General features: G+C 40.6%; 9 protein-coding genes across 23 annotated transcripts in view; 5 read left to right on the top strand and 4 right to left on the bottom strand.

Moving 5' to 3' along the window:
* Positions 1-2,007, top strand: part of LOC307020604 (nuclear autoantigenic sperm protein-like) — an 8,068-nt gene extending 6,061 nt beyond the window's left edge. For both annotated transcript variants that reach the window (XM_079652073.1, XM_079652074.1), the window contains one exon: positions 1,665-2,007. In XM_079652073.1, the coding sequence (XP_079508199.1) occupies positions 1,665-1,748 (84 nt within the window). In that variant the 3' untranslated portion in view covers positions 1,749-2,007. The remainder of the gene's footprint in view (positions 1-1,664) is intronic.
* A 1,467-nt stretch (positions 2,008-3,474) lies between these two features.
* On the bottom strand, positions 3,475-29,307 carry gpbp1l1 (GC-rich promoter binding protein 1-like 1). Of its 5 annotated transcripts, XM_079652072.1 has the most exons (13): positions 29,036-29,175; positions 26,643-27,204; positions 25,899-26,557; positions 25,137-25,251; positions 22,508-22,637; positions 12,193-12,521; positions 8,905-8,980; positions 8,470-8,666; positions 8,040-8,183; positions 6,989-7,144; positions 5,986-6,110; positions 5,135-5,237; positions 3,475-4,084 (listed from the first exon to the last, which is right to left on the bottom strand). In XM_079652072.1, the coding sequence occupies exons 4-13, from the start codon at positions 25,194-25,196 to the stop codon at positions 3,914-3,916; spliced, it is 1,491 nt and encodes a 496-aa protein (XP_079508198.1). In that variant the 5' UTR covers positions 25,197-25,251; positions 25,899-26,557; positions 26,643-27,204; positions 29,036-29,175; the 3' UTR covers positions 3,475-3,913. The 5 variants fall into 5 exon arrangements, with proteins under 5 accessions (XP_079508198.1, XP_079508196.1, XP_079508194.1 ...); XM_079652070.1 differs by having other exon boundaries at positions 25,899-27,204; positions 29,175-29,307; XM_079652068.1 differs by having other exon boundaries at positions 25,899-27,204.
* A 146-nt stretch (positions 29,308-29,453) lies between these two features.
* On the top strand, positions 29,454-30,706 carry LOC307020606 (transmembrane protein 69-like). 2 transcript variants are annotated; one of them, XM_079652076.1, is made up of 3 exons: positions 29,454-29,564; positions 29,831-29,873; positions 29,955-30,706. In XM_079652076.1, the coding sequence occupies exons 1-3, from the start codon at positions 29,539-29,541 to the stop codon at positions 30,639-30,641; spliced, it is 756 nt and encodes a 251-aa protein (XP_079508202.1). In that variant the 5' UTR covers positions 29,454-29,538; the 3' UTR covers positions 30,642-30,706. The 2 variants fall into 2 exon arrangements, with proteins under 2 accessions (XP_079508202.1, XP_079508203.1); XM_079652077.1 differs by having other exon boundaries at positions 29,502-29,649.
* A 9,256-nt stretch (positions 30,707-39,962) lies between these two features.
* Positions 39,963-47,676, bottom strand: ipp (intracisternal A particle-promoted polypeptide). The gene is given in 13 exon segments (XM_079652067.1): positions 39,963-41,488; positions 42,625-42,845; positions 42,924-43,046; positions 43,934-44,071; positions 44,155-44,322; positions 45,036-45,191; positions 45,320-45,539; positions 46,382-46,593; positions 46,672-47,016; positions 47,019-47,037; positions 47,040-47,084; positions 47,478-47,501; positions 47,503-47,676. Coding segments are annotated over 13 exon segments (2,067 nt in total). The 5' UTR covers positions 47,674-47,676; the 3' UTR covers positions 39,963-41,263.
* Positions 47,626-117,620, top strand: LOC307020601 (SH3-containing GRB2-like protein 3-interacting protein 1). Of its 6 annotated transcripts, XM_079652061.1 has the most exons (25): positions 54,364-54,447; positions 87,143-87,512; positions 93,392-93,455; positions 93,875-93,920; positions 94,349-94,405; positions 94,674-94,731; positions 95,654-95,829; positions 95,952-95,963; positions 97,526-97,537; positions 98,381-98,405; positions 99,009-99,072; positions 99,206-99,276; positions 99,388-99,462; positions 100,255-100,323; positions 100,410-101,177; positions 103,288-103,409; positions 104,093-104,243; positions 104,866-104,977; positions 105,181-105,336; positions 106,139-106,271; positions 106,376-106,578; positions 107,833-107,880; positions 107,975-108,039; positions 109,755-109,919; positions 114,032-117,620. In XM_079652061.1, exons 2-25 carry the CDS (start codon positions 87,503-87,505, stop codon positions 114,052-114,054), a joined length of 2,685 nt encoding a protein of 894 aa, XP_079508187.1. In that variant the 5' UTR covers positions 54,364-54,447; positions 87,143-87,502; the 3' UTR covers positions 114,055-117,620. The 6 variants fall into 6 exon arrangements, with proteins under 6 accessions (XP_079508188.1, XP_079508189.1, XP_079508187.1 ...); XM_079652062.1 differs by lacking the exons at positions 87,143-87,512; positions 97,526-97,537 and adding an exon at positions 47,626-47,677 and having other exon boundaries at positions 54,360-54,447; XM_079652063.1 differs by lacking the exons at positions 87,143-87,512; positions 107,833-107,880 and adding an exon at positions 47,626-47,677 and having other exon boundaries at positions 54,360-54,447.
* LOC307018916 (phosphatidylinositol 3-kinase regulatory subunit gamma-like) lies at positions 54,599-61,378 on the bottom strand. Its single transcript, XM_079649415.1, has 10 exons — positions 61,039-61,378; positions 59,069-59,180; positions 58,864-58,962; positions 58,600-58,780; positions 58,367-58,483; positions 58,121-58,263; positions 57,644-57,820; positions 57,454-57,528; positions 57,176-57,346; positions 54,599-57,083 (listed from the first exon to the last, which is right to left on the bottom strand). The coding sequence occupies exons 1-10, from the start codon at positions 61,091-61,093 to the stop codon at positions 56,810-56,812; spliced, it is 1,404 nt and encodes a 467-aa protein (XP_079505541.1). The 5' UTR covers positions 61,094-61,378; the 3' UTR covers positions 54,599-56,809.
* Positions 117,621-120,430: 2,810 nt separating the features above from the next.
* On the top strand, positions 120,431-123,814 carry dynlt5 (dynein light chain Tctex-type family member 5). Its single transcript, XM_079649637.1, has 5 exons — positions 120,431-120,901; positions 121,243-121,332; positions 121,961-122,052; positions 123,229-123,353; positions 123,442-123,814. The coding sequence occupies exons 2-5, from the start codon at positions 121,253-121,255 to the stop codon at positions 123,643-123,645; spliced, it is 501 nt and encodes a 166-aa protein (XP_079505763.1). The 5' UTR covers positions 120,431-120,901; positions 121,243-121,252; the 3' UTR covers positions 123,646-123,814.
* LOC307019031 (relaxin-like) lies at positions 123,741-125,055 on the bottom strand. The gene is made up of 2 exons (XM_079649638.1): positions 124,058-125,055; positions 123,741-123,969 (listed from the first exon to the last, which is right to left on the bottom strand). Exons 1-2 carry the CDS (start codon positions 124,240-124,242, stop codon positions 123,852-123,854), a joined length of 303 nt encoding a protein of 100 aa, XP_079505764.1. The 5' UTR covers positions 124,243-125,055; the 3' UTR covers positions 123,741-123,851.
* A 1,088-nt stretch (positions 125,056-126,143) lies between these two features.
* mier1b (mesoderm induction early response 1b, transcriptional regulator) lies at positions 126,144-143,283 on the top strand. 4 transcript variants are annotated; one of them, XM_079650108.1, is made up of 14 exons: positions 126,303-126,497; positions 126,583-126,606; positions 127,006-127,030; positions 127,756-127,904; positions 128,589-128,777; positions 128,902-129,031; positions 129,125-129,192; positions 131,345-131,417; positions 131,511-131,662; positions 139,072-139,153; positions 139,531-139,625; positions 139,899-140,026; positions 141,061-141,188; positions 141,664-143,283. In XM_079650108.1, exons 2-14 carry the CDS (start codon positions 126,598-126,600, stop codon positions 141,996-141,998), a joined length of 1,563 nt encoding a protein of 520 aa, XP_079506234.1. In that variant the 5' UTR covers positions 126,303-126,497; positions 126,583-126,597; the 3' UTR covers positions 141,999-143,283. The 4 variants fall into 4 exon arrangements, with proteins under 4 accessions (XP_079506233.1, XP_079506234.1, XP_079506232.1 ...); XM_079650107.1 differs by lacking the exons at positions 126,303-126,497; positions 126,583-126,606 and adding an exon at positions 126,144-126,240; XM_079650106.1 differs by having other exon boundaries at positions 126,303-126,606.
* The last annotated feature ends 219 nt before the right edge of the window (positions 143,284-143,502 follow it).

The following is a 143,502-nucleotide window of genomic DNA, read 5'->3' as shown; positions in this document are numbered from 1 at the left end:
GCTACTAAAGAGACGTGTTACCATGGAAACCAAACAATGGTGTAGCTGTATTAAAGTCAGAGTGGAAACAGTCGTGTGTAAATCTTATTTTGTCAGAAATCGGGAGAAATATGACCCCGGGAGGAAACTGATAAGTATGTTGTCAACTAACCGTTCAGAAACTTCCTGCTGCAACCGAGATGTTTGCACCTCAACCAAAACCTCCGCTGCTTCAGGGTCAGTTTCTGGATCAAATTGATAATATGCTTGAACACATGCATTGCTATGAGATGATATGTTTATTCCACACTCGTAATCACAGCAAACATGGTAACGTGACTCTCGCCGGCTCATGCCCCCCCTCTTCTGCAGGGGGGCGTGGTCAGCTGCTGCTCAGAATTTTCAAAGACAGGCTTGGAATAGAGCGAATAGAGCAAAAATGAGCAAAATGAGGCATGGCTAAAAAATGATCTGTTTGGTATTTTGAAAAATAAAATGTATAAATATACCTTGTATAGGTATGGTCATACACTATATCATTTAATTATAGCATGATAGGTCTCCTTTAACAGACGGTCGCCGTTTGGGTCGTCAAGTTACAAAATACTACGCAGACAGCGCTAGCTGGGAGATCGATCACTTTATTTGCTAAACTATGCGTAGGCCTACTATTAAATCCACGTAAATTACACATCACAGCAATGAGGCCAGATAAATGAAACCAGGATACTTCCTTTACCGCTTGATAAATACTTTCTGATTTTACATTTATTATAGGCTATGCTACTTATTAGCTACATGGCCCTAACGTGTAAAGTTAGACCAGCATTTGTAACAGTGCTTTTCACAAGTAGACTCTTGCAGGTCAGAGTAGCTGGAGTGATTCAACAACAACAACACAAAGACATATCTGAGAAGTGATGAGGACGAAGAGGAAAAGGAAAAGACTGTAGGCTACACTGAAGAGACCAGGAGGGTCAGAGCCATGGATGTATAATAAGAACTGGATACAGCGTGGGAGGCGGGGCCTCATTCATTCCTATGAGAGTTGCTCATTGGCGCATGATGATAAAATGGCCCAACTTTTGAGAGAGCAAAACGTCACAGATTACCTGGCATGCCTGAGAAGTACCCGTATGTGCGCTCACAGCGCATGTGCAACTTTAACCAAAATGCTCGTTCACGTCAATTTATTTATATATATATATATATATATATATTTTTTTTACTATATATACTGCAAGACTCTGCGCCTAACCTGAGGAAAGAGCAACTTGCGTATCATGTGAATGCAGCTTAAGTCCACGTGGCAGTTCACTCCACTTGTGTGTTATGACAACAAAGCACGCTGCGTCCTTTGCCATTTGATTGAAGCCCTCTAGGCCTGCACTAGACTGATCACAAGCACACTGTGCAGTGTTCTGTATGGAAGCCTTTTTAAAGATCATCTCAGCAAAGTTCTGAGCTCCAGAGGAAGTAGTTTGAGCAGAAAAGTTTAAATTACTGGGGTTTTTCCAAGGAGTTTGGTGGCCAAGACTTCTGTTTCCTGCCATAAATGGCAGTCTGAAATAAAGTCAAAGCAGATAAGATGTCAAATTTAAACTGATTTCATATTTGTTTTATTGGCCTTTCCTTTGGGTGGCTAAAATGTATTTTCTCCATCTGAACAAAGCTGTCTGTTTCAGAGGAAACCAGAGGAGAGTCCAGTGAAGGAGGAGGGCGTAACGAAGAAGCTGAAGCAGAACGACGGTCAGGCCAACGGACACTAACGGACATGTTGACCTCAAGACGTAAGAGTTATGGTCACGGCAACAACCTGGTCACAAAACCGTGTTGTCAGAACAAGTGATTCAGTGCACAGGATTGTTTTTGAGTCTAACCTACACTCTATTTATCTGGACTTTAGAAGAATTCCCCCAACAGGCCGAGCTCTTCCGTCCCGATACTGTAAATATTGTTTGTCTGTGAACTTTGTGTTTGTTCACTTATGTAACCTATAAAGAGAAATTAAAAATATCATTTCATAAATCTTGGATCTCTTTTTTTCCTTGAAAGAGTTGCTCAGTGGGTTTATTTTTTTACGCCAATAAAAGAGTAGCACAATGTCATTAGCAGAAGGAACCCAAACAATTTACCTGTTAAATTTTTAAAAGGAAAAAAATAAATGTGCAAACTATTGGTTGCGATCAGTCATGGAAGAAGAACTAAGATCCTTAAGTAAAAGTACAAATATATTTGTCTTGTACTACAAGTGAGATCCCGATTTCAAAATTGACTTTAAAAGTATTAGTTCTGCACCAATAAGTATTATGAGCTAAATGTACTTCAAGTATCAAGGGTACAAGTACTATTGCAGGCTCTTTACAGTATTATAGTTTGTCAATGTAGAGTTAAAATACTTGTCGCTGAAATGTAGCAGAATAATGTAAAAGTACAGTTACTGTGGAGCTTCACATTATCAGCATAAATATGAATGCAAGTGCTGCTGATTTAAACCCAGAGACAAAGTATATTTATGCCAACCACAATGCTGAGACCAGATGAAGGGGGAGGGAACATAGGGGTTTTATCCCTTGCAGGCCATTTACATGCACTAAAACCTATAGAACGACAGAGGGAAAACCAATAGTATGCAGCTTTAGGATCCATGTTGTGAAATAGACAGAATATGGTTAAAGTATTATCTGATCAATGTATTCAAATTAAGTTATATAGGGGCAATAGCCTGGAAACATTTTACCCCCGGTGGTGAAAATAATTAAAGGTGGGGTATGTAATTTCAGTAACACTTGTTATATTCCATGGAATACTCCCAACATCCCGATAAGATATTCATTGCTAAGTGCTTTGACATTAAATACATAAAAAAATTCATCTGTGGAAGCCGTAGCATGACCAATCATCTGAGCCGGCCCGGCTAAAATAACTGGATGGCCTACCTGCCTTCCACCTGTGCACAAACTTATCTTGTGCCCTCATTGGTCATGTGTGTGTTGGAGGAGGGGCTCTGTAAGGAAGTGGCAGATTTTCTCCAGTTGTGTATTTTTTAAATTCTAGCACACTCGAGCCAGTTTCTCAAATGACCTACCCCACCTTTTAGTCATATTCCATAATGTGTTTGAACTCTGCTTTTGTGAAATTAACCTATTCCTTACTGAAATCCTGTTTGAATCCAATTAATGGCTGGAAATCTTGATTAGTTTGTCATTTTTTTTACAAACCCAATTTCTTGCTTGTACAGAATTATGTTTGATCACCCATTTCAACTCCGAACCGAGGAGCCAAATGATGCCTAAAGCTACTGTCCTTTTTGTAGCAACAAAAAGAATAGGCATCAGTCAACACAAATAAAAAAATACTTTAGTGAGAAACTACCTCATTATTGGTTGTTGAAAATCCATGATCTGCCTCTCAGACTGACTGAAGGGAATAATGTGCCTGCAGGCAGTGTGTAACAGATCTAAACGAAGTGACTCAAACAGCACAGTAGGCAGATTCATATTGAAACATATCAGCTTGTCAGGAACCAATTTTTATTAATATCATTAATAATGTGTCATCAGCATCATCAATGAAATGAGTTAGTCTGTTTAAAGCAGAATCAAGTGTGCATTCATTGCCCTTCTTTTCTTGATGAACACGTCAGTTCCACAAAGCGAGGAAGAAAAAAGGAAGAAGGGGTAAAGGTGGGGGACAGAGTGGGGGGGGGACTGCAGTGAAGGAGGAAACGCAGGGAAAACAACGTCTGGCGGAGCAGGAATCTCCCCCTTCACTGGGATATGATTGGTTTTTCCCTTGTGCAAGAATGACAACAAAAAGAAAATCAAAAAAACGGAAGAAAGTCAAAATGGTGCTCTAAAAACAAAGATGAGAGGAAGAGGGGGGATTGCTTGCTGGGATGTTGTGTTGTTGTTTTTGTTCCGTAAAAGCCACGTTAGGATTTGATGCAGTCGTCGTCGTCAGAGGTCTGGCTGCTGCTACTGGTTTCGGACTCGGAGTCCTCCTCGACGTTCTCCTCCGCCACACTCCTCCAGGGGGTGAAGTGGAGGGTGACCCCCCGCGCCCTGGGGAGAGCCCCGTTCCTCTGCAGGCCGTTCCTCTTCAGCTGCTCAGAGGACACACACAGTCAGACTCAATTCCAATCCAAAACCTTACGCCCTCCCTTACCCACTCTTACTCAGCTTGCGGTCGGCCACATTAAGTGCCGCTCCAAATAATGGAGGACATAATATTTTCATTTTCAGGTTTCACTCTACAGTGACATGTCTCCATGCTTTAATGTTCAAAAAGCTCGTTATTTTGCACATACTGCCTGTGCTGCAGCACCTCTTTCAAAAACCTATATAACACACTACAGGAGAGGGAAAACCACTAAAAGAATAATAGGGCCTCTTTAAAACCTTCCAACAGGGAGTCTGCATCAGTCCTGACTTAACCAGCTACCCTACCCAAGCCCCTAGGAAGTGTCGGGGCATTGAAGCACATTTTCGTAAGCCAATTGGTCATACTACAACTTCTGTGGCAGTCACGTGACGGCATTTGTCCCAAAAAGAGTTCTTCCCATTGTCTTAAATTGGAGTATTAAGAGTATTATTTTATTTAAGGTAAATGAACTACCCAGTACGAACACTTGAATATCCCTTATTTAAATAACTAGGTCCTAAAAGTTGGGAAATTAGCTGAAAGCCAAATCTAGAGCTGAGAGAGGCTGTGATGCTGCCGTGTTGGAGCGGATTGGAGGCGGGGCTTGAGTAAAAGTCATGTGCGCATGCTCTATGCTGAAGATCGCAGGAAGAATGAGGGAAGAGCGGGTATTTCTGTCCTCGAAAGTCAGTGCCCTATGCAACACACGGTGTACGAATGTCAGTGCAAATATTTACTATTAAACAGCACAAATTGACATTTTTACACAGATGTAAACAAATTCACAGGTTACGATGAATTATACAAAATGTTTACATCACATATAAGTGTCTAATGTGTCCAATCTAGAAAATGGTTAACTGCATATGATTGTAAAGTTTTGTATGTTTACAGCGAGTGTCTCAAAAGGCAAGCGGTCCGTCATGGAGGGAGAGTGTGACGTGGCTGGCTGGAATTGGGCCTCTGGGTTTTAAGTAGTGCAGTAGATCTTAAAGAGCCTTGGGGTGCTCACCTGCTCAGTTTTAGTCTGGAACTCTCGCAGCTCATCCTCCGTCAGAGGCTGGAAGTTGTCATCATTTTCTGGGTACTCCTGCCAGCCCATGGCCTTTAGCAACCTACAAATACAAAAACAGCTTTTGCTCAATTGATGGTCGCTTGGTAAAGTGATGACGTTTTTTATGTGCATTTTGACTTTTCAAATTATTTAATTTTGAGTTCCTCAGAAAGTTGTATTTGTATATATGAAGTGTTAGTTTGTTAGGTGTATAATCTTAGAAATATGTAGCTTCATATACATGTTGAACAGACGGTTGAAGAACGGTGGCCATAATGTTTAAATATTTAGATTTTGGAATCAACTTGAGTTTTCCTTCAGGAGTTGGTGAAGATACATTAGATACAGCCGAATGGTCAAATGAGATCAGATCGGCTACAATCACTAAATCATGTTCTTGTTATTAATTCTAGAGATGAGATTGCATGTGAAACAGGCGAAACACTTGTGGCATAGCGCCCTCTCCTGGAATATAATTAAGGATATCTATTATAGGCGTGTGGCACAGCTGATCTTCGAATCAGAGGATTGCAAGTTTGAGTCCCACTGCAGTCAGCATGTCGTTGTGTCCCTGAGACACTTCACCCCAAAGTGCTCCTGTGGGGATTGTCCACAGTATTGAGTATGTAAGTCGCTTTGGATAAAAGCGTCTAACAAGTGACATGTAATGTATTACATTTTTTTCAGTTGAGTTTTTCTTAAAGAATATCGTTTTTGTTTTGTTTACAAGAATACTTTTCACTGCTATTCCATGTTTTATTTCACCATAATAGCCCATCTTTATGCGAGTGAGTGCCAGACGGTCGTACCTGTGCTCTGCCTCCAGGGAGCTGGACAGGTGTTCGGTGTCCGAGTCGCTGAGCGAGTAGGACAGACCGTTCTCGTGGCACACCTCCTCGTGGTAGACTTTGGGCTCTGGGGTGCTGCTCTCACCCTGAGAACATTCACACATCACCACAACACTATTCAATCAATAAAAACCCATTGGAGAGGAGCAAACAACAATAGGACTTTGTAATTCTTGTGGATTATTATTTCGGCATTATTTAGCACTTTTCCAGAAAAAACCCAACTAAATATCACGCAACAACGGTCTTTGTGCAGACAGAAAGAATGTCTCTCTTTGGGACATTACATTCAAAAATATAATTAAATGGGGTTTCAGCTTTACAGGATATAATGCAACAGCACTGTGAAAACCTGCCCATTTGTCATTTCCATAGCTACTGTGCTGTGTCATGGTTAAAGGAGAGGCACTTCAGGTCAATAGGCTCAAATCCCACAGTACTAGATATTACTATGAAACTACACAGTTGATGATGTACAGTAAGGTCATTATTTATTATATACAAAAGGTTGCAAAAAAATGCAAATGATCTCATTAAAATGTGCTGATGTACAGACATTGGGTAAGAGCCAGGTTCAAAATGCTTGTTTTACTTTGACATATTGGAGTGAGAAGTTTATATAAGGAGGGAATGTGGAATACTCCAAACACCTAAGTAAATATTTGTTACATTTGATACAAATGAACAAAGCACTTAGGGATGGACCTTTAACGTTTGTTGAAATTAAATGCTACTGAAGTGGATTGTTTGTGCTCAGCGATTGAGAAAAAAAACTATTTTGAGACAATGGGCTTTAAAAAGATGTATTGCTAAAATCCATACATTTTGCAGGACACTACTTCTGAATAGATGAAGATAAATCAAATAATAACTATCACCATGAAACTTTTGGGGGGAGGAACTCTGCATATGTAAATAGACAAAGTAAGCACAAAGAAAGACATAAGAGCGTTGTGCAGCTTACCTCTCCTGAGGTTCCCGGGCTGCTGCTGGTCGTCCGCTCTCCGGTGCCCTCGTCCTTCAGAGCTCGCAGGAACTCGCTCTTACGGTCCGGACCGCGGCGCATCAGCTTCAGCCTTGACGGGGCGATGTCTATGGGAGGAGTCGTGCTGGAAGGGTGCTGCAGGGGCCGGGAGCAAAAGAAAAGAGAGTTCATAAAATCCTATTTTGGGACACTAAATTATCATTCAACGAAATCCACCTGGCCAGAACAGAAATGTTGGATGTGTTTTACAGTCAATAACCATAGAGAGCGACATGTTCCTGCACTGTGCAGCACAGTGACTGCTGTACAGGCAAACTCATTGCACAAATGTGAGTAAACATCTCTGTCAGAAAACCCCATAACAACTATGTTTAGATTGAACCTGTGATTTAGTCACACCGGCACTCACGCAGCCATGAGAGCCAGACACAGACAGACACAAGGACTTTCAAACCATCGCAAAGGCTCCCTCAACAAAAAGCAAGGGGATTTTACTCTTGGATTTTGGAACATTCCACATGTTGTCATTTACACGTTTTGTTCGGCAGGATAATTTTCACATATTAACATCACTTTTGTAATTGTTAAAGTGCAAATGCTATTGCCGGAAGTAATAAAGCTGACGTTAGGCTGTAAACAAACAACATCACGGTCGCATGGCTGCGCATCACATAGATTATTTAGTCACTTGCTAGCAACCACTATTTTTTTGAAACACAGTAGGGACACAATTCTGACTTTTACGAGTGGGGGTACTGACATATTTAAAATCGTAGAACCCAACGTGAAAATGTCTTTAGTTTGTGTTGACAACAGATCTTCGTCCAGGCGTCTGACCAATAACGCTACAGGAAGATGTTGACTTCAACCAGAGAGAAGTGACTAAATGCTAACTAATTTCCGCACTCATACGTCACCACTATATAAACACAGTTTGAAAAGAAAATAAAAATGCATCCTCATGGGGCTTGAAAATCCCCCCTCGCACTCTCTGACCTAAAAGATATTTGTTTGTCTTTTCCCTCCTTACCTCTTTCGTGGGGTTGTGCTGTGGTGCGCTGAGGGGGGGGCTGGGTTTGGCTGCAGAGACGGGGCTGGTGAACACTGAGTCTCGGCCCGGCATGTGGAGGCCAGACTTAGTGATCTCTCTACCACCGGATTTCCACTGGTTGCTCTGGAAAAGAGGACATACGAGATAAAAGCACACACTTTGCACACTATCATTTTTATATTTCTTAGTAGAAGGCTAATATAAAATGTATTATCACTTATGTCATGTATATTGTAAAGACACTATTCAGATAGATACAGTATCTCTCTACTGTTGATATTAATATACAGAATTTAACTATATTTTGACCTTGTTTGTAATGCTAAGTTAACATGCTGTTGTAAAAAAGAAAAGCATATTCCAATTTGGGATCAATTAAGAATCTTATGTCATCTAAAAATATTCATACTTTGGTGGGGGCCACAGCAGGCTTGGGGACCAGGTTCTTGTAAATGCTGGAGCTGGCCATGGGGGTTTTGCTGCCGTTGATGGGCAGGATGCCGGCGGAGGCGAACCCCGCAGAGAAGGCGGTGCCGGGGTCCTCCTTGGAAAGCTTCTTGATAACCAGCATTTTGGACACCATTTGTTTGCCACTAGGGGGGTTTTCTGGAACACAAATCAGTGATCAAATGTTACCCAGCTGCAGTGGAACACTAAGGTTAGCCTTTTCAACCATCTTTTTTTTAATTTAAAAGTGCTCTATTATGCTTTTTGGAGTTTCCACTTTACTGTAGTGTGTTATAAAGGTTTGTGTGCATGTAAATGGTCTGCAAAGGCTAAAACACACACAAATCTGAAAATGAGCATAATAGGGGCCCCTTTAAGAGAATCAACGCAGTCTTACCCCACACTCCAGCATGGGGAGCCACCGCTCGCATCGGAGTCCCAGGTTTTCCAGTTGTTTCAGGGTTGAGGGAAGGCTTAAAAGACAAAACACCCGCATTAAATAAGGAAGCTATTCAACACAAAACTGATTCTCAGTGTGCCTGTACTAAGTCTAGATATGGATATTGTTTATTCTTTTGGAATATTGGATATCGAAAGTGTTGCCTTTTCTGTTGTTGCTCACTCTTTAAAGACTGCATCACAGTACAGTAAAATCATTTTCTTAACGTAACAGACTTTTCAATCTATTATTTGCTTTTACCCATTTATTTCTGTAAATCCACTTTACTGACGATTTTGTGAAAGCATCACAAGTCAACCCTACAACTGTTTTGTTGTATAGATAGCTTGCACCTGCTTTCTTTCAATAAAGTAAAGCATTTGACAGAAAGTGGAAAATAAATGCTATTCCTTTACACTAGGAGTTTATTTGTGCAGTAACCTTTTTGAGATTAGTTGACGTGAGAGAAAGCCCTGCAAATGTAAGTCATTTAAAAATTCTATAAAACATTTTAAATGTGTTGGTATGTGTTTATTGACTTTCTGTACCAACACTATGAGCAGGTTAGAACATTACATTTGATGTGGGACTAGGCCTTTTTTTTTTTTTATCGTGGTATTGAAAGAGTTACAGAGCCTTGTTTTCTTAAGTCTAGTGTGTCGAAGTTTAAAATTCTGGTATAGCGACAACTAGGGATGCTCCGATCGATCGGCCGCCGATCGGTATCGGCCGATACTCACTCTCTGCCGATCCATCGGTGCTCTCTAAAAATGCCGATCGCGAGAGCCAATCGCATGACGTAAAATACATCACCCTTTTCTCTGTGTGCAGCAAACCAAGCTCGCCAAATAGGCTTCACCGGTCTGGCAGTTTTTTAAGGTGTCCGAAAAAGACAGTAAAATAGTGGTATGCAACTTGTGTGAAGCAGAAATCCTGCAGCTCCGCCCGCTGTGACGGACCGGTGAGCGGAGCAGAACACACACTAAGAGTTAGACCTAACACACTTAGCTCAGGGTTCCTGCGGGTTTCGCCAACTCAAATTTAAGACTTTTTAAGACCACTTTGAATAGAATTTAAGACCTATTTCACGGCAAGAAAATATGAAGGAAAATTGCTATGAAAGAAGAAATGCGTCCCATAATTACTTACAAAGTAAATGTATTCATGTTCAACATAAGAACAATAACTGAACATAACAGCATAACAGTACAGAATTGTGTTAGCGTGTTGGATTAAAAAGTGTGTGTGTGTGTGTCTGTTCGGCCTGCGCAATTGATCGTATTTTAAATCGCAATCACGATTTTGGCCTGCACAATTACGAAAACAACATAATCGAAAAAAACGATTATTTTGCTTTGCTAGGTTGTGACAGTGCACTATAACATATTTGTTCTAATTAATTTTAGTCTAATTTATATTTATTTATCATATTTATATACGTTTAGTAGCTTGTGGAAGTGCGCTCCAACATATTTGTTGATATTATTTATTGGTATTTATTATTTTGATATTATTTATTTAATACATTTTTGTATTGGTTTTTCAGATGAATTATACGTTCAGGGTAATCAACAGTTAAAAAGATACTGTTCAAATTATTATTTGTTTTAAAGTTCAATAAATGGATGTTTTAAAAGTCAATGAATAATCGTATTTAATAATCGTGATATTAATTATTGACCAACATAATCGTGATTATTGCCATAATCGAGCAGCCCTGGTGTGTGTGTGTGTGTGTGTGTGTGTGTGTGTGTGTGTGTGTGTGTGTGTGAGAGAGAGAGACAAGAGCTAAATTCAGAGCTCTGTTGCCTTGGCTACAATCTTCCATCGTTGCTGTTGTATGATTGGTGTTTAGCTACGGTATTTATCGTCGACAGCACCTCCGCTTTTAGGGTTGACGTAGACCCAAACGTCGCCCGGAGGTCCCCCGGTGTTGTTGCGGGAGCTGCTGAACTAGCTAACGCTGCACTAGCTAACGCTACATTAGCAAAACAAACACTAATTTATTTTGCAAAAGGTGCGGCTGGCTTCAAACACGTTCCCTCCACCGGTTTCAACCAAGCGCTAAATTCGATGTTTTCCAACCAAATACGGTTGAAATTACACTTCCCCATATGAATGTGTAAGTAGATTCGAAGATACATCAGTTTCTGACTGCCCATAGTGCCGCTAGCTGAAGCTTGGTTGCTAGCTTACTAGCTGGGTGTTCTCCAATAAGGGGCCGGGGGAAACAAAGTTAGTGATTACTGGTTCCATGTTGATTTAATTCAATACAAATTGTTGGGGGGAACTGAAAGGCTATTACCGTGCTGGTTACTTTGCAGCCCAGACATTTCCCCCAAAACACATTTAGACGCGATCACAACACAGAAGTACTTTCCAAATCCGATCATTTTTAAGACCTTCTAAATCATATTTAAGACCTTTCCTATTTTTTTGGTCATATTTAAGACCTTTTTAAGGCCTTAAATTCAGATTATCAAATTTAAGACTTTTTAAGACCCCGCGGGAACTCTGTAGCTATTGTATCTACCTCTGGAACAAGCTAAACTAGTTATAAATATATTTATTCTTCACTGTCGGGTCACTCATTACTGGATCAGCATGAGACGATACTGACAGGCTGTCAGGAGAGAGAGAGAGGGGGAAAGAGGAAAATATAGAATTTCCGCTCATTTCTCCCGTGTTATTCTCCAAAGTGAATGCAAACTTGAATAATGTACTTAATTTGAATGTAATAATTATGTTGGTTGTTGTTTGTGGAAGCGCCAGTGAATGAGCCCTATTAACATCATTTAAACATCACTTTAAATGGAAGATCCCCATAGGCCCCGCCCACTCGATCGGATCGGCCGATACTGATTCCGGCATTCGGCCCCAAAATTGGCGATCGGAGCATCCCTAGCGACAACCTTAGCAATGTTGGTTTTCAAAAATCAAAGCATGTTGTTGCTAACCGGATTAAGCCTCATGGGTCGAGAACAGGAAACTGTTGTGATACAAAATAGTGTTGAAATGTACGTTTTCACAAGGTAAATATGGGGAGAAAATGGAAAGTGAAAATGTTTCTGAAATAAGTTTTTACTACTCAGTGTCAACAACAAACACCCTGAGAGTACAACTATATTAATGGAACCCTCTTTTTATTAAATGTCAAGTAGCTTTACCACTGAGTATTTTATCTTTCAACAGAGCTTGGTCATGGAAGAGCTACGTTTAGGTCAGTGAACGCAGTGATCCACTCACAAAGTCCTCTTCCACGAACTTCAGCTTGTCGTCGTTGCCGTCTTTGCGTTCCTCGTTGGGGAACTTGTCCTGGTACGAGGGGCCCTTGCGGGGATGAAAGTTGCCGTTGCGCTGCCGGTGCGCCCCCTGCCTGTCCCTGTCCACTCCTACCCGTTTGGGGTGGCGCCCCTGGTGGTGGTGGCCGTCCTGGGCTCCCCGCGGCGCCCCGTGCCAGCTGGGTGTTTCTTTCCAACAGGAGCCCCCCGCCAGCCCGCCATGCCCCCCTTTGGCCACCCCCGAGTCCACCGAGTCATGCCTCAGAAGCAGAGAGGGCTGCTGCCACCCGTCACCTTCAGAGAGAACAAATATACGTAAGAATGATGCCAATACGGGGCAAACAAACAATCACAATAAACTTCTTACAAAATACACCAGCAGTTAGAGCAGTGGTTCTCAAACTTTTTCTGTCAGGCCCCCCCTTTGGAGAAAAAAAAAAGTCGGGCCCCCCCAACACAAATAGTCAGGCTCAGTGGCGGCGCCAGAAATTTATTTTGGGGGTGCTGTGGGGTAGCTTGACGTTTCATAGAGGGTGCTCAAACATTTAGGGTTTCCCATTAATGTACCGGGCGCTACAGTGGAATTTTCTACTGCAACATTCCCCACGCATATACACAGTGAGACAGTTACAATGAAGGCTCGATAATCAGCTCACGGCATAGGGTAAACTGCTATTTTTATAGGTGGTGTGTGGACCTCACATAGGGGGGTCCGGGGGCAAGCTCCCCCGGGAAGATTTATTTTTAAATATTGAAGTTAAATGCATCAATCTGGAGCACTTTGAGAGCAAAATGAAGAGATCTATGGATACATCTCTCAACACCCATATGAAACAGAACTGTAAACAGATTTACTTTTTCTTTATGGATATTTTACAAATCACCCTTTTAAACGTTATTCTTGTTTTACTGCCATATAGTATTTCATACCTGTTTTTCATTTATTCTCTTATTTTTTTATGACTATAATGATCATATAAACGTGTGCCTCAGAAATAATTGTTTACATTAATCGTGAACAAACCGTTTGAGACCCACTGAGATAACTTAGACTAAAGTGAACTATCTAAACACTGAGAGTCCTTTAGCTCAGGGGTTCCCAACCCCCGGTCCGCGGACTGGTACCGGGCCGTGGAGGTGTTACTGCCGGGCCGCGAAATGGCTGTGAGTTTATCGTAATATTTGCAGAATTAGAGATATTTAAAAATATTTTTATCATTGTTCATTTATGCACAGAGAAAGTTACCGGTGCGCCAATAGGAAGTGGAGCACACAGGGGACAACCGTTTAATCGCAGACTGTTATGTTTATGTGGGGAAGTGGCAGTGCATACATTATTTGAGATATATTTCGAACTCGGACTTCATTTTAAGGACATTGCGGCCAGGGGTGTAGAGCTATTTTTTTTATTTGTAAAACCTCCTTCACTTCATGAAATGGCTGCAGCATCAGGAGGCAGCCTCTGAGAAGTGCAGCACCAGCGTGTACACACAGCCTTCACTGTGTTCCCCACTGCAGGCTGCTACGTTTCACACACACACACACACACACCGAACGGCCTGATTATTACCCCTATTACTCGTTGTATGAAGGAAATGTCCGGTCACAAAGGCACATGATGTGTGTGTGTGTATGTGCTCTGCTCAGCTCCGCTGTGTGTGTGTGTATGTTTGGTGTGTTTGTGTGTGTCCAACAACGGCATTTGTTTTCAAATTACCATGAACAGTAATTTACACACATCTGGCCAACTCCATAGGTATGTGGGTGTTCCCAAAAGAAGTTAGTTTAATCTTAATCTCGATGTAGTTCTAAATGCTGTCGGAGTGCACCGGAACGAACGCCCCGGTATGACGTTATTATGGCTGGCAAACAAGCCTAGGGGTCTCCCTGACATTTCAGTTATATCAATATGTGTACAGTGGTCCTAATTTGTTTTGATTGTATCCTGGTTTTAAACGTTGTTAATATGTTTTGGATGCATATTGTTCTATTATTTGTTACATACAATGTAACAGCCTGATATTGCCATATTAGGCTATATTATATTATATATTATATTAATATTTGTAAAGCGGTCCTAATTTTTTGTTTTAATTGTATCCTGGTTTTAAACGTTATTAATATGTTTTGGATGCATATTAGTATTTCTTCAGGCTGTTAAAAACAATTAGCCTCTGTTGCCACCTGCTGGTGAGTAAATATTAAAATCAGCTAAAATTGACAACCGGTCCGCGAATTTTTTTTAATGTATCTGCCGGTCCTTGGCACAATAAAGGTTGGGAACCCCTGCTTTAGCTCACTGAGTCTCTCAGTCTGACAGGAGAGGACTCTCCTCCACTTTGTTGTTGAAAAAGCTCCTTATATCCGTTAGCGTAGCTCGCTAGCACCAGAAGCTAACAACAACGATCCCCGGTACCAGTGCGCTCTCTCTCTCTCACTCGCGCACACAAAAGGGCTCGTTCCACACACACACAGAGCCGAGCTTTAATGAAACACAGAGACCCAGACGGAATAGTACTGCATCATATTATTTTCGAATAAATAATTTTTAAATGTATGATTTTTTATTTTTTTATCTTTTACATTTTTTTTTTTTACCATTTTTCCTCCTGGTCTCTCGCGCCCCCCCTGGTATGCCTCTGCGCCCCCCAGGGGGGGCGCGCCCCCCACTTTGAGAACCACTGAGTTAGAGTCTTAAGTTCATTCATAGTGAGCCAACCATTCATTTAGCCTGTACAGAGGATGCTGGGTAACCTGAAGTGACGAAGTAGGGCTGTGCGATTATGGCAAAAATTCTAATCACGATTATTTCTGGTCAATATTGATATCACGATTATTAAATACGATTATTCATTGACTTTAAAAACATCCATTTATTGAACTTTAAAAAAAATTAAAACAATAATTTGAACAGTATGTTTTTAACAGTTGATTACCCTGAACTTTAAGTATAATTCAACTGGAAAACCAATAAAAAAAGTAAACTATACATTTATATCACATTTACATAAATAATATCAAAATAATAAATACCAATAAAGAAGATAAACAAATATTTTGGAGCACACTTCCACAACGTACTAAACATGTATAAATTAGACCCTCCAGAAAAACGCGATTCTGCGATCGCAGAATTTAACGCATAATCAGCAAAATGGCGCAGATTTTTAAAAGGCCGCATATTTATCAAAAGGCCGCATAATCCCCGCATTTTTCCACACAAAGTTGAGAGAAAAAAAAAAGTTAACTCGTCTTGACGTGACGTCATCAGCTCGCGCATCACAGAATGTAGACAACACTGTATAGAGTGAACGTGTGGAGCTCACACGATAGAGAAAACACCAAGATGAAAAAATCTAATCCATCTCATTTACCGATGAACATTTCTACTAAAGACCGGGCAAAAAGTGGGGGGAAACTATTCTGCACCCCGTGCAACTGTGTGTTGGAGCATAAGAGAAAATCGACGGTGACGACCCACTTTGATTCATTCAAACATTCGAAAATGCTTTCTGTTGCTGCGGACAAGAAAGCCAAACAACGCACGTTCACCGAGGCATCAACCTCCAAAACCCTTTCGAGGGCTACAAGAAACGAAGTGAGTAGCCTACAAGATTGAAGCTGGTTAGATAACGAACGAGTAAATGAAAACAGAATGAGGCGGAGAAGTGTGTGTGTGGGGGGGGGGGGTGTGTGTGTGTGTGTGTGTGTGTGAGATTAACATAGCCCAATTGCTTTTACAATAAATAAACATTGAATTTGTTTAATTGAATAGTAAAGGGGTTTAACATTAGTGGCAGGTTGTGTGTGAGAGAGAATAAATAAGACAGCCCAATATTTACAAAAATTGTTGTTTTAAAAAAAAATATTTCGCAATTTCACCGCATAAAATCACATAAAAACCCAGAATGTTTAATCGCATAATCAAGGAATTTAGCCCGCATAATCAAGGATTTTTGCCCGCGTTTTTCTGGAGGGTCTAATAAATATGATAACTAATGTCACTCACAACCTGTAATGTTTAATTATACTGCTACACGCAGTACTCTTATTTTGGTAACCCCTAATCCGGAAACCGGAAGTAGCGAGCTAAGAGGCTCCGACTTGACGAGGTTAGTGAAAGTTGACTGTGCGCTAGAGAGCATGGAGGACCGGAGAATAGAGAAACGGCAACTAAAGCTTTCCTTGTAACGTGTTTCTATGGATTTATTAAACAGAGCTGCAAGTCACAACACAACCTGGCCGAGAGGGCTTTTAGGGAGGGGTGAAAGCGCCCGCAGGATGTATAACGCAAGAAAAATTGAGAGTATCATTGCGAAAGGGAATGCAGCAAAATAATAGTTTTATTTATCGAGATTAAAATACGATTAATTGCACAGCCCTACGAAGGAAGAGAGCTGGGACCAGATTTATGGAGAAAATGAGATATAAGCATCTATTAAGATCATTGGCTAATAATAATGGACAAGCTAAAGTAGTCAGCCAGGAGTGAGACAGATTAACTGGAGTGTAGTTTAATGTGCTTTACGGAAACATGGCTGCACCAGGATATATCTGACCGCATCCTTTCCATTGATGGCTTCAGGACTGTTTCAAGGATCGCACCAAGAACTTCACCATGTCTTCATCATGTATTTTTGTTTCAATATATGTTTATATAAATATGAACATTTTTTATTGCAATATGGTGGAACGAAACCTTATTTTCCCCATGAGATTATTGAAGTATTTGGATTTAATTGAATAAACCACCATAACCCAACCTAACCCTAACACCTGAGTGGAATTGTACACCAAAATCAAGGTGAGACACATTATCTGCCCTTCTGTTTCAAAAGCTGAGGGGAAGCCAAATGTGAAAGCAAAGATAAAAGGCGAGTGGGGGACAATGGTGAAACAGACACCAAAGGGGACAACTGGAGAACCTGTCAAACAGGAAACATAAGCTTGTGTTTATTTTTTGCATTTCCGTGGGACAACTGACCATCACCGCTAAGCTAAATCTCTCATTTAGCCACTTGTTAGCAATTGCAGTTTTTATGACACTTGGGCCCGTTTACACGGAGACGGAACGGGTGTTATCCGCTACTGTTCTCTATCGTATTGACGGTTTGTTCACATGAGGCCGTAACGGAACCGCGGAAACAGAGCCCTCAAACGATAACGGGTCCCAAGGTGGGTAGATCTGCGGACGGAATGCTCTGGGGGGCCAAACGGCTCCGTGTGTACGCCCGATACGCCATAGCCCCGCCTCTCCCCACCTCTTCTGCTCACCCCCGTCATTGCTGATGTGTTTCGGTCAAAATGTCGCTTTTTGTTTAGGTTTCCTTTGACAGGCAGGCAGTCATATCATTAGCTAGAACTAGCTAGATTTGATCGATATGGATAGTGAAGTCTAATCGTACAGGAGAGAGATCAGAGATCAGCTGCTGCTGACGGAGACACTAGCTCTGCATGACCACCTGCAGCTCCGCCCGCTGTGATGGAGCGATGAGCGGAGCAAAACACACACTTCAAGTTAGATCATCACCCTTAGCTATTTTAATTACCCTTCAAACTACCTAAACTAGTTATAAATATGTTTATTTTTACTATCTGGTCACTCATTACTGGATCAGCCAGATGCATGAGACGGATACTGACGGGCTGTCAGGAGAGGGGGAGGAAAATAGAGACTCCGTGTATTATTCTTATATTATTATTATTATTATTATTATACAGAGTCGTTATTCATTTTTTTTAAAGCTCAATAAATAAAGAAGACCTCTGAAGGGCACTTTTCTAATTTTGTCCGGAAGATTTCAACTTTAACGGACATGTTGACCGGCGAAAATAAATTCTAATGGAAACTCTGCTGCGCGGTTCCCTTGGAAGAGGCGGAGAGGTGGGTGTTTTCCATCTGCTGGTGGACTACCGGTGAGATTGAACGTTAGTGGCAGTGGGTGCGGTTAGGTCTGTCGCGATAATCGATAAATTGACTTATCGTACGATAAATAAAAATGGACTCGATAACTTTTCTGAGCTCGATAAATTGCCGTTTACATAAAGATGTGACCAGCATTTTAGCCTGGAGCGCTGTGGCTGCCAAGCGCGCTGTGAGGGGCGGGGCTGACACACAGCCAGGTCAGGACACTCCGCGTGCACGTGCAGCAGCCAAATTAATAATATAGCGACAAGCGGGAGACAACGTGTGACTTACTCGCGGGGAATTTAAAGTGAAATGGAATTGGTTACAAAACCTAACGACACATCTCGATTCTCCGGTTTGGCAGTATTTTGGATTCAAACCAAATCAACGAGGCGAACCTACGGACTTGAATGAGCCGGGCGGTGTGTCGCATTGGTTTAAAAAAGGGAGCGACAAAATTAGGCAATACCACGCATTTTAAACCACCTAAAACACAACCACCCCATTCCGTTTTCCCAGCTGGGAGCAAACACGGCAGCTGGAGATGGAGAGCCCCCGCCCGACAATGCAAACATGTTGGTGTTCCTTGCTCGAAAACTTAGAAAAACAGATTTGGATAATGGCCTGTTGAGGCATCTGGGTCTTTGACAGTGGACTGTACACTTGACTGTTGTTTTAAGGAGGTTTTTTTTGTATATATATAGATATATCTATATCTATATCTATATCTATCTATATATATATATATATACATACATACATACATATATATATATATATATATATATATATATATATATATATATATATATATATATATACATACACACACCTATATATATATATAATGTCTATATATATATATATATTATGTCTATATATATATATATATATATATATATATATATATATATATTTATTATGTCTATATATATATGAGAGAGAGCTCTGTTTTCCAGCCTGACTCTATTTAATTTATTGTTTTGGTTGTGTGTGATTTAATTAATTTGTTTTATTTATTAATTGATATATTTTAATATTATTTCACATTTCATTTGCAATATTGAATGTTCAATAAAAAGTTATGTTTGAAAGGATGTACTTGAATTATTATTATATATTATCATTATGTCTAAAATGGTCTTAAAACGGTGCCGACAATATTATCGTTTATCGCAATAATTTCCAGAAAAATGTATCGTCCAACAAAATTAATTATCGTGACAGGCCTAGGTGCGGTGCACCTGCCTTTTACAGCAGGAGCACACGCTCGCCTCGGGGAGGGAGAAAAAGAGAAACAGAGGCCACGGAAACAGCCAGAGCCCTCCCTCAAACCCACCTCTGCTGCTCACCCCCGCGTCAAATCTACAGCTCCTCTACCACAACCATCAGCAACAAGTGGACATGGAGAACTACATGAACTACATGTTGCTAAGTCCACCGCGGAGAATAAACAGAAGGGCAACCAGGCAACTATGCTCGGGAGGTCTTCTTCGCTGCTTTTGGTGTATTTTGTGGCAGAAGTACACCGCCACTTACGGGCCCGGCATATGTACTACAGCATCTCCAGCGCTTTCGAGTGGTCTCGTGTGAACGGACACGTTTATTGAGCCGATTGCGTGTGGACGGAAGAGTTTTTGATATCGAATTCTGTTAGTTTTTGTTTCTGTGTAAACGGAGAATTGTTTAAGCCAGTGTTAACCATAGCCCTTAATTCAGGCCACTAAACAAAAACACATTGACTTTGAGACAAGGGGAATCAGAACTGGTACATTTCTAACTCATTAAAACACCACTGTCTTCTGAGCAGCTGGCCTCATGTCCTACAGGGAGATCAATATGTCCTCTTTAAGTGGAGTTAGCAGCTCTCCCTCGTCTTCAACTCCACACAGTTTAAAGTTCAGCAGAATTATTTTTACTAGAACTAGAACTAACCAGGGCTCGACATTAAGGACTGCCCGATGGCCCGGGGCCATCTAGTATTTAGCTCGGGCCATGAAGCCTCACCTGCTGGTTGCCCGATCGGGCAATCTATTATGCCCGTATCATGCAGCTCGCGGATCCAGTAATGAATGACCCGACAGTAAAACTAAACATATCTATAACTAGTTTAGGTAGTTTGAGAGCTAATTAAAATAGCTACGTGTGATATTCTAACCTGAAGCGTGTGTTTTGTCCGCTCACCGCTGCATGTGATCATGCAGAGCTGCGTGTCAACTTGTCAGCAGCAGCTGATCTCTCTCTCTCTCCCGGGAGATTAGACTTCACTCCCATTTATGTCCATATCGATCAGATCCAGCTAGTTCTAGCTAATGATAGGACTACCTGCTTATTAAAAGACACCTAAACAATAACTGTCGCAATGCAACTGGGTGAGGCCACAAAGTATAGCGCAGCATTATGCATTTGTTTACATGCCCACCGGAACCTCAAGGCATTACCAACAGATCAACGCACAATCAACCCATACAGGACATCTCTTTCTCCACATTAAGTGTTAGACATTAGAATTTACTATTCTTGTCTGTCACATACTCTTCTTGTCTGTCACATAAGTGGCGCTAAAGGGAAATTATTTTGACCGAAGAGATTTAGATTTGCCGGCTAATGGGAACTCTGACGTCGCCATTTTGTGTGCTTCGCGGATGCGCTCTGCTCCTCTCGACTGCTGCTCGGGTCTGCTCGGTCAGCTTCCGGGTGAGGGGGCATTCGTTCGACCAACTTACAGTAGATAACATTACAAACATTTTTAACAGGGGCCATAATAGTGTAAATAATATTTGTTTTCGCAGTTATAACTGAATGTAATGTTTTCTACTTTTTTACATCTGGGAAGGCATTTGCCTTCATCAGATGGAAAGTGTCTTCACCAACAACTGAAGTATTTCTTATAGCTATGCAGGGCATGCAAGCAAGCAAACACAAACAAGAACAAACAAACAAGTGAAATGAAGAATAAAATTGAAATTCTACAATATAATATTGTGGTGGTTCATCTTATAATTCAGTCTAGAGAATGCACCAGACAGCATCTAAGACCTGCAAAAATCTAAATGTTCTAGACGGAGGCCCCCCAAACCCTTCGTGCCATTTCATCAGCGCGCATTTCTCAGGGCAATCTCTATTGGGCTCAGGGCCATCTGTAAATTATCTTAGATGGCCCACAGGGCCATCTCCCAAAATCCTTAATGTCCTGCACTGACTAACTAATGACATTTTGGTAACATACCTAGCATTATGTCTGTCCTGAAAGCTCCAAAAAAAGTTTGTCTGTCTTTATAATCAGCAACCGAAGAACCTGGTTCTGGTGGTTCTGTTTTAAGTCATATGTAACATCTTTGATTCGCAGTATGTTTTTATTTTACAATAATAACACCTGGTTGGAAATTTCTTGCAATGTTATCAGAGTTTTGACAGATCCCACTCGACGTTAGTGATGCAATTCATCTTAGCCTCATGTATTATGATACTTAATTATTCATTTAGTAAACATTGTTTATTGATTAAGTATTTCGTATGCGGTCTGTTAGCTTGCTCACAAGTTTAAAACGTTAATTAATTACAGGACATGGTCAGCAGCAGACTTTAAATAACAAAATGAAATTAAAGCCACTAGACACTAAGAGAGTGGTGCAGGTTTGAGCCCTAAAAACTGAAATTGACTTATAGTACCTTTTTGACCCTCTTCTTGAAGTTAAGTTAAGTTCATATTATTGGTTAGACCCCTGAACGAAGGTCTGTGGTTCACACAAGTTTAAGAGATTATAACCTGTCGTTCCACGGCATAGAATATGTCAGTAAATAGCCCACTGGTGATTGTCTGAAGCTTCAACGTGTCATAATAACTGCAGCTCCTAACAAGTGGCTAAATGAGACTACTTAATCACTCCGACATGAGTCCCCTTTTAGCTAAGCTGTGGTGATGAACAGACATGCAACTTTGATTTAGCTTGTTAAAGCCTAACATTAACTTTTTATTTCTGGTAATAGAATTTACACTTCAAAAATCACAAAGTGGTGTCAATATGTGAAGATTATCCTGCTGAACAAAACGTGTTAAGTGTCAGGAGCGTGAGTGCCACAGAGCTTTCTTTCTGTAATATACCAGAATCCAATGGAAAAGTCTCCTTGCTTTTTGTCAAAGGAGCCCCGACGATGCTACTTCCTGGCCTAAAAAAAAACATCACTGCACCAGTCTATAGGTTACACATAACAAGACTTCCAATAAGGCCTATGATTGCTTTAATCCAGCACCTCACTGTAAGAAGATTCACTACACTCACAGTTTCATTCATATTTTCACCGTCTCTGCCATGTGCCGACAGTAACATCGTTAACAACAAGAGCGGAGGCAAACTGTTGTGAAGGTTACCTGCTGGAGCGCGCAGGGAGCCGTTGTTGAAGAAGCCATCAGAAGAGTTGTGGCGGCGGCGGCTCACAGAGGTTCTGCCGTCTCTGTGGTGGTGGGGCTCGCCTTGTTTCTCAAGGTTGGCAGCAGGGGACTGGAGGAGGACAGACAAAGGGAGATGCTGGGCAATGAATGATATGTCAATGTAAACTGAGGACAAAAAATAACCAAAATAGATAAAGCAGCTACCCCTAGCCCATTTTCCATTTTTTTAAATCTTTGATCTTGTGAAGAAACTTATAAATCATCCCCATAGTTTGTGTCTTACTCCCTCAGACAACTTCAATAACTCAAAGTGAAACCAATGCAGGGATCTATTCTTAGAGATCCCAAAAGCAGACATCATAGGAACTGAGAAGAATCTGGGAATGCTTTCTCTTGAGAATTGTGGCAGAGATCAGAAAGCCTCTGCGCTGACAGCTCTGCGTTTTATAAAATCGACTCCATCTGAATCATATCCTCGCCATGAGCTGAGGTTCAAAGATCAAATACGACTTCTCTTCAGCCTATGCCTGCAAGAGTCACTTCAGGGAAATAACCCCCCGCAGATTTACAGCGTTATGATGTGCAATCAAACAATGAGAATAAACTGCGGCTCCGACCCTGACAGGTGAGTGCAGACTAATCCCTGAAGACAGATGACATTGAGGTGAAGTCATGTGTCAGCAGGACAGTGACTGTGCACTTGTTTCACTGTCTTGTCTCTTGATTTCACAGACAGGCCACTAAGCTGGGCTTCTTCCTGACTCATTGATTACACTGAGCTTTGCACAGGAGAAACACATTTAAGGTCTTAAAAAAAGGACAATCAGAGCATTCAACACTTTCATTTAAAAATACCCTATTTTTTTTTGGGGGGGGGGGGGGGGGTTTACCCTTTCCTTTAGAGTTTTATATAGGTTTTGTATGTAAATGGTCTACAAAGGCTAAAATCCCTGTATTCCCTGTAATTTTGCCTTTTGTCTGCACAGTTCCTTTGCTTTTGTAATGCTTATAATTTCCCTGCTGGGTGAAAACAAAATTTTCTGGCTCTGATGTTATTAAAATAGTTTATTTCCTTCCTTTGCGAGACTTTAAAATGAAAGCACACAATATCTCAGTGACCCTCAGCTCAACCGTGTGCTGGCTGACATGTTGCCAACTGCACACACTCTCACTCAGGTACACATTTAGAGCAGTGACAATCAGTGGCGGCCGGCCCATAGGGGCGCCGCCCCTCCTCTTCCCACATGTTTGATTGTCATTAAAAATAAATAAATATATTTCAAAAATAACAAGGTAAATATTATATAGTTGGTATCAGTAAAATGTATAATCTACAATAAAATCTCGTTTGAAATTGTTTTACAATGTCTAAAGTTACTGATAAGTCACATGTTTCCTGCCTGGCCGCAGCGTGTATCATTACCCTCTCTCGTCCGGGCGGTAGAAAGGAGCCCTCAGCCAGAGCAGCAGCAGCCAACAAGCTGACTGTTGCTATCTGTAAACTATGCCGCCGAAACATAATTTCAGCCAATCAGCATTGTCAGATCTGATGCTCAAAGGGTGCCCTGTCAGCGCCCTGGCCTGTGTGTCTGTGAGTTGTTTGGACTCGTATCCAAGGTGACGCTACACTAGTTGTCTGCAGGTGCAGACTCCGGTGTTAGTGGATCGCCGGAGCTGTAGATTAACATTTACATGCTTATTGTAGTTGGAAGGGCAATGCCTGTAGCACCATGGAGCATATGTGTGGGCTGGACCTGTATTTTACAGGAAAGGAGTGATCAGAGGGTTGAGTTGTCGATTCTTGTTCAGTTTTCATCTTCCTCACCCTCTCAGACTTTGAGTTGCGCGCGCTGCTAAAGAGACGCGCTACCATGGAAACCAAACAATGGTGTAGCTGTATTAAAGTCAGAGTGGAAACAGTCGTGAGTAAATCTGATGTCGTCAGAAATGCGGGAGGGTTGGCCACACACACACACACACACACACACACACACACACACACACACACACACACACACACACACACACACACACACACACACACACACACACACACACACACACACACACACACACACACACACACACACACACACACACACACACACACACACACACACACACACACACACACACACACACACACACACACACACACACACACACACACACACACACACACACACACACACACACACACACAGAGAGAGAGAGAGAGAGAGTCTTCCCAAAGCACCAGCATTCTGCAGTTTGTGTTGGCCTACTGTACTGTTGCACAGGAAGATTCATAGCTAACCACACTGAAGATTATGGATTATCTCATATTTTTAAGCCTCAATTTGTCCTCCTCCCCCCCTCCCCTCCCCTCCCCTCTAACATCACCAGAAGTCATAATTTAAGGGGTCATTTCTCCAAAAATTATTCCGGGGGACGATCCCCTGGACCGCCCTAGTATGGTTGTCACCATTTCCAAAGCCCCACCAAAAATATTTTCCACCAGCCGCCACTGGTGACAATTATATTGTCAAGCTCTGTCTATCTCAATTACCATGTGCTTCTGTATCCAATCGGCAAATACAAACAGTACAAACAGTATAAACACACACACCTTGGCAGGCTGGGGCGTGGAGAAGTTAAGCCAGGCAGGGACAAAGTCATGCTGCGCCATTTAGGTCCAGTGTTTCCGGTCAGTGGATCGAGGCATCAAACCTCATGGCCAGGATCTGATACAAAAAGGGAATAGACAGTAGGAATGACATCTTTAGGAATTCAGTTCCATGACATTTCTTTCAAGGAGTTTTGTCTACCGATAGATATTTAGACATTCACTGCATAAAGGGTCTCTCCCAAGTGCCAGAGAGTTCTATTCTTAGCAGAAAACAACAAAGCTCGACTTGATGCAGCTGTGAAAGAGGTTGACAGCTTGGATGGTAGATATCTTGTGCACCATAATACAAGTGTGTATGTCATAAATGTATTTAGCTCATTTAGAATAGCTGTGGTGATAAGCAGCTATGTGACCACTTTAGTTTATAGCCTAGCATTTGCTTTTTACTTCTGCCCAATGCATTTCAACTTCAAAAATTGAAAAATCGTTGGAGATTATTCTGTTGTATAAAATGTGTAAGTAGCATGTTTGCCACAGATCATTTTTTCTAAATCCAAAATAAAAATTCCATTGCCAGTCTGGGATTTTGATACAATTGTGATTAATTGTGCAGCCCTCCTTTAAAACATTATGCATACTTTGTAGAAAATGAACACCTGCTAGTGACACAATGTTGACAAATGGCCATGTCACAGCAATTCATTTATCTCTATAGAGTACCCGGTGCATGTTTTGCCGCGGGAAATCAGACTGCATCATTACCCCAGAGTCTGGCTCTGAAGTCCTCTGCCTCCTCTCTCGGTCCGGCTTGGCTCTGTTCCTCAGGCCCGTTGGCGCTGATCACAGACTGTGTGCACTGACGGACGGGGAGCGGCACACCGACGACCCCCTCTCCACCTCCCACAGGAAAGCACAGCCCCTTTCCCCAGAGGCAGATCCCTTCTTCCAGGGTGAAACACTTGGAGATGGGTCAAAAAGTTGCAGGAATGATCTGGAATGGCGATCCAGAGAACTGGCCAAGCAGGAAGTCAGATTGGTTCAAGAAGGAGAATCGCTTCTGCTTAACAGATTCCCCTAACAGCTCCTATGCGGGTCAAGTCTCCGATGAATTTCCGAGTGCTACCGTTTCCAGTTCAGGTATTTCTTTCCCAGGCAGATTGAATTCTTCACAAACTCATTTGAGCCACTGTTTCTTATTGTCAGGAGTAAGAGAGTAACCCTGATAGCACTTTATGCTGAATGGCAAAAATGAAACAAATTCTTATGGGAAGCAGTCTGTGAAAGTTGTCTGCCCTGGAACATGGACAGCAGTTTGTGTAGCAGTTCCACTTTGACACCAGACGAGGGGAGACAGACAGCTGCCACACTGCGTGCCAGTATGTTTTGTCCTCGACTCGCCTTTTATCGAATCATTTTAAGATCTACCGAAACGCACGGAGAAAAGAAAAAAGGAGTTCAGAGACAGTCTTTTACTGGCGATGGAGGTCACTGAAAACCACTGCTCACCTCATTAAACGGCTGAAAAAGAGTGTCTGAGTTTGAAGGAAATAATGCTCAAAAGGGTTCAAAGTCACATGACAATGAAGGAAGTAAAACCCTATGTTACATCTCCGTCATTTTCAGTGTTGGTTAGTGAAATATAGATGCTGCAGGATGATTCATTATAATGCCGTTTTTATCTGTATACGTTTTAATTTCACATTTGTAAGATCCCCATCTAATTATCTGCCGTTTTCTGATTGAAGCAGATATAGGGTTTAGCTCTGATTTCATAGGTATGCAAGCTCAAAAGCGAAACAGCAAATCTTCCAAAGAAAAGGGTTCTGCGTGTCATACGATGCTCAAAAGTCCTTCATTGACAAATAGAAATTGTCTGAACAGAAATCCACGAGAGCCTATTCAACGTCCTCTTCTGAGTTGAAAAATAGAATAAGTCCAAAATGTGTCATGAGGGTATTTCCCTTCCCTTCTTCAATGATGTTTTCTCCCACACGTGACGTTTCTGCGATGCAGTTTTCTGTTGTTCTTGCTCAGGGTTTACGGGTATCAGCACAGGAACACACTGGACCTGAATACAAGAAAAACAGACTTCATTCAGAAAAGCAGGTTCAACAAATATAAACTTATTAACACTAAGGTGTTAGTTTCTTTAGTACACATAGCTTGTCAAATTCACCAGTCCTGCAACAAAAAGAACCCTTCCTTTACGAAAATGAAATCTCCAGTTTTGTTCAAACTTTTTTTTATTATTAATAATAAAAATAGGCTACTGCACATATTTTATTTTATTTCTCCGAGTATTAATTTAATGTAAATATTTCTCTATATTTTAATGTTATAACAATTTATATATATATATATACAGTTTTCTATAATGGTTTAGTTTGTTGGTTTTAACAATTTATCTTCATTAAATATGTTTATGTAAGCGTCATGTACACAAAGACAAATTCCTCATATGTGTAAACCTACTTGGCACTAAAGCTGATTTAGAAGAGTCTTGATTCGGGCTATAAGCTTTCTTTGAAGGCTTGCATTGCTGAGTTTATCGTGTTTAGGTCACCCTTTTTGACATAAATGAGATAGACCACTCATTGATCAACACCTAAGAAAACACCTTTAACTGAATGCAACAGCTAGCAAAATAGCCATCTAATGAAACCTCTCTGTAACATGTTTAAGGCAGGGCTGTTATAATAAACTTGCCTCGCATAATACGGTATTTCGCTTAAAGCAATATCTTCTTTAATACTTATTTTACTGAAAACAGCTATGTGGGATGTAGGTAAGATGCTCCTTTTTTTAAACCCAAAATAGCTTCCAGTTCAAGAGATGCCTTCAAAGCTCACTTGAAATATATTTTTGAGTGTTATAAGCAAAAAAATCATGACTCAGTGATCTCATGCTGAAAGCTGGCTCTTTTTTTTTCTTCAATTGTGTCAGCTTTGGTAAATGAAATATTTATAACAGTGTAAAAATAACTCAAAATACTTTCTTCCTCTGTACTTCTCCCAGACTACTGCGCATCTAACCAGGCCGTGCAGACAGTGCAATGCTGGATGAAAGATATAAAACCTCAACAGCGATTGTTCACCCCTACACCTTGACAAACCATGCAATAAAATACAGTTCACACAAAATCCATCCCTGTATGCCAGCACACACTCAGAGACAGCGTTAACGTATTCCCACTGAACTATTACGTAACAGCTCAACATCAACGAGTTTGCCACGGACACGGGCTTCAAAGAGCAACACAAACATCTAACGTTACTTCACTGTGAACAACACTCACGTAAATGACGGCAACACAATGCACGCATTTTAACATTATTATTCACTGTGAAACCCCCACATGTCCACAAACACAGCAGCATGCAACACACAGTAATGTTACATGCACGCTTCACCCAGCTAACTAACGCTAGCCGAGCAATGTTATGTATTAAAGTGCATTGAAATACGTTCAGAAGCAATGCAGCCGTGGTGTGAGCTTAATAACCAAAGTCAATCGCCAACTAACAACGTTATCAGATCTGTGTCAGCTCTGCTGTTAGCTAACTCTGCTTAGTTAACTAAGGTTAACGTTAGCGTAGCACTTGTTAGCTCATAGCTGGCGTTAGTCAGCCTATTAAGTGACGTTAGCCACTGATAACTGCGAGGTAGTTGACTTTACTTAACACAGTTAGAGGGCTAAGCAAAGCACAAACGTATCCAATATGCTAACTGCAACTAAAACTGTCTATTTAGGCAGCTGTCACGTACATATAATAGAGGTAAACAGACCTGGCTTCGTTGGAACAACACAGTTTCAAAATGGCTACCTTAGCAGCGGCAGCACACATTCATCAGCCTGCTAAGTGCTAGCGAGCTAACTTGCAGTATTTCGTGACGTTTACCTTCTCCGAAACAACATAGTCTCCAAATAGAGAATGTTCAAGGATATCAATAGTCTGAATATATTAACGAGATTGCACTTTTTTACAACTATGCACTTCTTTACTGATACGCTATTGACGTTTGTTTGGGTTTTCTTACCACTCGCTGCCACTGAGGGATTCGAACAGCCTCAATGATGCTACGTTCAAGATCTGCTGCGATTATGCAACCTAAAGAGGTCCCTTAGTGTTTTTAAAGTCGAACAGGCTCAATAGTCTCTATAAATACGTTTCTTTTGAAATAACATACATGGCTGAACCTGGAATTCTGCAATGATACAATACATATATATATTTAAAGTACTCCAAGGACACTATGTATGTAGCACGTAAAGTGGGATATTGCTATCCTGAATATAACTTAATACCTCCCCCGCCACTGACAGCCAAACCAGTCGATAACAGAACAGTCTCATTCAGTTTGAGAATATAAGAAGACAGGCATTTAATCGAGCAAGGATACAATGGCAGCATGCAAACGACCTTTAACGTAAGCTCGTCAACGTTAACTTTGTGACCACTAGCTTTGTGTAATTGTGCGTGTAGTGGCCATTGAATGACAAAACAATTAAAGGGTAACGTATACGTCACTTCTGTGTTTTATTGATTGTTACAGTATGAAAGCTCTTTATTGCATCAGGGTGTAAGCTAACTGTAAATAGCACAACGTTAGGGTGGTTATATCATGTATACAATTCCATTGTGCATGTCTTATGGGGATTATGTTATTAATAATTAATAACCTTTCTTTTACAGATTCAAAATGATTACTACATCTGGAAGACGTTTAATTTCTGGGGTAAGAAATCCACTGTTGACAATGCGCATGCACTAATAAAAACATGTTTTTTATGCACTTTGATGCTTATCATGTTCTCAGGTTTCAGTATGGAGGTGTCTTCAGCAGATAACCAGTGCCCCACACTACACAACAACATCTCAGCTGTTTCCTTCTCAAGCCTTGATGTCATCCAGACTCACTCCCACCAACAGTTTGTTGAGCATCAGCTGGCATGCCTCACGTCTGTGCCACGGGGACTCAAGAGCCATCTCAGGGGGAGTCGACAGGAAAGACGGCTTCAGTTTGAGGGCCCTCAGCCAGGCTCCTAAACCAGCCCTCTACATCGGTGTCTCTGGGCTTATCCCTTTCCTGTCTGCCCCTCTCCTGATGGCTGCCACACAGACCTTCTACCCGGAAGTGGCGTATGCTCAGATGGTCTACGGAGCCTCCATAGTGTCCTTCCTCGGAGGCGCCCGCTGGGGGTTTGCTATCCCAGCCGGTAGTCCTGCCAAGCCTGACTGGATGAACTTGGGTAACAGTGTGGTTCCTGCACTCCTGGCCTGGATGGCGGTGCTCTGCAGGGACAATATAGCAGAGGGAGCTCTGGTGGTTATTATGGGATTGGGCCTGTCTCTGCACTATGACCTGACCCTGCTGCCGGGCTACCCCTCCTGGTTTAAAGCCATGCGGACTATACTCACTCTGATCGCCACTTTCTCACTGGTGGCTACCCTGACAATTAAGAAATTCTGCCCTGAGAAGAAACTTAAAGAGAGTAAGAAATGACTCAAAAGGGACAGTGTGTACTTTTTAAATCACATGGACTCAATAAAACATTGAAATTATGCACAGCTGTGAAGACACTCAGTAATTATTTAACGAAGTAATCGTTTTTTCACTTTTAGGACAAATGTGAGTGAAATATCATTTAGAAAACAAATAAGTTGCCATATCCAAGCGTAAAACAAGAAAGACTTTGAAAGAAAACATTTGTAGAATCACATTGTTTGTGAAAAGTTATTATTAGCCGAATAGCCGTGCGTATTCTGATCACTCGGGCCGCTTCTTTCTCACTGGTGGCTAGCGTGAAAATGAGGAAATGCTGCACTGAGAAAAAGCGTTCAGAACTGAATTTACGAGGACAGTTTGTACTCTGAGTCACATGGACTCAATAATAAGTCTGGTCTGATTTGTTCATACTGTACATCATCCCTGAACAGTAACTCTGTAACATATTAAATAGTTCTAATATCTTTTGGGACAAACGTGACATGTATAAAAGTATTATATCTTACAAAGAAATGAATAAAAACAGTTGCAAAAGGGGCTCTAAAATATCCAAATGTTGAACAACAAATGTAACATTAATCAGAATCATATTCCTTGCTGTGAAAAGTACAAGGAGAATAACATCGCGGATACAAGCAGCCAAAATAGGTTTCCTCCGGAGGGGGGCTGGCATCTCCCTTAGGGATAAGGTGAGAGGATTCGGAGTCGAGCAGTTGCTCCTTTATGTAGAAAGAAGACAGTTGAGGTGGTTCGGGCACCTGGTAAGGATGCCACCTGACTGCTTTCCTAGGGAGGTGTTTCAGGCACATCCAGCTTGGAGGAAAGAATCAGAATACCTTTATTAGTCCCACAGAGGGGAAATGTGCATCGTTACAGCAGGAAAGAGCCACAGACAGCTTAATGTTACATATGTTACAAAAAAAGTACTAAGTTATGATATAATTAAAAATATAATTAAAAAAAACTTTTCAAAATACAAATCCTGTAACAGTTCTTATGATTTAGCAGCCAGGTATATATTACACAGTTATTAATGGCATATGTATATAATGTATATATTGCACATATAGCACATATTGCACATAGTTTGATGGTATTTAACTGCAGAAAATTACACAATTTACAAAATACAAAATGCAAAAAACAAACCTTGTAACGGTTCTAAGGATTTAGCAGCCAGGTATAAATTACAGTTATTAACGGCATATATATATTGCCCATATAGCACATAGTTGATTGGTATTTAGCAGTCTGTGTTGTGGTGTGTGTAGGGGAGGGGGGTCTACTAGGGGCTGTGCTGGTTGTATAGTCTGACCGCTGCAGGAAGGAAGGACCTGCGATATCTCTCCGTGAGACAGCAGGGGTGCAGCAGCCTGTCGCTGAAGGAGCTGCACAGTGAGGACAGGGTGTCCTGGAGGGGGTGGGACATATTGTCCAGCAGGGAGGACAGCTTGGCTGCCATTCTTCTGTCTCCCACCACCTCCACAGTGTCCACAGGACTCCCCAGGACAGAGCTGGCCTTCCTTACCAGTCTGCTCTGTCCCTTCTTGTACAGAGCAGCAGAATTATCAGTCCAGTCCAGTTTATTGTTCAGATGAACACCCAGGTATTTGTAAGATTTCACAATCTCAATGTCTGCTCCCTAGATGTTCACTGGTGTCTGGGGGGAGTGTTGGCGCCGTCTGAAATCCACTGTCGTCCTCGTTGGAGATGAGGCCAACGATGGCGGAGTCGTCAGAGAACTTCTGCAGGTGACAGGTTGCAGTGTTGTGGGTGAAGTCTGCAGTGTAGAGGGTGAAGAGAAACGGTGCCAGCACTGTCCCCTGGAGGGCCCCCGTATTGCTGATGATGTCTGATTGACACTCCCTGGTCCTCACGTACTGTGGGCGGTTGGTGAGGTAGTCCAGGATCCAGGAGGTGAGGTGGTGATCCACCCCCGAGGGCTGCAGCTTGTCCCCCAGGAGCGGGGGCTGGATGGTGTTGAAGGCACTGGAGAAATCAAAGAACATGATCCTCTCTACCTCATTCACACCAACGGTGTTTCGGGGCCGGTTTGGAGCTGGAGCTTGAAAAGCACTGGGTTTTCCTGTTCACACCGCAGCGGCGCAGCCTCTTAGCTCCGGAATCCGGTTCGTTTCAAGCACCAAAAAATTACCGGCTAGAGCAAAAGTACCGCACACGTCACGCTTACGTCGAGGCGGCGGCAGGGGCGGGATCAACTCCTGAACAACAACAAAAAGCCCGCGTTTTATCCAGTTTGTACACAACGATGGAGAAACTTAACAAGCAGCAGTGGTCCACTGAAGAGACCAGCTACCTACTGGGAAGCTGGTCTTCCGAAGAGGTACAGAGGAAGCTGGAGCACAATCGGCCATTGTTGTTGACGGTGTGAGCTGTGAGGGGTTTCCGCGCGGTTTGGCTTTATGAAGGAGAAGGGTCTAGCTGCGGCCGCGGACAGTGGAGGTTGAACCTGTAGGAAGTTGTAGGAAGTTGTACTTCCAATATGGTCAGAAGAGAGCACATCCAACACGTGAGACGCTGACGCAAGGACATTTAAGGCAACAGACAACAAACAATATGGCACAACGAGTAGGCCTACAGGTAATTAACGTATTGTGGTTTTAGATATAATTACATACTATTTAAGTTCTCGTTTGTTTGTCGATTTGGCTGTTTAGTGCAGTGTAATTGTGTTTATTTTGCTGATTTGTATTTTAAATATTAAATGTAAAGGAATGGAATATATATATATATATGTATATATATCTATATCTATATCTTAGCTTGACAGATGGAACAATGCATGTACTCTAATTTTTTACAAGAATCTGATTTTGTGTAAGTTTTAAATATTAATTGAAGGTGTCTTTCACATTTTAATGTTTTTTTATTTTAAAAGATGTATTAGCTGCTATACTGTAGACATGTACATATGTATAATTATATTATTAATTTGTGGTGGTTTAAAGTTAAATGATAGTTATTGGGTAGAGCCAAGTAACCCAGGTGGATGCAATCAGGTAATTAGGACAGAGCCTCTGTTTTTAGATGGGGTTTGTGACCATGCTGTAGGCCTGACATTTAAACTAGCTGAAGGGCTTTCTGTTCGAACCACAGTGACATCTAGAGGTTGTTTTGTCATATCAACCAAAGAGTGGAGCTGGCTGAATCAGATGGAGTTAAACTTTTTAATTTTTTTTTCAACAAGATATCAAGACACAAAATGTGCTCTACCAAATGGTGGCGCTGGCAGTTAAAGGGTAAGTGAGGAAGTATGACCAGCTTTGTCCCATAGGATTATACAGGCCAGTCCATTGCTGCTTGTTTAAGGAGTTAACTATTTCCAATATTAAAGTCACTTAAATTGTATTCTATTGTATTCACCTATAGACAAATAACACAACACTCCGTGATGGAGCACGCCCAGAGCTCAACAAATTGGACTCTGACACCTTCCAGTGTCCATTTTGTGAAAGGACCGGGTCAAACCCTGGTCTGATGGCTCATTTGCAGAGCCACCAGAGGTCACTTGTGAAATATGGAGGTAAGTAAATCTATAATCCTATATGATCTTTGTATACTTCATCACATTACATGTTACTTGTTAGATGAGTTTAATGCCTCACTCATTATGGATACATGTGTTATTTCTGTGCCCCAGGACATCCTTGGTGTCAATTAATTTTGAATTAGAAATTGAACATTAAAAATAGGCAAAAATATTATTGTTGTTGAGATGATTATTTATTGCTCTCGCACAAACACCTTGTTTCAAATAGCATATTTACAAGAAATTCATTTTGGTTTGTTTCTAGAATCCTCTAAACCACTTTCTGTCTCTTTTTTAGGTTATAACGTTTTATAAATGCCATCTCAAATGTGTGGCCAGCAGCCATTATCACTGTGGCTTTTGCCCAACAATCATTGGGAGAAAGGAGATGTTCTTTAGTCACTTTAAAAACTGCTGCACCGAACATCCAACTATGTTGGCGGCGGCCCCAGCAACCACAACGACTCCTCCAGTGATGGCCCAGACGGCCGCTCCAGCAGTGGCGAGCCGTAAGGGGCCCTCTGTGAGGGCCTAAGATATTCTAAAAAATAATATTTGAAAACATAAAAAACAATTATTTTATATATTGTTACATTTTTCATTGGTTTTACCAAAATAACTTGATTTAATTGTATTTAAAAATAACATTTCCAAAGAAATAAATCCTTCAAATCTGCCTGTTCAGTTTCTGTTGGAATGTGAAGGGTTAAATGCCGTCTCTGCGAGTTACTGTGAAGACGGTAGGGCTTGTTGGTCCCTCTCTACATTCACAGAGGGCCCGCTATAGTAACTCAATGAGAGAGTAATGTCAAATGACAGTACAATTGACCAATCATATCTTCCCTCTAAATGGGCAGGCTTTATTTTTGCGGACTTTATGACAAGTTCCGTGCGCCCACATGCCCTACCCCGGAACCTTCGGTCTTCAGACTCTGGCCCCCCGCACCAACCTGCGATTCTTCGGGGACAGAGCCTTCAGTATGGCAGCCCCCACTCTCTGGAACGCTCTCCCTGCGGAGATCTGCAACATCCCCACGCTTGACGCCTTCAAAAGGGCCCTCAAGTCCCATCTGTCTGCCAAGGCCTTTGGCCCCAAATCTATTTGTTGTTTTGTCTGACTGCCTTTTGTTATGTTTGTTTCTACTCCTGTTCTTCTTTTTAAAGCGACCTTGGGTCTCATGAAAGGCGCTATATAAATCCAAGTATCCAATTATTATTAATACATCCCATACGTCATTGGAACGGTAAGAATCTCAGCTACAACACTGACTAAAGCCTTTCCATCTCCAGTATGCCTACATGTCAAGCATTTTTATAATATACAGTAAACATATCTTTGACTTATTGCAAAATTATAAAAGGAAATTCACCCCTGCTGTCATTCTGTCATGTCAGGTGGGCGTGTCCGCGGCCGCAGCTAGACCATATTGTTATGAATCAGGCACGTAAACGGTTACGTCATGACGCAAACGATGACGCAATGACGCAGCACCAGTCGGATTCTGGGCTGTGTGAAAAGAGCCGGAGCTAAACCGAAGAACCGGTTCTGAACCTGAAAAGCTCTAGCACGGAGCTTGAACCGGAGTTGCGTGGTGTGAATGAGGTATACAGTGCACCCCCCAGGCTTCTCCAGGTGGGAGAGGGACCTCTGCAGCAGGTAGATGACGGCGTCATCCATCCCGATGGCAGGCTGGTAGGCGAACTGCAGCGGGTCCACGTCATGGGCGAGCCCCATGGGGCCGGGCCCGCCCATCCAGGATTTGGGCCCGCAGTTTTAATCAGGGCTGAATACAACATTTTAATTGTTTTATTGTGTTATTTGTAGGGCTCTGTCCTAATATTTATTTTTGTTTTAAACTATGTTGAAAGATTAGTTTAATATCATTTTTTTATTTTGCTAAGAAATTCTGAATGAAATGCTGCGCGTGAGACTGGTTTTTCGCTGGGTTGAGTCATGTGGGTGTTTGAGCGATGACACAGCAGCCTGTCAGTTTACTCTTGCTAGGTTAGTTTGGCTATTATCATGTATATTTATCTGGAACAATGGATATCAGGAAGTGGTTCATGAAAGGAATATGGCAACTCAGCGCCAGATGCAGGCACATTACAAGAAATCAGTTACGTTACCAACGCAAGCCAGCCAGGGACAAGGGAGGCTGGCAATCAATTATATTTTGAAGAGAAATTGACTCAAGCCGGCTCGCTCACAAACTCCGGCTCTGTGCGCAAGCAAACCGCTGCACACGCTATCTGCCTCGCTCAATCGCTCTCTCTCTCTCTCCCTTTCTCTCCATCGCTCAACCTCACTCCAACTTGTGAGCGCTCCTCAAATTTGCCTGCGTGCTTGCCCAAGTTCCCCCCCCCGTTGACAATTCAGATTTCCCGGGAAATGTAAGTTTCGGGGTGGGCCCGCCCAGAGACGTATGTCTGCCGCGGGGTCTGCATTGATGGTCCCACAAGGGTCCGGAGGTGTCCAAGGACCAGCCTCTCCAGGGTCTTCATCAGCTGTGATGTCAGCGCCACCGGCCGGTAGCCGTTGAATTCCTTGGGGTGAGGGGTCTTTGGCACAGGTACCACACAGGACGTCTTCCACAGTTGTGGTACCCTCCCTTGCTTCAGGCTCAGGTTGAATAGAAGCTCCACAATCCCACACAGCTGATCCGCACAGGATTTGAGGAGCCTCAAGGTGATGCCATCTGGACCCGCCGCTTTCCTCGCCTTACACTTCTGCAGCTCTCTCGGCCACGGTGACACCGATCTTTAAATCTGGGGATAAGGCAATGATGTCCAATTATTGACCAATCAGCATCCTCCCCTGTGTCTCTAAAATAGCTGAGAAATGGGTGTCAAAACTAATTACCAAACATTTAGACACAGGTTTTGCTCCACTCCACCCAATGCAGTTTGGTTTTCATGCTCACCACTCCACTGAGATAGCTAACTGTGTCTTTGTGGAAAAGGTTAAATCTATGTTGGACAGGAGCCCATAATAGGTGCTGTCTTCCTTGATCTCAGGAAGGCTTTTGAAACTGTTGACCACCAAGTTCTCCTTACAAAGCTGACTCATTTCAATTTTTCGGCAGTTTCGATACATTGGTTTAAAGACCAACTTCCAGGTTAAAGACAACCGTGAATAAATGTGTAGGAAAATGATGAATACACTAGATTTTCAAAAAAATATACAGAAATATATACTACAGTGACATCTGGCGTCGTTTTTGTAAGAAATGTTCACTTCCACATAAAAAAGCCTCGGCACTCGACCTCCCGCGTGTGACGTAACATGGGGGAAACAAGGGGGAGAGCGGCCGGTATAAAGTATTAATAAACATGGATCCCAATGCTAGTTTCGACACAGAAGACACAGAAGAAGTTGAACATTAATATTCGAATGCATATGACGGACCGCAACCTTATAATTATGAGCCTGCTAGGCGTCCAAGAGACCAGGAGCAGCCAAGGATTAGAAGAAATAACGGCCATCGGAGAGAAATTGAGCTGTGGTGTGAGGAGAACCAGTGGAGAATTGAGCAGCTATCTTGGTGAGTGACCGGCGTTAGCTACAGAATGTTAGCCAATGTCACATCACAACATTGTAAAGTTAGCTATCATATATCAGGCTATAACTAAAGTAGCATTGCCATTGATAATATAGTAACGTTACTTGCAGGACTGTTGATACTGATCCATAACAGAAACTAATGCGCAAGTATCAGCTGTATCTCGCGTTACCTAATGCAACTCCACACTACGGTGCTGTGTACCGGAGGGGAGACGCGAGATACGGCTGATACTTGACGATCTGGCGGAGAAAAGTTGTGGAGCCTCCGTTGATATGCCGTTGTAAATGGCTTGATGGAAATCAGGTGTGTAGTCGGGGAGGGTGCACAGCTGATTGCAGCAGGTGAGTGGAGGTTGAGCCGGGAGCCAGGAGTGACAGCCACCACGTACACAAACAACACAGACAGGGGGAAACAAACAAACACAAAGGAGACAGCTGGAGCAGTACAGCCACCACAGCGTTACCTAATGCAACTCCACACTATGTCTTACGGTGCCGTGTACCGGAGGGGAGAGAGAGAGAGAGAGAGAGCAGCGAAGGGGGGGGGGGAGAGATGTAATACGGTTTCCTGATAAAGCTGTGGAGAGTATGTGCTGCAGGGAGCTGGATGCACAACGCACCCAGGAACGAACGCTAGCTCCGGTCCTTTTCCCGTGAGGGAAACTGTGGACTCGATGTCCTGACAGGCTGGTATTTGTGCAACCTGCACTAACACAATACTGCACCATGATTACAAATGGTGAAATACAATGTAAAACTACCGAAAAATACCAGCTCACTAAAACACAACCGCTATACTCAACGCAACTACTAACTATACCCGCGGTCAGAGAGCGGAGATGTTTACCTTTTGTGATGTAATATGACGCGTTTGACTATGACCTTAAAAAAAAGCCGTTTTTAAGAGCAGAGCTAAAAATTGCTCCTTTCCCTCTGAATTCCTGCCCTTATGTCTCGTAAAACATATCAAATCCTACATTCACTTTTTTAATTGTAATTTTCAAGCAAGTTTAAGCATAAATGTAGAAAAAAAAACAACCTGCAAGATGCTCTTTAAGTCTTACTTATTGAACAGAAAACAGTGTGTTTTGGTCAACGGAGCCAAATCAATTCTGCAAAGTCATACCTCCACTGCATGATTCTATCCCACATTGAATACTGTTTGACAAACTGGTCGTTTGCTTGTGCCACAAACCTGAAACCGATAGAACAGCTGTACAAGAGAGCTATCAAGGTGTTTGACAGAAAGCCACATTCATTCCACCACTGTACCATCCTTGATAAACACAATTTCTTGAGTTTTGACAATTTTAAGTCTTTTAAAAGTATGTGTCTTTTTTTATAAATGTTTACATGGACTGCTCCCCCTTAGGGGAATTCATCCACAAAAAACACACTGGACACTGCACTAGGTCAGAAACCAGAGGAGACTGTGAGGTCCACTGTAGACGGACCACTTTTGGACAAAATGTCCTTTCTTTTAAAGGCAGCTCATTGTGGAATAGCCTCCCAACTGAGATACGGGATTGTCTCACTCTCAATAGCTTTAAAGGTCAACTCAAAGAACGGTTGAGAAAAAAACAGATGTGCAATCACCGCTAAATGCACTTTAACGCAGGGGTATCTCCTCTTGCACTTTATGTAGCTCTTGTATCTTCTCTTGCACTTTATATGTCGTAGCTGCTACATTCTACTGCCTTGTGATTAATGCTTGTATGCTGCTCATGCTCTTTCTGCATATCATGTATTTATTTTTGCCTTGTATATGACTGTCATGTTCATACATGTTGTATGGACTACGGATGGAAATTAGCTCAAAGCAATTGTAAGCATTAAAAAAAAGTTGAACTTTAGCTCAAAGCATTTGTAAGCATTATTTTGTTTAAAATGTTAATTAACGTGCATTGTCCCGGTTCAAATAAACGATTAAATGAAAATGGAGAGATGATATCTCCACGCTGGCCTGGGAGCACCTTGGAACTCCCCAGTGTATTTGGTTGTTGTGGAAGTTTAGGCCTTCTGCTGGATCTGCTTCCCCTCGACTCGACTCCGGATAAGGGGTTGATGATGGATGGATGGATGATAGAGGGAAGAGAACCCATCATTTTGTGTTTGCTATCTATCTTGCAAACAATGGTCAACTGAGTATCCTCTTTTTAACCCTCCTTTGTTATTATCCTAAATTAAAAGAGGTCCACCCACTCTATAACTCTTTGTGAAGTTTATTCAGCCTGAAAAGCAACCACTAAAAGATGTTATGTAACATTGTTATTGTGCTGTTTGCAAAGGGAGAACCGTACATGAAAGGAAATGTTAATGTGCAGTCAGCTTGCAAATGATGGCGTCAATTACCATGAAAAGGTAAAAACATTTCTACGTCTAATAATTATATTGCAATATCGTAGTAATGTCAGATGCCACTGATGAGTGAAATGATCTAACACTCTTTTCGAGTGTACATAGTGACTAAGAGGCACTATTATTAACAGAATCACATGACAAAAATAATCCAGTGAATATTAACGGTGGTGTGCTGTTCAGGAATCACTTACCATGGAACTTCGGTTCCATTAATACAATAGGCTCAAGTGGTTTGATCAGTCTTCCGAGTAGCAATGCACTTAAACATTTCTTTAAGAAAAAAGGAGAAAACACAAACATAAAAACAGGGCTTTCACATATTGTCTAAGGAATGTTCCACGTAGAAAGAAAAAACTCAGGTCCTTCCATCCAAAATAGGACTCCATCGCTGTGAAAAAAGGTCCTTATCACAGGGATCGCTTTGTCTTTACATACACAACATGGGAAACTGATTTTCTTGAAAAAGTGTCAAGTGGATAAAATTGTCACTATAATTAGTAAATAAATTGTGACAAAGGCAAGTAGCCGTTTTGGCCGTTTTTCCAGTTTTGAAATCCGCTGTCATGCCTGATGAATGTGAAAAGAAACGTATGACCTACGGTGGCTCATAGGTGCAAACACGCTACAACGGCCAAAACACATGCAAATTAAGAAACATCTCCACCAACTTGACAACACATGCGCAGCATTTACTAAAAGCGCTATGTAGACGAAACGCTGCAAGAAGCTCCAAACACAACGGAAAAGGAATATGAAGTTGGCCAACTTTAACTCTTGCAGAGATAGTCCGTTTCATGTGCAACCTGTCACAATTTGAGATTCTTGCAGCGATCTTTTATGTTCAGTACTTTGTATTTGCAGCGATCTGTTTACGCAGCGCTTTTAGTAAACGCTGGGCATGTCAAGTTGGTGAAGATGTTTTTTTTTTTATTTGCATGTGTTTTGGCACATTTGTGTTTTATTTGCACTGTTTTTGAAACTACAGCACGTTTCTCCCAATGGAAACGTTTTAGGACGTTGTAACGTGTAACGTAAAGTCTATTTGAGGCAAAAACACACTTTTGTGTTCCTTAAGGTGCCGCTTTTCTTCAGTTTATGCTGTTTGTAGGAGACATGGCTGTCCACAGTGTGAACATTTTTAGCTTCTCAAAGCACAGCCAGCCCTCCGTCACAGCGGCTGGTGATCATGTTGCCCACTTCCGTCCAGGTATCCAGATGAGGGTCGTAGATTTCCACCGAGTCCACCGTCACCGGGGCGGAGAAGTCTCTGCTGGCCGCCCTGCCCCCGACGGCGTACAGCATCCCGTTGACCGCTGACACTGAAACGCCGGCACGAGCAGTGGACATTGACGCCACCTCCATCCATTTCTCCTGTAAGAACAAATGTTGGCACACAGATATAAACAGGATTGGGGAGTAACGGATTACATATAATGGGATTACGTAATCAGGATACAAAAAAGGTTAACTGTATTGCCTTACAGTTACATTCAAAAGAATAATCAGATTACTGCTAATTTTTTTTAAAGAACCAGAGAAACTTCAACCACATACAAACATTGTATTTTAAATTCATGCCTGGCTGAGTCGGCAAAATGAAGCAAAATGGACTCCAAGCTAGCAAAATATTATACATAAATCTTAAAGGTCCCATGTCATGCTTTTCCGGTTATTACCCGTCCCCTTGTGTGTTATGAAGGTTTGTATGCATGTAAACGGGTCAAACACCCTCAAAGTACACCCTGTAGCGAGTAAAACTCTAACACAGAAAAGACATGTCTATGCTGCCCCGGAACGCCTCGTTGGAGATTTCTCTTTTTCCTTCCGGGAACCAATTGACGTAACGACGACCCCATGGACCAATCCGCGGAGCCGTTCTGTTACGTCCGCGGAGCCGTTAAGTCCGCAGAGCCGTTACGTTACACACACACACTCAATCTTTTCTCAGCTGCAGCTCCGCCGATTTCTCCTCCCTGAAATGGCGGGACGCAGCGAGGCTGCGGGTGTGTGTGTGTGTGTGTGTGTGTTCGGGCTGGGCTTCGCTGTGTCTCGCAGACGGCCACTGGGCTCACAGGGAGGGGGGGGGGGCAGGAGCTCCAACAAGCCGTTTAGGACAGAGAGTGAATACACATACTATACAGAGATGCTGTATGAGAAACCAATGTGAGTTTGGAATATTGCACAATATAAATCTATTTTAGTATACCTCAACAATGGAATTATGATCGGTAGAAATGGCCATGACATGGGACCTTAAACAAGCTGGTAGTGTAGTATAATAGTCATCAAGGCGCTTAATGGTTATGCTCGGGGTAACCCTGAGAAAACTTTTATTTCGATTGTGGTTTTGTTTTCACACTGAGCAAATAATAAATATATATTCTCTCTTGAACATTAACACAACAGTAGAGCATTCATTTGAAAACGTCTAAAATAACGTTTAAGAAAGATTTGTTATTTTGAATTGTTTTTAAGGTATTACTGAACATTAATTGATCCCACTTCACCTCTTCTGGACAGTACTTCTCCACCGTGTCCAGTGCCCCCAGCGCCTCATTCCAGCCACCCACGGCGTAAATGCAGTTATTGAGGCAGGCGACGCCCACGTAGGCCCGACGCGTGACCATTACGGGGAGAGCACTCCATCGGCGAGAGATGGGATCATACACCTCGGCCGAACGCAGCTCCATTCCCTCGTCACTGATGCCTCCAATCACGTAAATAAAGCCTGGAAGGAAAAGTAAAAAATTCACTGCAGTGTCATTGTTCGCACTTTAAATAACAAAGAAAAAGGCTATGAACACACCTTGTAGCTCACAGCAGCCGAAGTAGTACCGTGGGACGGCCATGCTTCCGATCACCTCCCACCGGTTCTCCTCTGGGTCGTATCGCTCCATCGTTTTCCCGATCTCCGAGCCAATCCAACCACCTGCAGGAGAACAGGAAAATATTCAGCTTTTGCTTTTTTATGATGTTTCCCAAATTGCACTTGTTATGTACGTATTTATTATCATTGGACTAAATTATTTGGTTGAAATTTTACAGCTTTTCATTGTCCCATGTTTTGCACTCATGTTATGCTATTCTATTGCCAGGGGTGCACATAAGTGGTACGCAGGTACGCATGCGTGGCAACAATCTGAAATGCGTACCGTCACTTGTGTCACAAAGCGCATTTGCGTACCGGCGTACTTGTGAAGCTTTTCCAGAAGGCGGTTAGATCACCGGACGACAGAGTCGGTTTCCGTGTGCACAGACAGGGCTGCTGTTAACGTCGGTCTGTACAGCAGCACTGCGCTAAAACAGCTGATCACAACTGTTTTGATCAAAGGTTTTTGTATTTTTACCTCCAAATTATTAACTTTTTTCTTAATTATTTCAGTGTAAGGCTTAAAGTTGACATGCTTATTAATATACAAAAAGGTCTTTATTTTCCTCATACTGTCTATGCTGTAGCACCTCTATTCACCCTCTGTCTGATGTCCTGCCCTTTAACCTATCACATACATATGTTGGTGCGCTAGCCAATATAAGCGCGAGTGTAAAATAGTGATGTCATTATGTTACGGAAGTAAATAAAGGAGTCTAACGGAGGCGTTTCAGGCAGGGGGGGAAACTTTTTGATTTTAGCCTTTGCAGACCATTTACATGCACACAAACTATATAACACACTACAGGAAGGGGAAAACTCTCAAAAGCATAACAAAAAACCTTTAAGAGTCCTCCTTTTTTCTTAACAGCACTTCAGGCCCTACCTAGAGTTTTGTCAATACATTTTATTTTACCAAACAAACATGGTGCTACTGTGGCATTTACCAAGTGCATACAGAGCTCCGTGGCAGGGGCAGACGCCAACCCCACAGCGCGGGAAGTTCAAAGACGCCACGGCGGCCCACTGCTTGGTCACCGGGTCGTACCTCTCAGTGCAGTCGAAGATCATCGAGTCTTTCTCCCCTGGGGAAACAGATTCTTTCTTACAGACTGAAGACTGTTGAGGTTGTTTAATTCCTGGGTTTGAAACACAACAGCTCTCTCACCTCCCACCACGTAGATCATGCCCTCCAACACGGCAACCCCCAGCCCGCTGCGGGCCTGGTGCAGGGACGACACCGTCGTCCAGTACTGGTTGAAGGTGTCGAAGCGCTCCACACAACTCAACGCGCGGCTGTCACTCCAGCGGCCGCCCTGCAGCCGAGTGTAGCCCCCTGGGAAGAAATATAGAGATAATATGGCATTTCAGAATCAAAAGTCCTTTATCCCTCCATAAGTGGGGACATTTACATTGTTACAGCAAGGGGTGAGTGCATAAAAAAGGTGTAGACTAACGTTGTTATATTTAGTTGTACTTATTAGTTTGATGGAGACAACAGAGATACTCTTTTCCACCGTCTTGCCGGTGGGCGTGTCTGGCGTGCGACCAACAACCAATCACATTAATCTCCCGCCCCGGACACACAGGCACGCGGTTTGATTGGCTAGAGCTTGTACTGGCATATGATTTGATTGGCTGAGGCTTCCGTTGAAGCTTGAAAAGTTGAACTTTTCTCAACTTTTGAAGCGAGCAACGGAGGCCAAGCGACGCGACGGAACCACAATGCAGTTCGGCAAAGCCTGCCGTCACCCTATTCAAAGTGAATGGGAAGCGTCTCCGCTGTCGTGTGGACGTACCGTTAGGGTTTGTAGATTGTTACGTGTCTATCTGAGAGAAAACTCCCTCTGGAGGGAACACAGAGATTTTAGCCTTTGCAGAACAATTACATGCACAAAAAACAATATAACACACTACAGGAAAGGGAAGCCTTGAAAAGCATCAGGGCCACTTTAACAAATGTAACAGAAACTGTTTCTGGTGTTTCTTATTTAGAGGAAATCAATCGGGTGAATTTTGAATGTTGAAAAAGGTCATGTGAAACAGCACCTATAGCATAGAGGTATTTTCTGGCTTTTCTTCTGGGTCTCATCTTGGCTGGTTGGAGCTGGCTGTACATCTTATTCTCTTTGGGAGACTTTGTGACTTCAGTGTATTCCTTAAGAAGAGTCTGCAGTGCCACCCGCAGGCTGAAGTCGGTAATACCTTTAAAAGCATTTCAAGATGTTGTTAACAATGTAGCTCTTAATCAACGTTACAGCAATATTGTGAATGGTACATCAATACATGTGTAAGATATAAACGTTGGGATGCCAAATGTTATGTTCCCTCACCCTCGATGTACTTGAACAGTCTCTGTGGGGACAGCAGAGGGAAGCGCACCGGCTCCAACACCTCCACTACGTGTTTTTTCCTCTTTGCCATGTCTTGGAGGACCCAGTCCATGGCTGCCGTGAACACCTGGTACTCATCCTCGATCCTCAGCTCTTCACTTTTTAGGAGCCTCACCAGCTGATCCTTCGACAGGCCCCTGAACTCATCGGTCACACACACCTAAAAGGAAGCAGATGATAGGCAGAGTTGAAATGCTTCCATTCAGATTAAATGCTGATGGTCAGAAAAAAACAGATTTCATGTATATCAATCTTCGATTTACAAGAAAAAGAAGGAACAGATTTTGACAGAAACACTAGGGATGGGAACTGGTTCCAAATTGTCCGATCCATTGTAATTGTAGCGCTCTGAGGTTTTACATTATCTTAAATCATATGCCAGCATGTTTTTCTGACAGTTTTGTGCTGATAAATATCTGCGGTATGACATCAGAATCTGTTTCTACGTAACTTGAACTACAAACAAATGGGAGTCATTGCGTAGAGGAAGACAAAAGGGGAAAAAACTCATACTTTTTTCACACAAAAAAATAAAAAAAAAAATACTTGTGATGTCTGTAAAATTGGTGTACTGTATTTTAACTAATGTTATAAGGCAGAAATGTAACACTGTGTCCAGACTCAGAGATGTTAAAACAGCTGTGGTGACGCTAAAAAAACCCGTGTAGGACGACTGTCTTTCATGTGAGAAAATGTAACCTACATTAACAGGGAAATAGATATCGAAACAAACTGATAAGTAGAATAAATAATGGATTTTGCATCAACCAGAGGTGTTAACTTGAGTCAGATTCGAGTCACAGATTTGATGACTTAAGACTTGGCGGCGCATTAAGATTTGATAAGGGCTTCAACATTAGTTAAGGGCTTTCAGGCATGGCCTGGGACTTGCAAAGACTTAATTTGGACTTTCAAAATAAATGACTTGCACCCCAGGTATCAATAAAGACAAATATTATCCCTGTCAGAAACAGTGCCTCTTATTATTATATTGTCTCCTACCTCCAGAAAGTGAACCTGAATGTAGTTCTCTGTGAATTCCAGCATCTCCATGCAGGCGATCTGCTCCAGGAACTGAAAGATGCCCACACAGTTGGACGGGTCCATGTGGCCCTTGAGGAACCCTCCGCAGATGGACACAACCTCATTCAGCTGCAGCATGTCCGCCGCCACCATCAGCTCCTGGACGTTCTCCACCGTCACACTGATCACGCCTGATAGGGAAGCAAACATGATATAAAACAGATCTGATGGAACATGATGATGTGGGGAGTATCAGAGGAGATGCAGACCTGTGTATATGAAGTCCAGGAGAATCTCAAACACTTGAGTCTCCACTCCGAGGATCTGCACCTCCTCTTTATCCGCCTCCCTCATCCCCCCGGAGAACAGAGCGGAGAAGTAAGGGCTGCTAGCGGCGAGCACCAGGCGGTGGACCATGAAGACCCGGCTGCCCACCTTCAGACCCACATCACAGAAATCTGTGCGGAGCCGCATCTTGTTCATCTGGGCCAGGATGAGTCTGGCGTAGCGATCTGAGGCCAGCAGAGCCTGTTCCGACGCCTGGTTTGCCATGACAGCACCACCACAACAAGTGAATGCTGACATGGAGGTGGAGGACATAGCAGCTGGGGCAGGTCTGTGCTAACATGGAGGCCAGTATTCCCAAACCCTCCTCTCTAATGGGTGTCAGCATGAAACACACCTGCAAGACACACAAGCTCATGCATTAACAACAAAACCCACACTTTGCTGTTGTGTAACAACACAACAATGAGGCTTAGTCAGACATATTATAAAGAATATGCGTTTACAACGGACTTCCTTGCTTGTCTCTTGCTAAAGTCTTAGTGCATTTATAGAGAAGTTACTGTATGTTCCTGATGCTATTATTTGCTATTTAACATTTAACAAAAAACGACGTTAGCCAGACGTGCTAGCCAACACAGACAGCCATTCAACCATCATATTCATCAGTTTAATAGTCCACTGAAATGAGACAACTTTACCACGAAACAACCCCTTCTATAGGAGTGCAAATTCACGTGTATTGGGGGGAAAATATATGAAATCCAGCTTTTTTTTAGCCGTGACTTACCCATAAGTTTACTGATGAGAATGCAGGCAACTTCCGTCGCCCTGCAGATTGTCAACACATCCTCCACGATTGACTGCTCTGGTCTGGTGGTTGGATGTGTCCAGTCATGACTAGCCGATCCCCGATAGAGGTACTTTTTTTTTCTCCACTGACCCTTGTTGTCGGCATGTCCGTCCTGAGAGACAGAGCTTAACATGAAGGTATGAGTTATTTTGCCTAAGTTTGAATTATTTTGTGCTTCCTTCCTTAATTTTGGCCTGTTTGACCTTAACTTTCGCCAGGTTGGTTGTAACACACAACACCAGATGGCAGTGTCGCCTTTGAACAAGCAGCTAAACAAATGGAAGTCCTTGACAACAGCCACAGAAACCTGTACATTTACATTATCATAGTATTCATAGCATACCAGCCCCCAGCACAATAGTACTTTTTCAGATACAGCCAGCCTAGACTGTGTTAAAGGTCCCATGTCATGCTTTTCCGGTTATTACCCGTACCTTGTGTGTTATGAAGGTTTTTATGCATGTAAACGGTCTGCAAAGTCACAAACCCTCAAAGTACACCCTGTAGCGAGTAAAACTCTTAACACAGAAAACACCTGTCTATGCTGCCCCAGAACGCCTCGTTGGAGATTTCTCTTTTTCCATTGTTTTCTTCCTGGGTACAGTGACGTGCCCATACCCAAATTGAGCCATTGGTCCGAATGGACCAATCCGTGGAGCCGTTACGTTACGTCCGCGGAGCCTCACACACACACACACTCAATCTTTTCTCAGCTGCAGCTCCGCCGATTTCTCCTCCCTGAGACGGCGGGACGCGGCGAGGCTCTGAGGCTGTGAGTTTGTGTGTGAGCACACAAACAAACTATCAGCCAGGCTGCGGGTGTGTGTGTGTGTTCGGGCTATAAATCTATTTTTAGTATGCCTGAACAATGGAATTATGATCAGTAGAAATGGCCATGACATGGGACCTTTAAACTGTAACCTCATTGACTGGACACTTGGCCTCTATGAGCTAGCTAACATACTCTTAGCAATGGGTAGTCCAGTTTGTTTTAATCAGTGGCTTGACATCAAACTGGATTTAAATATAATGTTGGAAACCTGTTATTAAACAAAATCCAGCACTGCTTGGGCCTGTCAGACCTTTCTGAGTTGAGGTGAAAAACACCAGTGACAGTTACAGAAAAAAGTTGTGTAACTGTCACTTGACTTGTATTTCCTGATATGTCAAAGTGTCACCCAGGATCTAACAGCCATTGTACTGTACTAGAAAATATGTGGTGGCACCAACTTTGGCAAATTAAAACTCAAAGACAGATATGTGCCAACCTGGCAACTCCCGTCGCCGTGTTTAGTTACATTTCCAGCTTTTCATTTTATGCTAGAGGTGATCCTCCATTGCCATTATCTTAACTAAACAATAAGCTCATTGGACACAGCTTAAATAGACTCTAAGCCAATATAAGGCAGAGCTCACCCTTTCAATTGACGCAGGGCTCAACAATTGCCCGCTTGCCCAGGGGCAAATGAAAAGCCAAGTCAAGCTAATAAATCTAGAAACTCATTTGCCCAATTTGGTGAGTTCTAAAAAAGAATAAAGTTGAGAGATGCCAATGTGGGAAAAAGACCAAGTCGAAGCTGAAGCGTAGGCAAGCTATTGAATTATCCTGGAAACACACTATTATTTAGGTGGTGTAAGAGGATGTGGGTGAAACTCCACAAATAAATAAACAACTATCGGGGCAAGTACAAATGTACTTTGGGCAAGTCGATTCCAGACTTACTTGCGTAATGGGACAAACAAACCCAAAAATAGCTGTGAAAACCTCATAAAAAGCAAACACTAATTGGAATGTCCCCCCCTTTCTTTGCATCCAAATAACTGAAAATCTAGTCTTGAAATGTCCCTTTTCATCCTCGAGAGACTATGGAGATTTTCAGAACTTGAAAATAATTATGATGACATGACAGCCTTCCCTTAAGCAAATTAATAAATAGCGTTTAATGATGAAGTAAAACAAAGAAAATATACATTTATATACTGCCAAGATCTGTCATATTCAGCTTTCAATTGATCTTACCCTGAATAAACTTGAACCTTTTTAAACCAAGCTATATAAATGTTGATCAAAACGTCTTAAACTTAAATATTAACATTTTCAAAGCAGGATGTTTTCTTTATCTTTTAATCAGGTTCGTTTTTTTCTCAATGGTAGCACAAGCACTGTCACTTTCCACACAAGCCTGAGGTGTGTTAATCACATTACGTATTTTTAGCAGTCGTGAAGTGATCAGAGCTGTTTTGCAATTCAAGAGCCTCATTAGTTTCTCATTGAAGTTTGAGTACAGCCACTATTCATCAATGGACGGTACGTGCTATTGAGGAACATACATGTTTTCTACAAGTCCAGGATGATAATATGTCCATGGGACGTTGGTATAAATAACTGAGACATTTGTTGTTTGTGGCATCTGGCTTTTTATATCAAATCAATCTTTTAAGCAAATTGAAATTGCTTTAGGTGTTTAATTTCCAATCTGAACATGTGTCTTTTTCTTTTGCCTTTTGTTCTTTAGGCTGTTGCCCGGGCAGGTGCCTCTTGTAAAACAGGTTTTAGTAAGTAGGTGAGGTGTTAAAATAAATGTGAAAGTAGTGACACCGCCTTCTTTTGGTTAGAGTTGTTCTGTTACAGTATGATTTTTTTATTTGTAGTCTCTCTAAATGTTTGTGCTTGTCACGAGCATGAGGATTATTTTCACCAATAATAATATCCCTTCACTGTGGTGACGGGAGCAGTACGATTTCCCTGCTCCCAGAATCTCCAATGTAGTGGGAGAAAAAAGTCTGTAGTGTGAGGGTCATCCTATGGAAAGCGGTCACCATAATTACCATTCGGGTTTAAGTGCAGGGTATGTCTGACTTTTTCATCAGGGCTCTGTTTTCTTGGCTAGACGATGCTTTGACCAGGAAAGAAAAACATCATGAATGGAGCTTAAGGCTTCTTATGGGAGTAGGTAGAGTTCAGCGTTTACTGACTACTTGGCCATCAAACCAGATAATGCAAAACAAGTCATTAAAGCGCTCTGTGGAATTATTTTTTATAATTTTTTCCATGATATTGCGCACAACGTATACTCGAAAAATCTCTTTTGTATGATGAATGTATTCAATTTTCTGTTGTTAATACATCTTCTTTCTTATTTCTAATATCCCTCGATTGTATTTCAAATGGTGTCTTGTACATTTTTGTTCTTATCTTGCTAGACAAGGCTCCTTTCCTCACCTGACAGGACTTGTAAACTGCGTAACCCTTCTTTATCTTGGCTTGGTTCACCACCTACAATGTACATACAGTATTGTGCTTTCAGACCAACCTGGTTTCTGATTTGAACTCTGAAGCTTCTCTGCAGTGTTTCAGCCCTTTGCAAAATTAGTTTGCTGGCTATGTGCCTGCTGGTTCTTTTTTGAATCTATTTGAGATGTGAACTCCTGCAGTGAGATTGTCCTGAGAGCTTAAGTAATACAGAGGTTCTTCTTTTATTATAGGTATTTTATTTTATATACTTTTTTGGGTACCACTTTACAATAAGACTACCCTTATAAAGGGTTTACGGATAGTTTGTAATTCATTTATTAATTAGGTTGTGAACACTTTATAAATCATTAATAAGCTTTTATATGACATGAGATAAACAGGGCAACTGTGAATGGTTGCTTGCCAAATAGTGAGCCCACATTTATCTGTACTGCTAAGCCTTATATTGGCTACTTAGCTTACTTCATCTTCTTCATCAGCCAGCATCCTTGGTATCTATAGTTCACTGAATTAATTCACTAAGTAGCCAATGTAAGGCTTAGTCATCTTGCCAAATTGTGAGCCTGTGTTGATGTATATAAATGGTTCTTGATGATTAATAAAGTGTTTACAACCTAATTAATAACCTAATTATAAACCCTGTATGAATCCTTTATAAGGGTAGTCATATTGTAAAGTGGTACCCTTTTTTTTACCTGTTTCAAAGCAATGGGATCCTCTTGCATTCCGTGTCTTTTAGGTTAGGTTTTTGCTAATCTTATTTGGTCGCTGTTCTGAATTGGCATTTTTTAAAAATGGTTTGTCAGCAAGCATTATAATGTTTTCTCATTGTAAGATCTAGCTCAGTGTCACCTCACCTTTCAGGGTGATTTCAGCACCTTACTTTGACTGTTACAGGTAAAAATGCTCTTTAAATATGTAGGATGCCCTATTATTAATCATGTTAGAACCACTTTGGATCTAAATAACACAATCAAATACAAAGGTGTTTGCTTTTGGCCCATGGTCCACCATTAGGCTATATTTCAGTTTAGGCCCTCCATGGAAAAAGTTTGTGCTCCCATGTTTCAAACTGGTTAAATCCAGGGTTCATGATACAGTGTAATCTTAATTTTTCTGTAATTTAGGACACAGATTATTAATGCAAGAGACACACTGATGTTTGAATTGGGTCAAAAGGATGACATAAAGCTTAAAAATCCCTATGGGCTTAAGTGTTATTATCCTAAATATTTTGTAGAATATGTAGTAATCTGCTTTCAAGGTTTTGTTTAACCACTACTGTACATTGGTCCTTATTGTAAGTAATCAGATATGTTGTGATCTTGCCTATACTTTAAAATGATAGCAAATATATATATACTAAAATAGTGCCTGAAAAGAAAAAAATGAAATATAGGCCTATGTTAAAAACTTTCCAAGCATAATTTCAAACTTGTTTAATGTGAATCATTTAACATAACTCCTCCAGGTTTTGAAACAAAGTTCTGTCTTTATTTACTAGTTTTTCAGTTTTGCCATTACCTTTACAACCCAATAACATGAGCAGCTATATTGTACAAATAAATAGATACATTAATTCACACATATACACGACATACAGACTAACTGTTTTTTAGAGAGGCTTCAAAGAAAATGTAGAGCTGGTATGTTAAATGGTTCAGTCTGTAGCCTACATGCTGCTTGGCAGGCAACAGCATCGCTTGCCTTCAGCCTATAAGCCAGCTATAATGTGAGCTAGTAAAAAAGAGGGGGGAAAAAATCCCTTTTATCGATTCTGCCTCCAACATAGCAACTGGTCGCTGATTGGCTGACGTGCTGCACGTTCCCGGCTTCCCATTGGCTCATCGGGTAGCGTGAAAACGTTGGTATCGGACGGAGACAGAGGGGAGGACAGACTCGATTGGCTCAGGGCAAACTGAAAGCGAAAACCTCTTTCCTGAGAGCCTGCGAGACAGTTGATGGTGTGTGTATTTTAGGCGTGACTCCAAAGGTAATTCGTCCTGCTGCCCCCCCAAGCCAGGGCTTAAATCGAGAATTATAAAGCAAAATGTCTATGAATTTAAACGACCGAGTTAGGAGACTGAGGGGTACCGACAAGGAAGAAGGAAAGGGAGGAAAGTAGAGACATACTGTGTATGTGGAATGAGCAATAAAATATGTGGGGGCTGGGCTTTTACATAGATTAAACCCATTCAGGGAGCTAAGGAAAATAGGACTTGGCAAGCAGTGTAAGCTAAATTGCTGTGAAAGCAAATAACTTTGGGGACAAGCTAGGTGGGAGTTTGTTTCAGGTCAACGGAAATGTAGCAAAGGCCTAGCTTGACCTTTTCAGCCTTCATTCTTTTATACCATCCTGTACATGAGCTAGAAAAATGCACTGTTTCCTGCCCCTCCTCTTTCCCTGTCTGTGTACCCCACACACTTTCTCTACCCACTCTCCTTGTCTTTTGGACACTCACGAAGCCTGACTGAGTCAGCGCTGCTGGTACACTCTGTCCTTTCCATCTCCTCTGCATCCGGTCCATCTCTTCTGTCTATGGTCCATCCTAGCAGATGCTTGCCTGTCCACCAGCTCTCTTTGCTGACACAGGTAAGAGGTAGTAATCCATTGCCTGGAACTGACGCTCACCCAAGCACATCCATGCCCTCTCCACCTCATTAATCCCTACCTAACACACACCTTATGTGATGGATGAAAGAGGCCACCTGTTGCTAGGTCACGGAGGACCAATGGTGGTGTCACCCAGGGTTGTCCTCATCATCAGTTGCTATATCATGGGTTAAAACAGGTTTCTCATGGTAGATGGTGCTCAAGTTAATAAAATAAAAAAGTTGTGATAAAACGTAACTACGATTTCAGCTCAGTTCTAAATAAAATGAGCAACTGCCAAATACACGTGTCTGTAGCAGGTAAAAATGTCATGCCCCCTGTCAACATGGCATAGGGGTGTGAGATGATATTGATACACTTGAGTATTGCAATATTATGATTTGTGATACTAAAGTTATTCCCTAAAACACCTGGTTAATTTTGAATAAGGTTTACATGCAAAGATTCAAATTGCAAAAAAAGTAAGACTATGTTACAGTGATTGTGGTAAATGCAAATCCACTGTTCTGAACACATTTTAGATTGTATTCATATTGTGGTTTGTTCTATATTCTGGGACATGTTTCCTAAAAACACATTAAGAAAATCGCAATCTATGATTTATTTTATATTTCTGCTGTCTAACGAGCTCTGTTTAAAATTCTAAATCATTCTCAAAGATTTAATAAGCGGCAGACAAAATAAATGGAATATCCAATAGAAATGTTCATTTAAGAGCATGATAAGAGACTAAACTCAAGCTGCTGAAGCTTGCTGTTACCCAAAGTGGAGCAGCATTCTTTCCAGGAGCTTCAGCAACGTTGAGTTGAACAATGCTGGACGTTATTAGTGAAGAAAGTTTGATGGATTGTTTTGTAGTGACTCAACGGCGGCCCGGCTGAGTAGGGAAAGGGCCTGCACATATCCTGCTATTGTCTTATCGCTTCCTTTCTCTTCCATCTGTCCACAGTGCGTCCTCCGGTGCCCTCGCCGCCTCCTATCTCTGCTGACCCAAGGATAAGCTCATCGCACGACAATGGCTCCACTAGAGACAGGAGGTAAAAACCAGATAACAACTTGTCTTGCTTTGTGTTTTAACATTTTTGCTACCCAGGTGGAAAATGTTTTACCCCAAATGATAAAAAGATTAGACATTTCTTGGACATTAACTGTTATATACTGAGAAAAAAAAGCAATGGATCACGCAAGTTGACAAAACCCTCATCAGTTTATTGTCTTTCAGCAAGAAAAAGGTCAGGATCTCACATTGCTTAGCTTCACCCGAGGAGTTTCCTCAATCCCCCAGTGGAGTTATATTTTTATAAGAGGCTTAATCACGCTCCTTCCATAAACCAACCTCAGAAATACATTTTACAGTTTCTCTGTACAGAGTATCTATTGTCCTCAAACTTGAAAAATGTGCCAAGTTCAACATGGATTCCTTTCCTCTTAAGCTATGTAGGCTGCATGTCATGAAAAACATTCATAGCTCGAGCAATGCCACAGTTCAAGTAATGGAGGCAGGATACTTCCGGACCTCTGGCAGTTCACACAAACATCGGAGGCCACATCATACCGACACCACCAAGGAGAGTGCATTTTTGTGGCAAATGTCAACCTCTCATAACAGCATTACCTTCTCCACCATCATCATCGTCAAACGTTGCAACAATAGAAACACTGTTGGATTGCACTTTCTTCTAGCTTTCATCTTGTGGCATGTTTATAGAAAAAATATATATAGAATACAAAAAGCTTATACTTCTTTGAGTAACAGAATATAACATACAGTACTTCAGATTATGTTTTGATCAGCACATCAGCAGGTGTACATAAATTGCCCTCCTTTTTGCCCAAATGCGATTACGGGACTCAACGTAAGGGACGAAGTTTTGCTCACTATTAAGTGCTTTGGTCAATGGTTATAACATTGAGTATGCTCTTACAATGGTATTCTACAGGATGTTAATGCTACATAAGTATCCACTGTATATGAATGTCTGTTACGAAAGGGGCAAATTTTCAAGATGCACCACGACTTTTTCACATATTCACACGTGGCATTTACCCAAAAAATGGTTTGGTCCACCAAACCAGTATGCCGGAAACAGCCTGTTTACAGCACCATTTATCCCCCTTCACAAATGCACTAAGTAGTAGTAACGTAATTATTATTCCGGAGCACGCGATGGTACATTTTAAACACAGAAAAATATTTCCTAAAATCACACAGATTATATTTTGTAGAGAAAATAAAGTTGCGCAAAGAATTTAGGGTTCTATACACTTAGTTTTTCAAGTTCACATAAGGGCACATTGGTTTAACTGATTTCCTCCCTCTTAAATCTCTGTGATTGGACACAAATTCATTCTTTCTCTTATTCTCAACATCTCTGCTGTGATTAGATCTGTATGTGCGTTCAATTTGTCACAATGGCAGCAAATCAGAAAACTGGAGTAGGTCATTCCTGATTGGCTTTTGTGTCTCCAATCTGATTCTTACTCTTATCAGTTACTTAGGGAGGGGGGAAGCATGATAAGCAGCTCTAAATAAAGTTTTGGTGACATGCCTATTTTAATGAACTTTAGTTAGTTTGTCTTCATTTATTAGCTTGAAGCTAAGCTATCTTGGTTAGGCTGCTAGCCAGCTAACGTCTGCCGTTTATGCAGTAGCTTATAGGCTTGCTTCGTGATTGCTAGCTACACGGCTAAGGCATTGTTAGTCTGGAGTCATGTATTGGCTTCAATATTTCAATTAATTCATTACATTATACAAACTGTCGGCAATCTTATAAAACAAGAAGCGGTACCCTCTACTGTTTAAATGTACGCAAATGTGCAAAACAGAGTGAAAGAGGTTATTATTGTATGCTTATGTGGATATAAGCATTTTTCTCTTTCGCTCAAATTAGAAATTTCTTTACATTTCTCTACTGAATATAATGTATGTGGTAGCTTACTTTTCTGTGTTCAAAATGTTCCATAACACACTCAGAAATTAGCCACAAATATAACTCCATAATAACCAAATATATTTCTAAACTATTTGTCGGATTTTCTGAACTAACTAGAGAAATGGACATCTCTAGCAACATCAACTCTGCTTGTAAAAGCTAAAGTTAAACAAAGGTGCAGCACCTGATTTCTCTGGTTTTCAACATCCCTACCATAAAATGTGTCCATTAAACAAATGGCAATAAATGAAGTACAAAAGAAAATATTAAAAGCTTAAACAGTCTCTTTGAAAAAAACAAAACCAAGTTCAAGCTGACATTCAAGTTCCAGTCCCACTTCAATCTGTGAAATCCCATTCACAAAACCGATGGAATCACTCTAGTGCAAAACTTTACACGATGCACCTCGATGCAGTCATTCTCACAGGATACAGTAAACATGTCCTTTTGTCTCTTTCCCGTTGGATTACATTTCTGGAGCGGCAGGCGGGAGCCCCGACGTGTGTTTTGGAGTCTGTAATAGTTTGTGTTCCTCTGCATGTTGGGAAGGCGTGGCTGCAGCTTTGGCGTGAACTGGATGTGTCAGCCGAACATCCAGGGCATCATTGTGTTGCACTAAGGAGTGCAGGCGATAGTGCAGGACAAGTTCTTTCAGTGAGCAGTGGGCGTCGTATGGCTCTGCAAATCCGTATCCGTGCGGTGTGCTGTAGACCATACAATGCTTCACTTCTTCATTAACGCTGTAAGAAACAATAAAATGACATCGATGAGTGTCAGCTCAAGATTCGTCACAAATACATCTGATATAGTTTTCCAAAAATGTTATACTCACACAACAGAGCAAGCGTAGCATCCCTGTTTACTGCTCTCGCGGATCAGGAACGTTCCGGGAGCTTTTCCTTGGAGCATCTCCTCGGCCTGTGTCCGGCTCATTTCACCAACAAACCAATTTGTCTCCTCCTGATGTGGCAAATTCTTCTCGTCTCCTTTTAACACATAAGTGCTGAAAAACAAAACAAAAGTTGTATTGTAACACCTCCGTAATCTCATTTTTAGATTATAAGAAGCATTCTTGAACTTTGTTTCCATAATTAATTAGTTGAAACGTACTCATCAAGGCTGTCACTCAGAAGCCCCAGCCAGTCGTTTATGCGTTTCTGCCTTACGCCTTTGTGATTTAGCCAGCTGCAAGGAGAGGTGTAAACAAAGGTTTTGCTTTAATACAGAATACTACTTTACAGAGCAGCTTCAGAATGTATTCCCACCGACACCACAAACAATACTCTGATAATTGACTTACTTGAGGTACAGGTCTCTGATGTTGCGCAGCTCTATGAGGTCGGGCCGCAAGCTGTTAATTTTCCTGTCCGTCTCTCTGTAGTCCTCCACCTGCGTTCTCAAGTCTTCTTCCAGATGGATTTTGCTGTCGTAGATCTCCCCTAGACGACACTTCAGCTTCTCATAATTTATCAAAAAGCTAAAGGGGGGAAGTAAAAAAGAAACACCGGTCAGATGGCTCTACATGCAACCATATTACACAATTTTAGGTACACTTTTTGGGACGATAAAAATACAATAAAAACCTATAAAGCTGCAAATATTATTCGATTAGTTGTCAGAAGAGAATATCGTAGTGCATAAAACAAGACTTTTGATAATGTCATCTTGGGCTTTCGGAAACACAAGTTGACATTTTTAAACATTTTGAGATACCTTATAGAGTGGACAACTTATTTGATATTTACTGTAGAAAATAAACAACAGATTATTAACGTACCTCTCCAGATCTTTGTCGGCTCCTTCGGACTGATTGTTCATTTCAAACTCCTCTCCGTAACGTTCCTGTTCGCGACACTGCTCCTCGAAGATCAGCATCGTCTCGTTGAAGGCCTCAATTGCCGTTCGTTTCATTTGGATCTCCTGAATCACAAGGAACACATCCATTTAGAAAATGTCTACTTTTTAAACAAGTACTGATGTTACCACAAATCCATCAGAGTTAATTTAATACGTTGGTTTTTACGTGTGAGGTCTTTGTGAAAGTTTCATAAAGGTGATCAAACTCCTTGGACTTCTCTTGATACTGACAGTGAACCTCCTTTAACTTTCTTCCAGCGACATCTACATTATCCTCTTTCACCTGTAGTTAACAAAAAATACACTTAAATTAGTACAATGATCACGCTATTAATACTTAAAAAAAATGTCTGACTGTCAAATTTGTCAAGCAAACATAACATAACGTTGCTCACTAACCTGCTGGAAGCGGGACACAGGATTGGTTAGCATTAGGTCCAGTGTGGCGTTGTACTCCACCAACGGATGGTGCTGATAGTGCCAGATGAGCTCCACTACTGATATGAACGTGAGGGGGTCCGAGAAACCATACTTCCCATCACGGTGGTAGATCTTAATTAGCTTGTTGTGCCCGTCTTTCCTGAGAACATGAATGGCAAAAGGAACACGATCAGATTATTGACGTCAAGTAAAATGTGATGTTATGATTAGATCTTTTTTTACCGTAACGTCAGTGTGAAGTCTCCTTGCAGCTTTGTGGATGCGTCACGCACCAAAAAGGAGCCATCAGGTGTGTCCCGGAGCTTCTCATTCACCTCGTCCCTAAGGGGAAATCAGTTAACAGTTAACGGATGTAACATACAAACGCGTTAAACAACAACACATACTTTGAGAGAATGATGGCGTGTTTGTAGTGAAGATACCTTACCTGGTTACATCTCCCCAGTACCACTCTGCGTCCTCTATGGTATATGTAGGGGGCGAAAGGCAGTTGTTGTTCATGGTGGAGGACACTGGCTTTGTTGACCTGGGAGGGAGAGCTACAAGCAAAATAGAGGACAGATAGGGTTAAATATCAGGATAACGGTTTCTTAGAAAGAGCTCTATCAGAGACTGTAAAGCATTAATCTAGTGTGAGATCACCTTTTGTTAACATCAATATTGCAATAGAGGATATGCGCATGTATAAGTAAGTGTTAAGGAAATGGTGAACGTTTGCTACCCCCCACCACCACCAACACACACTCTGTCACACCCCTTTCTTGATGGAGCCTGTCATAATCTGAGGACAAGCCCAGGCATGTTTCCAACATGTATCACTCGTTAAATCATTATCAAGTGTGGTCAGCACTAAAAAAGGGAAATGTGGCAGTTATCCCTCATTTACGAGCACTAACAGTCAACAAATATGGAACACGTTTTATTTTATTTTCCATAGATTCTCTGCTTTTAAGCGTCGAGTTGCCTTTGCATCTAGCAAAGTTTGCAGCAGCCATTGCCTGGCACTGCCATGAAGTGCATGAAAGGCATTTAATAAACCATAAATTACATTTTGAGCCCCTTGGATTACCCCTTCCCATCGTTATAACCATTGCACGCTTAAAGACCCTTCTCAAATTTTCCGTCAAACTTAAAGGAATAAAAACCTGTGAGTCTGGCTGAAAGCGTTTTCCTAAAAAAGAAAAAGGAGGGCAAACCGCATCAAGAGGAGGTGAAGGGCGATATATTTCACTGCAGGACAAAAGTGCCTTTCATGGGGCAGTTAGGGAGAATACAAGAGCACCCTCAGAGAGGAGAAAATGTGGGTTTCTCCCACCATCCGCTCTCCGATTTTCTGACCTTAAAATAAACAAAAGGCAGGTGCAGCAGCACAGTGGCATGCACGAAACGCAAAGCTGCGGCTCCTGAACTCAGCAAAATTAAATCTGCACACCTTCCCCCTTTCTGTTTCCTGCCAAGAAAGTCAACAGGCTTCCAAAACCCACACGCACATACCAGCACAGACAAGAGCCACGTAATTTAAGTAAAGAATAATACCAAGAAAGCAGTTCTGCACTTTCCATAATAGCAAAAACACATAAAAAGCTAACACTTGAATTGACACTTAAACGCAACAGCACATAGCCTACCTTAAAGGAACAATGAATTGTATCTGTATTTTTCTCAATTGTATCAACTGTAGTTTTTAAAAATACTCAATGTATGGGTAAGCAATTTTAATGCGCTAATCAAATGAAATTAGCTTTTTTTGTTTTGTTTTTAAGAAGAACCCATAGCAGTGCATTATAAGTGTTATACGCCTTTGTAATAACGCTTAGGTCAAATGACAATTATGAAGTGTTGGTGAGTTGCCGGAGTTAAGTCATGAGACGAGCTGTCTAGTCTGCTTGCCTATAGCCTACTTTGAGAGCTAGCACACAAATTAACCACGGCTGGCTGCAGAGGAGAACAAAGCAGTCGTTTCATGCGGCGCTCATTAACGCACCCTCAACTATATTCCCTTTCAAAATGCAATCTGTACACCGCCATACGCCTTCAGCAAATCGCTTTTGGTTCACGAGGACAGGCAAAACCGCCATGCATTTGTGTCCCAAGTTTTGTCACAAGCGCTGGGACAAAAGAAAAGCCACTGCGCCTGGTCACAGAAAGGTATTACGTAATTGGCAAGTGAATTGCGCTATGCATGCCTGGGCAAAGCCACTGGGGGAGCTCAGCACTGAGGACCTGGCCATTATAACGTTTTAACTAACACCTGCATAGCATTTGTGGAAATGTCAGCTTTATTACAGATATTACGCAACATAATAGCAGCTAAAGGAGAAAGCAGAATATGTTTTTTCGACTCCCCCCCCCGAATATAAAAAAAAAGGACAATGGCTGCCTTTAAACTTAGCCTACCTGGTGCTGCTTGATCCATTTCGATATAGAATAGACCTTCGGGAGGATAAACCATTCCTGTTTCAAAAGAGTAGTCCAGGTTGCTGTCTTTGCGCGTAATACAAAAGAATGCACGTTTCTTTTGCGGCAAATTGAGTCAATGCATTGGCAAACGCCACGTCCTACATAGATGAGGACAAAAAAATCTCCTTCGATTCCGAGTCCATGAAACATCCCAGAGTCCTGCGGTGTGATCTCAACATATCCTGACTAAAGGGGTTATTTCTGACACATCGGTTGTCAGTTCGTGCCTTCTCGCGGTACGGCGGAGCTCTACTTTACTTCATCTCGGAAGTGGAGCGACTTTAAAGGGCTGTTCGTAACATCATCTTGGCACCGTCCAAAATGCTCCAACAAGAGGGGGGGGTGTCTTTTTCATACATGATTCGTCCTCACATAAAACAAACCCAGTTAAGTTTATATTTCATATCCAAACAAAGATAATCTATTTTAAGTATATTATGCAAATTAATATTTTATAACTTGAATTTAATCCATAGATACTGCGTATTCCTCATCCGTAACCCCCTTAATTGTAATGGAACATTCCAGACCTTTTCATTCAGTTCTCCTCAAGCTGCACTGTAACAGCTGAACAAATCTTTGCAGGGCATGAATGGAAAATAAAAACGTAGTCTATTATATGGAATAATTTAGAAAAAACACAATCTTACATATACCATATATGTTTTAATATTCACAACAAGTTATAATTAAATTATTTCCTGACATTTAAGCTTTGCGCACATTTACTGGCGTGTGAATAGGTTGCAATAGATGACATCATGCTTTAGGTTCTTTGATAATTCAAGTGTCTTCAGCTGTTCGGCATCCAGAGAGCACCAGACTTCAACCCCTTTGTCTGAGAGGTGACAGAGTTGCCTGCCTATTTGGCAACTGTGTATTATATTCTCGTTGAGCTTGTCAAACATGTTCTGCAGCAAAAATGGAACGTAATTATTGCTGCTCTGACATCGACCTGTTCAAGACACGATAGGTGTTACCACCTGTTAACATCAGGTTTTTTTTTATGGTGACGCATTCTGCAGTTTCTTTCTTCATACGCCAAAAAAAGGATCAGGATTATTATTTCCTTTTGCAATTGTGTTGGATAAATACATGCATTGTTGTTTGTTCATGACACATGATGACACTGCACCATCAATTTAAACAACCAAGGCCTCCAACACCAGCTGACGTTAGTGGCTGCAGGGAGAGTGAAACAAGGCCGGCATGGTCAGAGGTCTGTCTCTGTTGGTGTCCAGGCATTTATGGCCGGTCCCCTTTTGACCCGAGGACAGAGTGTCAGGGAAGTAATTGCCTCAAGCATTCCTTTTTCCCATCAGTAAGACGATTCTTTCCTGGATCCAGTCAGTGCCAATGAAACGTCCTAAACCAACTTCCATGATGGGGGCATATATTGGCAAGAAAGCAATGCTGAAGAATGCTGATCTCACATGTACAGAAAACAAAATCAGCAGGTATTTCAGTCAAATATTTGTTTACATTTAACGTTAACATTCTTTTATTGTATTATTTGCATGTTGTGTGCAAATGTTGTTCACACACAAGCAAATTTTCCAAATTGTAATTTTGGGACATGACACAACAGTGTGGATTTCCATTGGTAATCCTCTTTAAAAAATTGGCAACCTATTTGTGGCCTTTGGTGGCTTTCAAAGGCATCACTTTTTTAACATATAGGTCAGTGAACAGCAAAACGTGCACGTGTATGTATAGGAAGGAATTTAGCTGTCGAAGCAGAATCAAGGCAGACTGCTACTTTGATTTTGTATACCAGGAATCAAAAGTGTATAGGTTAACTGATATCACTTTAAATTTGTTTTCTGTAAAGTATCCAAAAATGCATATTGTCTTGATTGCCTACCACTTATAAAAGTGAATGTTTAGTGGCAGATGTTGGCATGCATTATATCCACCATTTGACATGTACTGTATGTAATAGTGCAGGTGTTTGCATGTGTATGTTCTCTTGTGTACTTTCCATGTGTTTCCTGCTTTAAGAAGCCCTGAGGCCTGTCAAGGCATGTCACTTGGCTGCTTTCCACCCCCCCCCCCCCCCCCCCCTTCTGGTGATGGAAGAGTACAGCCTTTCACCTTTGTCTTCTAGGCCTGAACTCTGTGACGCAGTTCTCCAACTCCACCTCTTTAAACTAAGGCTGTCAATAAATTACAACGGTGAATCAAGTTGATTACATTACATGCTGATTAATTAATCGCTTTTAATCCCATTTCTCCCATTTTGCTTGGAAAGTCCCCTGAAATGAAGATATCTCAACTCAAAAACATTACATATTGTTTGCACACGAGTGAATTATTGAGAAGAATTATCACAAGTGGCATTAGAAATCTTATTATTTCTAATCATGTTCGGGTGGGGTGTAGGAAAACCCGGTAACAGGGAGGGAAGCCAAAAAAGTATTCATTTTCACCAAACACAGAAAAAGCCGATTTGAACTGTTAGGTGACTTTAACACATTTTCGTTAAAAATAAAGACTGGTGCTATCAGAGGCTCAGATCTGAATGACCGCTCCAGGTAAAGCGTCAGATTTTTGGAGCATCTTCACAAAGTTGAAATTGTTTGAAATATGTTGCCTCATAAATATTACGAGACCCTAAAAATGGGGATGAACGATATTAGATTTGTTCCAATATTTTCCACCTGGTTTGGCGTTTATCATCGCCATGACCGAAACACACACTCAAGGCTCTTCTGTATTTGAATAAACATATGCGTGCCTACTGTTATCATAATGGCCCACTGGCAAATAAAAACATAAAATACAATTATTTTTCAAATCACATTACATTACATTTAATTTGGCTGATGATTTTATCAAACTCCTAACAACAAGTGCAGATATATTCACTTCAAGCTAGTCATACCATTGTAAGTGTTGGTGAATAGTTACAAGGCCCAAGCTAACTCAAACTCAAATAACTGTTCAAATTCACTATGCAAATTAAGACATAACTACTTCCTCTTAGGTTAATGTAACATATCCAGCTGTCATGTTGAAGTAAATGTTTTATTGGCGGATAGATTGGCTGAATTTGTTTGACATATTTAATTTTAAAACCTTTATCTGCCATCCCAGTTAGACTAGAGATACTTTTGAGCATCCCTACACTGAAAAATGTAGGATAGCCTGTGTGTGTGTCCTGTGTATGTGTCCTGTGTATGTTCGCCCCGTTTGTGTATGTGTAGTGACCAGGGTGAGGGAGGGCTGACTTGCAGGATAAACCTTTAGGCTTTGCACCCCAGATCCAGGCAGTCCTGATGGGATCAGTGAAGGCTAATCGTAAGATTAACGGGATAGGCTGATACTGCAAGCCTGCCAGCTGCCTGCTAGCTGATGTGACTCATCTTGATATCCACCACCGCAATATGCCACCGGACTGTGGGAGTGCTGGGAAACGCTGCAGGAGTTTCAAATTAATAGACAGATGTTTCTCTGTGCTAAATGCAGATAACAGTTTGACTGTAATGCTGTTAGACTTACATTTTTGACACTGACCAGCAACTTACAGTAGAGTGAATATTATAGGCAGCAAATATTAGGGAGAGTCGTGTAAGAGATTTGGTCATTTATCTGGTCAGGAAAGGAGTGTCAGGATTGGAAATGGAGTCATGGAGAATAGCAAACAGGATTGTTTTTGTGTCCTCGAGGTTATTAGGTCAGTGGTTCAAGTGAACTATGTGGTGAAATTACGGAAAGAGCTTTAATCCCCATGTTTAAGAGTGTTAATGTGTACATGATAGGCCACCCGCTGTCATTGAGCCCGCCACACTAAGTGACAACAACCATTTGTAGAATCAGTGTTATAATCTCTGGGCTTTTTAGACTAATGCTTGTTTACACCTTGTCCACTAACTGTGTCATGGAATTTAGTAATCAACTGTTTTCGTATTTCCCGTACGGGGTAACGTAGGACGCGTTTTATCAGGATTTGTTTTGTTTGTTGTGGTAAAAAAAGGAAAATACGCGTAGGCACAACGCGGAAAAACCATGTCAGGAATGAGTTCAGTTTAGCCATGTCGGTATCTGTGTCATGGTCTCGCGCTGTAGCCCTGGGTGAATTGCACATCTCTCAAATCTTCTGTACTGTAGTGTGCTGCTATTCACGGCCATTGAAGGGCTGCATAATGGCCTTGGCAGGGCCTTCGACATTCACCATGGAGAGACTGTGGGGTTTCCCTGATCGGCGGCCAGAACCAGCACACAAAGCACGCAGTAGTTCTGCCAGAGGCAACTCAACTGTGGGCAGAGTGTAGGGCGGCTATGGTCTGGCCCCCAGGACCCTGCCATTGTGGAAATGTAAGTGGGGACAGTGTCTGAACGGCTTGAGTTGGAACAGAAAACTTTGGACGACCAAAACTATGAGCTTCAAATAGCTGGGCCCTGGGAAACATAGCGTGTTCTTTTAAAGGAGGTCAAAGAGAAGCCAGAAAGAGAAAAAAAAAAACAGAAAACCAATGTTTGGTAGATGTCAAATTGGAGGCTACTGTTACTATAGACATCAGAAAAACTGACATGCCATTTTTCCAAACGCATCAGCGTGTGTCTGCCTCTCTGTCGCTGTCCTCTGCACCCGTTGGTCACACACACTCATCATCTGTCACTCCACTGCCTGAGCCTAATCTTACTAACAGAGGTGACATCTGAGGTACTCGTGGCATGCCACCAGATAGCGTTTACCAGCCATGTGTCTGAGTTATGCCTACGATGATGATCCTGTGGTGTCAGCGGCCTCTGTCTCAAAGAGGCTTTCCCCACCTCTCTGCATGAGTGGCACGCCAAGTAAAAGCCTGACTGTGAAGAGTGCATGTGTGATATATCAGTATATATAAGTTTGTTTCAAAGGGAAGTACTTGATTATTTTATCATTTTATTGTAAGTCGAATTTCAAAGCCAATGGCCGTCTTCTATTAAAGAAATGTTTGCTTTTAAGAAACCAGGATATAATACTTGGTATGTTCGCGATTCTTACAACTTTATAATGCAATTCACTTACACAGCATTGTCTTAAAAATGGTCAGCTATAAAATGAGTCATTGCATATGCTTTTCTCCTAATGATCAAAATCTAGCGAGTCAACAACTTTGCCTACACAGCCAAGCAAAGAGCAGGTGCATAAACAAAATACTTAGCAAGATAGCTAATAAACTACCGTAAAAGCTATGTTTCCGTTATGCTGCTCCAATTCTGGCACAACAACGGTGAACACCTGAAAACCTTGTCGTCCTTATCACATCATTAAAAATAATAAATAAAGTGCAATTCACTGATTCATCGGTGTTGCAAATATAGACAGCTAAAGCGTTACAAGTGCATTGTTACGCTAATAAACAAAAACTCAAAACACAGCCAAGCATGTATCAAGTGCAACAATAGAAGACATAGCTAGCTAGCTAATATGACGTACTGGCCTGTTGAGGTTACTAGTTTGTTGAGTGGCTATGTTGCCTTAAATGTCAGAAATAATAAAAACATTTCCATCACAGTTTCCAGAAAGTTGGAACTTTGCATTGCTTATCATTTTTAACAGTCAGAAACCGAATGCATTTTTAGTGGGTTTAAAGTTGTCTCTCTGCTTTATAAATTATACATTACTAAATGAAGGAATAAGTGAATAAGTTCTTAAAATTACCCATTTGTACCTATAAAAAACCCCTCTATTACGTCTGACTCATGCGGCCCACTTGCAAATTGTCATCAGCAGAACTTCTTCTGCGTTGCATCTTTAACTGTGACTCAACTATGAGTCTTTACAAAGAGGACGTCATGTGTGTCAGTGAGCAAGGGATTCATGGATGTAAGCTCAGAGAAGTTAAGCTAGTCACCTCACTTTCTTCTTCACACACACACACACACACACACACACACACACACACACACACACACACACACACACACACACACACACACACACACACACACACACACACACACACACACACACACACACACACACACACACACACACACACACACACACACACACACACACACACACACACACACACAAACACAATCCCAGGCTTTCATGCAAAGCAAAATTGAGAAGCCGTGGACTCTTTCAAGCCCCTTGCCAGTTTCCCCCCCCCCCCCCCCCCCTCCTTATATAAAAGGACACTACTCTCCTCGGCTACGCAGCCATCACATCGGCACTATAACTCTATTAGGCACAGCTCCAGGACACACTAAGCAACCCATAGCCCACAATGGCATCATTGTCAGTGGGGATTGCATCCATTGTCGTCCATGCTACAGGATTTATTCCCCTCCTCCCATATTGTGACCTTCACCTCTGACCCCGCCTGCTATCTCACATGCTCGGGGACTGAGAGCTTGTGAGGCTTTATGCCTTCCAGATCTTAAATGCTCCTTTTACAATGACCCAAACCTGCTAAGTGGCTTCTCTCCACAGCACCAGTGTTGAGATGATTCAGCCTCACAGCAGCAGAGAGAGAGAGAGAGAGTTGAGATGAGGGAGGGGGGGGGGGGTCGCAGTATGGAGTTGTGGTTGGACTGATTGACCCTTGGAAAAGGTCAGTTGGAAGGCTCGAGAGGAGAGGAGCAGCCTAAATGGCTCTTTTCTCTTCTTGTTCTCCCCCTGGCCAGGGCAGAGACTCTGTATGGTTATTTATGAGCGTGTGGGAGAAGAGAGAGGGGCTGCAGTGAAACCCACCAGCCCTCTTTGTTTCCAGGGCTGGGCTGGGCTGAGGTGCCTGTCATTGGTTCGGTTCTGTCATATATACATGCACATGCACGCACACGCAGGCACTCAAACACCATTAAGATCCCAGAGCTGCAAGGACAGAGGAGAGGACTCTGTTGCGAGGCAGATTGGGAAAATGAGGTGTGCTTCACACAATAGCTGTCAGCAGTTTGATAGATGCCTCTCAGGCATTTAAGCGCCATGAAACTTCAACAAACTAGAGGCCAATGACATGATCCTGAACTAAAGCTGGCAGATATGTTAGTATTATGTCCGAATTCTCCCAAGTCAAGATGTCTGTTTTTTTAGATAAGCGTTGATAAACTTTTATCTAAATAATTTAATGTGAATGTTGTAGATTAAGTGGCTATTTCTGGCACCTACGCAGGTGATGAATCTTGTCTTAAAAGTTTTCATTCAACATTATACAAAAGCACGACCAACAGAGCCATAACATTATTATGTTATTGTGGCTTATCATTGTACGGAGAGCTATTATGCTATCTATTACTTAAAACAAGTCTTACTAGAGTGCAGTTTACAGGTCGTGCATAAAACCACAACATAAAAGATTTGAGTTGTATAGAAAGATAAATCAGAGTAGTTTTATTTCAGTAGAGAAGACATTGTTGAACTTTTCCCTTTGTGGCCCAAAATGCATTTTTTAATGCACAGAAAATGGCAAAAAAGTAGTTTAAGTTCTTGAATCATGACTGAAGTTGAAATACGAGCAAGCTGCAAAATGTAGTCAAACCAGCAGTCAAATGTTTTTCTCCTTATGATTTTCAGTATTGTCCTCTCCAATTGTAGCCGAACCACTTCTTAATCAAGTGATGCGTGAGATTGTCACGAGTCACATATTCCCCATGTGTTTGATATCCTAGAGAATAAATTAGCTGTGCCTTCCCTGTAATGCAAAAGTTACTGTTCACACCAGCGCTGCGCTCTGCCAGTGTAACACACACCACTTCTTCTGTTTTCCCCCTGACAAAGTTAAATCAAGCTTGAATTTCACGCTGAAGTCAAATGGTCATGATGTCATGGTTTGAGGACAGAATGACTCGGTTTGTCTGTTGACTGAGAAGGCCTATTCTTGCATGTTTGGGTGGGAGCGTAGCATATAATTGCAGAGCGGGATAGCATGAGGGGATGGGGGGAGGGAGAGAGTTAGCACGCAACATGAGTTTTGGCCCACAGTTGCTGGTGTGGGTGCCAAACTTGTCCAGAGGGCTGCTGTGTATATCTGTGCGCGAGCAAAGTTTCTGCTCAGCCTCGAGGCTCGCGCTGTTCCAAGACACATCTTTCATTTGCACACGCTGAATAGCTTAGGGGAGCCCAAAGGCAGTTTGGACTGGGGGACGGATCGCTCTTTTTTGGGCTTTTTCAGAAGGATGTTGGGTGGTTGCCTAGCTGTGTGTGTGCGCACGTAGGACAGATATTTTCTGGACGTGCAAAATTCTTCTGAGTGTCCCTTTTCAGCGAGAACCGTTGCATTGTTTAGTTGTCAAGTCAGTTGTTAGGGAGCAACCAAACCGCTGTACACGTGTTGCAGCCATTTGAGGATTACACTGATCCAAAAAATCTGACAGTATAAGAAGAGAATGGAAAGCTTTGTCGGGCCTTTTCATATCCTCTCAGTGGGAGGTAGAAAGGCAAGACCTCCAGACCTGGACTTGCAGTGGTGGGTGTTAATGGGGATGGAGGGGGGCTCTCAACTGCCAACCAGATGGACAACCAAGCCCTGTGTATTTAGGGAGATCATATGGGATAACCTTGCAAGGACAGATTGACATTTTGCTGACAAAACAAACCAACCCTGTCTCGCACGCAAGTGGCCCCCTTTCGAATTTCACCCGCACTCTCATGTTCCGGGCGTACAAATGCTTTGAGTGGTATTTGCTTACATTGGTCTTAAGGAAGTTATTTCAGCATGTGTTAAGCACTCGGTCAGGAGCCATAACAATAAGAGGATAGTACAAAAAGAATCTAGGATTACACAACTCCTAGACAAACAATGGCAGCGTCGGTGACCTGTGTAAATGAGACAACCTTGAGCCGTGCGGGGGGCAAGTTAACTCATTTTCTGCGTCATACACTGGGATTTACCTTGATGGTTTAAAGCCACAGGTTGGGATGTACATCCAAGAAGACTTGAGAACGTCATCATCTGTTTAACTCAATCTTGCGACCTTGTTTATTGCGTTAAAAGCATTACACTACTTATGAAAAGATCAAGTAGTGTATATCAGCAGCAAACTAAAGTAGGTCTTAGAGTTGTACATCTAAATCTATTACGCTGGATTTATGTTAGCTAGTAAAGGAATCACACCAGATTAGATTCCAGCATGTGGTGCCTTTTCTGTTCCTAGTCAAAATAGTCCAGTCAGTTTGGGAAAATGAGTCACGGGAACAAAACATTCTCCGCCATAAAAGAACAGAGTAAATATGATTGAAATGATCAAGACTCACTCTGCTCTGTTCCTTAAAATTGTATCTGCAACAATCTAAACTTTACGGCCCATGAACTCCCTCCCACACCTCAAATGTACATTATTGATACGCGTTACGCGTTACACCTTATGTTCCAAAATACTGATAACAATTCTTCATAAGCCATACAAGTGATACAATATCAATAAAATAGGTACAGATGTAAGACGATGTATCACACTATATACAACAGAACTTCGTATATAATAAGGAAAGATCTACCAACAAATCCAGAAGGAGCGTTGGATCTCATAAGATGAGACATTGTTTAACAATAAGATATTATTATTATACAGCTGAGAACTATAGGAGAAATCAAAAGGGAGGTATCTAGTTTATTGGAGTCTGGCATGATTTCATGAAGAAAGTAATTAAAGAAAGTCGAGTAAGCAAGTCCAATTCTCTCACCCTTTCTTACAGCTGCTTTGTGTTTTAATGTCGCTCCACAATGGTCTGTGGTACATGTGTGGGACACCAGAATGTTGTGGTGACATCTGTGTGTGTCTGTGTAGACTCAGAGACTTGAGCGCAACATGTGTCCCCTACAGGGGGGCGATTTGAATAGAACATAGTTATTAAAGGGGTATTCCAGTTAAACACTTTGTGAGTCACCAGAGGCAGATTGGAACATAACCTTTTTTTGTTTATGGGTGGGTTAACTGTGAAATTGTCACCATGGGGGCCTTCTTATTTCATATGTGTTACTCATTCAGTCTCTTTTTCAGTGATAGTGATTGTTGGAACAACAGAATTAATATTTTATTTCTGTGTAGTTTGAATGAAGCGCATTTGACGCATCATATTACCGTTTCTGTTGACGGAGTCTGGTGGCTTTGAGGAGAGCATGTTAAATTGTTTAGTATATAAATAAACACGACTATTTTTATCAAAATCCCTGTTGATTTGATACATTTTCTGTTTACTTAAAGGTCCCATGTCATGCTTTTCTGGTTATGACCCGTCCCCTTCTGTGTTATGAAGGTTTTTATGCATGTAAACGGTCTGCAGAGTCACAAACCCTCAAAGTACATCCTGTAGCGAGTAAAACTCTAACACAGAAAATACCTCCCCAAAACGCCTCGTTGGAGATACGTCATTGTCCATTTGATTCTTCCGGGTACGCATGATGTCAACCGTACCCGGAACGAAATGGACCAATCCGTGGAGCCGTTATGTTACGTCCGCGGAGCCGTTACGTTAAGCCCCCGCTGATTGGTCCAAATTGACCAATCCACGAACTTCCTCACACACACACTCAGTGCAGGCAGCTCTGCTGATCTCTCCTCCCTGGCTGCAGGCTGATAACAGACAGTTGGGATTGCGGCGAAATTCTCTCTGCAGACCCATTCTCACAGCGTTTATCAATCTTTTTCTTACTCAATATCAAGCCACACTTATTGTTTTTACTTCGGCTGTGACTTTGTGTGTGCTCAGGATGAGTTTGGCTGTGTTTCGCTGTGTATCGCTAAACAAGGAAACCACACCTCCACGGAGCTCAGCGCGACTCACAACGTCCCGACCAATCAGAGCACACTGTGCTCACAGGGAGGGTGGGGGCTGGAGCTACTGGAGCTACAACGAGCCGTTAAAGGCAGAGAGTGAAATTCAGTGAATACACGTAGTTTACAGAGATGCTGTATGAGAAACCAATGTAAGCTTGGAAAATTGCACAATATAAATCTATTCTAGTTTGGGTTCCCAAAGTGGGGGTCGCGAGACCCCGAGTGGGGGTCGCGAGATGATTACAAAAATAAAAATGGAAAATTAAAAAAAAAAAGATTAATTTTTTTTATAATTTAATTTTTTTTTTAAATTATTAATAATAACGTTTGCATACACATTTTCACGGGCGGACTAGCCATCTGTATAATTTCCCCGCAACGAGGCTCCCCCTTTGACAATCCACTAGTGCAGTGTTTGTGCGGAAAACTGAAATTAATTCACTAGCACCCCCCCCCAGTCTCTGGCACTGTTATTTTGGGGGTCGCGGGCTGAAAAGTTTGGGAACCCCTGTTCTAGTAGACCTCAACAATGGAATTATGATCAGTGGAAATGGCCATGACATGGGACCTTTAAACTAACTTCATAGCAAAGGGGACTGGATTTGGCTTGTCCATCCGAGTGTCATGTTTCCATCTTAGCCAATCAGAGCTTTAGCCAATATATTTCCCGTGAATAATAGTAATAATAATAATTCGAATGAATGCCTATTGTAACTTTTCCTACTTTAGATCATAAAAGCAAGATGTTAGTGGGTGGTAGTGTTTTTTTTGTCCGTTTAGAAATGGGCTAAAGAGTCAGAGTTGAGCACAGCAGTGTCACTCTTGGCTTAATGCTAACATGTTGGTTCAAAGTAGGTTTAGCTAAGCGTGTTAGCATGCTAAAGTCTGCTGATCAGTAGGTTACCAAACGAGTACAGCTAGGCACTAGTGAATATCTTCAAAGTACATTTTTGACAGTGTGATTGCGTAAAAGATGGCAACCCGTTACAGGCTAAGAAGTACTTCTTTTGGCAAGTAAACTCGGGGGTTGTCATGTTTCCGTTTCTGCCAATCAGAATTGACAAAAAGCCAGATGTGAGTGGGTTTTATGTCCGTTTAGAACTAAAGACTAAAGAGTAATAGTTGAACACAGCAGTGTCACTCTTAGCTTAATGGTTACATTCTGATTCAAAGTATGTTTAGTTGTGCGTGTTATTATGCTAACATCTGCTGATTATTAGGTTACCAAAGTACATTTTGACAAAAAGGTGACATGTCTTTTTCACAGGCTGAGAAGTACTTCCTTTGAGGAGTTTACTGTCAACGTCCTGTGTTAAATTAGTGGGAATTCCTCTAATTAAAACATTGATTAAATGCGTTTATTGGGGTCAAATGTGACTTGGTCTTGTTGCCCCGATCTTCCTGTAAATCTCTCCGGTGTTGAAACAAAGATGAGCTTACTGAGTGGATTCAATCCTGTCTCGTCATCTGACGAGGATAGAGCGAGCTGCTTGAAGGTCAAAGGCCTCTTAATCTCCTATGACTACCTTTATTTGACAATTAAGCATGTCAGAGAAGGTAAGCTATTGTCAACAGAGGACATGTCAAGAGGTAAGCAGGTCACTAACAGCCTTTACCTGGGCTTTAACTGCAGAGACGTTGTAATGTAATAGAATGTCCTGGGAGTCGGAAAGACAAGCGGATAAACAAACAGCACAGCAGAGAGGCAAACACAAAGATGAGACAAAGGAATCCTCAACATCACATGGTCGCGAAGATGGTTTATGTCCAATGTCTAACCCTTCTCAGTTTGATTACACTCATCATGTTCAAATGTATGTTACCCGCAGAGATTCTTGCCTGTGCTATTTTTGTAAAAGGCCGTTGCTCGGGCTTGTCTCTGACGATCCAGCTCTCTCCAGCTCTTTCTTGAACTCTCTCCATCACTCACACGCACGCACGCACGCACATACACACACACACACACACACACACACACACACACACACACACACACACACACACACACACACACACACACACACACACACACACACACACACACACACACACACACACACACACACACACACCTCTCCCTTTCTCTGTCTTTCCCTCCCTACCGCTCTAGCCACATTGCCACACTCACTTTTCCATGGCCTCTCATTCCCGAGTTCTCTGCGAACTAAGTAAATGAACGACACAATCCGGAAATAGTGTTCCAGCCGGAGATGGTGGGAAGGAAAATCCCTTGACTGGTCCTGGCAGGAGGGTGGGAGAGAAAAGGAAATGGTACTGCAGCCATTCAACACTTCAGACAAAGCTTTTCACAAGACTCTCTCTTAAACTCCAAGTCCTTATGTAATTTCACTCCCAAACAAAACTGTTTGGTAAGGACATTTCTACTTCTGTGCGCTAACATAACAGCGTTATAAGACACCGCGTTGGCAGCTTCACGACATGATCGTTGAGGTTAACTTATCTTTAGCCCGAGAGGTCAGAGATCAACATTAAAAGAGGGGCAGATGTCTCTGAGGAGCCTGGTGTGGAGGAGTGGAGTTTGGCAGAGGGGGGGGGGGGGTGCAAGGTGAAGACAGGAGGTGTGCCAGCAGGTTAAAAGCAGGGTCAACTCTATATACCAGGGTGTTATCTGGATTCCTCTCCACAGCTGCCAATCACAATCATACCACAACGACCCGTCCCTTGCACTTTTCTTTTTAACAGGATGGTGGTTCAGTGTGTGCACTCTAACATGCTCAGGAAATGTTTCAGCTCCCTTGAAAAACCTCGTGCAACGGCCTCTTGGTCAGGGTGGTAAAATGGTCCTGCATTTGTCGGAGGATGTGGTTAAAGAAGCTGTACTGGTGAAGCAACACCGATCATTATAGATCAGTATAATTAAGAGTATTTTAAATGTGCCACTGTAGGATAAGCAAATAATGCCCTGTCACGCATCATTAGTTACTGTTTAACTTGTCGAATGGCAAACAAATGCTTCGCTGACATTTCCTAAAGGGGAGGAAAGCCTGCGTGAGTACATCTCACTATAACAGTCAGTAACATGAGATGGGGAACCACACAACCGCTAAATCAGTCAAATGGGAGGCCAGAGTCACTGTAATTTGGGAGAGAGCTGGTTAACCACTCCTCATAATGGATGGTGTTTCTGTTTAGCCTAAGGCGTTGGAGCTGAGGTCATATGCAAACAAGGCACATCCAAGGCCTTGGCTTTAACACAGTGAAAAATGCTTCCCTCCACTTGTTCGATCACTAAACTACATTTGCATAAATATCATGCAAATATTAAACAAAAAAGGTAAGTTCCTAACTGCTTCTATTATTAAAGTCTATGGAGAAATGTTAATATTCTACTCATTTTCCAATGCCAAAATGTTTGCAACACTTTCATCTAATGTACTTTGTGTGAAACAAACTGTCTCACATATTTGTGAGAAATATTTGATTGATTTGCCTTCAGGACACATATTTAGTAACCATAAAAAATAAAATCATCCTTATTACCATTCATTTAAAAGGAGAAATGTTTCTTTTTTCTGCAACTTACTTGCACCTTTGTGTGTCTTGCACCATTTTATAGCACTCTATTATTTCTTTTTATTTGATGTCCTAGTATAGTATGTTGCATCCTTTGAGGAGCCTGGAACTTTTATTTCTATTGCTGTAGCCATAGTACATATAACAATAAAGCTTTGATTATTTGAGACATGTCATCTACATACTGTAGATACGGATTACCACACACACCTTTAGACAAACATTAGAGCTGATACAATAGTCTATATACTCAAAGACACTCGATACCTGAAATGACATTGAATCAATCAGCAGCTATTTTCATAATGGAGTAATCAAGCAAACAATGCCAAACACTAGCTTGCTCCAGCTTCTCAAATGTGTATTCACTACCTTTGTTTCTGAACTGCTGGTCTGACACAACAAGCAATGTGAAGACATCACTTTGGTTTCTGGGGAGTTGTGATGCACAATTAAGAAAATAATCATTAATTCAAACGCTTGTACATGTCGTCGTCATGACAGCTCTACTGCACCCTTGCATCTTTTGTTCCTACATTTTATTTTTACGTGAATGTCCCTTTAAAGGATTACATCATCGTCTTCGCTCCTTTTTTCCCTCAGCACATTTCCCAGTGTTCAGCCTTTTCTGCCCAGAGACAATTGGTTAAATCACCGGTGTATAACACTGCCACCTCCTGATCCACGGTTCCATCGACACACCTTTCACTGGCAGGTTTAGTCCGTCATGATATCATCCATCACACCTCGGATCAAAGTGCTAAAAAACAAACTGCATTACCGTATTGACGGCAGTTTTCATTATCACATGACATAGTGCCTTTGTGGTAAGAACATGTACAGCAGATGCTTTATGTTCATGAATCCACTATGAGAGCTGATTTGGTGCTTTCAGTGTGTGCTTCGGTGTTCATAGTGCTGTTGCGGCATCTAGTGGCAGAACATAAGAAAGAAACTCTTACTGTTACTCCATTATCCATAAACTCAAGGACCAGTCAAACTGTTCCCCTCATTGTAAAATGCCTGTTGCTTCCTGTTTGTGTTATTTTTTTGGAAGTTGCTCAGTAGCTCTTTGTGTTGCCAACCGGGTCAGTTGACATCCACGAGTCTGTGACTTTAAGAGGCGCTCGTTCATAACACCACTACACAGCTTCCATGAACACTTAATGTCTCTTTGAAAAAGCCCCATGAAAAGCAAATGCTGGAGGGAAGATTTTTCAGCACAAAGAGATGTTGTTTGGCCACACAAAAATCCCCTTCTGAAAATATTGCACGAGCTTTTAAATATCATCAGTAATAAGCAGAACAAAATTAACAAACATAAGTAGGCCTGCCATGACAAACAATAAAGAATATCATTTACATTTTAAGACCCTCTTATACAACTGATATAATAATGGTAATTATATAATAGCATAGTAATTCAAGAGCATGATCTAGTTAAACATTTAAGAATGATCTAGATCAGGGGTGGGGAACATTTTTCCTCTCAAGGGCCATTTCAATTTTTACAACATCCTTCGAGGGCCGTACAAATGATTGAACTCAACGTCGGCTTAAAAAACTCATATCACAGCCCATCCATTTCGCGTTTCTTTCATGCTGTGCAAAGAAAAAGCAACCTCTTAATCCAGATATTTGACCATGACCCGCGCATTCATGCACCGTGGCATGACCACCAAAACAGAAAGACATGGACACAAGATGTGTGCAAATGTATTTAGTTTCATATCCATGTGGACATGATTTAAGTGTGTGTGTGTGTGGGGGGGGCGGATCTAACCTCATCTAGGGGGGTTTGGGGGCATGCACCACCAGGAAGATTTTTTTTAAATGTTGAAGTTAAAAGCATCAATCTGGTGCACTTTGAGAGCAACATGAAGAGATCTATGGATACATCTCTCAACACCCATATGAAACAGAACTGCAAGCAGATGTTTTTCTTTATGAATATTTTACAAATCACTTCCCTTTTAAACTGTATTCTTGTTTATTAATAACAACTTTTTTTTACTGACATATTAGTATTGTATACCTGTTTAATTTATTCTCTTATTTTTCTATAACTATAATGATCATATAAAGATGTGCCTTTACCTCACAGGTTGGAGAAAAAGCTTCTTATATTCGTTAGCATAGCTAGCTAACTAGATGCTAATAACAACAACGTTATTGACTGTATGATCAGTATGACAGATGAACAGATCGCCACTGGGCTTTCAACTAAAGACACAGCCACGCAAAAACTGCGGCATGTGTACAGCTCCTTATGGGTATTGCAATTATTGAAGTCCCAGCCCGGAGCCGCGTTCTGGTGCTCTACGTCTACACTACAGGCATCAAAAAATGCTTTCAACGCTTCGCCCATTCACTTGAATGGGGTGACGTAGAAGATTTTTAATCTTCGCCGAACTGCATTGTGGGGAGCATGGCATGGCTTTGCAAGCATCACGAGCATCTATCGGCATCAAAAGTTGAACAATGTTCAACTTTTGAGGCTCGATGCTTGGCATCAGCCAATCAAATTCCGTTTATGCAAATCCCGCCAGTGCAAGCTCAGCCAATCAAACCGCGTGCAAGCTGGGAGAGCCAGACCGCAGTTCATTTCCTCATATTCCAAACGAGATATTACGGTAGCAAATCACCCGGTTCTTTACGACCGGAACTATTTACCGGGATACAAACCGGAGGAACCAGGCATGGAGGGAGGTGGCAGAGACAGTAGGTGAAACTGGTCGTTTTTTCGCCTGTTTGGAGAGTTTATATCCAGTTTACTTCGTTTTAACATTGCTATTGCTTTGTATGTCGGGGGCGGGAGATTCATGTGATTGGTTGCTCGCAAAAAATCGCCAAGCTTCAGACACGCCCAGCTCCAAGATTTTTTCATGCCTGTAGTGTAGACACTCCTGTCAGACGAGACATATACCACGTGACGACACGTTAGGCTCGTGTTGTGTTCAAGGACCCTGACCTTGGCCAGGAAAAACAGGCACTCGCTTGTTTAATTATTTTGCGGTCTAGATTTCTTGAATTTTTTTCTTTTTTGCGTGTGTTTATAAATTACCTCGAGGGCCGTACCAAATGGTCTCGCGGGCCGTATACGGCCCGGAGGCCGGAGGTTCCCCACCCCTGATCTAGATCATGTCTATATATAGCGCGATATGTTCACAATTCAAAGTTTATCAATTTGATTAATAAATATGGTTCATTTCATGTCGTCAGTAAGTCAAAAATATCTACATTCATTTATCGTGTGAAACAACACCCATAAGCAAGCCTGTCATTTACACTTGTTGAATGATTTATTGTCCCAGAAATATATCTGCTACCTGTGGACGATAAATTGATTACGTCAAAAACTGATTGAGGATATGACCATATGACTTACGATAAGTTAAAGGTCCCATGACATGCTTGTCCGGTTATTACCTCTCCCCTTGTGTGTTATGTAGCTTTTTATGCATGTAAACGGTCTGCAAAGTCACAAACCTTCAAAGTACACCCTGTAGCGAGTAAAACTCTAACACAGAAAATACCTGTCTATGCTGCCCCAGAACGCCTCGTTGGAGATTTCTCTTTTCCCATTGTTTTCTTCCTGGGTACAGTGACGTGCCCATACCCAAATGGACCAATCCGTGGAGCCGTTACGTTACGTCCGCGGAGCCGTTACACAGACTCAATCTTTTCTCAGCTGCAGCTCCGCCGATTTCTCCTCCCTGAGATGGTGGCACGCGGCGAGGCTTTGAGTTTGTGTGTGAGCACACACACAAACTCACAGCCAGACTGCGGGTGTGTGTTTGTGTTCGGGCTGGGTTTCGCTGTGTCTCGCTGTCTCGCAGACGGCCACTGGGCTCATAGGGGGGGGGCAGGAGCTCCATCAAGCCTTTTAGGACAGAGAGTGAATACACATACTATACAGAGATGCTGTATGAGAAACCAATGTGAGTTTGGAAAATTGAACAGTATAAATCTGTTTGAGTAGACCTCAACAATGGAATTATGATCAGTAGCAATGGCCATGACATGGGACCTTTAATCATTACATTTTTTTATTTTGATAATGTTAAAATGATCTGGGTCTTGAGAGTCTACCATACAAGTAATCAATAACGCAAAAACTCATGTTAATATATTGTAGGATAAGTCAGTAACGTTAAAATTATCGAAGTCATGTCAGTATATCGTCAGTAAGTTAAAAACGTATTAATTATTTAGGTCATGTCATTATATCGTAGGATAAGTCCTTAACGTTAAAATTATCTAGGTCTTGTCAGTACATGGTCAATAAGTCGATACGGTTAAAATGATTCAGGTCATGTCACTATATGGTACAATAGGTCGATAACCTCAAAAGGATCTACAGGTAGGTCACATCCATGTATCGTACAATAACTTGGTAACGTAAAGAGAGGACATTTACATTTGTTACAGAGCCAAAGATTGCTTAATATTAAGAAGCATGCATAAAATATTTAAAGATGAAAGTAGAAATTACACAATTTAAAATTTACAAAATATGCATCCAACCTATTTAAAGGTACATTCATGATGATAATCACACTTTTGGTCTAATGATATTTCACTTTCCTGCACATTTGATTATCTCTGGGTTTTTTACGTCACTAATTCAGGAAATTAATTCTGTGTGAAACAGGGATTCTTAAATCTGGCTTTAAGCTCACACGTCTAAAGGTAGCAAAGCAGACATCAAATATCTCATGTTATTCCTCATGGTGATGTTAGACAATGTAAAAATTAAGGTACATTAGTCCTAAAAAAATAATAAAAGCTTTTAGTTAACCTGGAGCTAATTCTATTCATACTTTTTCTGGAAGTTTCTGCCTAAATATTTTGCAACCAGTTATTCTTCTTGCCCTTCTGTTCCACCTTGTCCCAACTGAAGCCCTAAAACCTCATAGAAAATAACTGTCACTCACTCATTATGTGCCAAAACAAGCTTCAGAACAAATAGTCTTAAAAACAAACTTTTTTGAATATGTACTTTATTGTAAACAGAGCTCACAGTATTTTGCCGCCTATTAATGCAGGCAGAATTAATGAGGCTGTAATTCCCAGACAGCCAGGTGGTAACGTTTAAATGCTTCAAAATCAGCAACATAATTACCAGCACAGCCAGATGTGCCATACTTAAAGGTCCCATGTCATGGCCATTTCTACTGATCATAGTTCCATTGTTGAGGTCTATTAGAATAGATTTGCATTGTTCAATGTTCCAAACTCACATTGGTTTCTCATACAGCATCTCTGTATAGTATGTGTATTCACTCTCTGTCCTACACGCCTTGTTGGAGCTCCTGCCCCCCGCCTCCCTATGAGCCCACTGTGCTCTGATTGGTCAGCTCGCCCACTCTGTTCTGATGAGTCCACCACTGTTACAGCGGAACATCAGTGTTATGTTTTACAATGGCATTTTTTAGCAACCAGAAAATGACAACAGTAATGACAAACAGATGAGAATTCTGCGTGGGGTCTGGGTGCCGTGTGAAGGGGGGGTGCTGAGGGGGCTGCAGCACCCCCATCTGCAAGGCTCCACTAGCACCCTAACCCCCAAACAATTTCTTTATCCAACGAAGCGTTCTTGGGCAGCATAGACAGGTCTTTTCTGTGTTAGAGTTTTACTCGCTACAGGGTGTACTTTGAGGATTTGTGACTCTGTAGACTGTTTACATGCAGAAAAACCTTCATAACACACAAGGGGACGGGTAATAACCGGAAAAGCATGACATGGGACCTTTAACAACTTATTTAATTCACAAGGGATCTTTCCGCAACTCTTTTCCCTCCATATTGGAACAACCTGTTGAGTTCTAACCTGTCAAACTGAATCATTGAGATCAGCTTGTTTCAATATTTGTCAAACTGTAGTGTTCATTCATTCAAACAAACAAACCTTTATGTAGGCTTTTGAATCAATTGAGGGAGACCCTTATTTTTTAATGACGTTGGGCATGAAAAAAGACATAAAACATCATAAGATTATAATATAGAAATATAATCATAGAAAACAACAAACAATATCAATTAAAAATACTTACAGGCTTAAAGTATTGAGTTTTAGGTTTATGTGGGGAGAAATTCCTTGAGTCTATTACACTGTTATATTAAAAGAGATATTCAAATCAATTTTAGAATCTGAATTTATACCAAAATTAGGTTTTTCTTACACTGGCTCCATTAGAACTAAACTATTTACATAAACAAGAGTAAGTTTGCAATACAAAAATGAAAATAAAATAACATAAAGATACTAATATATACATACAAAGTTAAAGTACAAATGCTGAATTGCACAGTTTAAAAGGGTTTGGGTTGATGGTGAAGTCCAGTGCCAGTAAATAAACATCATCTGTCATCTGGAGAAAAGCAGTAGTTTGACTGAGGAGCCATGTTGCACACACACAGGACTAACAATGAATTAAGAACAATCTCTCCTGCAAGAGGCAGACATTATGTGTTGGATACCTTGATTGTGAAAATGTAACTATAAGCTACACATACTGTACAGTGTACAGTATGACCATTTAAATACAGGGATATACTGCTGCTTTTATGAGTTCTCTGAGTACAACATCATCTTGTAGTTTGGGGAACTTTTCAGATTTTCCAAAGTGTGCAGAAAGTTACACCAGTGTGTGAAAATTAAATAACATTATAAAAAGAAAAGATCAAAAACTGGTTTCCTGATATTGTTTGTTTGGTATTTTATTCAAAACATTATACTTATTTTTCAATGAAGTGATGACACCTATATTATTAAAATGATTGATTTATTAAAGAGTTTATTTTACTAGAGAGCATATACAGCTGGGTAGCTGGTACATTTCAACAAGGGAATAGAGAGATGAAGTCCCGCCCATCTACTTCTGACCCATGGGACCTTATTTCGGAAGTAGATGGGCGGGACTTCGCCACTCTATAATAAAGTGTATGCTAACTTATATAATAAAACATGATAAATGATTAGTTCATAATAGTTTGTGTTAAGTAAATGAAGTGGAGTAAAAACTGTTCTTAAGAATATTACTCATAGTACTAAATGTAGTACTTTCCACCACTGCTGATGATGAGCTCTCAATAACTCCATCAGTAGGTGGCGGTATAGAGCCACACACAGTAAAGGGATTTACAGCACATAGTAATCCTGTCAGCCATTATATATCATCCATCGTTTTTATTATCACCCTGTATTTAATCTATATGAATATAATACAGCTTGGTTTATATGTTGAGGAATAAAACATAGCCCAACCCACCTGGAAGAGGCTTTTTTTCACTTGGTACGTTGGACATATTTTCTCAAAGATATTCAGAATAATCTAAGTCCATTTTCTTCTTGGTTATGTCATTTAGTATACTTTTGAGGTACTTGGAACTTAACTGAGTCTTTTATTTTTATGCCACTTTTTAATTCTATTACATACATTTCTGAGGGAAATAATGTACTTTTCAGTTTACTAGAGATATGTGACAGATTTTTTTTACTTGAAAGTTACTGTTATGCTTTTGGGGGTTTTCCCTTTCCTGTAGTGTGTTCTAGGTTTTGGTGCATGTAAATGGTCTGCAAAGGATACAATCCCAGAGGGAGTTTCTCTCCACACATTCTTTGTTTTAAAGAATTTTGAGATCTCTGCACCTGATCGAACGACACAAACTTGGGGAAAAGGCCCTGGTTTACATGGGTTATTGTAATAGCTCTTCTCACAGTTTTTTTTACAAACCAAACAATGCAACAAAAAAAAAAAGGAAAAAATGATTTGCAGAATAGTACAGAATCAAAAATGGTTATTAGTTTCCGTCCAATACAATATATTTAGTCAGAAATGCAATGATATAACAGACAGTCAAACAGAGGAGAAACGTATCCACCTTTTATTTTTCATATCTTAGTACATTTCCTGATTAGTTTACTTTTAAGTAACAATTTCCTTATATGACTTTTATTAGTTACACAGTGTCATTTTACAACCTCCCTTTACTTAAATAAAAGATCTGAATACTTCCTCCACCAACAGAAGCATTCATGATGTATTCCCAGTTTCCATTCTCCCCTGTACATCTGAAGCACATTTCCAAACATGAAGTCATCCTGGGCCAACAGTTCTCCATGTGTTTGTTAATCCTGCTTGTTGTCGCCTCTGACCCCTCGATGGCCTCTTATGTAAGTAGCAGGTTAAGAAAAGCATACGGGAGCAGCCCGTGGTGTATTGCCAGGTTAGGTAAGCTCATTATCAGTTGCTCCTGGATGCCCAACAACAGCTACAAATAAACCGCAGTGGGGAAAGTAAATCAAGGAAGTGATGACACCAGATGAAGGTGTTTCCTAAATAGTCTGGATTTCCGGGTTTAGAGCATATCTGACTCAATTTACTCAAGGGCATTAAGGCTTATACTCTCTATGCATACAAACAATATCAAGTAACCTACAGATGAGTGTTTGGGTCCGATTACACACTCTGACACTGTACCTCACTGACATACAATAGTCACGGGACAGAAACATACCATGTGGTTACAAATAGCATCAGGGTTTTTATTATTTGTTCATCTTTGAAAACGACATGACCTCCACAGCAGAAACGTCTACCCCCAACACTAATACATACACACACTCACACACGCACACCACGGTACTATCCTCTAACTGCCTTCCCCCATCTGTCCATCCCCTATCAGTGAGGCTGAGTCACTCTGCTCCAATAAGCAGCTATCAAAGCAGCCATACCATAGCTTTTACTAAAACATACATTTTTTCTACCAAAGCGTAACACAGTATCAGATGTAGGAAATGTTTGTCCTCTGCCACCCTGTCTTTCTCCCGGGCGGAAATGCGAGTCATGATTACAGCTGACAGTGTGTTCTCTGCGGTGGTAGACACACTGTCGTCCTCCAGTGTGACACACATTTCTAACAATACAAACAAACTCCCAATTTGCAGTTACATGGCAGTTAATAAAGAGTGGTGCATGAAAAGGTCCTGACACTGGAAACTACAGTAGTTAGCATATTAGCACATATTAGCAACTCAGCACTTTTGTCTCAAAAACAAGTTTTGAGATTTGCACGTTTTGTTCTACGGATTGAATACGTAAGGAAATACCACACTTATAAATACCAACACTTTTAGGTGTTTTTAAAACTGAATTTGCTAACTAGTGGCTAAAGGACACAACTAAAAGTCATTGCGCCAAACATAGAGAGTGAAGCCATGCATTATTTATTTAATTAATAGCCTAACATTAGACTATTATATTAGTATACTTGTTAATATGTGGAGATTATCCTTCTCAACAAAACATCTAAGTGTCATGAACGTGTGCTTTTCACATATCTTTTTTTCTGCAATATTCTGAAATCCAATGGAAAATCCCATTGCTTTCTTTCATGGCAACCCTTGCAATGCTAACTTCCGGGAAGACTAGTTAGCATCACACAGATTGTTGCTGGAAATGAAGTGTTAGGTAAATATGATACTCACACATTCTGTTCAGATAATCTGCAAACCACATTTTTCTGATCCATCAGCTAAAGCACTGTGTCTGTATTTGGACTGCATCCACTCTAATGTATCCAATATAACACTTGGCCCCTTTCTTGCTCATCCTTGGTTCCCGTATCCTGGAGGCAACCCGTAGGCTCAACTGTCGCTCTTATCTTCTTCTCCATTTATTTTCCCTATTTAGCGCTACTGTTCAAAAATATGTCTCTTTTGATTAGTATGTTGTTTCCAATTTCATCTCTCTTTAAAGCTCCTAAATATATCAAGTCTTAAGTATGTTTCAAATATTCCTGCATGGATAAGCTACAGTAAAAGCAATTATTAGCTAACAGCTAAAGCTACGATTATTCATTAAGAGTTTAACACTTAAAATCCAGAATAACAAGCTACTCCAGTAGGAGTAGTTTGATCAAATATGCAACAACTGTTATCCCATTCTGAATGAATTATTTCTATGTCACCATGACAAAAAACAAGTTTGCTTGAAATGTGGCAGAAACTAGGCGTCTCTACACAGTTCCTGTGGAAACGTTTAATTTAGTTGAAACTGATTGAGAGAAATATTTATCTTTTGGGCCTTTTAGTACAATAGAGGGAAAAATTGACTGATTTGAGTCAAGCTGCATTCACATGATACGCGGTAACACAAGTCTGCGCTGACATTGCTTTTGTGTTTTTATGGAGAATGCAGTAACGCCCGACTCGTAGTCAGCACTAGCCTCGGCATCGCTCGAAAATTGTCGCTGAGCGCTGCAACGAACGTTCAAATGATTGAGCTTTGACCTTGACACCGCTGAGCCTCCGACGCGCAACAAATCAGATGTATGTAGCGGCGCAAGCTGGCAGCGGACGAAACAATATAAACAACTACTCAACTATCTGTTTTCAATACAAGACCCTGAGCTTTTTATTTTACTATATGCTCATGTGCATTAATATTCATTGTTGGTTGCATGAACACAGTGATTTCAATACCACTAGTAGTAGTCTGAAACTCCAGAGGGGTACTTGGACACCTTTTCCCCTTTATGATGAACCATTTACAATATACATCTGTTGAATTTGCATGTATTTTTGACCTGACTTCATTTAGCTCCAGACAATAACTTTGCTTGTTATCTTTGCTGTCAATTGCTTTATATTCTGTTATCACTCAGAGACTTCTCTTCTCAACACTCAAACCAAGCCAAAGCATTACAAAACTCCCCTCCCTAAGAAACCCAAGGCCTCTTTATCAGGGTTTTTAACTGTCGCTCTCTCAAGGACAGAATCATGTGTTTAACCAACCCAACCCCTATTCAGTTATATCTTTTTTTCAGTCTATTCATGATTTCAACAAAGGACTTAAGGAGACTTAAGGGTTTCGAAGACAGCACCTGACCTCTTATTTGTATCCTTTTATGTCTGTGGTTGAGTCATGCCTTTTTCAAAAAGATATCTCTGCTGCTCTCTGTCCTGGATATATAATAGGGGACCAAGATGTGCTACGCTCAATTCAAGTTACAAGTAAAAGTCTTGCAACATCTTACTTAAATAAAAGTGCATAAGTATTGGCATCAAAATAAACTCATATAACAAAAGTTTAATAAATCGTTATGGTAAAAGTCTAAAGTAGCATGAAATACAAATATAAAAATACTCAGGTAAAGTACGAATAGCTGAAAATTGTACTTAAGTACAGTACTTGAGGTAAATGTACTAAATTCCACCAGTATATAAAATAATAATAAATAATTAATATCATATAATATAAAAAATATAATGAATAAATAATATAAATAAGTAATAAAGGGCATACAAAATATAACATATAATTATACAAAAATAAATGTTTAGCTCACATATGAATATATAACATCAAATATATAATATTTTTAAAATGATATATATACGCTTATACGAAAAGGTGATGAATCACATTAAAATGATTCTGCAAAAATGTACAAATGTATTTTTTTTTTAAGAAAATGTACATTTAGACACACTGATTAAAATGTTGGAAATGTTTCAACTCTTATTTTCTTTCCTTAATTCCATGCAACCCATTTGGTGTGACCTTGTATAATATGTATGCAGATGGCTGTGGAGTGTCTGCTCAAGGCAAGCCGAGAGGTGCTGAGGGGACAGCGGCCATGTGACCATGGCTGCAGGGATTGGCTTAGTGCAGATGTGACATCAGCAAGCCTCCCACTCCCTCCCTCCCTCCCTCCCCTCTCTCTCCGCCTCTCTCTCTCTGTACCGCTCTGCTTTTTTCCCCTCCCCTCCTCCTTTCCTCAGCATCCCCCCTCTCAGAGATGGCGTGTGTCGGTGCTGCTCGGGCGGCTGGGGCCTAACGTGCGCTCAGAGAGGACACCCCCTCCCCATCCCCCGATTTGCTGCATATTCCTCTGGTTTCTCCTCTCGACGTGTCCTGCACCGCCGCCACTGCTGCTTCTGCTCTTCCAAAGCTCTTTACCACCCCACCTCCCTGTGCGGGTGTCTGGGAGTCGGGGGCCCTCGGGGGTGGAGGGGAATCGTGCTTCGCTGGGGGAGCTGTGCGGAATTAGCTATGCCCTACCCGAGCATCCTTTGACCGGCTGGATTTCTCCATTTCTGCGCACCAGGGGGGGGCACCACGTAGGATGAAAAGCAGCAGTCATGATGCAAGGTAAATCATCAGTGCTCTTCCTCCTGCTCCTTTTATTCCCCATGGTTTCTTTTGCGTCCTCCTCCTGCCCTCTCGTGTCCCTGCTGGGGCCGTTAAAGCTCCTGAATCCCGGTGATGAGATCCGTCGTACCGTGAGGACCTTTGAGTCGAGCTGCATGCATGACCGGTGTGACAATATCAGTGTGGGAGCGTGGCGTTGTTAGTGACACATTAGGAGAAAACGCAGGTGATAGTAGAGGTGTGGATTTGTAAAGGAAGAGCAGTGTAGTCCTGCCTTGCTAATCTCCTGCTGTGTGTGTTTACACGTATGTGTGTGTGTGTGTGTGTGTGTGTGTGTGTGTGTGTGTGTGTGTGTGTGTGTGTGTGTGTGTGTGTGTGTGTGTGTGTGTGTGTGTGTGTGTGTGTGTGTGTGTGTGTGTGTGTGTGTGTGTGTGTGTGTGTGTGTGTGTGTGTGTGTGTGTGTGTGTGTGTGTGTGTGTGTGTGTGTGTGTGTGTGTGTGTGTGTGTGTGTGTGTGTGTGTGTGTGTGTGTGTGTGTGCTCCCTTTAGTTACACACTTAGTCATACAAATACATGTTTCAAAAGAACAGGAAGCGGCACTCATTCAAACCTCTGCTGCTATCAGAGCTTAATATAATATTCCAATCAATGCCTTGAACCATGCCTTTCTTTAGTGCTCATGTTGCATTAAATAAAGTTACAGCTGCTGTTGCAAAGTAAACAGTAGTGGAATAAACTCGGATGGAGGAGCTGAATCATTTATCCAACCCTCCATGACAGATGCTGGGCCCTTACCATCCATTAGTGCCAACGTGGTAATAGAAGTTGGCTATTATTAGCAAAAAGGCCTGCAGTCAGCCTGCCATGATATAGTACTCAGTTCTTGAGCTATACAACAGCACACGTGTCACATGCTCATCTTAGCCCTCGTTAGCTGCGTGGCTAAGTCCACTGTGTACAGTAGGCTGTCAGGTGTACTTAGTGGTGTTATCTGGACGCAGACATGGAGTGTGCAGAAGGTTACATGACAACTGTTTTGTTTATGCAGCATATTATAGAAAAGCTACATTATTTTAAACATACTCTGAACAAGCCTGATAATGTTAGACTACATAGTGTACAGAAAGGGATGTTAGTCTTTGATCAAGCTTGTGCAAATGACCATGTTTGGAACTGTTTACACTACAGTGGTTTGACATTGATTCCATAATGCTTTTTTAAATAGATTTGTTATGTTCTGCCCCAAAAACTAACTATCATACATACTTTACTCTAATGGCTCCCCCGCCTCATGGTTGGTTTGTTCTTAACCGACTAAAAGAGATTTCTTGAATAGATTCATAATTGTTTTACACAATTTTTATGACGTATTAAATATAAAAACCTATTAGGACATCTTTGGCAAACACAGATTCAAGGTGATACTTTTGCATGGATCTGTCTGTAACTTTTGTATATAATGTTCAACAGATCTAGTCAATTGAATCAATTAAGTGACAGAATCGAGGTTATTATTTTAGTGGAGGACGGCCCAAATGTTGTCCATTTAACCGAGCATGGCATTGTTACCAATCTATTCAGGCTGCCTCTTGATGCAGTTAATACCAGGACTGTATGAAAATCAACTTGTCAAAAAAGTGCAGCCTTATGGATAGGTGATCCATTCCAGGCAACACTATAAAAAGAAATCAATCATCCGACCACACTGTAAAGACAACTAATTGGACTGAAAACCAAGACATCATCATGTGTAATATGAATGATATTACATGTACAGGATTCATTGGTATAAGATATCAGTAGGTGGTGGTGCCACTTGTTGTTTTGTCAACTACAAAATAAGTGGCTTATTCTAAAATGTAACACTAAGGATACACAATAATTTTGGCAAGTCATTGGCATCAATTGGAATTGATTGTCATTTCCGATATCTGCACAATTCCTATATCCTACATCCATATTTCAAAAATATCCAACAATTATTAGAATAAAGATCCAAACAGATAATAAAACTTTCCCCATTTCTAGGTGTACCTTTAAACAAGTTAAGTTACGTTTCCTTGGGATTGTTTGGAACTAGTTTTTCCCAACCTTGGTTGATTGGTTTTGTCTTTCCTCCGTAATTCAAAAATATTTCTATATGACTGGTAACTGAGGCATAGTGTTGTTAGGCTGTCAGTGTTGCTATAGCAGAGAAAGGTGTGTAAAGAATGTTCATACCTATGCACAACTGACAACCAGTATCAATAACGTACATCTTCCCACGCTGGTTTGTTCAGATATTTTTTGAGACTCCATTATCAGAGATTTAGTAGTCCGCTGCTGACAGTCAGAGAATTGAACTTTAAGTATAATTTATTACCTTAAGATTGCCTTAAGTCAAAATCCACATTTCTTCTGGAGCTCTCAGTGTAATCTAGTAGCCTTCACCTGCACACACTGTTTGTACTCCATCTATTGATAAAGGCCACCAGATGCAGCTGAATGCTCTTGAAGAAATTGACTTCCTCTGGAGCCTTCTGTCAATAAATACTACAAGATAATGCTAAGAGAAATCTAGACCCTTGATAAATGTTTCTCAAAGCAAGAAAGTTGGAGGTCATGAAAATGATTTCAGTTTTGTAGCAAGGCTTTTGGGAAACCAACAGATGTTTTAGAGACAGTGTGCAGTGTCAGTTTTGAATGAAATAATTCACTTTTTTCATGATATTCAGGTTTCCCTGATACATTTGAACATTCACCAAAAGTGTACTTGAGGTTTACCATGTGAAGATGAATTTTATGCCAAAGTGAAAGTGATGCGAGTATATGTACGGAAGATTATTAGGGACAGACATAGAGGGCTGAAACGAGAGGAGGAGGACATTCTTGACAATTGAACATTATTCTCTGAAAGAAAATAAGATAAAGGTCCTTCACCTCTCAAAATGTCGGCTTTCAAATTTGGGAAGTTTTTTAGCAATTTTCTGAAAGCATAGAGGCATGCATTTGAAACTCTAATTTGAAAATCAAATTATGTTAAAATTGTAAAAATATAGTAATATCATTACCTCATTCTTTAGTAAAAAAGCACCAATCTCAAGTATGTGCCAAAATAACAACAAAATATTCTAGATCTTAGCAAAAATATTAAACAGAAATATTGCCCAACTTGTCTCGCAGTATTAGCACAAATAAGACCCAAACTGAACTACAGCTAATATCCTTAGTTACACTGTTTAACGAGAGTTGTAGGGCTCTCCTCAGGCACACTTGGCTTCTAAAAGCAGCAGTTTACTTTTTCTCCCCCAGTATGTTTACTATTCTTTTAGCAAGTTTGTCACATATTAAGTTGAGCTTGAATATCTATTTTGACTCCTTATCACACAACACACGTGCAGGTTAGGAGTGGACAGAAGGCTGGCTGTTGAGAGCTGTCTCCACTGATAAAGGTCGTGATGCAGGAGTAATCCGTGCTATTGAGCAGCCCGGCTAGCTGCTAATACATCACAGGTCCTGACACGTCCTTCAGTACACTGGAGAGCTTCCTCCCAAGTGAATGGTACTGAGCACCAGTCTTCCCTTTTATAGAATGTATTCTTATCAGGGTTTTAATCTGTGTGTGTGTGCTGACTCAATATTTATTTGATTTCAAATTCAGTTTGATTTAATTTTCAGGGCAGGACTACATATTAGAAAAATAAATGAGCAATAATGTATTCTTGTTTTCAAAAACAGCCCACAGGCGGCCTCTGAATAGCACAAAATGTTCACCACCCAACTGTCTGTCACACGTGTCCCTGTTGCTCTTGTATGGATGTGAGAACCAACTGTGCTCTCTTGTAAGAAACATGTTCCACACCGAGCCAACGCATAAAGAAGAGAGAATACTACTCAGATGATTTTATTTTCTTGCAGTGTTTTATACTTCTGATCAACTGTCTTTTTGTTATTTAAGGTGTCAGACGAGTAAATGTTTAATACAATCATATTTATTTTGACATTCTTAACCTAAGAGAATCAGGAATATTCTCACTTGGAACAACTCGGCTTGTTAGCCTTCTTAGCCTCTGTTGTTTGTGTATCCACAGAGCAGGACAAACAGACAAACAAACAAACAGACACTGAGTAGCCATTCAGCTCTATTTGACAGAGAATTCTACAACTCTCAGACCTTTTTGAATCATCAATGTCAAATGGTGTCAATGTCTAATCATCTGCTTATTTTAGCTACACTAGTCAAAATGGAAATGCCTCTGTTTGTGCTCAGTTGGTCTTTCAGTCCATCACCTTGGTCCATAAATTATTATTAGGAAGATTTCCATAACAAAATATACAAACATTTGTGATGTCCAGAGAATAAATCATTCATCCCTTTTACTATTCATCTAATGTATCTACCTTCAGCTAAGCTTTATTAGGCCTACAATTCAAATGTTAACATGCTAACACATTAGCAAAACATTCATATAGACATGGTTCACATCTGTAGGTTAGCTTGTTAACATGCTACACTTGTACCACAAAAATACATAGTAGATGTCTGGATGTTATCATTCTAACACGATAAACTATTACCACATCGATGCATGGTTAACAGCAGACGCCTATATTAGCATGCTAACACATTAAAGTAATACCTCAACAATGCATGCTAAACATCAGTGTGAAGCATGCTAACACACTAAAGTAATTCAACAACAATATAAACCTCAGTATGTGAGCATGCTTGGTTAAAAAATCTGAAAGTTTGCATGCTAACTCGCTTCAACTAGCTTCTGCTGCTGAATGCAATCTTTTTAAATGTTACTGATTTACATCAAATGTATCTACACTCTTTTAAGATGTAAATATTGTTGCAGACTAAAATCACAAAATAAATCAGCTTTAGCTTAAGAGATATTCAAATGCTTTTGTCAGACATAAAACATGTAAGTACCACTGACCGGTGTTAACCTCATTTCAGAGGTGCAGTGCATGTGTGACATAGGTTGTTCATTGACACCACAAACCAGCATCAAAAACACAGATGAACTATTCGACTATAATTCTACATAGACATACCTTGTTCTGCAGAGATCTTCATGCTCTGCACATGTTGAATGATTACTCGTCTGTTGTCCCAGCCGTCCTGACTCGCTGCATAGTGCCAACCGTCTGTGCTGCAGGGGTCTAGTTGGCACCCAGTTTGGCTGACTATGGCTGCTATAGTAGATCTTTCCCCCACTCTGCCTTTAATCTCGCTAATGAAGTGGACCCATTGATCAATGTTTGTTTGTTTAATTCAGACAGGGAGGGGACACTTTAGAGGATTACGTTTGCGCTGCTTCATTTTACTTGAAGGCTTTCTCCAGATGATGTTTGTGTCCCGAATGGATTTGTTAATTTAAATCATCTTATTGTGGTTACTGGTTACTGTATTTCCTGCGTATCCAACAGGACAGAATCATCCTCAAGTTACTCTAAATCAGCCTGTTACCCTTTGGTGTTATTTACTTTTAAGTTCATTGTAATGACAAGACTATTAGCTTTATATTAGGCTCTAGACCAGTGTTTCTCAAAATGTTTCATACCAAGGACCACTTAACCATAATAAAACACTTGTGGACCACCTAACTCCACAAATATCCAAAATCACATCGTTTTTCTAGAACCGATTACAAATCGCCTGAAAATGGTACAAACAAGTGACAACATGTGTGATGAAGGTGTTGCGCTGGGCTATATCAATTAAACTTAAGCCCTCTCCATTGCAAAGATATTCCCGCGAGAGTGCAGAAAACTTAAATTAATTGATTTATTTCAAATGTGAAATTTTACCAATATACACACTTTGAGAAGCACTGCTCTAGAGCATTAATTTAATTCTTCATGATGTTGTTCTCCCACTTTCTGCACTAGGACTCAAAAACAGAACCAGAAAAGCCCTGGGCTTAAAGAAGAAGGACAGGGATACGGATGGAACGTGAGTTTGCTCAGACACAACTAACAAGCCGAGTTTACAACCGTCCAACTCTGAAAACAGAATGGGGATGAGTAGGGCTGGGTATCAAAGCTCAATCATTTTACCGACTGAAATATGTCTCTACCATTGAGTATATAACTTTGCCAAATACAGAATGTTTTGCATTTTTTGTATTCTCTAAAACAATATTTTTTTATATAATTCAAAATGTTGCCAATTTTAGTCAATTTTGTTAAGGCAAGGTTCTTGTACCGATGTTTTTGGTTTGACAACATTCACATTTGAGACTGTTTTTGTTAAATGAGAGAAAGGGATATTGTAGAATAACATGATTATATCTACGAAAGTATAATCAAATCATTGCCAAACCTAAAATGGTGTTTTCCTAAATTGACATTTTTGTCCTTTTGTCAAAACAGGGGTTCACCTGACAAAGAAGGAAGCGGAAGCGGAAAAAAAGGAAGTGTATGTACATTTCACATAGTTTTCTAGTTTGTTAGGTTCTTTTCTCTGTTAGTCTGTCTTCTTCTCAGTGCTTTTCAACAACAAAAATCATCCAAATACAAAAGTGATATTGTGATATACATACTATATCCATTGATTCAGTATTTTACAATGCAACTGTTACTGCCTTTGGAGGATAGCTTCCATGTATTACAACTTGCTTTACGTAGTTTTTGGCCACGGCATGACTACCAAGTCTGCCAAAGCACGAATCTTGAAAAGTCAGACAATCGAACATGTCATAAAAAGCCAACATTTAATTTGAACCACACTTTTTGAAAGTAAAAAGTTAGTAAATAAAGTATGTAAGCACAATTGATCATTCACACTGACATGTTTATACTAACTTCTCTTTTCATTATTCTCTCTTTGGTCCATTTTGTAATTAGAAAAAAGCCAATGGAGCACCCAATGGTTTCTATGGGGAGATTGACTGGGACAGATATGTAAGTCTGCGCAGCTTCTCCTTTTTTTCAATATTTCTTACCGAGCACACTTGCAATTAGTGTCACATATATCGTTCGGTTTGATATTACTGGGTAAACGTTGCAAATAGAGTGCTAGCTGCATATTCTGTGAGTCAGCAGGAGCTTCCAGCCAGACTTTTGTGAAATCTGACCCATATTTATATGCAGAGCAGTTCACAGGGAAGAGTTTAGCGACGCCTCTGTGACTGTACATTGTGTAACAGACTTTGTCCTCTCTCTTTTCCAGGCCTCTCCTGACGTGGACGACGAGGGCTTTAGCCTCCGGCCCGGGGACGAGGGCGATGATATCCTTTGAGGAGAGAAGAAGCAGTCCTGGGACTCTTCTCTTGCAAAACTATTGACCTGTTCTGCTGAGTGACTCCTTGGACGAGTACTTCCCTGTATTAAATAGGCTAGATCAATAGTCCTTCACTCTCTTGCCACATCACATGTGTGTGTCCTTGCAGTTGCAAAAAAAAAAGAAGAAGAAGGGCAGCCAGACTACAGTTTTGGTTCTCTGCCCTGACCTACATGACCCGCGAGTTTATTTTTTCTGTCATTAATAGGGAGTAATGTTATACCATCTCTATGGCAATGGCATGTTAAATTGTTCTTACTGTGGAAAAGTGGCCTTTAAAAAATAAACAATTTTTCCTTTTGGGGGTTTTCCCTTTCTTGAAGTGTGTTATATAGGTTTTTATGCATGTAAATGGTCTGCAAAGGCTCAAATCCCAAAATTACCTCCAGAGGGAGTTCCTCTCCCATAGCTTTTTGAACATTTAGGCATGGAAATATGTCACAGTAGAGGCAAAGACTACAAATATGAACCTGCATATTTGGATACTAGGGCCCCTTGAATCAGAACCTGCTGACATGGTTTGGATTCGGATGCTTGGACAGAAACTTTGCAGATTCATGTAAGGTCAGGCCAGATTTGTGTAGCCCCACCTTGGCTTTAATTGAGCACACAATCATCATTAAGATTGACCGCATGTTCACTGTTTCATCAATATCTTTGCTCATGTAGGTGTCAGTGGCTTTCTGTTTGAAAAATAGTATAAACATTTGCCCAAGAAGTATCGTTTGGAGTTTCATCAACAGCAGGTGTAATACAGTTAGTAAGATACAGCAGACTGAGACACAGAGCAATCTTATGCTATTTTAAAATTCTGTACAAGAGTGACTAAGCCTCCATCTGATGTTACTTTGTCCTTGACAAATGTTCACCAGTTTCCAGAGGAAAGCACTTTTTCTCCTCCAGCGACTCGGAGGACGATGAGGAGAACAAGAAGAAGTTCAAAATCAGGATCAAGCCGCTGGTGGCGGACAGTGCCAAGTGTGTCCCCTCGTCTATGGACGAGCTGAAAGCCTCGGTGGGGGGCCTGGCCCTCTCTCCGTCTCTGGTGAGCGCTGCTGATCAGAACCCTTGTTCTGCTACACAGCACTGAAGGTTCATGACGGGTAACAGCTGTTAAAGTCTGTATTTGTTTTGTCTTTTCTTCACTTTTCTGCTGTCGTCTTGTAGAAGAGAAGTCCGGTAAGTTTTTTTGTATTTATGTTTCACCAGCAACAGCGGTCGTATGGCATGAATTCACTTAAAAATGAGAACGTGATAATTCCCTTATAAACACTTTTGTTGGCCTAACACTTTTTTCTGCATGCAGTTTCTGTCTCACCATTTCTAATCCCTCAACTTCTTTTTGTTGACTTTGGTTTCTGTTTAGCTAGAGCTTTACTTTAACCTGAATGGAAAAGCGTTACACAATGCAGATTAAACATAACACCAGTGGTGGAAGTACATTTATTCAAATACTGCACTTAAGTACTGTTTTTACAAACTGGTACTTGAGTTTTTCAATCTATGCTACATTATACTTCTACTCCATTACATTTTGGAGGCAAACATTTCATTTTAACTCCGCTACATAAGTCACTTTGTATAAATATAAACACATGATAATGCTTTTATGATGCAATACTAATCTACCTAGTATTTTAAGAAGTAATTGGAAGTAATTTGGTTCAAAATTGACAAAGAACAAATAATTTAAGATATTAAATACGGCGGCTGATTGGTGCAAACACGGCCAAAACATTTTCGCGAAACGACTCAATGATAAAAACACAAAAGTGCCAAAACACATGCAAATGAGGAAACATCTTCAACAACTTGATAATCCATGCGCAGCATTTACAAAAAAAACATTCACCAACTTGACAAAATATGGGCAAGGTTTACTTAAAAAATATGTTGCAAAAAGCTCAAAACACAACGGAAACACGGACACTAAAAAGTGATGCACCCGGCTGGGAGTGGAGCGCTTGTTGATGTTCGTGGATTATAAAGTTGACCTACTGTCACTGTCACTGTAAACTTACCTAAAATGTTAGTTTTATTCGTTATTTTAACAATGTGATCGCATGATTCTTGCAGACGTGCTGTAAGCTAGGTAGCTTACGTAGCTGACCTAGTCATTTCAAAGAAACTGACAAAACACTTACAGTTATGAAAAGACTAACTCTGCAACAGTGACAGTTGGCCAACTTTATAATCCCTGAACGTCAACAAGCTGTGTGCATCACTTTTTAATCACTTCTTGCAGCGTTTTTTATTCGCAATGTTTCTCCTAATGGAAGTGTTTTGGGCCGTTGCAGCGCGTTTGCACCTGTCGGCCACCGCATGATATCGTCAAAAGAGCCATCCTGTGTACTGAGTACTTTTACTTTTGATAGTAATCTAAGATGGTAGTATTTCTACTTTCACTTAAATAAAAGCAAACAGAGGGTATACACTACTTAAGTAAAGGATTTTAGTTCTTCTTTCTCTACTAAGAGACACCCACACATAAACCCATTGATTTGGAGCTAACATGCGGAGCAACTTGCTACATTAACCACTGTGCATGTCGGTCGTAAGTGATGCTGGTATTTTCCTCATAATCTCAAAGGGTGTTATGGCTCATGCTGCATTATGAAAGCTTTGTGGTGCAAGTAAAGCGGTGCGATGTGTGTGTGCAGTTTTAGTTGGTGTCCATTTGACTGATTTGTCACTCACTCTCTGACCCAGGTCTGTTCTCTCTTCCTTTTTGCTGGTCTCAGAGACGCAGCCCGGTGAGTTTCTCTACACCCTCTGCTGGCTGTTTCAGAGCCAGCATCCTGAAACACAACTCTCTAATCTCTGCTGTCTAAATCAATCATTCAGTTATAAAGGGAACATTTGGTATATTAATCTGGACCCACTTTTCACACGTGTTGTGTCAAAGCGCCCTTTTTGATTAGAGCGATTAGTAGATTGACAGATTTCTTTCATGCAAAAATGGCAGAAGAAGAGATTTCCTGCTTTTTTACTGATGTATATAATCCTAAACTCAATATCTTTCAAACGGTTTAGGGTAAGGGTTTGTTTTTGTGTCTAACAAAATCTCGCTCAAGGAAAAGTCCTTGTTCTGAAATGTCACATTGCCGAAAACAGCTAAATGTTTTGCCACAATATTATATAATAATATTTTTTAGATAACACTAATCTAAACTTTTTGTACTGAAACACAATATGACAACACTGGCCTTCCAATAACAAGTATGACATACTAAATTCGACTCTTAGATTAAAAAAATAGGTAATATAGTCCAGGTTGAAAGGTCTCAGAATATTATTGTCCCTAAAACAAGTGAAATATGTAATGTTTTGTCTAGACCTCAGTTTTTTAAGATTGATAATGTTTCTTGATATGACTAAATTGACCTGCCTTATTTAAAAATATATATTTGTGCCTCAGAAGTTATCATACATAAATGTTTATGAATTTCCTCCTAATCTCACTTCTTTGTCACTTGTTTTAAGAAAATAAAACGTGTTATAATTGAATGGAAGAATGAAATGAGCTGTGACGTGCTTGTGTTGTACTATTGTACTGTTTCTTATTTTAGTTTTTGTTTGGATTCTTTTTTTTACAGGGGCAGATGAAAAGGAATTTGTCCTGTAAGTACACCTACTGCTGACATATTTTGTTTACAAAAAGATGTATGAATGGGAGTGGAGAATGGGAATGAATCATGTTAGCCATTTTAGGTTAGCGTGTTAGCATGCTAACATTTGCTCAAACTAATTGTTTTAAAAAGGTTTTATCTTTATGGAATACAACACATTTACCAGAAACTTAAACAAAAGTTTTCAAAATCTCCATATAGGTGTTCCAAAAGCGAGGAAAGTTATTGTCTTTCTTTTGTCAATATACAGTAAGCTAGTCTCTCTAAAGCTAACATTTGCTAATTAGCGCTTAACACAAAGTACAGATGAGGGTAATGGAAATGCCAGTTTTGCACATATAGAATTTTTCGATTTCCTTATAATATCTCCTGATGAAAAGTTACAATCACCCAAGTGATTGTAATATATTACTTTATCAAATTTGGGGCCAATCCAGATATATTATATTCCAGTCCGGACTAAGGTGGTGGACGGACAAACAGACCAGCATGGCCATCCATCGAGCCAGACCACAATTGCCAATTTGTATACATTTGATGTGATAATATTAAAAGTGCAAAGAGCAACAACAGAGTTTTTGTTGTGTTCCTGTAGGTGAAGAGATTGCCAGACCCAGACGCTCCACCCCAACACCAAGTCCCGCCCCGGAGACGCAGAGGTCTGTCCTTATTTTAGCAATGTTGCCAACTGATTGGACTAGTACACTTATATTCAGTGTGTATGTTTTGGTAAGCCGTTGATATTTCAATTGTAAAGAGGTGAAATGTTTTTTGTGGTTTTTCTTATTACAGTGACAGGCTCTCGCAGAACGTTCCTGCCTTCTTTGGCCCACCTTCAGAGACCAGATATGCCAGATATGATGGTCTGTCCTTTATCCATATTAAGCCACATTAATTTATACTAACCAATTCACATAGGAACTGCCAGTTAAATATGTGACATTTATTGTCTGTTTATGGTTATCCAATCACAGTGGTCCCTGCAGATGCATGGGGAGAATCGGGACCGCACTCAGAATCCCCGCTGAGCAGAAGCTTCCCAACAGGAGGTGAGTCAGCTTTAAATACAACTCTGTTACCCTTTCTATAACTCTTATGTCTATAATGCGTACTTGTTATGTGTTATAGGAATCTTATAGAGCTTTATAATCACAGTTATAATGGGCACAGAACATTGGACATGACTTTATAATGACTATATGTTATACAACTTAATAACTGCTGCTCAATCACTGACATTTTATATTTATTAGTTATTGTTTTTAATTCACAATAAGTGCTTTAATTAAAGCAAAAATATAATGAATACAATATAATCACATTCAAACAGTGATTATAAGGTATTATGCAAATATATTATAAGTCACAGTATGTGAATTATATATATATACACTGTTGCCCATACAGTTGGAATAAAACCATTTTGACACCTTCTCATGAAATGATTGTGAAAATTAAACCACAATTAAAAAGAGGAATGTGTCTGAAAAATGAATTTTATGGGCAACGGTGTATATACTGTGTCATGCTATTAAAAACGATGTTAGTGTGTGACCAGCAATTGGGCATCACCATTTTTGGTATTTGATCTTAAAAGTTATTGTAAAACACCTTGTGTTAGATTATTTGCCTTAAGTTAATTGAAAATAATAATACTTATTTTAATTGAATAATCTTATTTTTTTGCAACCAATGCCTTTATTATACAGACAGAGTTGAACCAACACATGGGCTGCTAGCTCTACCAATTGAGCGATACGTTGGTCTTGATGTGTTCATTTCTGTCTATGTTGATATCTGAACGTCATGCTAAACTTGTCTGAACTTTCATCCCTGTTCAGCTCCTCCTCCGCTTCCTCCAAAAAACATTCCATCCAGAAGTCATTACGGCTATTCTTCGGACTCTGCTGGTAAATATAAAGCTTTAAATATAATTCATCCGGTAAATCCTTTCAAATCTTTGATCTAAATTCTACCTTCCTTTAACCCTTTGCAGCTGATCTACCCAATGGCAGGGCAGGTCGCAGTTCTGCCCCCATCTACCTGAACGTGCTGTCCCCCGCCTCGTACCGCGGCCCCCCGGCCCCCGACCTTGACGATGTGTTCGGCCCGACGGACGGGACCCGCCCCAGCGAGGAAGCGATGTCTCCCAGATGGGTTACATTCACCAGCGACAGACCCCCGCCTCCAGATGAGCCCGCCCCCCCTCCGCCTCCGGACTCCCCCCCACCGGACACGCCCTCGTCCACCCCCTCCACCCCTTGCCTCTCTCCAGGACCACCGCCAAACGAGCCGCCTCCTTCGCCTCCCCCCCTCTCTCCCGGGTCTCCTCCTTCTTTCACGCCGCCTGAATCCCCCCCCTCCATCATGCTCAGACCTCCACCCCCAGATGAGCCGGCCCCTCCCCTGCCTCCCGACTTCTCCCCCTCCACTTCGCCTACGATGTGTTTCGACGACGATGCGATCGACGAGGAGGTGCTGCAGTTTGCAGAGGCAATTTATTGTTCGTCCCCGGCCCCCACCAGCCCGGTGCCCCCTCTGCCAGCAGAGCGGTGGTCTCCTCGGACGGGAGTCATATCCCCGCTGGTCCTAGGGGGCTTTGGGGGGAAGAAGACTCCAGAGGGAGCGTACCTAAGGGATGATATCTCAGACTTTGTAGGTTCGCCCAGGGAGCTGACGCCGAGCTTCAGGGGCACGCCCCCCCCTCTTCCTCCTACCACCTACAGGTCTATCATGTCTTCCCCGGGACCCTCCTCAGGCATCCGTGAGTACTCTTTCCACATCTTCACAGTGGGTCATGCAGCCTGCACACAAAGGGTGATGGTGTATTCAACCCTTAAATGAGCAAACACATTTATATTTTGGAAAACAGATGGATTTTTTGTAATGTATCTAGGCATTCATGATATCTTTCAAAATAGCTTTATTCTCTAACTTACCCTCTGTATCTTGTGAGATACATTGCACATTTTATACATTGCTTGGATTCTGATCGGAAATTGAAACGAATGCAGCCAACAGTGCTACATGTATACCTTGGCCAAAATCATTTATAATAAGAATTTCGTCAATTTTTTTGGCAAATGAATTACACTTAAAATCAAGTGTAGGGAAGTAGAGGGACAGTGTCTTTAAAAAAGTGTACTAAAAGAACAAAAATACTAATTCACAACGAAAAAGTAACCAGATGAATGGTCGAAGCGAACATTATTTTATGTGTATTATAAACCTGATATCAAAAGTTAACTAATTGAATTCAAACAAGATACACTTTTAGAGTGTGCGGTAATGTTCTGCCAAACTAAAAGTTGGATATAGTTTTAGTTTGGCGACAATTCAAAAAGTAAACCTCTCACTATTAACAAACAATTATATCCTGCTTGAATCACACATAACATGACTCCTTGCCACCACTGCGCTGCCTAATGTGTTTTCGGTGATAGAGATCTGATTTCAATTCGGTCGTAATCTGAACCAGCTACAGAACAGCAGTCACAATTTGAGTTTACCATTTGTTTTTCTGTACATATAAATATGATTCATATCTTGATGCCTCCAAGTCAGTGAAAGGCGTAATGATTTGGGTTGTTGTCCATCACTCAATTCTTGTTAAGGAAGGCAATATCTTAGGAACCCCTTGAGATCATTTCTTTAACTTGGTCAAAAAGTCTGCATGGACTCAAGGATAAACTAACTAAAATGTCTATTTCCCTGTGATGGAGAATACATCTGCTATTTATGACAATAATACACACATCTCTAACAGGATAAAGTGCTGAAGTGAGGACATTTTGAACACACATTGGCGTAAACTGCCATATGACACCATGATGTTATTATTGTCACTGCAAACATCATATGTCATGATTTAATTCTAAGTTACTTACTGACATCTAGTGGTATGAATATAGAGTAACAGCCTCTCTGCTCTTAACCCTTAGCATTAACTCTGTAAAACTACATACTTCTATCATTTCCCTCCAGTAACCTTATCATAGATTGTGAAGCTGGCCGTTGAGCAGCCCGACCAAGTAAGGAGGCAGAGGCAGAGAGTTCAAATATAACCCGGTGTGGGCATTTATTCCTCTTTGTGGTACAGGATACACAGCCTCAATATGACTGTCTCTCCTGAACACAGTCACCAGCCACAAGGACCTCACACACACACTAACAAGCAAACCTAAATACACACAGACTAATCAAACCAACAAGACACAGGTGAGGGGGAAGGAGACAGCACAGGGCACCAGGTGACCACAATCACCAGTAACAGACAAGACGGGAGGGGGAACACTTTTGAAAATAAAACAAGAAACAGAGACAGACAAACTAAAACACCAACAAAGCTATACAATCCGTAACGGAGGCCGAGATCTATGGCCCCAGAGATCACCTCCGTTACATAGATGCTAAGCTATATTCTTAATTTAAGATACATAGGACATTGGTACACACACTTGACACTTGGGGGTGTGTATTGGGCAATGTCAATGGACTTATCAAATGGGTATATTTATCACATGCTTATAGATAAAGTAATAAGTGATTGTGTTGGCATCCCGGAACAGCTGCCCTCCTCTTTTTGTTGCTGAGAAAGTTAGGTATTTTCTGTTGTATGTATCAATTGTAGAATGGAGATTTGGTTAAATACACCTTTTCAAAACCTTATTGGTTAGAAGTCAAGGGCCATCCACATCAAGAACAATAATTATAAGATGGTGTGAAGGGCCCTTTACTGTCCGAAGCACGCTCCTGTGAGGTCATCTCGCTCTGTGAGTGACATGAGTGGAGATGTAGGAGCTTATGTTGAATGATAACCTCTCTCGCTGTGATCTGAAGGCAGCGCTAACCACAGACACTGGTATGTGCCGCAGGCCCCTCGTCCCCCGCTCGTCCCGCCACGCCTCAGTCTCGAGGAAGCCCGGTCCCCCCGCCTCCTCCTCCTCGACCGTCCTCGCGACCAAAGCTGCCCCCGGGGAAGCCAATCACAGACCTGGTACGTGTGAAATGTCCTTTCATTTTTCTGTTAAAGGCAAAACAGAAATGCAAAATGCACTTTTTGATGTTTTTATACATAAACATGTGTCCACAGTGTGGCGGTAAACTCACAAACTGCCCGAAAATACAACCCTCTAAAAACGGACAACGGAGCTGATCCAGATTTGCGTCCGATATGACGTAATATCGGAAATGTGGGCTGGCTTTACGCCCACGGCCCTATCAGAAACGTCCCTATCAGAAACAATGCGCAAGTCATATGTGTGTAAAGAAGCCGGATATAAAAGATACTCACCTTGTGGCAAACACGTGAGAGAAAAAGCATTTGAGCTCCATACTGTTTCAGAAATAATCCTTGATGTGGTTTGGAACATGATATGGCGTTTAATCATGTGAGTGTTTAGCTGAGTATCTGGGTAGAATTCTCCTGCATGAGCTCTCGTCTCTCGTTTTTTTTTTTTTTTAAAGCTACGGACCCAGAATCAGCACTTCTCTAACAGGCTGAAATAGAGGGGTATGAGGCATGGCTACAATGGGTGATCTGTTTGGTATTTTGAGCAAAACACTGAATAGACATGTTTTTTATATATCTGAGACCTATAATATATGCATAAAAATAGTATAATAGGAGACCTTTAAAACTGTTATCAAATGATTTCTAATTCAACGTTCTGCGTCCAGTCTCGGCCCTTCAGTCCGCCGGTGTCATGCAGCCCCCCGCCTTTCGCCCCCCTGGCCCGGGCAGAGAGCTCCTCCTCCCTCTCCTCCGTCAACCTACACAGCGCAGCGTCCACTCCAACCTTAGGAAGGGACCTTAACATGTCCGGCGCAGGTACAACACTAACAAGTCATCATGCTCTTCCTGTTTTTCATCCGTCCATGTTGCCTGTCGCTCATCATGCCTCACAGTCTTGTCCCTCTCCATGACTCTCTCCTCCTCATGTCTCACTCAGAGGCCTCACAGCCTCTAGTATGGTTTGACCACGGCAGGTTTTATTTATCTTTTGAAGGTAAGTCGAGCCAGAATGTAGTCCCAACAGTGCATGGGTTGCCCTCTGCCTACCTGCAGTCCTCTTCATGTTCACCTTCAATGCTAGGAACTGCTGCCCATCCCACCCCATGTCCTGCTTAATCAGAAAATTCTGCTTTCTAGATGCATTGTTAAGTTATGAGTTTTTTTTGTTAATCAGGGTACCTGCAGGGTCTTAACACATTTTTACCAAGGGAGCAGACCGCCAAGACCGGAAAGCTTTTGTGTGCAGTGACAGTTACTAACATACATTATTAAAGTTGAATACATTTAACTTGAGAACCCTGGGGGTACCCTGTTTTTTAATCCTCTCCTATCATTTGCGTATAACCCATAGCTGAACATTTGAGCATATGAAGAAAAAGCCCAGAGAATAGACATAGTCTAAGTGTGTTAAAGGTATCATTTGTGTGTGTTTCATCAGGATGCTCCAGAGGACCCAGTCCGCTCACCATGGGGCCCCAGGACACTCTACCAGTGGCAGCTGCCTTCACAGAAACCATCAATGCCTACTTCAAAGGCGCAGACCCCAGCAAGTAGGCCCACATTTTCTCTGTTCTAAACACTGTGTCCTTTACCCTTCTAATGAACAGTATGCATTGATATATATATATATATATTCTTGGCAGCTACACACCGACTTTGCTGTTCAATTTGGACACTAAAGGGGAGCTGGGAGTGTGTGTTTTTTTGTTCAGCATGATCTCTGAGATCTGCCTCTTCACTCCCTCTGTCCCAGATGTGTTGTGAAGATCACAGGGGAGATGGTGCTTTCCTTCCCAGCGGGCATCACCAGGCATTTTGCCAGCCACCCAACTCAACCCATCCTCACATTCTGCATCAGCAACTACAGCCGACTGGAGCAGGTCCTCCCCAACCCTCAGCTGCTGTGCTGGTAAGAATAGCATTACAGGCACACAATAGTCTCACTGGTCTGTATTTTTAATACATGCAGGGCAGGGCTATTAGGGCTCTTAGGGGTAGGGCTTATAATGACATCTTAATATTTTTAGGCTTCTGGTATAAGATACAAATAATTTTTGTATATCTTCTCCATAAAATATGTTTGATTTGTAACCTTTGGAAAGTATGATCATTCAGCATCGTGGTGGTGTTTTACTGTTTGTTTTAAGTATCTCAGATTGGTCACAGGAAATTTATTCTTGAATATGAATATTTTTCATTTGATTTATTAGATTTTTATTGACTGATTAACTTTTTAAACTACTATAGAGTCACGTTTATTTTAGTTCTTGGACACTTTTATTTTAAAATCAATTCTTATACACTCTTAATGTAATACCTTGTATGTGCACGTCTCATAAAATAAAGGGGTGGCTGGTTAGTACTCTTTTTCCGAATCATGCTGACATTATCCATTGGGCTTTTTCGACCTCAACACATATAAAATCTCATAAAAAAATTCTATATATTAAAACAGATGAACCATAAACCACACACACTCACTTAGGAGAGTGTGTCGGTGGGGGAGAGATCCCAGAGAGAAGGGGAACAGTAAAGAGAAGCTTATGCCAACAGTCATTTAATACATCCCACAGAAAAATGTGCCGCTATACATTTAGTATATTCAATATATCACTCTACTTGTATATGATATAATTAAGTGTCTTATATTAATGCTCACATGGTAAATGGAGTAGATTGTTTGAATCAAAAGAATCTCTCTCGTCCCTCAGTGATTCCACAACAGAAAGTGTAGACACCAAGGAATTCTGGGTGAATATGCCAAACCTGATGAGCCATCTGAAGAGAGTGGCTGAGCAGAAGCCTCAGGCGACATACTACAACGTGGACATGATCAAATATCAGGTATCAAATATCCCCTCGTCTATCTAGTTGGTATCTAGTTGATCTATAATATCCATCCACATGACCCCCTTCCCCCCCCCTCATTGTGTTTCCATGATTCTCAGGTGTCTGCAGAGGGGATCCAGTCCTCTCCTCTGAACCTGGCGGTGAGCTGGCGAGGCGACGCCACCAGCACAGACTTGAGAATAGACTACAAATACAACACAGAGGCCATGGCCGCCCCTGTGCCACTACACAACCTCCAGTTCCTGGTTCCTGTGGACGGAGGCATGGCCAAACTCCAGGCCATGATCCCCCCCGCCACCTGGTAAGGAGTCCTTTCATAAAGCACCATCTCTAGGGGCTGAAGGGGTGGCTGTTGTGGGGAGTATAGCTACAAATGTTAAATTATGAAATGGGTGCACTGTAGTGGTAAAGATCAGAAGAGTGGTCCAGGGATGAGTCCTGAAACCTGGAAATTAGTTGGCATTTTACCACTTACAGTGCGGTTCCCTCGTCATGCAGTCAATGTTTTTTATGCGGTGATTTGGTCCGATACTTGATATGAGATATGTGGTTAACACAAGCTTAAAGTATTTTAACTTTTGTTCTAAAACATGAAATATGTCAGTAAATACCCCACTGGTGAATGTCAAAAAACAGCAGTTGCAAACATGTGGCTAAATAGGACTACTAAACATCCTCACGCTGAACATTAGCCGCCTTTAGCCTAGCGGCAGAGACATGAAGTCATATGCCTGTGATGTTGTTCATTTATAGCCTAGCGTTAGCTTTTTAATCAGTGTGTTACAGTTAAACTTCAAAAGTGTTGTTATTATATGGAAATGTTCCTGCAGCAAAAAGTTTGCCAAAGAGTTTATTTTCTACAATGTTCCTAAATCCAACGGAAAATGCCCATGCTTATTGTCAAGGAAGCCCTTGCTATGCTTACTTCCTGGTCGGTTTACACAAATATGTCACTGCACCACTCGATTGAAACAAAACAGTGGCACTCACACATAAAGGTTTGTATAGAAGCTACCGATCATACTTTGTTTGCACTTCTGCCAAAGAAATAGAATGTTTAAATGCTAGGTTTTGATTTAAAAACGTAAATGTTTCCATAATGAAGTGGAAAATGGTATATGTGTCAACACTATCTTCAAGTTTTCCTGTAATAATGGAATAAGGCCAAATTTACTTTCTACCAATCAAAAGAATACCCAAAATGATCATTTGTACATCAATTAGTCCCCCCATGTTACCTTGAATTCTTGAAGAAAACTTTGTCACCTCGCATGCGTGAACGCAGAATGTAATAATTCATAATAAGTTCACAGCTTACTATATCAAAACGCCCACATAAATAGTCTCACACTTGTGCAGGTGCGCTTTTTGTCCATGCTTGTAAGGTTTATGCTGTTTAAAATAGTACAGTTTTAGTAAAAATGTATGTGTTTGTGAAATAGTGAGCCTAGAAGTGGATAAATAAGACTTGGATTATACTGCACAGGTTTTATAAGAGTTTATAAAAAGATATCTTGCTATTTGTTCCGTTTCTGATTCTTCCTTCACCGTGGAGGCTTGTAAGAAAAACAAAGTTATCTTCACGAAATAAAGGTAACACAGGGTGAGTAGTTGATATACAAAAGGTGATTTTGTAGGTAAACTGTTCCTAATGCATATAAGACTGCAACATTGTCTCACAACACTTTCTCATAAAGGAATCCAGAGCAGCAGACGATACAGTGGAAAATCCCCAGTCTCTCTCACAGATCAGAAAATGGAGGTACGTGTTCATTTTTGTGTTCCTTCATATTCTTTCTGGTGAAGTTCCTTTGTTCTTCTTATGTTTATGCCACCTTACATGTTCAAACTTGACCATACTTAGTTATATCTGTGTGCAGCTGGTCTCTAGGGTGTTGTTTTCACATTCCTGTCTATGTATTGTCCTAAAATCTGAGATTCTAACACACTTGCTAGCTGTGGGGGAAACTTCTGTGTAGCAATGCAGTGGGAGTCACCGACTCATGAAGGAGACATGGGAGAGCAGGAGCTTTGATGTCAAACACTGATGGGTTTATTTAGGAGTTTCGGCCGGAGAATTCACAAAACAAGTCACACAGTCAGAGGTTCTAACTTCACGGTAGAGTTGCCACGTCAATTCTGAAGAACTCTACCCCAGACCCATGTATTTAGCTCGTTCAGAGAGAATAATCAACATTGTGCATAACAAGATAGAATCATAACACCTCTATCAGCTGACGCCAACAGGCAGGAGCAGGGAGATAAAACACTGAGAGCACAGCAGCCAAGGTTACAGATGCGTGTGCTCAGTCAGGACAGTTTGAACTGATACACTGGGTCAAAGTTATGGGCTTTGGAAAATATTTCCCCAACACTAGCTACAAGCTAGCTTACGTGCATTACAAATTGAGCAAAACCCAGTTGTATACGTCAATGCATATACTGTACCAACAAGGAGGGTCTTCAACACAACAGAGTCCTGGGGGCAATGTGCTGGAGGGAAAGAAAGCTTCACAGAGTGGGCTTGTGATACAGCGAGGAGAGTTAGCGTTAGCATTGTGAAGGTTTTGACAGCAAACATGGAAGACAGCTTTTGCTGTAAATTGGACGCTGGAGCTTCCTTCCACTATCTACAAAAATAATCTACTAGATTTTATTTGAATAATTTACAACCACTAACATGTAATAAACCACTGAATTATTTATCTAGCAATGTAAACAAATAAGAAATGCTAACTACAGACTCATCTTACTCAAATATGTTGGGACATAATTTGTCATTAAGGGAGTTTTTATTTATTTCAGACTTGAGAAATGTCAACGAAACGAAATGTCAAATTAAATATTAATCATAACATCATTTTGCATTTCTCAAAACATGTATGGAAGGGAAACAAAGTTTAAAACAAAATCAGTTCTCATCTTGTCATATTCTCCCTTATACTGGACTGAACTGAAATCTCAGTTATAGGCTAGAAGTTTATCACTATCGTCTTTTTAATTGATTTCTACATTTTGAATTATTACTTTATTAATCTCGGGTGAAATTCAGTTTCTTGGCAGTTACTGAATTTTAGAATGAAAAAAATAAATACAAATAATAATAATACATTTATATAGCGCTTTTCCTGGTGCTCAAATCGCTTTACACGCAAGTAAAGAAGAAAAATAACAACAAAAGTAAAAGGTGCTAAACTAAGTGGAATAGGGGCGAGGGGTTAGTGGATTAGAAGTTGAAGGCAAGAGTGAAAAGGTGTGTGATTTTTTGAATGAAGTGAGAGTGTTGGCGGATCAGATGTGGCTGGGAGGGAGGGAATACAAATATATATATATAAGCATAAGAAGTTAAAGTTATGTTCTGCTATAAAAATATATTTTAAAGCTTCTATATAAGAAGTTAAAGCAACATTTCCAAATATAAAGTTAAAGTTAAAATGTGCACATTGTACCCATTAGTACTGTGTGTGTGTCCCTCAGGAGTAGGGGCTCTCCTGGGCCGGTTCCAGATGACAGAGGGTCCCTGTAAACCCTCCCAGCTGGCCGTGCAGTTCAGCAGTGAGGGCTGCACTCTGTCGGGCTGCGACATCCAGCTGCTAGGGACGGGCTACCGGCTCTCGCTGATCAAGAAGAGATTTGCTGCAGGTCAGTTTGAGCATCCAGCATTTATGTGACCTCTTTAGGGCAGCATTCTGTTCAGCCTGACATTAACATGTGATCCCATCACAGTGCACAGCTTTACAGGTGATATACAAGGTTTAGTTAGAGTGTTTGCTAGCTTTATTTTAATTAGTTTTAGTCTATTTAATATATTATGTCTTAATTTTTTTACAAGCTTGGATAACTATGTAGTATATGTTTTGATACAGCAATTAAATTGATTCCTCTTTCACCATCTTACTTAGAAGAACAGGACCACAGTGGGTTAAAAGTTATATACACAGTCTATGGTTAAAACTAGCATAAGCACAATAGTTCCTGTTTATGTAATTTTATCTGCTACAATATTTAAATCTGTTAAGTATGTTCATTTTCTGTGATTTAATGTCACCAGAGTGACAGAAAATCTATTATATCAAAAAACTAGAACTCAAATTAATTCACTTTCTTCTAAATTGTATTTTAATTTGTACTTAAAATACATGAAGAAATAATATATTAACCAGGGAATATTGTTTCAGGTTTTCTTTATAAGGATATTGTTTTTATATAGTTTCATTTTAGAGAAAACAATTCACGGCTTATTTTCATTTTAGATTCTGTTCTACCCCACGATAATAACCCTGGTTCCTATTACACGACAAACCTCTCCAATACAATAGCCCAGCTAGAAATGTTTGGTTCTAAAAACATTCTGAGAATGTTACAGTCATTGTTCTAAGAAGGTTTTCAGCGGGAAGTTTTTGTTTGGTTCCCAGAACGTTCTTCTGAAAGGTAGGATAAAGTTCTCTAAAAACATTCTTAAAATGTTTGGTGATAACAGTGTTAGAACATTATGCCCTCCTATTCTTAAAACGTTTTCAGCGGGAAGTCTTTGTTTGGTTCTCAGAACGTTCTTTCGAAAGGTAGGATAACGTTCTCTAAAAACATTCTTAAAATGTTTGGTGATAACCTTCTTAAAAAAAAATTGAAAACATTGTTAGAGCATTATGCCCTACTGTTCTTAAAACCTTTTCAGCAGAAGCTTTTATTTTGGTTCAGAGAATGTTCTTCTGAAAGGTAGGATAACGTTCTCTAAAAACATTCTTAAAATGTTTTTGCTAACATTGTTAGAACATTATGCCCTACTGTTCTTAAAACGTTTTCAGCAGAAGCTTTTATTTTGGTTCCCAGAATGTTCTTCTGAAAGGTAGGATAACATTCTCTAAAAACATTCTTAAAATGTTTTTGCTAACATTGTTAGAACATTATGCCCTACTGTTCTTAAGACATTTTCAGCTGCAAGTTAGATTTTTTATGTTGCCAGAATGTTATTATTTTAGAGAAGGATAACATGGTTTATGTTACAAAAAGTATGCAAATGTTCTGTGGTAACAATTTACTAAAATATGTTTACATTATTACAACATAAAGACATAATATTCCTGTAATTGTTCAACTCAAAATTCCTGGGTAAGTGGACTGACCACTGCGGTCATTAGGAATATTATGATAGTTTACTTAACTATTGGAATTTGACTATTAACACATGTAAAAGGATGACTCGGAATCAGTTGGTGAAAGTAACATTTGTTTATTAGAAAATGGGAGCTGGGAGTGGAGGTTGGTTATGGCGGCAGTGGGAAACAGTTGTTCCAGGGTGGGTAGAGAGGCCTGGCTGGTCTCAGGAGTGTGGAAGGCCTCGGATTCCTCCTGGGAGAGACACAAAAATGAGTGTGAGGCAAAAGCAGGCAAAGCTGTCAAAGAATATGCTGGTAAAAAGCTAGAGCGGCACGCAACAAACCGTTCATGGCAACAATCCGGCAGGGAATGAGTGCAGGCTGCAGGTTTTCGTAGTGTGGCTGATGAGCAGGTTGCAGGTGTGGTTCATTGGAGATTCCTCCCAGCCGTGTAGAGCAGACCAGCAGGCAGGCGGGGGGGACTAACCCACTAACCCACTAACAGGGGTTTCAGGGACGGGCAGTTATAGTCGGTCCATTCTTCTATATGTCTGTCTTTGGTTTTCTAAGTGTTATTCGATCCATATGACAATAGAGATATGTGCATAAACACCAAAAACACTTGGGGTATAATGTTCAAACAATGTTATCAGCAAACATTTTAAGAATGTTTTTAGAGAACGTTATCCTACCTTTCAGAAGTACATTCTAGGAACCAAAATAAAACTTCTCGATGAAACCATTCCTAGAACAATGAATGGTAACATTCTCAGAATGTTTTTAGAACCAACAATGTCTAGCTCGGAACTCAGACATGCCGACGCAAACATGCAAAATCATGAATTACGTACTTGTTTTTTTCTAAAAACGAAAATGTGGTGACATCAGATTTCTTTTAAACATCCTTTTCAAACAAATGCAGCAAGTTTGTTTTTTAAAGTGCACTACAAATAAATCTGACGTTGACCATGACCCTGTTAATATTTCGCATCACAGGAACATTTTATAAAAAAATAATAACCTCCTGAAAACATTATCCAAATGTTGCTTTCAAAATGTTCTTCTTTGGTAATCATGTAACATTGATGGACCGTTTTATAAAGAACATCTTTAATGTGTTACCCAACAACGTCCAAAACACATCCTTAGAATGTTTCAGGCAAAACATTCCACCTTTGCTGACTTATCACATTAAAGGAACATTTTATAAAACACTTTGTCATCTCAGGCCTCAATAACATCCTGAAAACATTTTCAGAATGTTGCTTGGAGAATGTTCTTCATTTGTTATCATGTAACATTGAGGGAATGTTTTATAAAGAACATCTTTGATGTGTTACCCAACAACGTCCAAAACACATCCTTAGAATGTTGCAGGCATAACGTTCCACCTTTGTTAACATATCACATTGAAGGAACATTTTATAAAACACTTTCTGTCATCTCAGGCCTCAATAACATCCTGAAAATATTTGCAGAATGTTGCTTGGAGAATGTTCTTCATTTGTTATCATGTAACATTAAAGGGACATTTGATAAAAACCCGTTCTGTCATCTCAGGCCTCAATAACATCCTGAATTTCTTTGCAGAATGTTGCTTTGAAAATGTTCTTCATTTGTTATCATGTAACATTGAGGGAACGTTTTATAAAGAACATCTTTAATGTGTTACACAACAACGTCCAAAACACATCCTTAGAATGTTGCAGGCAAAACATTCCACCTTTGCTGAGTTATCACATTAAAGGAACATTTTACAAAACACTTTCTGTCATCTCAGGCCTCAATAACATCCTGAAAACATTTTCAGAATGTTGCTTGGAGAATGTTCTTCATTTGTTATCATTTAACATTGAGGGAATGTTTTATAAAGAACATTTTTAATGTGTTACCCAACAACGTCCAAAACACATCCATAGAATGTTGCAGGCATAACGTTCCACCTTTGTTAACATATCACATTGAAGGAACATTTTATAAAACACTTTCTGTCATCTCAGGCCTCAATAACATCCTGAAATTTTTTCAGAATGTTGCTTTGAAAATGTTCTTCATTTGTTATCATGTAACATTGAGGGAACGTTTTATAAAGAACATCTTTAATGTGTTACACAACAACGTCCAAAACACATCCTTAGAATGTTGCAAGGAAAACGTCCCACCTTTGTTAACATATCACATTAAAGGAACGTTTTATAAAAAAACGTTCTGTCATCTCAGGCCTCAATAACATCCTCAAAACATCCTCTGAATGTTGCAGTTAAAACGTTATGTCTTAGTTAACCTTAAACCTTATAGGAACATTATTTGAAAAAATAAACATCTTAAAAAGGTTCTTTGAACATCAGATTAAAACGTTTCTTTAAAACGTTATTAGAACCAATAGGTAACGTTAGCCAAAGTTGTGAGAACGTTCCCCGCTAGCTGGGAGGACAATGTGGATTTGTATCGGTGCCTCCTGCTGGTTAAAACGGTAACACATTTGTTTTTTGCAAGCAGAAAACATAAATGTGTTTTTTTTGCATAAAGAGCCGGGAAGTTACACCTAACCACAAGTGGCCACTTACTTAGGGAGAAGCATTTTAATGCCAGGGCTTCAATGCACAGACACAGATGAACCTTTCCGCTTCTCTGACATGTTTTTGTTTTATTTCACAGGGAAATATTTGGCTGATAATTAGCGGACCTGTTTGGGAACAGAACCAAAATAATCAATGGCATTTGACTGTGAAGACTATGGATCCATCCCATGTTTAGTGCATCTGAAACCTCATCTTAGGCAACCATTAAAATAACTGGTTGTTATTTTACAGAATAACAGAACACACACACACAGGATTATTTATTTCATGACATCATGATTCAGTAGACGGACTCCTGCTGAGTTTATGCAAGTAAAAACAAATCATTCGTTTTGTGCACTTATGGGCTTATATGGAGTAAAACATTGCGAAACCCTGATTCTTTTTTCTTGTTAACATATTTGTGGATTCATACAGTGATCCAGCCTTATTCATTGCAGTTTCTGTTGTCATTGCAAAATGCACTGTAAAGAATGATGTGAGTAGATTATATAACGCAATCTAAAACAAGGTGGAAAAGACAGGAAAATGTAAAAAAAATTGTGTATTATAGATTTGCTATACAGTTGTATTCCGATAAGTTTTAGGTTTCATGGTAATATCTGATGTACACTGCCACCTCAAATCAGAGTTTTTTTTCCACCGTGAGTGAGATCTCACCGGCCGTCTAAGGAGAATTGATGTTTCTGTTTAGACAGCCTTTGAAATGTCACAGTCCATTCTATCAGTCTTGTGATTGAAGGGGATTGGTCAGTTCACAGTTCAGAAGGACCCGCAGCGCTGGACTAACATCAGCACTTTTAACCTAAAGGTGCTTTTTATACGGAATTATATTGGTGCCTCAATCTGGAGCACATGGTGGGGAATTTGAGGACAGTAAAACTTTGTGTGCAAGCAGGTTAATATTATTTTGTAGAGTTTGAGCCATGCAAATAAAACAGTTATTTGAGCATTGGAAGAATTATACTTATTTTACTTATCTCAAATTTAAATTAAATTTAAATCTGAAAATAATATTTTTATATTAACACTGTATCACATAATTACAGGCAGCTTTTTTAAGAGTAAAAGCTCATATCAACCCATCGTACAACCTGCCCAGCAACAAGCAGGTTGCATCATAGTTAGCAATCTGGCTAGAAGACGCCACAGTGATCCTTAGGAGTTGGTAGGAACAAGAAAACATGAGTTAAAGCCGAGAAAATATTGGACTGTCAATCATCAGGTGACCAAAAACACAACTCCAAAAGGCTAATGTTACTACTTATCCGCTGGGTGTGTTTATCAGGGCTAATATGCTAAACTGTTGATCAAATCAACTTAAAAGCTGATTAAATGTCAGTGTTTCCGAAAGGAACCAGAAAATCATCAAATTGCAGGTTTAACTTAGGTTTTTTTAAGGGACTATATTAATTATTATAGTACCATGGCTGTGTATCTGACCATTATGAAGTTAGCCAGCTAGCTTAGCTAGCTACGGCATGTCTAGCAGCCTTTTGCTAGCTAGCTACCAAGATAGCTTGTGTTCTTAATGACGTACCACCAGTTTCATTAAATGTGTGTATGTATTGTATAAAACATACTTTATTTGTGACTGCTTTCCATTCTACGACCAGATAAGTTTATTTTTGTGAATTTTATTTGGCTCAGCTGATACCGATAACCCTTAAATAGCTGCTCCTCATGGCCGATATCAATAGGAAGGCCGATCGATTTCCCATTTTTGTATTCTAAAAGAGAAGTTCATAAGCTGGCTGAGATGTAGTGAGCTAAGAAGGAATGCAATACAATCCCATAGTTCTGACCTAACCAAATTAAAGTGGCATATTGTTAATTTACAATGAGCCTCCTCAAATGCTATTACATTTTTTTCTGGTAGAAAAATTGAATTGCAATCATTGTTGGATACTGCAAAATTCTTCTACACTGGTGCAAACATAGCTTTCTAGAGTTTTCTTCTTCTTGAATTTTTTTTAAGTCAATGAAAGTCATACTTTATTATAGGAAGTTAGGAACAGTTTGTGATAATACACATTTCCTGTTATTGAACAATTACTTATTGCCCCGATTTATATTGTGCATCCCTTATGAATACTCTACAAAATATCATTGATGTGCTTGCAACAAAAATACTTTATTTAGTCCCATCCTGCATTCAAGATTGAAGCACTTACTGTATATGTAATGCTACAATTTTACACATGCAGCTTTTACCACTGCAACGATGGCATTTTATCTTTAAAGAGTCATGTGAACAGAAAGTTGAAACTATCTGCTAAAGAACAAAAAGCATTACATAACCACTACGGGCACGTGCAATGCTGAGATACATCAACTTCCCCACACCAAAGGACTTTTAAGTGGTGTTTGTTGTTGTGAATGGTCACATTTTGTAACAAAAAGGCGAAACAGAAGCTGCTAATTTCACTGGAAGGTTAATTTTATTCTGTTAATGTTACAGAAAATTTGTTTGAAAAGGGCCTTAAGACGCATACAGAGCCAGACGTGAGTGCCATACAGTGGGGAGGAGGAGCTTTAAGTTTCAGGAGAAATCTAGAAGGGGTTGAAAAGTGTAGGAGTTGCCTTTGATGCTGCTTAAAAAAGTCGGCCACTTCCTTTGACCACGATCTTTGATAGAGGTCTTGGCGAGGAATATCGGGGACATCACAGAGTAACAAAAAGAAATGTCTATGAAGAGGACAGCACTATTTATGTCCCTGTTTCATTTCCTTCCTTTTCCACCGCGTTGAATAAATGTTTTATCATTTTCTAATAGCAATATTTAAGTGTATAAAGTGTACATAAAAAGCTATGTTTCGAATATTTCTCTGGGCATATGGATGTGTCTGTGATAGTCTTTTGGGTTTATCGATGTCAACACTCATGATGAATTCTGTAACATTACCAACGCTCAACTATTGTTTTACATGTGGGTTTCTGTACCAAAAAATACCTGTAACTGTTGATGAATAACTCCAAACGGTGCCGCATGAAATCTGCATTCGTTCCATTCCAGTCTTATCAATGCAATACCAATTTATCCATTTCACTAAGGTCATGATGCGTGTGTTATTGTATAATCGTGCTATGGGAGGAGACTTTCTGCCTTCGCTTAAACATCCACTCTGCTTTGCTGTTGTTGCACCTTCAAAAAACTCGTTGTCCATACATTTGGCATGTATTCATAATCCCATTCCATGCATCTGATATAGGTGTTCTCCTGTTTGACTTGCACACAAAACACACTCAACCCATTAAACAACCCATGGGCTCATGTCACATATGTGTTTGAACCATTTTATACAATGTTTTCATGTGTTGACTCACAATTTGGGCATAGGTGTAATATGTCATTAAGTCTTAGAAAAAGAAAAAACGATATTTAAGTCATTTAAGAAGGACTGTTTTCAGTGTTTCTGTTTGTTATGCTTATATTTTTCTTTGCCTTATTTTTCAGAATACACTTATTCCTCCGATGCGTGAGGGTTTCTGTACGTTAATTTTTTCGACAACTTTTATGGCTGTATTCCTTTCACTGCATTAGACACAGAATATGCAAACATCTCATGTAAATTTCCCATCCAAAGATTTTGAAAGTAAATATATGAAAAAAATCAATATAATGTAATACCTGTTTTACTTGGTAATAAAGAAGAGGAAATATGTGACGTGTATCTCACTTTCATTTGTCCAAATATAGAAAAGTATATAATTGTTTTGTACAACATGTTTTAGTGGGGCATGTTCTTGTGAAAGTGAATCACTCAACCTGATTACACTGGTTAACTAAAAATAAATATATGATTTATTTCAGGATTTATTCCTAAATGCCACTAGTGGTGGAAAGTAACTAAGTGCATGTATTTAAGTACTGCACTGAAGTACATTTTTGATGTGCTTTACTTGAGTATTTTTCTTTTATGCTACTTGATACTTCTAATCCATTACACTTTGGCGGCAGACATTGTACTTTTTACTAACTTTTTTTATTTGCAAACATTAGTTACTAATTACTTTTGCAGGTTTATATTATAAATACAAAAATGAAATCAACCAATACACCATGATGTACTATCATGGATGGAGATACCAGGCAGAATACAAAGTTATCAATGTTATATCATCCTTTAACCCTGTAAAGCTCAAATATAGAAAAACATTAGCACATTTTTTACATAATTAAAATGATAGACATATGAATCCATCTATGCTTTTGTTCTTTTCTAGGTCATATTTTGAATGCAGGACGTTTACTTACGGTATTATTACTTTTACTTGAATAGAATCAGGTTGAGGCTATTTGAGAAATCAATCTGACCACAGGGGCCCTTTTCCCCGTTTTTTTCAAAACACTTCAATCTCTCACATGTTATCTTAAAAGCTGAGGTTTGAAAATTCAATATTGAGCTTGGAAAAAAAACAAAAAGGGAATGTGAACACATACAAACCCCATAAATATTATGTAATTAGGCTATTCAAAATCTCTATACAACAAAATCTATCTTAATTAGATTATTTCTCAACTGCTGTGTCAAAAATCCAGTATAAACACAAGCTTTTTTAAGAAGCTTACAGCAACATTTAGCAGTTTATAGAATGATGTAACAGCACAATAGTCATTTTATCGTCGATACACAAAAACAAAATGTACATCTTTAGAGCAGATCGGCAGCAGGAAGTCTGGAACAGAAAGGGCTGCTGAGTAGTTTTCAGAGCGATTTCGTAAAGGGCGGTCCACAATAGATGCATTAGTAAGAGTGAGTGATGATGTGGAAAAAACATTGACAATGAAAGAGATAATAGCAATAGTGTACTTTGACATTGAAAAGGCGTAAGACTCTATGTGGAGGGATGGGTTACTGATCAAATTGAGTAGAATGGGTTTTGGAGGGAGAATGTACAATTGGTTAAGGGCCTTTTTAACAGACAGGACATTTAGAGTAAAGGTTGGAGCAGATATTTCCAATTATTTTGAAATAGAAAAATGTATTCCCCAAGGGAGTGCAGTCAGTCCAATATTATTTAACATCATGATTAAGGATATATTTACATGCTTAGACACATGCATCCAATCGGCTCTGTACGCAGATGATGGGGCTATTTGGATGAGGGGAAGAAATTCCCCATACGTAATGGAGAATATAGCTAGAGCGATTACAAAAGTGGAGAGGTGGTCATATAACTGGGGATTCAAAATGTCAGAAAGCAAGTCATGCTATATGGTATTTACAAATAAACGCAAGATTGATGGCCAACAGCTAACACTGATCGTCCAATGACAAAGGTGAATGAGTTCAAATATCTAGGACTGTGGTTTGATAGCAAATATATATGGAAAATGCATATAATAAAAAAAGTATAGTGTATGGAGCAGCAGCAAAAACATCGCTTTTAAAAAATTGATAGAATACAATATAAAGCATTGCGGCTGTGTATTGGAGCGATAAAGTCATCCCCTATCAATGCAGCTCTAATAGAAGCGGGAGAGACACCTCTGGAGATCAGAAGAGAGAAACTTGCTCTGTCATACTGGGTCAGACTACAAGGAAGTGGAGAGGAAAATATTCCAAACAGAATATTACAGGATTGCTGGGACTATGCAAAGTTCCAGGGGCGTGGGTTTGGCTGGACAAGTAAGGAAAGAACGAGGGCATGTGGAGTGGAGAATATCACGTTTGCCAAAACAACCCCATTTAGCACTGTTCCTCCATGGCTTTTCCCAGAAGCTAAAATAGATATGAGTATTGCAGAAAGGAAAAAAGAGTGGCAAATAAATGAAGTGGGAATTAAAACAAGTAATTACCTCAAAATGTACACAGATGGTTCTAAGAACAAGGAAGAGTGTATTGGAGTTGGCATATACATCCCAGACTTTAAAATATCGATTTCAAAAAGAGCGTTTGATCAATTATCAGTATACACAGCAGAAATGCTGGCTGTAATAATAGGACTACATTGGGTTGAAGAGGTCAGACCAGATAGGGTAGTGATATGCACAGATTCATTGTCCATATTAAAAAGCATACAGTCAACAACAACAACAACTGTCAGAGAAGACATTCTCATAGAACTTAACCATAGCCTGTTAAGACTGCACAGAGGTGGTATAGATCTGCAGTTCTGCTGGGTGCCTGCACATGAGGGGGTGAAAGGGAACGAGTGTGCTGATAAATTAGCAAAAAGTGCACTACAAAAGCAAATAACATTACCAGTTCAACTTGGAAAAGGAGAAGGAAAAGCAGTCATTAAGAAGAAAGGGATGGAGATCTGGCAGAAAAGGTGGGAGAAAGACCAGACAAGGAAAGACTATCACAAAGTACAAAAGACAATTACAATTAATATTTATAAAGAAAGAAACAGAAGGGAGGAAATCATGATAGCTTGACTCAGAATAAATCACACAGCTTTGAATGGTACACTGTATATCATGGGGAAAAGTGACAGTGACAAGTGTGGGAGCTGTGGAGTAAAATAAGATGTAGAACATATCTTGTTACATTGTGACATCTATAAAGCTGAAAGAGAAAAACTAAAGGCTAAAGTTTTAGAGGCAGAGAGTGTGGTTGGTGTTTTGAACTAAAGGAGAGGGAAGAGCTACCAGAAAGGCACTGTTTATCTTCCTGAGTAAAACTGGGGTAGGAAAAATAATTTAACACTAGGTCAGGAAAGATCATAGATTTTTATTTTATTTTTATTTATTTCATGTTTTTTGTTTATTTATTTATTTATTTTTGATTAGATCATAGTTTAAGAGATGGAATGATTCATACTAATGTACAGTAGGTGGCGATATGCACCTTTAAAGTTGTTTGCAATCCACCAAAAACCGAGAGAACAAGAAGAAGAAGGAAGTCCCGCCCACTGACTGATGGTACTTGGTTGCTATGACGACACCAAGCTCTAAAGTGCTAACTACTTCTGCTCGGTTCAAGAGTTCCTGAAATCGGTAATAACCTGTTAAAATCGCTTTGGTTATATTTATTTGTGTCCTATTTGACACAAAATATTCTGTAAACTATACTGTTTTCCAAAGTTAGCTAAAAGTAATAATGGGCTAACAAACAAGCCAACTACAATCAGCCTTGGTAGCATATTATGTTTACATACCCTGAAGAGCTAGTGCATAGTCGCAGTGTTTCAAAGTGTAAAATGCTTTATGAGTTTTCATTTTGACAATATGTATTTAATACTCGCCCTCAAGTGTTGAATTTAACTTATGTTTAACAATACCACTGTGTATGTATAACTGAGCTAACGTCAGTATGTTTTTGTTGTCGTCCTGTGAAGACAAGCTGTCATGTCTGAGGTGTTTAAAGACAAGTCCCAGAGGAGAGGACATGGAGCCCGAGGCAAGGAGGCCACAGGCAGGACCAAGGAGTGAGTGCTCTGTAATCATGTGGGCAGATATCCAACTTTAATATTATTGCATTTTCGTCAGTCGTGTTTATTATTTGGTCCGATAGTACAGTAAGTAACCAAGTACATTTACTCAGGTACTTAAGTAAAATTTAGATTTACTTGAACAGAACTTGAGTATTTCCATTTCCTTCTACTTTATACTTCTACCCCAGGGGTGTCAAACTCAATTTCATCGTGGGCCACATTAGCATTATGGTTGCACTCAACGGGCCGGTTGTAACTATATAAATATACAGATATAAATACATAATGTATATGAAATAATATATTATATTATATTATTGCCTCTGCAACTGAGACGTAAAGTGTATTTTTATTCAAAAATATTTTATACTATTTCATTTAAGTAATACTTTGATATGTAATTGTAACATAAAAATCATACTTAGCTGTCATTTCTATTTTAACTTGAATATAAGATTGACATATTTCTTCGAACACTGATTTCAACTGATATATAAAAAGCATTCCCAATACGTGTTTATCCTTTCTGGTTGAGAAGTTCCTCTCAGCTCTTTTTCAATAATTCCAGAGATCAGGAACCACATACCCTGTTAATGTTCCTGGATCTGATCCTGTCTTCCAGCTCTATAAGCACTGTGTCGTACATTGATGAACTCGCACACCATGATGACAACGCTCGGATGGCCATAACAACGGAGAACACCTACCAGCTGGGTGAGGTCATATTTACTTGTTTGACACACATGCTATACATATTTATGGTTTATGGTTCACACATGCATCACTGAGATCTATTCTGTCACATTTACGTTTTATGGACTGTATTTTGTCCAATAAATAATGCTCTAAACCAGGGGTGTCAAACTCAATTTCATCGCGGGCCACATCAGTATTTTGGTTGCACTCAAAGGGCCAGTTGTAACTATATACATATACATATATAAATATTTAATATACATAAAATAATGCATTATATTACATTATTGCCTCTACATTGGATTATTATCGGATAGGGTAATAACTTCATAAATAACTACGTCTGAAAGCAGAAGTCCAGGGCAAATAATTGCAAGTCTCTTCAGTGCATATGTCACAAAATAAGATGCATTGTGGGACATGTAGTTTATTGGCAACCTGCTTCTGTAAAATGGCATGTGACCATATAATAAACGTATTATATTCTTTGCAAGCTCTTGCGGGGCCACATAAAATGAAGTTGCGGGCCGGATTTGGCCCCCAGGCCTTGAGTTTGACACCTATAAACTATATTATGGCATTGTGTTGTTTTAGAGGAGATGTATGCCACTGATATGATAGTGATAATATTACAGCATCATTTTAAAGAGCAATGGACTTCTAATTCGAAAGAATTTTTTATGTAAAAAATATTTGAAAGTATCCTAAATAAACAAAACATAAATAAACCCTTACCAAATAAAAATTGGACTAGGCCTCCTTTTTTCATCTGTTTTAAAAAAATCACAATGTTTGTGTGATGTGAACTGACAATAATATTATATGTAGTATTCATTTTCTATCGCCTCTCAAATCATAATTTTCTCACTTTGTCTCCATCCCCCCTAGAGCACCACACACTAATTCATTTAATTTGTTTTCTTAACTAAAAGTTGATAAAATGAAGAAAAAAATATTAAGATACATTTTTGTTATAATGTTAAATAGCCATATAGGCTATACATGTTGTAAAATCGGATATAGTAACACCTCTAATTGGTAAGGGATGGAAGCTTAACTAGACCAGAAACAGGTTTAGCATTACAAATTTTGACGCAATATTCATTGAAATGTCAAATTATATTGCTTCACAATATGATTTACTGCACAAAAAGTAAAAGTTGGATTATAGTCTCTGTGTTTTTCTCACTACAGGACCAAATAAACGCATGCCTGTCCCTGCTGTCACAGACATACTGAAGGACGTACTGACCAGTTACCTCCAGGAGGAGAAATACGAAGTAGAATGGTCTCAGAAAATGACAAAAACAATATGCGAGGTAAATAAAACTGAAAAACAAATGCAACACCTTTTGAACACTTGGAACTTGTTTTCTATCATTTCCCTTCCTTGGCTTCCCCCTCCAGGTGGTCAGAGCCCGTGTGAAGGAACTCATGATTCCCAGATACAAGATCGTGGTCCTGGTCCACATCGGCCAGCTCGCGGGACAGAGCATGCAGATCAGCAGCCGCTGTCTATGGGACGCCACTAATGACACCTTCGCCTCCTTCTCCTTCAAAAACAGCTCTCTGTACGGCGTGGCCACTGTCTATGCTGTTTACTATGAGTAAACCATACACACAAAGACTGATAAACACTTTCGATTCCTAAAAGATTTCTGCTGTTAAAGAGTATATTTTGCCAAGTATCAAATGATAAACAAGAATTTGTAAACAAAATCATGGTGTTTTTTATTATTGGTAGCATGGAAGGTGAAATTACATTATGTTCTGAAGATTTTATTTCAATCTTTTGATGATTTTTGGGATGTTTTCCTCTAGCAGAGCATGGAGAGGTCACTCTTTCGACAGCCTACTTGGCAGCACACTGTTATTAGCGCCTGGTTTAGGTCCCGCCACTGACGGTCATTATCTGTCCTCTTCAGTTCTGGCTCTCTGCGACCTGCAAACAGACATAAACCAATCTGTCAATGATTTGAAATGAACCCCAATGCTACAAAGAGAAATATAAGTGACTGTTCACTCACCGTCTTGCAAAGTCTCCTCTCCCCCCGTCACTCTTCTCCACCTGGATCCTCCGCAGGTGTACACCACTGCCCGCATTAACGCCCGGCCACACAGCCTCAGTGTGTTTTTGTTGTCCTGCGCCTGAACATGCGCCACATACACAGTGCACAGCAGCAACGCAAGCAGGAGTACAGATCTCATGTTGTTTCTTTTTGGAAAACCTGATCCAGATCAACCCTTTTTATACAGAGTCTACTGTGACATCACACATCTTCCTATCTCTGGTCACCACCATGCGCTTCAACTACGGATGTCCACCTGGTCATTTAGGGACATGTGTGGGAATCTAAGCCATTGTCACTGATTAAGGACGTTTTCTTAAATGTTAATGAGAATGAATTGCTCTTTTATGTCCCTTTTTATTGCCATGGATTTAGCAAAGTGTTTCCTAATGGGTGGCTTGAGATATCCGTCCCCGAACAAACTGAGATGATGGCTCTCTACATAGCAACATAGTGGAGAGTGGGCCGCTATCATGGACATAAATCAGTGATTCAAGGCAGAGACCTTTGCATTAGCTGGGACATTTGTTGTCAAATTGAACTGTTTCATGGAATAAATATTACCTTCAAATTGTGTTTACATGCCCATGTTTAAATATCAATGGTGTGGCTAAGCCTAACCAACATCAAAAACACAGTTTGTATTATTACATTACATTAATGTAATGTAATGTATTATAAATGTGTCTTGAATTAAGTTTTTTACGTTTTAGAAATATTTGTATTGGCATTTCTTTCTTCCCGAAAAGGACATTAAACAAATGTACTCCCCCCCACACCCAATTAAATACCAAATAAATAAATAAAACAGAAAGTTAGCAGGGATAAAGTTTAATTTGTAATTGCAGTTGCTTGAATTGTTTCATGGTTGTAATTTTTCATAGACGTCCTTTTATAAAAGGAGCATTCAGTTGTGCCAGGATTTATGAATATACAGTACAGAGCTTTTGAATCGTTTTGCTGTGGTGAATGATGAGTCTTTTTGGAAACACAAATTGTAGGCTTGGCATTTAGATGAAATTCTTTTTTGGGGGTTGTTTTCTAGTTTTTTAGGCAAAGTAATAATTGATACATATTTTTTAATAAATAATCAATCTTAATGGGGAGCAAACTTCCCTTGGGCAACCCAAGACTAAATAAAAAAGGGGAAATACGTATATATTTAAATTCTTTACATTTTGAGTCGAGTAATATTAAACACCAAACAGACCAACAAAACTGTTGTTTATTACAAACAAAACAAAATAAGAACAGAAAAGTCTAAATATAAAAGTCTTTGTTTCTGTTTAAAAAATAAATAATAATGTTGTTATAAAGTATCTGAGTTAAATGCATGGTAGGGGCTTGGACTGGGAGCCGTAGGGTCGCCGGTTCAAGTCCCCGAATAAACCTAAATATGGAGTGTGGACTGCTACTTGGAGAGGTCCCAGTTCACCTTCTGGGCCCTGCCGTGGTGCCCTTGAGCAAGGTACCAAACAACCCCTTTCCCCCCCACTCCCATTGCTCCCCGGGCGCTGTTGTACCATAGCTGCCCACTGCTCCTAGTACTAGACTCCGAGTACTAGGATGGGTTAAAAGCAGAGGCCAAATGTCACTGTGTGTGCTGTATGACCATTAAAGAGGTTTTCACCCCTCCGATTCTATATCTATCTATATTGAATTTCATTGATTTACATTACAGCTTTTTAAGGTACAGTTAGAGACACAGTTTATGCCTTTATTTACATGTTTTGTAGTTGTTTTGCTGAAATAATATAACATAATGCCATAACACCACGGTCAGTGTATGTTTTGGTCATTGGATTTTCTTTTTCTCGAAATGATATTCAAAAACCAAAAACGACTGGATATTTAATTTTCGTGTTAAAATTGAAAAAATACAATTGAAATACAAGGCGTTTTTCTTTATCATAGTCAAGAAGGGATCAACTAAACTTAAAAAACAGGATGATTTTCATTTTCTACTTCTAAAAAATAAAAATAAAGCCACTATTGAACAGAAACAAAAAATTCATGTCACAGCATCATCCGCGTTTAGGAGCATTCTGGTGTTAATACTGTAGGTGGGCGGGGCTCTACATCCGGGGACCGCCGCTAACCCCTGACGTGACCCTGCAGGATTGCAAACATGGCGGAGGTAAGAAAGTGAAATAAATAATCGGGAAAAATAAATGTATCCTGCAAAATAGTCGGTTCAGTCGAACCTGTTCATAGTTTGCGTGATGTAGCTTTAATACACGAAATGAAGAAGCACATGTTTGCGTTGCTATATTTTGCCAATTTCTTCACAGAATGATGTTTAGTAAACTTCGGATGTAGCTAACGTTAGCTGCGCTAGCCTGAAGGTAGCTGCGGCATTAGCGATGTTACTCCTCGGTTTTGTTTAAGAATACTGAACTATACACTTTAACGCTTTTCATTAGATATGTAGCAGCAGCTTGGTGTTTGGAGGTGTTTTATGTATCTTTTCCCGGTCACTATTCACAGGCAGTTGATGCCAAGCGTAAGTTGGACGCGTTAGCTTTACGTTTGAAGAAGATTTAGCTCTCTATGTGTATGTGAGTTAGCCAGTAAGTACATTAACACAGTAAGCGCCGGTCTGTTAAGCTAACTGTGGTTGAATGCAGGCGATAAGCACCACTGTACCTGGTGTAATATCGAGATGCTGCACATATCTTCCCAAAGGAAGTGGTGACAGTTTTCTTTGTTTCTTTTCTCAGTGAACTGCATTCGGGGCACAGGGTCGAGCGCGCTTTTTCTTTACTCACATCTGGCTCTGTGTGTCAGAGTAACTTGCTTCAGTTATCAACAGCGCTAAGCCCGGTGCAATTGTAATTTTATAGGAAAACGTAATATATTTTGAAGCTGTCTTTTAACTTTATTTATGTTTTTTGTTTTCCAGCCCTCCCTCGGGAATTCGAGCCCAGGTACATACAGTTGGAGCCTTTTTGTTGTTGTTGTTGTTGTTGTTGTTGTTGTTGTTGTTAGTGTGCACCTCATAGTAGGTGTTAAATAGGACTCTTAAAGACAATTTTGGTCAAACTCAGTATTAGAACTTACCATTATCAAAAATTAAGTGATTGTTGAAGAATTAATGAGCTCTGTAATATCATTAATTTATTATTTATTTGTGTTATTAAAAACTTCAAAAAATAGGTTGTTTATTACATTTTGTTGCCAAAATTGTTTGTAAACAATGATAAAACACATTTTAAATCATGATTGTTAAAAAAAATTCTAGTTTTGCAAACCTATGTTAATATTTCACAATATGCATACTACCAAATAAATGGTCAGTGTTTATACCCTGCATCAGTTTTCTAAGGTTCTTACGAATTGCTTATTTTTCACTGGATTATGATGAAACGTGTATTGAATATCAGAAAGAAACTAGACAATTTGCAATATGTGTATATGTAAATATCTGTTGATGAATGTTTACAGTTATCAAATAAGAAAATTGATATTTCCAGTAGTTTATTGCATGCAAAGATTTAATCTGTATTCACAACCCTATGCCTTAACACATCTGTTATGTACATATACATATATTCAAACTAAGTGATACATCTGCACAAGTAAATATCCAATTCAGTCATTTTTGCTGTCACCTTTTGCAATATTGCTTTAATGTTTGTGTTTCCTTGTGTAGGAGGCTCAGCAGTCGCCGCTGACCATGATTTCGACCCATCAGCAGACATGCTCGTCCATGACTTTGATGATGAACGCACCCTGGAGGAAGAAGAATCGATGGAGACGTCAGATGAGACCAACGCCAACGAGATCGAGGATCTCGCACGCGTGAGTTTCAGGCTCAACTTGTATTCGTTTTTTTCAGCCCTGTCCGAAAAACAATAAAATGCTGTGAGGTTCAATAAGCTCTTGACAATTTAACTTAGCCTCCAATCCTGACATTTCAAGGAGGGCATTTTCTGATCATTTTCAGGTTCAGATTTGTATTTAGTGTCTCTACTGTGACATGTCTCCATGCTTTAATGTTCAAAAAGCTCTTAATTTTTCTCATCCTGCCTGTGCTGCAGCACCTCTTTTCACCCTCTGTCTGAAACCAGAGCCCAGTCTGCTCTGATTGGTTAGCTGGGTGACTGTGTTGTGATTGGTCAAGCACTTTGCAATGTCCCTGACCTAAGTCTATCACGTAAAATGTGTTGGAGCACTAGCCAATAGAACCGCGGATGTTACATATTGATGTCACTATGTTATGGAAGTAAACAAATAAGTCCAATAGAGGCGTTTCAGGCACGGGGGGGGGGGCAGTGTTTTGGAGAGAAACTCCCTCTGGAGGGAACACAGGGATTTTAGCCTTTGTAGACCATTTACATGCACTAGAACCTTTATAACACACTACAGGAGAGGAGATAATAGGGCCTCTTTTTAATATCCAATTCGACCACAGTGATTTGTTTACTCATCAAATGATTAGTTGTAACTTTATTTTAATTTACAATGTGACTTTTCTGCCAACAGGAAGGAGACATGCCCATTGATCAGCTGCTGAGTCTCTATGGTTATGGGGGCGGCTCGCCCGCAGATGAAGATGATGATGATGAAGACGAAGAGCCTGAGGAGGAAGATGACGATGAGGAAGAGGATGAGGAAGAAGACCTAGACAACGATGAAAGCAGTAGAAGCACCGGCGAGTTAAAAATAAATGAAGTACGTCTGTTTGTCTTGAGCATCTTTTCAATGATATTATTCCTATACATTTTAAATATTTTGTTGTGTTGACTGTTTTTGTATTTTCAGCATTGCTGGCAACTAGATGTGTATGTTTTTACAGGGTGATGGAGGTAAGATGTCATCGGGACAGGGGGATGAGTCCCAGATAACATCTGAAGTCCGCACGCGACCAGTCAGGACGCTGGGCACAGCAGAACTCATTCGACCCCAGAAACTGAAATATTTTGAAAGTACGTGCCATCTTCATCGTCTTCTCTTCATCTTTTTCTTTCTTTCTTTGGTTGAGATTTAGCTGGTTAAACGGATATCACATTGTGCCTCAGGTAATAATGATGCAGAGGATGAGTCAGATGAAGATGAGGACTATGTTCCATCGGAAGACTGGAAAAAGGTATGTGAGATGTTTTTATTTTTCAGAGTGGGATACAGGTTCAATTACGGCTTAATTTAGACTACACTAAAAAAGGGATATACCGGATAAGAAAGATGGTTTAATTAAGTAAAATAGCAAATACCATGATCTCAAAATACTCCATTTCAAGTAAACGTCCTGAGTTGAAAATGTTAAGTTATTATGTTTTCTAAGCTCAATGTACTTCAAGTATCACATGTTAAAGTTCTCAGTAGGCACAATGAATCTTTAGAAGATTATTATATTATATTATTCGTTTTTTTTAACCAACACAGACAGTGGGGCAAAAAAGTATTTAATCAGCCACCAATTGTGTAAGTTCTCCCACTTAAAAAGATGAGAGAGGCCTGTAATTTTCATCCTATTTATACCTCAACTATGAGAGACAGAATGGGGGGAAAGAATCCAGGAAATCACATTGTAGGATTTTTAATGAATTAATTGGTAAATTCCTCGGTAAAATAAATATTTGGTCACCTACAAACAAACAAGATTTCTGGCTCTCACAGATCTGTAACTTCTTCTTTAAGAGCCTCCTCTGTCCTCCACTCGTTAACTGTATTAATGGCACCTGTTTGAACTCGTTGTCAGTATAAAAGACACCTGTCCACAACCTCAAACAGTCACACTCCAAACTCCACTATGGCCAAGACTAAAGAGCTGTCAAAGGACACCAGAAACAAAATTGTAGACCTGCACCAGGCTGGGAAGACTGAATCTGCAATAGGTAAGCAGCTTGGTGTGAAGAAATCTACTGTGGGAGCAATTATAAGAAAATGGAAGACATACAAGACCACTGATAATCTCCCTCGATCTGGGGCTCCACGCAAGATCTCGCCCCGTGGGGTCAAAATGACCACAAGAACGGTGAGCAAAAATCCCAGAACCACACGGGGGGACCTAGTCAATGACCTACAGAGAGCTGGGACCAAAGTAACAAAGGCTACCATCAGTAACACACTACGCCGCCAGGGATTCAAATCCTGCAGTGCCAGACGTGTCCCCCTGCTTAAGCCAGTACATGTCCAGGCCCGTCTGAAGTTTGCTCGAGAGCATTTAGATGATCCAGAAGAGGATTGGGAGAATGTCATATGGTCAGATGAAACCAAAATAGAACTTTTTGGTAAAAACTCAACTAGACATGTTTGGAGGAGAAAGAATGCTGAGTTGCATCCAAAGAACACCATACCTACTGTGAAACATGGGGGTGGAAACATCATGCTTTGGGGCTGTTTTTCTGAAAAGGGACCAGGACGACTGATCCGTGTAAAGGAAAGAATGAATGGGGCCATGTATCATGAGATTTTGAGTGACAACCTCCTTCCATCAGCAAGGGCATTGAAGATGAAACGTGGCTGGGTCTTTCAGCATGACAATGATCCCAAACACACCGCCCGGGCAACGAAGGAGTGGCTTCGTAAGATGCATTTCAAGGTCCTGGAGTGGCCTAGCCAGTCTCCAGATCTCAACCCAATAGAAAATCTTTGGAGGGAGTTGAAAGTCTGTGTTGCCCAGCGACAGCCCCAAAACATCACTGCTCTAGAGGAGATCTGCATGGAGGAATGGGCCAAAATACCAGCAACAGTGTGTGAAAACCTTGTGAAGACTTACAGAAAATATTTGACCTCTGTCATTGCCAACAAAGGGTATATAACAAAGTATTGAGACAAACTTTTGTTATTGACCAAATACTTATTTTCCACCGTAATTTGCAAATAAATTCTTTAAAAATCAGACAATGTGATTTTCTGGATTTTTTTTTTTTTTCTCATTTTGTCTCTCATAGTTGAGGTATACCTAGGATGAAAATTACAGGCCTCTCTCATCTTTTTAAGTGGGAGAACTTGCACAATTGGTGGCTGACTAAATACTTTTTTGCCCCACTGTACATGTGGGAGCATTACAAATGTGTTGTTTTTCAATGTGAGGCCAATTTACTAACGATTTCCCTCTGGAGGGAACTTTGGGATTTACATGCACAAAAACCTTTAAAACACACTACAGGAAAGGGAAAACTCCACTAAGCAGAAATACTAATTAACTTCTGAAACAGAGTATACTTTTCCAGTTATATTTGTAGTAAATGATGAACTAATTGTCAGCCTGTCTAATATGTGTTTATTCCCAACAGGAGATCATGGTGGGTTCCATGTATCAGGCAGAAACTCCTGTTGGCCTGTCTAAATACAAAGACAATGAAAAAGGTAAACTTGATGTTTGTTATCAACATCTGCAGACTCTCTTGGGTCTAAAAGAGCTTTATTGCATTGACAGCTTTCCATAAATTCACCCTCCAGTTTATGAAAACGATGACCAGCTGCTGTGGAACCCCGAGTGTCTTCCTGAAGGCGAAGTGGTGGAGTTCTTGACGGAGGCTTCGCGGCGGACAGGAGAGGAGAAGGGAGTGGACGCCATCCCAGAGGGAAGCCACATCAAAGACAACGAACAGGTGATACATCTGAAGCATGCGACAAAGTCTATATCTGTCTTTCTTTGAACAAATCCCATGAAAAGACCAAAACTGTAAAACTGCAAAGTCATCATGGTATTGTCTGTATATTCAAAGCTTGATATGTGTTATTTATAGATCTGACACCTTTTGGTTGGTTTATCGATATGCTCTTGTTCCTCCAAATTCTCTCTTGTCTTTTTTCATGTGCTGTGTAAGAGAGTCTTCCTTTACTTTTACACAGCAGCACAATCACTCATTTTAAGCCTCTCTTTTTTATCTTAGTCTGTGAGAAGTAAAGTGTGTCAGTTCTCATTCTGAAAAAGATTTGTTCTAACGGTTATAGGTCACATGTCATGGCCATTTCCACTGATCATAATTCCATTGTTGAGGTATACTAAAATAGAAAAATACTGTGCAATTTTCCAAACTCACATTGGTTTCGCATACAGCATCTCTGTAAAGTATGTGTATTCAGCAGTATTCACTTTCTCCACTAAACGGCTCGCTGCAGCTCTTCCCCCCCCTCCCCCGTGATTTCCTTGTTTAGCGATACACAGCCAAACACAGCCAAACTCAACCTGAACACACACAAAGTCACAGCCGAAATAAAAACAATAAGTGTGCAGTGCATGACATTAAGGATTTTGGAAGATGGCCCTGTGGGCCATCTAAGCTAATTTACAGATGGCCCTGAGCCCAATAGAGATTGCCCTGAAAAATGCGTGCGGACGAAATGCCACGAAGGGTTTGGGGGGCCTCCCCCAAGAGCATTTTGATTTTTGCAGGTCTTAGATCTATGCTGTCTGGTGCATTCTCTAGACTGAATTATAAGATGAACCAGCACCAGTGCATGACATTAAGGAGTTTGGGAGATGGCCCTGTGAGCCATCTAAGCTAATTTACAGATGGCCCTGAGCCCAATAGAGATTGCCCTGAAAAATGCGCGCGGATGAAATGGCACGAAGGGTTTGGGGGGCCTCCCCCTAGAAAATTTAGATTTTTGCAGGTCTTAGATGCTGTCTGGTGCATTCTCTCTAGACTGAATTATAAGATGAACCACCACAATATTATATTGTAGAATTTAAATTGTATTCTTCATTTCACTTGTTTGTTTGTTCTTATTTGTGTTAGCTCGCTTGCATGCCCTGCATAGCTATAAGAAATACTTAAGTTGTTGGTCAAGACACTTTCCATCTGATGAAGGCAAATGCCTTCCCAGATGTAAAAAAGTAGAAAACATTACATTCAGTTGTAACTGCCAAAACAAACATTATTTACACTATTATGGCCCGTGTTAAAAATGTTTGTAATGTTATCTACTGTAAGTTGGTCGAACGAATGCCTCCTCATCCGGAAGCTGACTGAGCAGACCCGAGCAGCAGTCGAGAGGAGCCGAGCGCATCCGCGAAGCACACAAAATGGCGACGTCAGAGTTCCCGTTAGCCGGCAAATCTAAATCTCTCCGGTCAAAATAATTTCCCTTTAGCGCAATACCGCTTCAGTTGCGCCACTTATGTGAAAGACAAGAAGAGTATGTGACAGACAAGAATAGTCAATTCTAATGTCTAACACTTAATGTGGAGAAAGAGATTTCCTGTATGGGTTGATTGTGCGTTGATCTGTTGGTAATGCCTCTGGGTTCCGGTGGGCATGTAAACAAATGCATAATGCTGCGCTATACTTTGTGGCCTCACCCGGTTGCATAGCGACACTTATTGTTTAGGTGTCTTTTAATAAGCAGGTAGTCATATCATTAGCTAGAACTAGCTGGATCTGATCGATATGGACATAAACGCGAGTGAAGTCTAATCTGAAGGGAGAGAGAGATCAGCTGCTGCTGACGAGTCGACACGCAGCTCTGCATGATCACATGCAGCGGTGAGCGGACAAAACGCACACTTCAGGTTAGAATATCACACGTAGCTATTTTAATTACCTCTCAAACTACCTAAACTAGTTATAGATATGTTTAGTTTTACTATCGGGTCACTCATTACTGGATCCGCGAGCTGCATAATACTGGCATAATAGATTGCCCGATCGGGCAACCAGTAGGTGAGGCTTCATTGCCCGAGCTAAATACTAGATGGCCCCGGGCCATCGGGCAGCCCTTAATGTCGAGCCCTGATGTGGCTTGATATTGAGTAAGAAAAAGGTTTATAGGTTGATAAACACTGTGAGAATGGGTCTGCAGAGAGAATTTCGCGCGATCCCAACTGTCTGTTATCAGCCTGCAGCAGGGAGCGGAAATCAGCAGGGCTGCATGCACTGAGTGTGTGTGTGTGGATTGGTCAATTTGGACCAATCAGCGGGGACTTAACGTAACGGCTCCGCGGACGTAACGTAACCGCTCCACGGATTGGCCCATTTAGTTCCGGGTATGTGCTTTCGTAAGCATGTACCCGGAAGAATCAAATGGATGATGGCGTCAGGATGATGTTTCACCAACGAGGCGTTTTGGGGAGGTATTTTCTGTTTTAGAGTTTTACTCGCTACAGGGTGTACTTTGAGGGTTTTGACTCTGCACACCGTTTACATGCAGAAAAACCTTCATAACGAACAAGGGGACGGGTAATAACCAGAAAAGCTTGACATGTGACCTTTAATAACTTTGATCCGTGTCTCAAACTATATGATATATATAATATGTTGGGTTCTTGAATTTGTGAGAATTTGGCCTGGAAGGTCTTTGAATTAGCTATTTAAGAAGGTGTTAATACCCTGACATACAGAGAGGCCGTTTCTCAATGTCGAGTATACCTACTAGGGGTTTCACCAACTAATCGACTAGTCGACTAGTCGACTACCTTTACCACTAGTCGGCGCTGTAGGCCCTAGTCAACTAGTCGTGAAAACAATGGAGGTAAACGAGGTGCTGCAAAATGCTACAAAACACGTCCGACATTTTTATGTATGGCAGTACTTCAGCGAAGATGTAACCAATTCCACAGTGAAGTGTCAGTTGTGTACAGCTGTACTGAAGTACAATACAAATGGATCTGCTATGCGCAACAATCTGAAGATGAAACACCCGCTGCCGACAGCTAGCACTAGCAGTAATGCTAGCACCAGTGAGCAACGGACCGGCGTCAGCACTGAACAGAGGCAAACGAACAGCAAGAAAACACGGGTCAACAGTGATGCGGATGATGAGCTACGGGATTACTGCCAGCGGACACCGCATATCCCCACAATGGATAATCCACTGGAGTGGTGGGCAGAAAACATGCACCGCTTCCCCCGCTTTCGAGGAGCTACCTGGCTATTCCAGCCACAAGCACCCCGAGTGAGAGGGTTTTTTCCCTGGCAGGCAACACTGTCACCCGAAAGCGGTCAAGCCACCTTCCCTCACATGTCGATGCGTTGGTGTTCAAACCAAAAATATGGAAAGGTGGACGTTATCGTGGAGGACAGCGAATAAAGTGTTGCGCAATGCGCTGTTGCGCACTGGATTTACGTGGCATTTATGTAAACAAGAGTTTTTTGCTGTCGATTTTGGTGAGTCCAGTTACTGTTTGTTATTTACTCAGCCATGTAACACAAATTAAAATGCAGTGTTTAATGTTACTGTATGAGTTCCAATAGAAAATACAGTTGTAAACCTCTCTTTGTGTGTCTTTATTATGACGTAACGACTAGTCGACTGCTATTTTGAAAAACGTGTCGACTAGTAAATATTGGTAGTTGTGAAACCCCTAATACCTACTGCAGAGCCACTATTTCAAGTATACTACGTCATCGAGTGGCGCCGAATGCTGGGCATTTAACATGCATTTAAACAGTCCTTCGGCGCCACTCGATGACGTAGTATACTTGAAATAGTGGCTCTGCAGCAGGTTTACTCGACATAGAGAAACGGCCAGTGTGAGCCCTACAGCCCTCATTTGCTGTTTACACGGTAACGAAAACAGTTGTATCTGCTACTTTTCTCTTTCGTATAGCCCGTTCGTCCACACGAGGCCTAACGGACACGCGGAAGCGGATCCTTAAAACGATAACGGGTCCCAAGGTGGATAGATCTGCGGACGGAACGCTCTGGGGGGCCAACCAGCTTCCTGTGTACGTCCTATACGATCATTTTCCTGATAACGATGAAGCCATAGCCCCACCTCTCCCCACCTCTGCTGCTCACTGCTCAGATGCTAGTGCAACATCTACAGCTCCTCTACCACAACCATCAGCATCAAGTGGACATGGAGAACTACATGAACTACATGTCGCTAAATCCACTGCGGAGAATAAACAGAAGGGCAACTATGCCCGGGGGTCTTCTTTGCTGCTTTTAGTGTATATTCTTACAGGCCCGGCATATGTACTACAGCGTCTCCAGCACTTTCGAGCGGTCTCGTGTGAACGGAAGACTTTTTTGATATCGTATTCGGTTCGTTTTCGTGTAAATGGGGTCTCAGTGTCTCTTCTTCTAGTTCTCAGTCCTGACAATTGGCTTCAGTGTTTCCCCTACCATTGTCTTGGCGGGGTGCTGCGCCCTGCCAACGTAGCCCCGCGCCCCGCCTGAAATTCAAGGTGTTTTTAAAATTTATTTTAATAATAAAAAATATATATTTATAGCACCAAATTGCAACTGAAGTAATCTATCTACGGTCACTTTTCACATTGAACATGTGCTCTTTTATTAAATAAACTAAACGCCTATGTTATTTATCCAAGTATGTGCATGTTTCAGTGTCCACTGCTTTGCGTATTCACATTCTCCCTCCGCTCTGTTTCTGAAGGGCGGGGCTCCACTCCCCCCCCCCCCCCCCCCCACACACACACACACGAATGCTCACAATCAGAGAGAAGAGCGGAGGAAAGGAGGACAACAACAAGGTGCAAAAAAGTCAAACAAATCTGCATTATTGGCCCGAGCCCTGCTGTCTGCCCGTTTGTGTCCCCCCCCCAGTTTGAAATTCGTTTATTATTATTTATTTTTTTTACTTCAAGCCGTTATCGTCACGGGAGAAGGACACACACAGCCTGCCCAGGTGGACGCGCGCGAACCTGACAACGAACGTAGCGTGTGCATTCTAAAAATAGCTCACAGATGGTGAGCAGGTACCGCGGTTTTGAACTACAGTATTACATTTGACAGAAAACAACAATGTAACGCCAGCCGAAGAATAGTCTAATAAGTTGTGTGAAAAAAAAGACAGGAGATGTGAGTTGGTTTATTCAGTAAATTAGCTCAGGATAATTGGATGTTCTGTCTACACCTGTTGATGTGAAGCTAATGCAGGATTTGCCATCTTGATGCTACCGGCATTTAGCGGCAGTGACTCAACAAATTGCCACTTAAAATGTATCGTCAGCAATGTATGACAAGCAGACTGCTTGTTTAATGTTAGACTCACACATTGGCGGATTTTGCAGGGGGACACTGCCCCCCCTAGTGGCGCAAATATGATACAGCATTACTACGTCTAAAACTGTTCCAATACAAATACTTCGTATATCAATATTTTAATAAGGCAGTACACTGGTTAATAATATTGTAGCATGTTCAAGTAACCAAGGGATATAGTAGTTATCAAATAAGTATAAGATGTGCACAGTTATGTAATGCACTGTTGTTGGGGGGGACAGACCCAACATGAGTGTGTGTGTACGGCGGGCATGAGGCGTGCATGACGGGACGAGTTGTGTTCGTATGTGGAAGAGTCATACTCAGTGCGGTGTACGCTGGCTTTATTGCTACTGTATCCGTAGCACCCCACGCAATAGTTGAGACTGTGTACTGACGTCAGTAAAAAAGGTTTGCCCCCCCAAGCGCAAATGTCAAACTCTGCCTATGGACTCACACCAATAGCTCAATATGATCATAACACGATTGCTTTCATATCAGATGAGGTGGAGCTGCCTCCAGCAATAGAGGATGAGGCAGAGAGAAGCAGCAGCAGCAGCACAGGGTTGCAGCAGGTATGTTATATGCTGTAGTCAGCTGATTTAAATGTATCAATGAAAGGAAGAAGTGTTGGCTACATGATAAGAAGGGAATACAGTTTGAATAAAAGTAATAAAGTACAGTGTAACACTGTACTGTATTAGTTTTTAATGTACAAAGACTTTGTTACTGTACGATATCAATAACAATAATCCACAGCTCCTCTCTGCTCCAGAGGATAAAAATAATTCAAAATTCAAAAAACAATTCGGGGCAGCACCCTGCCAAAGCAGTAAACCTAGGGGAAACAATGGGCTTATTTAATGCATAACACATTACATGTATGATGCGGGTTGGATTCGGTTGGATTTTAACATTTTGGGCACTTTGGATTGGCTTTCTTTATTGGTCGGTTGGGTGCTGGTGTTAAAACCGCTTGATATGCTCTGAGTGTGATCATATCAGATTTGGCATATCTAGTCAACAGCCTAACTTTTTTGTTTGAAATTTAGCTACTTGCTCATCCCCTCGACAGCTTCAACATTTTTGGAAATCATGAATGGATCATTCATGATCCGTGCATGCTGTTCACCTATGAGACTGTTGTTATCATTTCAGTATTACATAATTAGGTAGAAAATGATTTAACATGTTGCTAAAAAGTTGTTTGATGTCTATTTATAATTCATGTCGGCATCCAGGTAGAGTGTGGTTGATTTTGTGAATCAGAGATATCCTCACCACGACCCATTGGTTAGTTTAAGAGTAGATACAATTAATAGGGCTGCTCGATTATGGCAAAAATCATAATCTCGATTATTTGGGTCAATAATTGATATCACGATTATTAAAAACCATTATCCATTTACTTTGAAAACATCAATTTATTGAAAAAGAAAATGTGAACAGTATGTTTTTAACGGTTGATTACCCTGAACTTTAAGTATAATTCAACTGAAAAACCCCAAAAATGTAAATAAAGAATCGTTTTATTTTGATTATGTTGTTTTCATAATAGTTACAAGCCAAAATCGTAATTGCGATTGAAATACGATTAATTGAGCAGCCCTAACAACTGATATACATAATTTCCTTTGGATGACTACACGCTACTTATTTATCTTCGACATAGATCTTCATTGTTGTTCAAAAACACATCAGTGAGCCGCACTTCTGCACTCGTTCATAACCAATGAAGTTTATGAAATATTTTATTTGTATTTTCCATATGAGTCATGTTGGCTAAAGACTCCTTGCCTAGCTGCTGTAATGATGTACTAAGCCTATAAAAAAGGAACACTTTATATTTTCAAGCTACCTTTAAAGATTTACACCTGGAGTAGGAAAGAATGTGCTCGGGGCTACGGACAGTGTTGAGAGACTGACTAATATGTTGTTGGTCTTTTCATGGGTTTGTTTCCTGATAAGAAAACTGTCACACAACATTTAAGACGTTTTGATCATGCCGTCTTACATGTCTTTTGCTCTTTGCATGGCTAACGTTAGCTTGTTTGTTTCCCTGCAGGCATTGTATGAACTAGTGAAATGTGACTTTGACACAGAGGAAGCTTTAAGAAGACTACGGTTTAATGTCAAAGCAGCCAGAGGTAAGTAGTACACTATCACGCCTCAATGTCATTCACATATTGAGCTTCACTCTTCTCATGCAATATGGTTCCTTGGTTGGTAGACCACTACAGTATACAACCTCTGAACCAACACAACCACAAAGAGACACAACAGAACTGCAGAGACCCATAATGTCTGCAGAAAGAGGCAGAAATGTCCCACAAAGAGATCTAAAATGACTTGACCTGTGTGCTGTTCCTGGATCAAATGGAACTTTCAGCCGCTAAAGAACTTTGTGTTTAAACTGTTAACATGTATCAACATATCTGCAAGTCACTGTTTTAGTGAAGATGAAAACTAACCATCCTCATTTTGCAGAGAAACTGAGGATTAACTCTGTTTTTTTCTGTAACAGAAGAGCTATCTGTCTGGACTGAAGAGGAATGTAGAAACTTTGAACAAGGATTAAAAGCTTACGGCAAAGACTTTCATTTAGTACAGGCCAACAAGGTAAGAAGTGTTTAAAAAGCACCTTAATGAACCATTTCTGTTTCCAATCTATCATATATTTGTTGATGTGTTTGCTGTGTCTGTGTCATGCTCAGGGTTGGAATCAACCTTGCTGCATTTTGAGACAAATCAAATGTGTATTTGTGTCCGTACATCATTTGTCATCGTCCAAAGCAATCATTTGATTTGTCTCTTCTCTGAAATTGTACTGACATATCTCTTCAGACGATGGTAATAATTATTATTTCATGTCTGCTGAATTAAATCTTTCAGGTGAGAACTAGGTCTGTAGGAGAATGTGTGGCCTTTTATTACATGTGGAAGAAGTCTGAGCGTTATGATTTCTTTGCACAGCAAACCAGACTTGGGAAAAGGAAATACAACCTTCACCCCGGTGTCACGTAAGTTTAAAACGTGTATATATATATATATATATACATATACAGCTGTTGGTCAATTCTGAATGTGATCGTGGTTTCCTGTTTCAGGTTGACGTGTCTGGTCATGTTGGTTGTTGTCTAATATTGCAGTATTATAAAAAAAAAAGTGAAATGTTTGTTAAGATAAGATGTACCTTTATTTATCCACGTCGGGAAATTCAGGAGTTACAATAGATTTGTATACACAAATAGAAAAAGTTCTACTTTTAAGAACAACAACTAAGATCTATTTACATGTGAGTGTGCAGTGCAGATTTGATGTATGTACAGTATGGGCTACTTTAAATGGGTTACATGGTCAGCTCTTGATCGTGCAGCAAAAATAAGTCAGTTGGTGGTTGGTCCTTTATGCAGACACAATTTAGACATAAAAAGGGATACGAAAGAGACACAAAAGGACAATGAAAATGGGGACAAAAAAGGCATCCCCCCCCCCTGTATTCTGGGTGTGAGTTGCAGAGTGTAGGAGATATCAGCCGTAAAGATGACTGCCTTCTCTCCCGTATGATCTTCAAATGTTTTCAATTTTTTTTTTTGACTTGTATTAAACATAGAATAGTGAGGACTGGGACAAAAAGCACAAATACTTTTTGAAGATCCTTGGCGTTTATAAAAAGCTTGTATTAGCCAAAATGTAGAGCCCATATGCAATGTCCTCTCCTCGCTCACCATTTCAACACTGTATCTTAAACAAAGGCCCTCTCTGACCCACATAACTTCTTTAAAAATAAACAAATCCTCACCCGGTTACTCGAGGTAATCCACAGACTTTGTTCTGATCCTACTCATAGATGAGATGCAGATATTAATACTAATGCCGGCCTCAGCTGAGCTACAGCATCGAAATGCAGGTGGACACTAGGGGGCGCACTCCGTATGTTTTACCCAATTCCAGTTAAAGATGAATAACCTGCAATCACTGACAGACTAGCAGCCTGCCTGTGTTTGAAATCACATCTGGAGTTGACGTTGTGTGTGCCGCTGTGTGTCCTCAGAGACTACATGGACAGATTACTGGACGAGACGGAGAGCGCCACGTCCAGCAGAGCGGCGTCACCCCCCCCCACCACCTCCAGCAGCAGCGCCAGCCACTCGGAGAGGGAGGACAGCAGCAGCCAGAATGGTGAGCTGACCAACACACCGTGCTGATAGAAGAGCACACACAACATTTTTTATGCATGATATACTTTCATTATTATTATTATTATTATTATTATTATTCCATTTCATTTCATGTTTATTTTCCCCTGCTCCTAATGTACTCTCTCTTCTCACTATCCTCCCCTCAGGCTTTAACTCATTGTTGCTTTGCTTTTTAGAAATGAATGTGCTTTTTCTTTTATTAATGAATGGGGATCTTTTGGTAGATGATTCCCTTACCATTAACTGTGATGAAATACAAATGTTTGCCTTGTCTTTTAAGCATATTTAGATCATTATCGGGATAATACTGTGATCACACATTTTTCAGGTTTAAAAAATACTGTTGGGTTTTTGACAGTGGAAACAATTTGAATTGTATTTGTTGTTCTTCAATCATTGACAAATCAAACAATTGAATCATCTCAAGTCACTCACCTTTCATTTGTCTTTGTCAGGTATCGGCAGCCACAATCCTGTCCACCCTGTAGACGGCGCTCCGCTCCTCCCGGTGAATCAAGTCAAACCGGAGCCCGTTCAGTCCAACGGCCCCTCACACCCGGCAGCGGAGGCTCCCCCTCCCCCTCCTCCCCCCATTTCAGACAGCAACTCCAACGGCTGCAGCCAACCCAGCGCGCCCAGCCACGACCAAAACGGCTCCCTGGAGCCCCCGCTGGACCACCGAGACCCGGCAGCAGCAGCAGCGCAGGAACGGCCGGCCAAGAGGTGCAGAACGGAGGCGGAGGTGCTGGGCCAGAGTGAGGTGGAGCCTTCCAGAACACAGGAGAACTGAAGGAGCGCTGTGACGTAGACTTACAGACGCTGAAATGTGAGGTGGAGGCCGGCTTAGAGAAAAGACTCACAACACAGCCAACCAAACTGCAGTTGGTCCTCCGCCCCACCACCCTCCATGTACTGACCGCCTGCAGAGCTCATCCCAAAGCACCACAAATCCACCATGTCCTAGAAAATACCATCTCCCACCCATCGTCACTTTTTTGGAGACAAAGATTTGCCAAGAATTTCCTTTTTTTCCCTATTTGTACTCAACGAAAAATAAATCACCTGTGATATTTTTTTACACAAGAGATATTTCTATTTTTTAACAAAAGAAAACTATGATAGGTAAACGCTGTTTGAGCTATTTGATGAGGCGGAGCACACCTTTTTAAACAGTTCTGTTCTTAAGTTGTCCAAAAAGAGGCAAAGTAGGAAAAAGGAGAGGAGTAAGTAAGGCCGAGAGCGGTCTCTTTAGTTGCACTTTGATTGTATGTTCCTCGTCTTCATCAACAAAGAGCGGCGTTGAAACCCAGCAGAATTACATTTTCACTCCTCTTCTGAAGCCTCTGTCGCGGTTTGACTGATAAATAAGCCGATGGGGGGGTTTGTTTGTGTAAAGCAGCTGACATCAGTGATGTCCAGTATTATAAGTCATCCTGTTAGAAGATCGCTGTATTTTTGGATTTTCATAGTCAGTGCTTCGCTTTGTTTTTACTAGACAGAATGTCAGTGATTTTTTATGTAAAGTTTGTATAGATTTCTTACCTTGAGCAGTTCTTAAATTTTTTATAACCGTCTGTTCATCTCCTTTGTTCTGGTCTCCCATGAAGAGAAGTCTTTCGCTCTGAGATGGATGTAATAAAAAACAGGAGCCATTCCTCTTTCCCTCTCTGTTTGGCAGCACTTCCCATTCCTGTGTGATTTGAATTTGTGTTTGTGTGCATAAAAAAGCCCCACATTGAGGTTGATTACGCTACTTACTCAAGTGCTTATTTTACGACAATATTTCCTCAGTAAGAGGCTTCAGAGCAGAGAAACACCGGTTGGCCTGAGCTTGTTTTGGTACAGTAGCTGTTCAGTTTGATGCTTCTGTTTGACTTTTTCTCCAGCTTACATTCACAAATTAAGATACGTTTGTCTCCAACAATGTTGATCCATGTAGTCTTTTCTTTCCCTTTGTTGACAATGATGGGTTTTTTTCTCTGTAAATTACGACATTATTAAAAATGAAGTGTATTCATATGAAGAGTGGCTATGAATGGAATAACCGACTATATTTAATAAATGTATTAATGAGTCCGAGTTGTACTGTGAGTTTTCAAACAAAACAAATGCAACAAATGCAAATCCTTTTCTAACATCACAGTTGAATTGTACCATCAAAGTATCAAAACAAGAGGAAGATTTGTTTTGCAGTTCAAGAATACAACACAAGGAAAAAAGAATGTGAAGAATATTTATTTGTGTAATTCAATTGAACTTTTATAAAATAAAAAATGAAAGCACTGTCATCAAAT

This window comes from Notothenia rossii (genome assembly GCF_949606895.1).
Source record: "Notothenia rossii genome assembly, chromosome: 9".
NCBI classification, from domain to species: domain Eukaryota; kingdom Metazoa; phylum Chordata; class Actinopteri; order Perciformes; family Nototheniidae; genus Notothenia; species Notothenia rossii.
The sequence above is the reverse complement of the archived record's forward strand: the minus strand, read 5'-3'. Positions and strand labels throughout refer to the sequence as shown.

What these genes read in the sequence shown, in the direction of transcription:
- LOC307018916 (XM_079649415.1), bottom strand. Translation starts at nt 61,093, where the DNA reads ATGGTTTATCCTCCCGAAGGTCTATTCTATATCGAAATGGATCAAGCA. An exon ending in CTTTCACAAAGACCTCACAC is followed by an intron (nt 58,264 to 58,366) that starts GTAAAAACCAAC and finishes CTTGTGATTCAG; the next exon opens with GAGATCCAAATGAAACGAAC. An exon ending in TGCTACGCTTGCTCTGTTGT is followed by an intron (nt 57,084 to 57,175) that starts GTGAGTATAACA and finishes TGTTTCTTACAG; the next exon opens with CGTTAATGAAGAAGTGAAGC.
- LOC307019031 (XM_079649638.1), bottom strand. Translation starts at nt 124,242, where the DNA reads ATGAGATCTGTACTCCTGCTTGCGTTGCTGCTGTGCACTGTGTATGTG. An exon ending in GAGACTTTGCAAGACGGTGA is followed by an intron (nt 123,970 to 124,057) that starts GTGAACAGTCAC and finishes TGCAGGTCGCAG; the next exon opens with AGAGCCAGAACTGAAGAGGA.
- LOC307020601 (XM_079652062.1), top strand. Translation starts at nt 54,426, where the DNA reads ATGGCTCCACTAGAGACAGGAG. An exon ending in CAGAAGCTTCCCAACAGGAG is followed by an intron (nt 99,463 to 100,254) that starts GTGAGTCAGCTT and finishes ATCCCTGTTCAG; the next exon opens with CTCCTCCTCCGCTTCCTCCA. An exon ending in AAAGGCGCAGACCCCAGCAA is followed by an intron (nt 104,978 to 105,180) that starts GTAGGCCCACAT and finishes CCTCTGTCCCAG; the next exon opens with ATGTGTTGTGAAGATCACAG.
- LOC307020606 (XM_079652076.1), top strand. Translation starts at nt 29,539, where the DNA reads ATGGCAGCATGCAAACGACCTTTAAC. An exon ending in GCATGCAAACGACCTTTAAC is followed by an intron (nt 29,565 to 29,830) that starts GTAAGCTCGTCA and finishes TTTCTTTTACAG; the next exon opens with ATTCAAAATGATTACTACAT. An exon ending in GAAGACGTTTAATTTCTGGG is followed by an intron (nt 29,874 to 29,954) that starts GTAAGAAATCCA and finishes TCATGTTCTCAG; the next exon opens with GTTTCAGTATGGAGGTGTCT.
- mier1b (XM_079650106.1), top strand. Translation starts at nt 126,562, where the DNA reads ATGTATCTTTTCCCGGTCACTATTCACAGGCAGTTGATGCCAAGC. An exon ending in AGATCGAGGATCTCGCACGC is followed by an intron (nt 127,905 to 128,588) that starts GTGAGTTTCAGG and finishes TTCTGCCAACAG; the next exon opens with GAAGGAGACATGCCCATTGA. An exon ending in TAATGTCAAAGCAGCCAGAG is followed by an intron (nt 139,154 to 139,530) that starts GTAAGTAGTACA and finishes TTTCTGTAACAG; the next exon opens with AAGAGCTATCTGTCTGGACT.
- dynlt5 (XM_079649637.1), top strand. Translation starts at nt 121,253, where the DNA reads ATGTCTGAGGTGTTTAAAGACAAGTCCCAGAGGAGAGGACATGGAGCC. An exon ending in GCCACAGGCAGGACCAAGGA is followed by an intron (nt 121,333 to 121,960) that starts GTGAGTGCTCTG and finishes CCTGTCTTCCAG; the next exon opens with CTCTATAAGCACTGTGTCGT. An exon ending in TGACAAAAACAATATGCGAG is followed by an intron (nt 123,354 to 123,441) that starts GTAAATAAAACT and finishes TTCCCCCTCCAG; the next exon opens with GTGGTCAGAGCCCGTGTGAA.
- gpbp1l1 (XM_079652070.1), bottom strand. Translation starts at nt 25,196, where the DNA reads ATGGCGCAGCATGACTTTGTCCCTGCCTGGCTTAACTTCTCCACGCCC. An exon ending in CCACGCCCCAGCCTGCCAAG is followed by an intron (nt 22,638 to 25,136) that starts GTGTGTGTGTTT and finishes GTCCTCCTCCAG; the next exon opens with TCCCCTGCTGCCAACCTTGA. An exon ending in TCCAGACTAAAACTGAGCAG is followed by an intron (nt 4,085 to 5,134) that starts GTGAGCACCCCA and finishes TCCTCTGAGCAG; the next exon opens with CTGAAGAGGAACGGCCTGCA.